The sequence below is a fragment of the Falco cherrug genome, chromosome 7 (assembly GCF_023634085.1).
Source record: "Falco cherrug isolate bFalChe1 chromosome 7, bFalChe1.pri, whole genome shotgun sequence".
Lineage (NCBI taxonomy): Eukaryota > Metazoa > Chordata > Aves > Falconiformes > Falconidae > Falco > Falco cherrug.
In genome coordinates this window covers 57085610-57229788 of record NC_073703.1, presented here as the reverse complement: position 1 = coordinate 57229788, position 144179 = coordinate 57085610, and the positions used below count along the sequence as shown (strand labels likewise).

At 38.9% G+C, this 144179-nt stretch overlaps 3 protein-coding genes and 1 long non-coding RNA gene across 8 annotated transcripts; 1 reads left to right on the top strand and 3 right to left on the bottom strand.

The window, feature by feature from the left end:
* Nucleotides 1-3894: 3894 nt before the first annotated feature.
* Nucleotides 3895-9858, bottom strand: ACTC1 (actin alpha cardiac muscle 1). 2 transcript variants are annotated; one of them, XM_055717078.1, is made up of 7 exons: nucleotides 9280-9858; nucleotides 8525-8673; nucleotides 7066-7390; nucleotides 6267-6428; nucleotides 5962-6153; nucleotides 4554-4735; nucleotides 3895-4223 (listed from the first exon to the last, which is right to left on the bottom strand). In XM_055717078.1, exons 2-7 carry the CDS (start codon nucleotides 8651-8653, stop codon nucleotides 4080-4082), a joined length of 1134 nt encoding a protein of 377 aa, XP_055573053.1. In that variant the 5' UTR covers nucleotides 8654-8673; nucleotides 9280-9858; the 3' UTR covers nucleotides 3895-4079. The 2 variants fall into 2 exon arrangements, with proteins under 2 accessions (XP_055573053.1, XP_005444203.3); XM_005444146.4 differs by lacking the exon at nucleotides 9280-9858 and having other exon boundaries at nucleotides 8525-9198.
* Nucleotides 9859-39072: 29214 nt separating this feature from the next.
* On the bottom strand, nucleotides 39073-94680 carry AQR (aquarius intron-binding spliceosomal factor). Its single transcript, XM_055715235.1, has 35 exons — nucleotides 94472-94680; nucleotides 93564-93620; nucleotides 92350-92390; nucleotides 91352-91387; nucleotides 89131-89251; nucleotides 87671-87811; nucleotides 86003-86071; nucleotides 85405-85505; nucleotides 84663-84739; nucleotides 83350-83414; nucleotides 81318-81434; nucleotides 80262-80375; nucleotides 79351-79454; nucleotides 78454-78556; nucleotides 77292-77412; nucleotides 74236-74377; nucleotides 73261-73439; nucleotides 71314-71481; nucleotides 70728-70897; nucleotides 67122-67363; nucleotides 65329-65472; nucleotides 64692-64761; nucleotides 62075-62185; nucleotides 60422-60531; nucleotides 57122-57257; nucleotides 55499-55708; nucleotides 54532-54669; nucleotides 53642-53713; nucleotides 50260-50447; nucleotides 48436-48607; nucleotides 45734-45904; nucleotides 44917-45002; nucleotides 43942-44116; nucleotides 42743-42856; nucleotides 39073-39587 (listed from the first exon to the last, which is right to left on the bottom strand). Exons 1-35 carry the CDS (start codon nucleotides 94553-94555, stop codon nucleotides 39339-39341), a joined length of 4398 nt encoding a protein of 1465 aa, XP_055571210.1. The 5' UTR covers nucleotides 94556-94680; the 3' UTR covers nucleotides 39073-39338.
* A 103-nt stretch (nucleotides 94681-94783) lies between these two features.
* Nucleotides 94784-104892, top strand: LOC114017248 (uncharacterized). 4 transcript variants are annotated; one of them, XR_008733054.1, is made up of 4 exons: nucleotides 94790-94912; nucleotides 95226-95331; nucleotides 97446-97546; nucleotides 102499-104892. It is a non-coding gene; the product is annotated as an uncharacterized LOC114017248 (long non-coding RNA). The 4 variants fall into 4 exon arrangements; XR_003562184.2 differs by lacking the exon at nucleotides 95226-95331 and having other exon boundaries at nucleotides 94784-94912; XR_003562183.2 differs by lacking the exon at nucleotides 95226-95331 and having other exon boundaries at nucleotides 94790-95174.
* On the bottom strand, nucleotides 103425-112314 carry ZNF770 (zinc finger protein 770). Its single transcript, XM_005444147.4, has 2 exons — nucleotides 112198-112314; nucleotides 103425-107412 (listed from the first exon to the last, which is right to left on the bottom strand). Exon 2 carries the CDS (start codon nucleotides 107275-107277, stop codon nucleotides 105127-105129), a length of 2151 nt encoding a protein of 716 aa, XP_005444204.2. The 5' UTR covers nucleotides 107278-107412; nucleotides 112198-112314; the 3' UTR covers nucleotides 103425-105126.
* Nucleotides 112315-144179: the final 31865 nt, after the last annotated feature.

Sequence of the window (144179 nt, the reverse complement as noted above, 5' to 3'; positions counted from 1 at the left end):
CTTGTATTGATAATGACAGAGGCTTCTGTCACAGGATGCTTCAGAGTGGGACTCGGTTCAACTGTTAGTGGAGGAAAGCATCAGTCTCTGCCTGGGCCTCATGTTCAGTTTATCTAACCAGCAAAGAGATTTTTCTCTATTTTGTTCTATTTTTGTGTTGTTATTATTGTAGATTAATCTGACTGTCACATATATTTAAAGTCACCTAATGTTTTTAAGCATAAATCCTTCTTATTCTATGTTTAAAAAATTATCACTCTACAGAATTCAATTGTTCGAGCTAAAAATTTTCATATTAGTGCTTTGCCTCAGGCCGACTTTTTTAAAGCTTTAGCTAAAACAGCCTTTTTGGAGATTAGTGCAAAGTAGACAACTCTATCAAATCTACAGTGACTGGCCTACCTATTGTTCTGAAGGAGCTTGAAGCACTAATAAATGACTTCCGAAACAGCTCCTTATCCCTGTCAAAAAAATCCATCTCTTAGAGCAGAATTGTAGGATTTTCAGATTCTTAGCACATACTTCATATAGATATTGCAAGCTTTCTGTTCGGTGTCCTTTAATACTCCTTAAGTACCAACATGCTCCTGGATTTACAGGGAAAGTTTTCTGTAGGATCTGTGGGTCAGGCCATAAGATTTTGTCCCAGCTCCTACTGATGTATGTCAGTATTTCTTAGTAGTTTTTATCCCTTAATACTGAATAAAGCCTCTTTATGCAGCTTAAAAACCATGTCAGACTGACTTCCGCAGAACGACTTCCATTCCATGGTACGTGTAGAGCAACAAGAAGCTGCGAAGTCAAATAACAGGGGACGCTTCGGTGCGGCACACAGACATTTTGTCATGTACCCACCCTGCTTTTCAAAACGTGTGTCAAATCTACTGACTTGGTTAAACACCACGTTTCCTTCTTCCATTCAAAGAGAATCTCATCAAAAGCAGTGAAGGTTAGCTGCAATCTTCTAGTCTCAAAATTTATGTCAATGTCTTAACTAGCTGAGGTGTTTCAGAGGTGAAGATTCATGATCACAGCAGGGTTTGGGTACAGCTGGTTTTTAATTTGCCTTTTGCAAGGAACTACCTGCAATAGTTTTACTGGTTATCATATAGGTGCTCTCTAGTTCATTTCTGCATCCCATTTGTCATGGTTTAACCCTGGCCAGCAACCAAGCACCACACAGCCGCTCGCTCAGTCTCCCTCATCCAGAAGCTGGAGAGGGCAATCGGGAAGGAATATAAAACTCGAGGGCTGAGATAAGAACAATTTAACAGGTAAAGCAAAAGCTGTGCATGCAAGCAAAACAAACCAAGGAATTCATTCACCACTTTCCATCGCAGGCAGGTGCTCAGCCATCCCCAGGAGAGCCGGGCTCCAGCACACGTAACGGTTACTTGGGAAGACAAACATAATGCCGAACATCCCCCCTTCCTTCTTCTTCCCCCCAGTTTATATACTCAGCATGATGTCATATGGTATGGAATATCCCTTTGGCTAGTTCGGGTCAGCTGTCCTGGCTGTGTCCCCTCTCAGTTTCTTGTGCCCCTCCAGCCCTCTGACCAGCAGGGCCCGAGAAACTGAAAAGCCCTTGATTTAGTATAAACATCACCCAGCAACAACTAAAACATCAGTGTGTTATCAACATTGTTCTCACATCAGAGCCAAAACACAGCACTGCACCAGCTGCTAAGAAGAAAATTAACCCTATCCCAGCAGAAATCAGGACACCATTCCACTATCTTCATTTACCATACAGAATGTATACTGCCATAATTAAGGCTTGTTGTAAAATGTAAACAGAGGGTAAAGTTTAACAGTGGCATCTCTTACCATTGTTTTGAATCCTACCTTACCTGACTTAACACTCAAATTCCTCTCAACCAAAGTGATGAGTTGCACTACCCATATTTAAAACATCTTTTTTTGTTTCCATAAATAGCTATCATAATTCCCATCCTATTGAATTATTGAGGTTTTCACTGCACTGAATGTGAACACATATTTTTAATGATAAAATATGGGTTTATTGCATTAAAACTGAATCCATCTGGAAACGCGCAGTTAAGAGAAAAAGGGCAAGGCACAGTTACTTTTTAGTCATATCCTACATATATGCAAGCACATCACTATTTCACACAATCCTTGCTGCTCATTTCCATTTCCACAAACTCTGAATTAAAAACACCAAAATGTCTATGGAAGGAATTTTTCCCTCAGTCATGCAGTCAGTGACTTCTTTCAGTTCCCTCCTCATGCCCACATGCTCGAGGGTGGGCTCCTGCTCACAGCCACGAACGCGGTGCCAGCTGTACGCCTGCCATTCCCGACCCATCAGTCAGAGCCAGTCTGTCAGGCATTCACTGGCTCTGACTTAGGATGCCCATTGCATACTTGCTTAACATTTTAAGCTCCAATTAGCTGTAATTTATGTCCAGCATCACCCTATTAATTCATACTAACACCTGAGATGACCTTTCTGACCAGCCAAATCTTTCAGATTAGCAAGCAAGACGAAGCAAGAGAAGTGCAATGGCTCTGAACAACATGCAGACATCATTGGCAAACATCTTAAATTTGAGTAATTTAATTTGTGTTGGTCAGAAATCTGGAAAAGTCCCCATGTTTTCAAAACATACAAAATTTCTCCAAGGTGTGAACTTCAGAGTGATTCCCCGCTCTGGAAACCTTTGTGGGAACAGTGGAGGCTATTGACTTTGCCTGAACAGATTCACAGGTTAATTTGTATCGTATTGTGAAAAGGCCTAATTTGCAGCAGCATTTCAGTAATAATGTGTGCAGTGTGAGAGTAAGTATTCCATATTTATGTTTAAATTTTCATACTCATGCTAAAATTTCATTTTTATGTTTGTCTGAAATGTTAAATTTACGTTTAAATTGTAAAAGATGTTTGAAATTTCATATTTATGCTTAATTTTTATTTATATTTAACAGCTCCATCCACCCTCTCTGCCCAAAAGCAAAAATATCTAGAAATATTTGAACATTTAAAGTGCAAGCCAATTAGGTAGGCAGTTACAGTGGCACCTCATTAAACTGTCCTCTGATGGTAAGTAAATTGGAGACAGACACTAAATATATCTCCATATATTCAAAGAGTAAAATCATTCTACTTAATTGCAGATCACATCTAATGGCCAGTTTTAATGCCTTTCATGAAAATAAGAAGTAGAAAGTATGCAATTTATGATTGTAGTATCTGGGTCAAATAGCAACAAAGGAAAGCAAAGATTAAGGATTAAAATTGCCTAAAATACATGAATGATGATGTGAAAATAATCTTGATTATAACAATTGCATGTTTATACAGCAAAAGTGCATTAGTACAATAAAGCCTTCACATCTTTATCTGTAGCTTTGAAGAGATGGAGAAAGATGAGTAAACTGTCAGTTTGAATCAAAGTTTTGTCATAAATATTTATAGCCTACAGAAAACAATTGTATGACTCTTTAGGATTGAGCTAATTAGTTATAAATCCCATTCTAAATATATTAACATAAATCTTTTACAGAAGCTTTGGCTTTCAATAGATTACTAATAAATTACTACTAATAAAAAAGTTATAATAAGTGCAACAGAAGAAACATTTCTAAACCCAGTGAGTGAATATGAGAAGTTTCCTTCCACTTGTTCCACTTACTGGGTCTACCCTCAAGACTGATCCATTGCAAGCCTTGACATATGGTACTTCTTTTGTTTCAAGTTTCAAAACTAAAACCATAAAGTGTAAGTTCCGTCACCTAACATGCCTACATCAGTCAGGACATGCATGCAGTGAAGGCACTGATAGGTTTGAAGGGAGTTTCCAAATCCCAGGGTGTTTAGTTTCATTTTTTTTGACCAAAAGATACTTATAATAAAACAAAAGACAATCATTTGTAGGTTGCAAGTCCCAGATCTTGTTTATTTATAAAGCAATAAATATTAGAAGCACAAATAAATTGCACGGGTGTGTAAACAAACTGTACAATGACTGAAGAGTTCAGGAAGGGTTGCCAGAAGACTCCAAGAAGCATATTGTCGTCATCCTGAGTGGGAAGTAAATTGAGGGGAAAAGTGCTTAGAAGCACTTGCGGTGGACGATGGATGGACCAGCTTCATCATACTCCTGTTTACTGATCCACATTTGCTGGAAGGTGGAGAGAGATGCTAGAATGGAGCCACCAATCCAGACAGAGTACTTGCGCTCAGGTGGAGCAATGATCTAGAAGAAAGAAAAGCAACAAACCCCTCATTTAACAGTTACATTTCTGAACAACCCACTTCACCAGTGTAACAAACCACTAGATGTTACTTTAAGTAAACAAAGGACTTTTCTATAATAACAATACTGAATTTCAGCAGCTCGTACAATAACCATATTTTCCTAACAATTGCTTCTAACTAATATAATTACTCTGATTAAATGGAGTTTCTTCTCATTTGTCCATCAGCTGTTGATCTTACTTTTGAGTTATTTTAGATCCCAATTTAATGATGTGGACATTTTCTCCATTTTTATCCACATTTTATAGTACAGAGTCAAATTCCTTACCTTGATCTTCATAGTGCTAGGAGCAAGGGCAGTGATTTCTTTCTGCATGCGATCAGCGATGCCAGGGTACATTGTTGTACCACCTGAGAGGACGTTGTTAGCATACAGGTCCTTACGAATATCAATGTCACACTTCATGATACTGTTGTAGGTAGTTTCATGAATACCAGCAGATTCCATGCCTTGAGAAGAAAGAAGACAGTAGGTCAGTAAATTATACAAGAGGTCTCCGTGAAAAGAACTTCTGGCATTTTTCTTCATCATTAGTGTGAACTTGTGTGATCCTTTTGATGTAAAATTACTTACTGATTATGAAATGTTATAGCAAAACATAAAAACTGGAATTACAGAAGTAGCTTAGAAAATTAAAATTATTTGTTAGAAAAGGTAAGAACCATAATGCATGTGCAAAGGAAAGATACTCAAAATATACAGTAAGAGAAAAGGCAGACACACAAGATAAACTCATTTAGTGTATGGTGATGGGAGAAAGTTACACGGAACAAAAAATGTGAGTATCAGGTTATGTCAGAGGCTCATAAAAAGCTTAGTTAAATATAGTAAAGACAGCAATAAAGACAATCAAAGCAGTTGAAGTAGAACTAAAGAAGACAATACTAACTTCATTTCTTTTTCAGCCTACTCAAAGTCTATACTGTTTATAACCATCAAGACAAGAGATAACCAAGACATGGACCAAGATATCAGTACTTGGTGGCAAGGAAAAAGAAACCAGGAGCAAGCGTTTGTAGGTTGCATTCCAATTTATTAATTTTAACAGGTGCTTCCCGAAAGGGCTGACACTAGATCCACAGTAAGATGTCAGCTGACGAACAACTGCATTTATTGCTTGGGACTTTACGGTTAAGCATTTGCTATATCCGTCAGCTGCACTCACAAGCAGCAAAGCTTACCATCTTGACCATAGCAATGCTTAATCAGAGTGCATATAAATATAGATACACCTTCCTTCCGTTTTTTCCCCCTCTTAGCCACTTTATTTCTCCATGGAGCCAGATACTGTTTTAAGTGTAAACCTTACAAATACAGCACTGAACGCTATTCTTGCCATCAGTGACATAGAATCATAGAATGTCTCAAGTTGGAAGGGACACATAAGGATCATTGAGCCCAACTCCCTAATGACAATATTCTAACTGTACATTTTACCGCTAAAAAATTGTGACCCTAAAACCTGATCTACAACTTGCAACAAGAGCCCAGAGCTCACCTAATTACCATTTGAGCTCACATCAAGCACAGCTTACAGGAACCAGAAAAGCTAACTCATTATTTATTTATGTTTGATTTCATGCCAAATTTAAAAGCAAGAAGAGGAGTGGGACACCTAGATCTTCTGATTCATTCATACCTCCTACAGAAAGGAGAATTTCCTGGGAACACTTACCGATAAAGGATGGCTGGAATAAAGTTTCAGGGCAGCGGAAACGTTCATTACCGATTGTGATCACTTGACCATCAGGCAATTCATAGCTCTTTTCCAGAGAGGAGGAAGAGGCAGCAGTGGCCATTTCATTCTCAAAGTCCAGTGCAACATAGCACAATTTCTCTTTGATATCACGAACAATCTCACGTTCAGCTGCAGATATATGGGAATTAAATCAAGATTTGGATAGGCAAAATGCTACAGGAAGAAGATGGGCTAAGAGACACATGAGGATTTTCACAGGAGGGCAAAGCTGAAGGACTGACCTGTTGTCACAAAGGAATAGCCACGCTCTGTGAGGATCTTCATGAGGTAGTCAGTCAGATCCCTGCCAGCCAGATCCAGGCGCATGATAGCATGAGGCAAAGCATAACCTTCATAAATAGGTACGTTGTGGGTGACACCGTCGCCAGAGTCAAGAACAATACCTGTGAGAGAAATGTCAGAGAGCAGTTGGAATCACCTAGCAAATGCTTAGAGCCCTTCGGCACGGTAAGCAGCAGCAAACAGAACAGGACTTTTCAGGCAGCATAAAGTAGCATCATTCTGCTTTAGTCATACAGATCTTGCCCATTCCTTCTGCCTTTGCTCGCCTGGACACTCCTGTTTGGTGCGAACTTTCCTACAAAACAGTGGTTCCATACATACTTCAAGCTAACCCATACAAGCAGCCTTCCACTGCTACTACACTGAGCAGGCATACTTGCCACAGTCACTGTCTTGATCCAATCATGGGCGTCTTTTGGGCCCAGTTTAAACCCTTAAACTGGTGTAACACTTGTGTAACTGCAGCATCTTCACAGGCATGTCTCCTCGTCTGCGTCATGGCAAAGGGCAGGAGAGTCACTTCCACAGTGCCTTTCTGAAAGCAACGCAGGTGGGCCCTTTCCACAGGCTATTTTGTGCTGGGTTTTCTGGTACTGTTATCATCTATCACTATAAACTAAAAATACCTAGTTTTCTGTAAACTTGAATAAGTTGTGGTGTTTTCTTCCTATTTGGAGCAGGAAGAAAGGGGAGTTACTGAAAGGAAATATCTAAATAGTGTTTATTTGTTTATTTTACCTGTTGTACGACCAGAGGCATACAGGGACAGGACAGCCTGGATCGCCACATACATAGCAGGTACGTTGAAGGTCTCAAACATTATCTGGGTCATCTTTTCACGATTAGCTTTAGGGTTCAAGGGGGCTTCTGTGAGCAAAGTAGGGTGCTCCTCAGGGGCCACACGGAGTTCATTGTAGAAAGTGTGGTGCCAGATCTTTTCCATATCATCCCAGTTGGTGATAATGCCATGTTCAATGGGATATTTCAAAGTAAGGATACCTCTTTTGCTTTGAGCTTCATCACCCACATAGGAATCTTTTTGACCCATACCAACCATAACACCCTAAGAGAAGGAAATACAGAAAAGCATTATTTGAGGAAGACAACATCACAGAGCCCTACATCTCATCTACATCACCGTCAACTACATCTCAGACAACAACGCTATTTTCAAGAAAGGTACAAGCAGTCACACAACTAAAAGGTTGTATAGGAAGAGAAATGAGCATCATTAAAATATTAAGTCAACAGAATTTGAAGTTTTCTCATAAAATCCTTTCTCCTTTAATCAGATGAAAGGATTTCCCCCGCCCCCCTTTTTTTTTAATACACCTCTAATTTTCAAGTACTTCTTTCTGGTCCAAAAATTTGACTGAAAGTAAATTGCACAATATCATGAGCAGGAAAAAAATCAGAGTTACACACAAAGAGACTTAATAAATAAGAAGATACAGAGGAAATCAGCCTTCTGGTGAAGGAAGATACCCTATATTACTTATGGAACCTCAGCAGTAATTTATACACGATAAAAAATACAGATTGCAAACATTTAATTAAAAAAAAAAAACCACAAACAAAAAGATATCACAAGCTTTTTACCAAGTACCATATTTTCAGTGTACTGATTTAACTGACAAAGGAGAAGAAGAATGACATGGTAACAAAGAAAAGGTAGCTTAAAGAGCGGTAAGAGGTAAGATCAGAGACAGACAAGAGAAACAGACGAAATTGAACGGCGTTTGGTATGTGAAACATTGGACAGGGAGGGTAGGAAGGGCCTTAAACAAACCGCTTCATGTGCAGATTTGGCCAAGGGAGATGCCTTTGAACTAGCAACAGCAGCAGGTCTGGCCTAGGGGATGGAGTGGGCAGCAGCTTCGTAGGGAGCTGGGTTTGGGCTCATTAGGAGAGGGAACAGAGAGAGGATCAAGAGGAAAGCTGGTGAGTTAGAAATAGCTGGGGGAAAGGGAGAAAGCGATAGAAAGGCAGTAAGGGACAGCCAAGCAGGGGAGCCAAGGGAAGCGCTGGAGATCTGGAAAGGTGGAAAGGTGTCACTCGCACTACTGCAAGCGAGCAGGGGGATGGGCAGGGTATTTGGGACAGGACAGAAGAACTAGTTTCAGAAAGGGGCGACTGGAGGCGACTACTGGAGAGAGGGGAAGGCTGTGTCCTGCCCTGGCCCTGCCCCCGGGGTTACCTGGTGCCTCGGGCGGCCGACAATGGACGGGAAAACGGCCCTGGGGGCATCGTCTCCGGCAAAGCCCGCCTTGACCAGCCCCGAGCCGTTGTCGCACACCAGTGCGGTGGTCTCCTCGTCGTCACACATCTTCGGAGGGAGGCACGGATCTGAAAAACAGCGCGGTGGCGTGTCCAGACCCCCGCGGGCAGCGCGGCGCTGCCGCCGGGCCTCGCCGAGCCCCCCGGGCGGACCCTCCGGCCGCCATCGCGGACGGTGCGGACGGCGGCGCACGGCAGCGGGCGGCGGGAGCGGGAAATCTGACTGGTCCCGGGAGGATGCTCCATGGCTCGGCCGCGCTGGTGGGCAGGGCTCTGAACCAGATCCGCCAGCCGCTTTCTTCTCCGCGCTTCGAAAGGTGCCCCAGCGTGCGTGACGCTCACTAGGGCGTCCCTGGCGGCACCCACGGGCCGCAGGTTGCAATGGGAGGGAAAGCGCTTGCACTGGGAGAGATCAGCCCAGCCCAGAACACTCGCCGGCGGCGCCCCGTCGGGCCGCGGCGGCTGCGCTGCGCGGGGGGCGGCCGGGCACGGGAGTGGTGTCCGCGGCGTAAGTGATGCTAAGCCAGGAGGTGCACGGGCAGCGCAGACGCCGCACCGGCGCGACCGGCACGCGACGCTCGCCGGTACCTCCCGTCCCGCCCCGCCCCGCCCCGTCCCGTCCCGTCCCGTCCCGAGCCGGCCCCGCGGGGCTGCGGGCACCGCCGCGCTACTCACCAGACCAGCACCGGCGGCGGGGGGGGCTGCGGAGGACAGCCTGGGTGCCGGCCCGGCGGAGACGCCCCGATTTATACCCCCCGAGGGGCAGCGTCGGCCGGGGCCGCGGCGGGACGGGGCAGCCACCTTCTCCTTATTTGGTCGGCAACGCGCCATTGAGCGGCCGCGCAGCCATGAATGGAGCCCGGCCAGCCCCGGCGCGGCCCGGCCGCCCGGCCCATGTAAGGCAGGCGCGGGGCAGCGCGCCCCCGGCCCGCCGCATGGCCAAATAGGGAGCCCCGCGCAGCCCCCGCCGGCGCCGCCAGCGGGCTGGGCCCAAGGTGCCGCCGGGGCGCGCCCGGCCCGGCCCCGCCGCGCCCCACCCCGTCAGCGCCGCCGGGAGCCCCCGGCCGGGCCCGCTCCGCACAGCCATGGGATGCCCGGGCGCGGCGGAGGGTGCGGGGGGCGCACGCGTGGTTGCCTCCGGCTTCTCGTTTTCCCACTGACACAAAGCCACTCGCGCTCCTATCGAGTCAGCGACCCCCGGGGCTGCTTCGGTGCCAACAGCACCGGCTGCTGTGCGGCGCGGAGGCACCGGCTGCTGCCTGCGTTTCGCGCAGCGCCCGCTCCGCTTCTTTCAAACTTTGATGAGCACATGCAGCAAAAATCGTGCTTTTCTCTGCTTTTGGCTGACATCTATAGCACCAAATGGGATCTGCTCATGTCCATTAAAATGCATACACTTAAATTCCCTATTTTTGCTCTTTTAATGCACAGCAGATTGGTAATGTGTAGTGATACATATAGGGTGGAGAATGAGAGATGGGAATAGCTTGGACAAAACCCAGCTATGGTATTAATGTAATGTGACAGTTGTTTTCCTGCTCAGCTTTTGAAACATCCACATTGATAATTTGTTCCAGCGGTGAAACCCAGAAAATCTGTGTATCTTCAGGATGATTTTTTGTTGTTGATGATTTTTTTTCAGTTAAAAATAGAAAGACTGGAGAGGCATCCCTTGAGTGGGTTTGACCTGGTATGTGAAGGCAGAGATTGTCAATGCGCATCCCAGAGGAGCTGCACTTTAACGCAGGGTACAGGGTCCTTCTGGGGCCCGATGGCCGCCTGTGTGAGAGCAAGAACAGAGGTTTGAGACAGAAGGGAAGGGTGAGACGTGAAGGTCAAGAGGGGAACACTCAGTAAACTGGAGCAACTGCTGAAGCACAGGTCCAGTTTGCTAGCTGCCGTGCAAGGGCTGGCAGCCATCACATGGTTGTACACAGCTTAAATGAGGTAGAAGGAAGGAGCTTTGTGAATGCAACCCAGCCTGCAAGGGGGGGGGGGGGGGGGGGGGGGGGGCGCTTCGGAGGGGTGAAGAGCTGTCTGCACTGTGGTTTGGCTCTGAGGAAGGGTGTGAGAACTGGAGATCGCCGACAGCTCGTTTCTAAGCTTTATCCAAAGGGGGCGTCAGAGACCCTTAGTCTTTAATATCTTCTGAAATCAGAGATGGTGGAATCAGTTTCCTCGTTTCTAGCACAATTAATGAGGTGGTTAGCTCCACCCAGCCCCGGTTTATCCTGGGGTTGTGCCCAATTACGAGCACAACTCTGAAGCAGATGTAGCAACAAACTTCTTGGCCATTGATAGCTCCTGCTTTTCTTTAAGTGCCTTGAGAAGAAACAACCTGTTTCAGGTGAGACACTATTTGTGTATAAAGGTGTGTGTATATGTATATTTCATGTATGTGTATATATAAATCTATATGCACATATATATTATATGTGCTTGTATGTATCTGTGTATATATACATAGGTATATGCTACTTTTTTTCCTTAGCTACCTAAGAAAGGAGGCTGTCGGACTGTGAAATGCAATGACCTCAGAAGGTCAAAGCAAGGGAAGATCTGTGCTTCAGTGCCTCTGCTCTGGACAGACTTTGGCTTTTAGTTTTCCTGCTATTCATGAAAAATCAATCAAAATCAATACTTGTAGGATAAGGACCCCAAGTGAGTATCTCTTTACCTAAATCAATTAGGCACAGGTAACAGGGAACTGAAAATATTTTTGTGATAGCGATGCCTGTTTATATAAGAATTCGTAGATATGCAAAGATGTATAAGCGTATACACCGTGGCACAGAGTACCATTTCAAAGAAAAAAAACTTTACCATATGCTGCTTTAAATTTTAAAAAGTCAGCATGTTTTACTCCATGGTAAGTTGCCATTTTTATAATTAAAATCTGCTTCTTTTTTTTCCGTAGCACGTCTTTTTCTACAAAAAGCATATAAAGTGAGGGATCGGCCAGCTTCTCCAGCACTAGAGATTAGTTTACAGTGTTATCTCAGCTGTTCCCCAGTTCAGAGGTGTTACAGTATTTACATAGAAGACCGCTGCTGATAGCTGCATTGAATTCCTCCCCAATCAGACCCTCCCTGTCACATCCTACATTCCCTTTGGCTAGAGAGAGAGAGACAGACTCCGTTGGAACCGAGACAGAGTTCCAACGGAGCTCTTGCTGAAAAATCTACACCAAAAAATCTGTATTTTCTTGTTTGCTTTATAACTAAATATTGGCTTTCTCTCCTCTTTCCTCGAGTCCATCAGGACTCACATCTAGGATCTTGATACATTTGAAAGCTCATCAGTTCCCACCCACCGCCCCCACCCCCCACCCCCATACTGCAAGGTCAAATGAAAAGGGCACCGCACAAAGTCCATAAATCTAAAATCACATCTTCCTCCTCATAGCCATTTGAAAAGTACCCAGCTAAAGTTATTCCTTCAGCCAAAATCATTCTGCTTTCTGCAATACGGTGATATTACAGCCTCAAATGAGCCAAACAAGCAAAGAAGCAAAAACCTACTGAAATATGTTATGCAATGTCATCTAGAGGAAAAATGCTCTAGCATCTGACTGACCAGGATCCCCGCATGCTGTGTACATTTCTCATGACTTAGCTATTGGGAGTGACCCCAGAGACAAAGGAAACACAGGCAGCGTGGAATACTGGGAGAAGAGACAGATCTGCAGTGGATGTGATCCGCATATACCCTAAAACAGCCTGGACACACAGGAGCATGAAGCCTCGGTGTATCCACAATATTAATTAGCTGGTATTCAACCAACAAGACACTGCTGTGACTGTGTTACCTCTTACCTCTGCATGGTAAAAACATGAATAAAAAAATCACACTCCAATCCTATGTTGCCCAGAAATCTTCACAACTGTTATTCAGCTTTTGAATGAAAAAAACATTTAGCTTAAAAATAAATCCTTGATTCCTCAAAAACTTCAAAGCATAGAACACTTATTACCACAGATTTCAGATTATTTACAGTAGTTAACATTGCATTCAGAAATTGAAAATGGGTAGGATCAGGCCCTCCCTAATTTTTTTTTAGTCTTTCAGATTATTTTTTTATTACTTGCACATGTTCTAATAAAACCAATAAACTTTTCATAATGCAGCAAACCATTGCATGTACAGTATACCGTGACCTAGCAGGTCTTAGAGCAGATGACGTCTCACTTAAAACCTGCTATTTCTAAATCCAATGGATGATGACATAGGCAATCTGTTTTAGCACAGAGTCAAACGTTACCTCTCTTAAGCCTCAGGCCAGTGTAATCTTTGGAAGAAATTTTACATTTTTTAAAGAACAAGAAGTAAATGCCACTCTGACAGGTTTTCTTTTGTCACATGACAGCTGTTTGGAGCTATACGGGCTACAGAAATATAAGCAGCGTTGCAGCAGAGTATTATTGATGGGCAGGAGTCTTGATGAGATGAGAATGCCAAACATACAATATATGATGAATACCGTTGTCATGAATGAGTCACTGTCACAAAGGAGTCGTATGTGGTTACCTACATCTGTGTAGTTATGAATCTGTCTCTGTGTGTATGCAGATATACAAAGAGAAGCCAGAAAAGACACTTGTTAGTCACCACCAGCCTGAGGTTGTTTCTCATGAAAAGCTCTACTACACTTTCCCAACTAGATTTTGAACCTCCCAAGTGAGAAATCTTTCTCCTGTTCTGCTAGAGGAGAGACTCCCGATTTAATAATTGCACTGTCAGGCAAACTTCTCCAGAGGATTCATCAGGTATTTCCCTTTCTTAGTTATATCTCATTCACCCTAGTAATAGCCCATGTTTCATACTTCGTACATTCCTTGTCCCCTCAGCATTTAAACCCTTGCATAGTTGCAGGCTGTTATCATCTCTCTGCGCCTTTCTCTCACTCACTCATGTACTGCTGCACATCTATAATTAACCTGAAACATCTTAAGTGTGCACTGAAATGGTAGAATCATGAGTTGGGCACTGGGAGCTAGAGATGCAGCTAAAACATCTTGTTATGAAGCTGAGAGAATTAGGCAAGGGCAACATACGTGGAGGTGAGTGGCAGTGAAAGGAATTTGTGCTTCTGAGTCTCTGACTCTCTAGAATCATTATTTGCCACGTGTCACTTACAAAGAAAGGCCAGGACTCTCACTCTCATTACACCCTCTTTGCAGTGGGAAGCGGGCTCAGAGAGTGCCAGCAGACCCTAGAAGCACTGCACGTGCACAGGAGGAACGTCTTGCTTCCAGAAGCGCTGTGCACCTCTCGCAAGCCAGAGCATAGCAGGCATGACAGGGTAGGACTCCAACATTTGAAACTGGGAAGACTGCAATCTGCTCTGGAATAAAATGCAGCCCAGGGAAGCTGCTACAATTCAGGTTCCTCAGACTTAAGCACTGAGTAGTTCAAGAGGACAGAAATATGTCCTGAATGCTTCAGCTGTTGCCAGCCTGTATTTCGGTTGCGAGTCCCGTGCAGTGTGTCTGAGATACCTGCCCTACATTAGAAAGCTGATGGGCAGTATTTCTAACAGTATAGAGTCCTAGAATCATAATATCACTTAGGTTACAAAAGACCTAAGGTTTGAGATCATCAAGTCCAACCATTAACCCAGGACTGAATTTCTAAGTCTCATTTCTATTGTTGTTTTTTTCCAGTTAGAAAACACATCTGACCTAAACACCAGAAAAGATGGAACATGAAAAACAGTTTTGTGTTTCTTTGTTCAGTATCACACAATCATCATTTGATACTCGATGAGTCTCTAGCTGCTAGTACAGTATAAATAAGTAACAATTCAAAGGCAACTTTGCAAATGGATAATTGCTGGATGTGCCAAAGATGGTTTGACAATATCTTATATCAGGAATACTTCCAAATAACACCAATGCTTGAGGCTAAACTCTGCCCAGTTAACTGAAATTTGTCATTATTTTTATTTAAATTATATTTCCTTATATGTGATCATATAAAGCTCAGATTTGCAGAACGGTCCCCCAGGAAGAGTAATGAAATGACATGGTACCTTGGCAGATATTTCATTAGTATGTAGATTATGTAGATTAGCACCTAGATACTTAAAGATGACAAAGAACAGTGAGAAAGAGTACAAGACAGACTCAGAAATTTGTAGCCAAAGGCATTTCCTCACCCTGATTTATGTCTCACTCCACCTTCAGTCTCCTCCAGGCTCACTACACTCTTCGTTCTTTGCCATAGATTCTGCACCTGTCACGTTCTATAGAAGGTGGTCAGGACTTCAACTGCGAAGGCCTGTCTATGTATTGCTTTTCAAATTTAGCATCACCACTGCTACCAAACCAGTGCCCACGAGCAGATGCAAATCTGCTACCAATGGTGGTGTTTCTAGCACCCTGCTGTATTCTTTCAATTTAGTCGAGTTCTCTGCTGTAAGTGTTTCTGCAAGGCCTGAGTCACAGCCATGTGGTAATTCATGTCAAAGCCAGTTTCTAAGGACTATTCAGAACGTTTCACACTAGGAATTGATCTTTTCCCCTCTTCACTGTTTCTAATGTCCCCCTTTTCATCAAGTTCCCATACTTTTATTTATGTTTTTATCACTTTCTCGCTATCCTCTATTTCATCACCTTCCTTCTCATGTAATTCCCATCTTTGCTTTCCTCACTACAGATCTGTACGTTTTCCAGATGTATGTTCTCCAGTATGTATAGATTGCTGTGTGCAGCCACCTGCATGCAAAATGAACAGACACCGACTCTGTAAAGATAAGAGAGGATTCAAATCGCCAGGGAAAAGTTTTCCAGAGAAACAAGAAACCTACCCATTGAAATCTAGTGTGTATATTTTGTCTTTACCGGCAAATCACACAGGTCCATGTTCTTATTTATAACCCACCACATCACACATCACTTTGGTCTCACTGATCTGCGTAAGCAGATTTGAAGTCCACTGCAATGAGCAGGGTTCAATAATCTGAAACAAAAGGAAGCTGAATCTACCAGGTGCTGCAAAGCACTGGGTTTCCAGATTGTTTCTCAGATGCCTTTTATTTTTCAGAATCAGAGACAGATGTCTCATCATTACAAGAAAAGCAACAATGAAGCAGTCTATTCTAATTGCATTCTAGCTAAGGAATTAACTTTTAATAAAGGAAACCAACAAGGGCTGACTTTTCTGTTAGCCTACATGCATTCTTTTATACTGTGTGTTAAAGCGGGAGGACCTACATTACCTAGCCTGTATAGCCTAAGGAGAGAAGGAAGTATTGCTTTACAGATAAAAAGCTACAGTTCAGCAGGATGAATGACTTGACTGAAGTCACGCTGGAAATTAGCAGTTTATGTAACAATTGAATCCTGCCTCTGAAGACCGATTCCAGCTGCTGAATAAGAAGCACACCAGCGTTCTCAAATATGAGTACATAAGGCACTCTGAATCTGCGGTGTACACAGAAACTGCTTTGCCAAAATTGATAGATAAAACTTTCCCACACAATATCATTTTACAAGACCAATGGACTCTAGTGCTGCTATTAGGAACACAAAGATATTTGATGAGTCTCATAAAAATGTGACAATTCTAACCTACAGTTTTGCAAAGTTGTAAGATGTTTTAAATAGAAGCATCTTAGTTACTAACAAAGGATGTAGCTGGACTATGATATATGGAGAAAACATTGTAGTAAGTGAATTTAAGAGGAGAACTGGAGGATGCTGAGGCTGGCTCAGAACTTTCTGGCAAAATTATTTCTCTTTTGAAGAATCTCAGAGATTCTTCAAAATACATTTTACCCGAGAAGTTTTGTACTCCATTGTTCAAAGAATGTTCTCAAGTCAGATCGTTTAATTATCTTACAGGTTAAAAAAAAATCCACAAACCTACAGATTTATTTTGCAGAAAAGCACTATCTGAATTATGAACAAAATATTTTAATTGACAGAAATTAATTTTCCTCAAAATTTTGTTTCCAAGTATTTTCATGATTTTTACCTATTAGCCAAATTCAGTAGAAAAATATTTTAATCTTACCTTTCTCAAAAGATGAAAAAAATACCTCAAACATAACAGTTTATTAATCAAAACTAAACCTCTGATAATCAAAATAAAGATTCTCTGGAATCTTGCTGACCATCAGAATCCCTTAATAATTAAGCAATTAACAATTAAGCAATTAGCTAGAAGATTGCAGAACCTTCCACAAATCTACCTTATAAAGAGATTTTATATACTTCATAAAACATACTTCAAGTGTAAGTTGATATATTCTCACTACATATCATGTTACAAATGCAAATTTTATCCACCTTTTGCCATTCAGTTCCGTTATGTCCAGTTGGAATTGAGCAGAGAGATAAAGCATCATTCAAAAATCTAGACTTTCCAGTGAAGACCATAGGTATGAAATATGGGTTCCATTTTCTGGATTTTCAGTCAGCCACTAGACCACAAATTTTACTTTTATGGTGAGTTCATAATATCCGTACATTTTTTTGTGCAGGTATGGCCTAGATACCTTTTCCACTAGTTTTTATGAATAGTTAATTGCATAGTGTGTTTTATAAAGAATATCCAAATATTTACAAAATCAACAAGTTGTCTTCAGGAATGTAGTCTTCATTTCAATCCAGTATTCCCATAGTATGTTTATTACAATTCAAAAGAATCCATACCAGACCGACTTTTTAAATTTTAACGATAAAATATGTATAACACAGTAATAGCACTGACAGATTTTTCAGATCTCGGAGAGCATTTACTAAGGTACTCCTATTATATACATGCAGCATTAAAAAAATACAACAGAGAAGCAACAGAGTTAACTGAAATTAAAATAGCAAAACCACATTTTGAGCCATTCTAGAATGCTCGGAGATGAAAAGAATTTCAGGGGACTAAAAGGGGATTACTTCTAGGGTTTAATAGTTTTCTAAATAGTATTCTGGAATGACAGTGGGAACTGTTTTCTACCAGTACTTATTTTGTCACTTATTTATCCAAAGTCCTAACTACAGAAAAAATAAATTGGGGTCTACCTCCTTTTCCTTGTAAAAAGGCTCTGGTTTAGACAAGACCGAGCGCTTACCAAGGCTTCAGTAAGATGTTTGTACTGTCTTTTCTGTACATATCCTGTAAACAATCACTGCATTTCAGACTTCACTTAGCATGCTTCATTAATATCACAGAAAAATGTCGAAGGGGCATTTCTGAGTTACTGGTGTAACTATTCTAAAAGAATAGAATGCTTGATTTCTGATGTATTGGAATACTTTATTCTAGTTACTGTCATCCTTAACATAGGAAGACCTGTTACTGGCTCAGCCAACTTAGTAATTATTTGTGCTTGTTACAAAGATGTTTAAAAGTAAAATTTAAATTAGCATTTTGTCTAAAGCTGTTCAACATATTCTGCAGATAAATAAAAAGTTGTGGACAACAGCAAGGTACTCTTCCATTGAAAACATCTCTAAGGCATAGCTAAAATTTCTGTTTATTTTCATTCTTCCTGTAAAGAACGGCCAGACAGAAACTGTCCTGGACTTGGGAGCAATGATCCATTGCAGGTGGGGGTTTGAGCCATTGCAAAAACCTGGAAAACTTCTGAAAAAGAGGATTAATTGAAAGGTTAAATGCATATTTAAGGAATACGTAATCTACCTAAAATCTCAGTGATTCAAGATCAGAGTAAGTACCAGATGGCATCAGTAAAATCTCATTGGCAAAAGTTCATCATTTAAGTCAACTGGGAAAAATGTTGCTGAAAATACAGTTTGAATCTGTTGCCTTAAGCACAGTAGATGTTCAGGAAAAAAAGGTCAATTTGATGGTTCATAAAGCAATTATTTTCCCACAAAATATCTTCTAAAATAATACACAAAACACAACCAAAGGCAGTCACCACAAAGAAAATCTAGATATTTTCCTACTTTGCAAAACAGTAAAACTACCAGGCCACGTGGTTGGCCTCAGAGGAATGACTCCCATGATAAGCAATCATTTCCCAGTGCAAAATGTCTTGGATAGACCGAGGTATTGGATAGATATTTAACAAAGCATGATATGCACAAAAATTCAAATATAGCATACTGCTCTTCAAAATGAGAAAAAAACAATGGATGGCCTTAAGACAAGGAACTCAGTACAAATCAGTAAAAAAGGAAAGTTACTTGCTGAGTGAGACTGCCAAGTCTCGAATCAGCCATTTTCTAAAGAGAATAGAGGCACACGGAGGGGCTGGCGTTGACATAATCCTCCAACAGAGATCGTGAGGACCGAGGTTTCTAAGGATTCAGACTATATTCAGGCTGACTGACAGAGTAAAGAGAAAAAAAGCATGTTTGTTTAGCTTTGTTTAACCACATGACATTTGGAGACTGGCCACTGCCCTTGGGGAATCCCCAGCCCTGACTATCCCTGCACAGCCTCTTCTGGGGCTCCCCCTGACAGCCCACAGCCCAGGACCCCAGGTCAGACCCCCAGCATGGTCAGCCCCTGCCCCAGCGATGCTGCAGCAGGGCCAGCTGGTGTCCAGCCCGTCCCCACCCCCACGGCCCTGCCCCAGCCATCTTGGGGCCATGTTTGAGCCTGTTTCCTCTCACCAGCCCTGTTCCTGATCCCCACTGAACCTTGATGTCTCAGCCCAGCCTCGCCGCTGTGGGCCTGCTGGTTACCTGTGCATCTGACTCCTGTCCCGTAGGTTGACTTCCCAGGCTGACCTCAGTCAGACCTGCCTCATCACCGTGACGCTGCCTTGTGATCTGGACTCTTGCTTGGACCTGGCCGCCATGCGCAGGCCTGCCCTGCCTGCCTCACTCGGGTGCTGTGGGACTGGGACCTTGCTGGTGGGACCCCTGCCCTGCCCACCACCCGATCCCCTGTGGGATCCCCCACCTGCTGGAGAGAGGCCACACCAAAAGCCTTCCTGCTGATCTTGCTGGCTGCACCACCCGTTCATTGTTGCTTTTTGCTTTTCTGGCTGACAAATCGCTGTCCTCTGCTCTGTTCATCACCGTTCACAGAGGCTTTACATCAATATTGGGTTAAAAAAAGAAAAGCAGGTGCCCAGGACACCATTAGCCAAGCAGAACTAGTAGATTGCAGAGTCATGTTTCATCTCTTGTTTTCTCTGTCTTTACTTTTTCATGCCCAGAGATCCATGTGGAACAGAATGAGGCGGAATTTTATTCATTAAGCATTAAAGGCAATATGGTGCTTATAATGCTAACCTAGGAGCTGAAGAGAGCATTAAACTTGTATTTTACCTCCTAGCAGAGTACTTTGACCTCTAATCCATAATAAAAGGGAGGAGGAATAGCCTCCTCTCTCTGCCCACCTCCTTTTTCACACCCAGGTGTCACATGAAAAGGAACCCAACAAAAGAAATAGTAAAGGTTAAGGCCTATTTAGGATGAAAAGTTGTTGACGCTTTCTACAAGGATTTCAGGTTCCAGCTCCCAAGTGAGCAGTCTCTACCTGCTAGCTTCTCCAGTCCAAGCACACCAGCTCCAGAAAGGAAGGAAGTTTCAGATACATCCCAGGATTTATTATTTCCAATAAATTAGCTTTAAATGTCTTAACATTACTTTAGGCATGTTGCAATGCCTAAACCATCTCATGTATTCTAGGTGGAACCTGCACACCTACGCCAGTTGCCTAGATTCCTGAGGGAGTGAAAGGCAACTAAGAATTAGGTGCTGTAGTACCTCCAACCCTTACATTTAGCACACTACATATATTTTCTGAAAGTAGCAATTAAAATCCATATATTTTCAAAAAATACACCATTTTAAAGTTAAAGACCTTTAATACAGAACCTCTTGTGAAATGTAAATTGTGTCAAAACGTCTGGATACTGGAAAACAGTACTCTATCTTCTGTAAGTCTCATCTACTCTGCTTCCTTTTTCTGTCATTGATGGTCCATCAAGCTGGTTTCCAGTGAGGACCCTATGACAAAAGTGAAAATTATGTAAATGGCTGCTGTAAGAATTAGACTGTCGCACCTAGAATAGTGAGTTCAGGGAGTTCTAAGTACCCAGGTGCAAGAAAAATGGGAATTAACTACAGCAAGTTTAGAAAGATTATTATATGTTTGAGAGAAAATACTTAGAAGAAAGCCTAAGCCTAAGGCGTTGATACAAAATGCACAAAAATTCTCAATAAACTCTCATTGACTTTATAGGCTTTGGAATAAGCCCAGGAAGAGTTGTACATGTGTATCACTTTCCTATCAAATTAAGGAGGGTATAACAGCTATTTACAGTTAAATAAAAGGCATGAATACCCAAGGATAAAGAAATATGTATTTGGTAGAACTATAACTAGCAAATTTACTCTGGCCATTAATTTTGAATCAATTGTGTACCCTACAGACCTGTTAATTGAGGTCATCTTCAAACATTACTGAAGAAGTTCTAACCCCAGCAGGAACTGGCCTATTCATATTGAACTAAGTGACTACAATATTATTTTGTTCATTCAATTTCTATAGCACCAGGAAGCAGGTGAAATTCCATACAGGCATAAAATAAAGATTAACTAAAAAGTAAGATGAATGCTGAAAATACCATGTCTAAGCATATTCTGAAAATTAGATCAGAGGGGCAGGAAGTGTATGAACTAAGCAAGCCCTTAAAGCTTGAGACATCAAGAGAAAAAGCTAGAATATGCACTGTAATTACAGCTTTATGCTGGCTAACAACCTGCATCTATCCCAAAGTCAGTAGTTTTCTAGCTCTTTAGAGGCCTTCCGGTTTGGTATAACTAAGTTATTCATATTTATTAGTGAATTTTAAACTCCTAAAATTTGTATGAGGCTTTTATACATAAGGTAATGAAGTACAGATTAATTGACTTAATGATAAACAGGAAATTCTTGATCAATCTGAAAAATAAAAATTAATCTTGGAAGTACCAGTCCAGTGTTTTAAGCATCAGTCCAGTAGTCCTCAAATTTTCCAATTAGCAGCTCATTCCTACTGGTGTTTTGGGGAATGCACTTTTACAGATGACTATAACAATAACAAATAGTTGTCATGATGAAGAAATTGTCTTTCCCAGCCAGATTCTCCAAGCTGATCTGCTTGCAACTCATAGAAAGTTCTGGTGGTTTCAGCAAAGTTATACCCAGCTGAAACCACAAAGCAGTGAGATTCTGAGTTCAGTTATTAACAACAAGGAACTGAAATACCGAAGGGCTTACCTTTAGGAAAAATATCTCTGCAGTATTCAAATGAAAAGAAAAAAAATATCTTGGAATTCCAATGAGCACAGAAACACAGCTGGGTTGAAAACCACAACTTTACATAAATTCTTGTTTTGCCTCCTGCTTTTGGAACTGTTAGGAAAACGCAGTTGGATATAAAAATGTCACCACTGCCAAAACAACTAATATGATGTCATGAGCAGATTAATTACTTAACCTGGGAAAAAGTCATGTGGGATAGGTGAACTCTAAAAGGAAAAGTAAAGGAAGAAGAGATCCTGGTTCTACATATTTCCACAGAAATTTAAGTTGGGGAAAAGAATGTTACAAAGGTCAATATTGGGTAGATACGTCTGCAAGTAAAATTTCAATAAAGCTAAACACAAAATTATTGCTTTTGAATATTCATGACTTAAAGAGATACTCACAGAGATCACTTGGCATTCTAACTCCCGGAGTCTCTTAAATCCTTCTGGGACTCAGCATCACAGACACAGCCTTGACATAGTAGGCCCTCTGTGGTACCAACCAGATGTATAATATAAGCAAAAGGAAGAGCAAAAACAACTAATGGTCCAGTACTCCCAGAACATAGCTGCTAGGCTTAAGCAGTAACTAAAAAATGTTTGTACATTTCAGGCTCCATTTTACCAGCTAGTACAATTACTGTTGGAAGTCACACAGTAACATTTATGATTAAGAAGTTAATCTAATTTATAACATTGATTTCAGAAAGCTTATTTCTATGCAGAAGGAAAAGCTACCACAAAGAGATATTTCAAAAGTAGCTTCCAACAAAAATCTGAATTTTCAGAAGTTTGTTTCAATTCTGTTTCATTATTGTAGATCTATAAGAGGGAGAAAAAAACATCCAAGTCATTCTGTTTGTGCTGAATAAATCAAAGAATGTTCTTGCATTTCAGTACTTAGAAGGATCCCTACAGGGAGTCCATCACATGAACCACATATTAGATTTAGGGTTTGAGTTTGGATGCATTTATTTCTCTCATTTTCCATATCCAAGAGGCATACTGTGGTCAATCTAAAATCTCATATTTCCACCTTTTTTAAAAAAAATGCATGTTAGATGAATGTTTAATGCCTAAGTTTTAGCTGTCTGCTCTGCTCTAGCAGAATTCACAGTTCCTGAGTTCACTGTTAATACACAGGGGAAGTTAAATGTTTCAGAGAAGAGAATCAGCAAAAAAAAAGAACCCCAAAACACCAGTGAATCACTTCAGTCAGCTTTGTATTTTCTGTGATCCTATCCTCTGAAATATTAAAATTCTGCTATGTATCATCACCTAATTCAGCATAAGACAATGGTTGAGGCTAAATGAGGACAAGAGTCTTTCTGAAATACCATTCATCTCCAAAGCTTAGATGTTCTTTCTTACCCATCTAGATCCACATGCTGAAACCACTTCCTGAGGGCTCAAGGCACTCGCTGTTCTCATTGAAAGAAAAAAAACAACCCAAAACTTGAGCTATAGCCAACTTTATTTTACAATGGCTTTTTAATTGCGGTAGCTTATTGGTAAATAGCGTATGTAATTCTCTTGTGTTCCTACTGTGGTAAAACCACATATCCCTACCTCCCAGAACCAAGTTGCAGGCAGTTCTAGGCAGGAGCTATTACAAGAATAATTATGGCTAGATATACACAAGACTGAATTTCTACTATACCCTAATGATTAGGTGGTTACTCAAGAAGAGGAAATGAGAGGTATTTTGGGGCTGCTTCCGTACCTGTTCTTCCCTTTCAGTACTTTATCAAGTAACTGTCGTGGCTTGTATCCAAAACAGTGTGGCCAGCAGGACAAGGGCAGTGATTGTCACCCTGTACTGGGCACTGGTGAGGCTGCACCTCGAATCCTGTGTTCAGTGCTGGGCCCCTCACTTCAGGAGGGACATTGAGGTGCTGGAACGTGTCCCTGGAAGGGCAACGGGGCTGGGGAAGGGTCCAGAGCACAAGTGTTATGAGGAGCAGCTGAGGGAACTAGGGTGTTTAGCCTGGAGAAAAGAAGGCTCAGGGGGGACCTTATCACTCTCTACAACTACCTGAAAGGAGGCTGTAGGCAGGTGGGGGTTGGTCTCTCCTCCCAGATAACAAGCAACAGGACAAGAGGAAACAGCCTCAAGTTGTGCCAGGCAGGGTTTAGATTGGCTATTAGGAAAAAATTCTTCTGTGCAAGTGTGGTCAAGCATTGGAACAAGCTGCCCAGGGAGGCAGTGGAATCACCATCCCTGGAAGTGTTTAAAAACCACACAGCCGCGGTGCTTAGGGACATGGTTTAGTGGTGGACCTGGCAGTCTTGAGTCAACAGTTGGATCTGATGTTCTTAAAGGTCTTTTCCAACCTAAATTATTCTGGATTCTATGATATAAATTCTGTAAACTGGCCTTAGAGCTGGTTTTCTAAACTGCAGGTTAGAGAAGATGGACTTGCTGATTTCCTCAGGGATTTTGCTGTATCCTTCACCACAGAGTTTCCCAAGGGTCCTGCAGAAGATGATACATTAATACCCACATATAAGAAGCTCTGAAATAGATCTGATGATGTTCAGATCCAAAGCATCACACCCAGAGCACATCCCTGTAGCACCCAGAATGATGCCAAGACCCCTGCTGAAGAAAATATGTGCAGTCATTAATTTCTATTTAATCAGTAGCTGTAAAAGGACCATTCCCGACTTTGGGTGCTTGACATTGCAAGCATGATATACTTTCACTGAACTGCCTTTGCATAATGGTTTTTTGGGAGGTTAAAAAAAAGAAAGGTGAAATTCAGAAGTGACATCATATAGCATCATAATGCCACTCTTTTTCCCCAGCAGGGCTAGTGTCTACATTCACCAATATCACTGTTAAGGGAGTAAAAAGTTTCTACAACCGTGTTGGAGGTAAGTATCATTCTTCGGTGTGTTCCTTTCCTCCAACCCTTCCAACAACATATCTTCAAACTCCGCACGAACTAGTTCTTACCTACTCACATTCAAGTCCAGGGCCTCAATATAATCTTGTCTGGCTTTTCTAGTCTCCCATTTCCAACCCTTTTCCAGAAATCTATGACTTCTGAAAATAGTGGCCAACTGCAACTGCCCCATCTCTGAACCCGAACGTTTTCATTCCTAGTCCCAGTTTCCTCAGTTTTACCTTCTACAGTTAGGTCAAGAGCCTTCTTCATTCACGTTGGGCAGTCTACTGCAAACTAAGGGAAAAAATCTGCCTCTTCTGAGTTTTGGTATCTGACCTCACCACAGCCCAAGCTGCAGGGAAAATCACCGAGTCTCCTGTGCATGAATGGGCAAATATTGCATGGTCACCTGTTCTACAGGAACGGTGTGGATATAGCCCAGTCTAGTGCAACAAACCAGCATGGCTGAATTTAGACAGAGAAGACAGACTCTTTCAGAGATTTCCACTGCTCAACACATACACATGGCTTTTCTAAGAGCTTATGAAGCAGGTGAATTACAGCATATTTTCCCCAAAATAGGAAAAGAAGTCATCCATCACCCTTACACTCCCTCCTGTCACATTTCAAATGTGTATATATACTGGGGTGATTAGAACCTCTCAGCAAAATGGCTGTCCTATTTTATTTTTTACATAACATATGCATACTTTTCCCTAGCTTTCCTTACAAAAATGGCTAAGCAATTTTTGGTCAAACTTTCCAAAATATCCAAGCTGAAGTAGACTTTTTACATGAAAAAATTCTGAAGAAATGGTCACAGTTTTGGCAAGATAGAGGAGGTCTCTTAAACCACCAAGTGCAATCTCCAGCTACCACAGAGACTATGTCACATTACTTACCCCTTCCATGAAGTAATGAAAGTCCTACTCAGAAACAGTTATGCATTTGATCCCCCTGTGTCAAGTCTGCTGGCCTTATACAGCTGAATTGGGGGAAGGTTTCTTTTATTTTTTAGCCAAAAAAAAGCAAAGTTGTTCCACTGAAAACCTGCTCTTCACAGGACATTAACACAAAATAAGATGGTAACGTACAAGATTTCTAGTATCTATTGCAAAGCAACTAAACTGAGAGGCACTGAAACATATATATGAAAAAATACACACTCTAAAGAGATCAGATCAGAATTTCACTTTTCTTGTTATGGAGCAATGTACAGCGTAGATTAAAATAGTCACAAAAATAAATTTCCAGTTCAGCGTCTACTCTTCACAAGTGTCTTAATCAGAACCAGAAGGTGCCTTCCGCCTCTTGGGCAGTATTTTCAACTATTTAGTTAGAATTAACACTGAGCTCAAAACCTAAGAGATGTGTACACAGCTACCTTCTCCAAGTCCATAGTATCGTTACTCATTTTCAAAACAACAGCTACAACTTTTGTCATGTATTTTAGAAGACAAACCTCTGGATTGTTAAGGTTTCTTAGACATGCTCAAGAGAAATGTACACAGTTAAAAACTCAGAAGAGTTTGTTCAGAACTGAAAAATGAAGATTAACAGAACAAACTGAAATCCAACAGCGTACAGCTGAATGGTTGTCCGCGCTTTCATGGAGAATGCAGGGCTTTCTCCATGGCTTAACACAGGCGTTTGCCATTGCACGCATTCTGAGCATGCTGCCTCCTCAAACATGCACCCTTCAGCAACACTTTGCTTAATTCATCTAGCCCTATTAAAGCAGTGAGAGGAGAAAGGAATCCATAGAGGTTACACAAGGCTATGCCTGTGGGCCAGCCAAGAAGCACCAGCACCATGACCCAAAATAATCCCCGCACTAAGCAGTTGCCATCTGCTGTCTAAAACTGAGTGATGTAGAAAAGGGTTAACTCTGACTGCAAGTGCATACAGAGATATATAGATAGAACTCTCTTTTGTTTGAAAACATTTATTTTTTGAGGAAAAAAGATCTTCTCATCCAAGAAAAATCTGGTTCCCATATTTAATAAGAGTCTAATGTAACAAATACTGAGTCACATGTGACTCCTGGGAAACTTCCAAAGGAAGAAAGAGAAATATCAGGTTCACTTTAATAAGTGAAATCTAGACTAGAATGACTTGGATGCAAATTTTTAACATAGCTTTACAGAGACAAGTTGCAACGTTCATTTAACACATGAGAAAATATGGCTACAGATGAAGAATACAATTAATGTGTGGAATAAATAGAATACATTTGGAAATATATGATACATTTGGATACATTAAGAAAATCCTGAGGTCCAGACTATGGCTAGCCCATAAAGCTGCAGAACTTCTCAGGGTGCCAACAGGCAACCTAAGGAGGACACCTCCCATAGCTTATTCTCTGACTTAATGAGAAACAGGTTTCACACCACTAGTACCAGGCTAAATGAGTTTGTGTATCTGCTGGTCCTTTTCATTATCACCTACTCCCTGTGCTGAGCTTTGAGACTATGCGCTTTATTTAACAGAACCATCAAGCCTATTATCCACCAAGACTATTAACAGTTATCTCCCCAATGACTGAGATGTGTTATGAGCTGTCAAAGCATTTTATTTCTGCCTTGTTCATTCTTTCAGCAGTCTGGAAAATTGCAGATATATTTATACATATGAAAATGCTACACAATCCAAAACACTGCCTGGCATTTTCTGCTAGTTTTGTGAGATGTCCAGTAGATAAATAAACCAAGAAAAACCAAACGATGGAAAAATAAATTGATCATACATAAAACACTGAAACATTTCTCAGTGTTTCAGTTTTAAAAATTCATAATTGAGTTTTCATGGTAAAAATACAGACTGCTCAGGAAATTCTTTTAAAATTAAAACCCAAGTGTTTACTATGTGCACCTTGGTTATCAAAGGCACTGCTGTTAACCAGCCATATATACGAGGTTATAAAGTGGTTCATTAAGGAGAAAGAGAAGCAAAAGTTAAGGTAGTAAAAAGCAGGATTTCTCAGCCTAATGAGCGATCACTGTGGGTGGCACAATATTATTCAGTTAAATGGGTTGCTCTAATTCAGATGCTAATAAAATACATGAACAACATGACAGCAGGCACTGCTTTAAAATCATGACAGAGTAAACAACATCTTGAAAAATAACAGTAACTCTTGATCTACCGGCTGCCTAAACAGTTGCGTTTCTTCAGCCGAGTTCTGTTCACAATACATTTAAAATATGACCAGAAAGAATGTTTTCTTGAACAACATAACGCCACCTAGATAGTGTTGCTCATGGACTAATTTCATACCAATCACACTAATGTTTCATATTAACATACTAACACTGCTTTCAGCAGCACTGAGGAGAAGGTCTTGGGTGTCCAGGTAGATTAAAAGCTCAGCATGGCCTGACAATGTGCACTTGCAGCCCAGAAACCCAACTATATCCTGGGCTGCATCAAAAGAAGCATGACCAGCAGGTCAAGAGAGGTGATTCTCTTCTCTGCTCTGGTGAGACCCCACCTGCAGTACTGCGTTCAGCCCTGGGGCCCCCAACACAAGAAAGACATGGACCTGTTGGAGTGAGTCCGGAGGAGGGCCACGAAGATGCGCAGAGGGCTGGAGCACCTCTGCTGTGAAGGCAGGCTGAGAGAGCTGTGGTTCTTCAGCCTGGAGAAGAGAAGGCTCTGGGGAGACTTTATTGCAGCCTTTCAATACTTAATAAAGTGCTTATAAGAAAGATGGGGACAGACTTTTTAGTAGGACCTGTAGTGATACAACAAGACGTGAAAGTTTTAAACAAAAAGAGAGTAGATTGAGACAAGATATAAGGAAGAAATTCTTTACTGTGAGGGCGGTGAGGCACTGGCACAGGTTGCCCAGAGAAGCTGTGGATGCTCCATCCCTGGGAGTGCTCAAGGCCAGGTTGGTTGGGGCTTTCAGCAGCCTGGTCTAGTGGAAGGTGTCCCTGCCCATGGCAGGAGGGTTGGAATTAGATGGTCTTTAAGGTCCCTTCCAACCTAAAACATTCTGTGATTCTGTGACTTGCTGTTGCTGTTTGGAAAAAGAGATTATAGCAGGGCTCAGGGAAGGCATGGCATGGATTTGTTAGCTGAATTTATGCTGATTTATGATACCATACTGAAAAGTGCACAAATTACTGAATTATCAGTAAAAGCAGAAAAATATGTGGAAAACAGCCTTACCTTTACAGTAAAACTCTGTAACTTTTTTAATGATCAGATTTTCTCTGCCAGGCATTCACCAAAGCAGGAAAGCAAGGTGAATACGTGGTTTGACAAAAGCCCTTCTCTCCTCTTTTGCCACCTGAACAGGACCAACTGAACTGTACCAAAACACAGATATACCCACAGTGACAGATGTGGCCTCAGCAAATGGCTCAGGTCTTGGGTGGGCTGCAAGAACAGAGGTATCACTGTAAACAGCAAACTGTCTCAGGAATCGAGGCACCGCTAAGCCTGGCATTCCCTGACATTCACACCCATAAACCTTTCAACCTTGGGAGAAACTATCATAGAGTGGCTCATGCAATCCCAGCGGGGTGACTGGGGCTGCTGGGCAAGGACAGAAGTGTGTTCAAGTCACCAACTTCAGCCAGAGACTGCATATTCCAAGGGGAACTGCTGCCTGCCCTGTTAACGCTGTGGTGTATCACCTGTACCACAGAACTGAAGATTCAGCTTCCAGCCTTAGCCATGGCTTTGGCAGCTGCATTTTAGGTGATACAGTAAGTATCTTCTGATCTCAACCACTAAAAGCAAACAGAAGGCAGGGAAATTAAAAATAGACACTAACGCATGTGCATGTCACATCTTGATTAGTGAAAACTTTTGGAGTCCTGGCATATCCTAGATATATTAAAAATGTGTCTCCCCCTTCCTTCCATGACAGTGATAGAGAAATAAGGATGGCTAAAAAGGTTTTGCAAAGATCTTATAGAAAACTCCACTGTGCCCAGTGGAAAAGAGTGCATTTTGGAACAGGCATACAATAGAAACAGCAAAGAACCAAACAGGGAGGAAGGCAAATGTTCCAAACCTATGGAAAGGTTTCTGTTTGTGTAAGTTACACATGTACTTCAGATATCCCTCAATCCTCCCATTTCCTTCATTTTGTCTTTTCCACCTTTTTGACAGATAACAAGAACATTCTGTAATTTCCAATTTTTCACTGTGTGTCTGTTACCGTGTTTGGCAATTTTTTAAAAGACAGCTTACAAATGCTGTTGTATAGGCAGCTTTTTAAAATTCCCCTATGTTTATGCTTCATAAAGATCTGGTAAGATACACTTAGGCTATATTAAATCACATCAGAGTGAAACGCTTTAAGATATTCTAAGTTCTTGTTATCCAAGTATCTCAAAGAAAATGAGCATCAAAGAGACTTGAGCATTTCATTTAAAAAAACATCTTGTAGACAAGGTGAATACATCTGAATTATGTCAAAATTCTGTCTGAGTTATGTCAACATTTTTTTATGGTGTAGATGAAGTGGTTGGGTTTTTTTCACAAATATTTTCAGCGCTGAAGTTGCTAAACAAATATTATGGTTGAAAATGTAAGTATATGGATGTCATGATATTCACAGTTACAATGCTGTCTGCAAGCCTAGCAGCTTGCCAGCTGGAATTTTAAACATGTTTTAAACTTAAGCAGAAGAATGAATTAAAATCAAGAAATTGCACAGGACATCACAAACAGTGGTACAATATCTTCAGTCTTGTCTTTGCTGCACAGGCCCCTAAAATTCAGTTGCAGATGGTTATTTTGTTTTCTTCCATTAGAAAACAAAGAAGTTAATCTTCACTCTGAGTATGTACTCACTGATATAATATTGCAAATTAGTGCTCAATTTCTGATTGTCTTTCATAAACAAACTAGTTCAATAGCTAACTGGAAGTGTCTTCAGATATCTCAGTTGCCAATATATCCAAGATGTCCTAAATCTGCCTTCAAATTAGAACAAGACAAGTACAGTCTTTGTTGTTCTATTGAATGACTTCCCTATTTTAAGAATATTTCAGGGTATCTGAAATGTTGATAGTCCAAAAATTTAAAGAACACACTACAAATACATTCAAGTCTTTTGTCAGAATTACCAAACAAATTGTTATGAATAATTGTTCCTTGTCTCCAAGAGTGCTGCTTTTAAAAGGGTGCTGCAAGACTCAGTTTTTTCTCCATCTATTGGTATGTCTACAGCCTAGAGCTAGATCTGAAAAAAAACCCCACAACCCCAAAAAAACAAACCCTCAAACCCAAACAAAAATACTGCATGACTACAACATCATGTAAACATCAAAATCTAAAACTGTAACCTGAAAATCTGCACATAGCTCCTACCTAATCCTAAAGGATTAGACTGTATGGCTCAGGAGAGACCTTGATGCACAAGGTCTATGCTCAGTCGGGCAGTGGCTGATCAGGTTACTGCCAGTTTGGCAATTCAGGCCAATTACCCTAATACAAATTTCTACTTATGAGCACATTCATTCCTTTTCACATTCCAGAGGTATACCATAACCAGTCCAAAATGCAGGCAAGGCTTCTTTCTTTCCCCTCAACTGTCTGTTTAACATGACCACATCCAGACTGCAAAAGGCTGCAGCAAAAATTAGCAAAACTCATCTGGCAAACGGTTACCAAGTAGGGAAATAATGTCCTATCACGGGCGAATGAGACAGTGAACCTGTGTCAGAAGGTGGAGGGTAGGGGAAATTCCCACTAAGGCTCTTCTGGTTGACTTGAGAGCTTTGCTCTGCAGGCGTGAGTATAAGAGCTGCGAACACAATCGCTTCCCTCCCTTCTCAAAGGAGAAAGGTAGCTTAAAGTGGAGACAGCTGCCAACTGTGAAAATATTTCATCAAAGCAGATGCATTTATAGTTCATTTAAAGATCTTGCTAGAAGAACCGTGGAACTGTTGTTACATTCATAAATTACAGCTAAAACACTGATATATATATATCTTACTGCTACACATTACTGGGCATCTCCTCATAATATGCTCGTGGCATATTATGCTTATTGCATCTTTGATCTAATAGCCCCACCAGTTTCTACCTATTGCCTTCCAGGTCCCAGTTACCCAGTCATGCAACCCCTTGTACAAAAGTCTGGACAGCAATTTTCAGGACAGCTTCATATTTGTACATATGTAAACTCAGCATCTTTAGCTAAGGTCTAGAGGATTAAGAGAAAAATTCTTGACCCAAACCCGCATTAGCTTGGGTGGAACATGCTCTCCTTAGCTGGCAGAATTCAGAAACCTAGGACAGGGATTGCCTTCTTCACACCTCCTCCTACACGGTACAGAAACATTAGCAACAATTTACATTGGCTCTTTATTCTACTGTATTCATCTTGGAATACTACATAATTTCTAAATATAATAGAATAAATCCAAATAGAGTAACTTTAAATTTGCAGGACAAACCCTTTTTGGGAAAATGGGATGCCAAAACATCACTTCCAAAGGCATTAAATTGTTTAAATTGAAAGTGTTTTCATATCTTTCCACAGTGAGAAAGCATGGGTATATATTAATTCATAGTTCCCTATACTGAAATAACACCAAAACCATTTTAAGTCCTGGTTTAAAGTAATAGTTTACAGAATAGGCTTTACCCTATAAATAGAAGTAAAATACCAGGTTTCATACTGACAAAATTAAGTATATCACATTTGTGGTTATAGTAACATCTTAAGAATCAACTTTATATAAATCCACTGCTATACAAGGTGTGCACGTTATTTCCACTGATCTCCGTGTTTCAATAAATAAAATTTAAAGCACTGAACCCACTGTGTTTGCTGTTTTTAGTTCCATTTATAGGGCTTGTTTCAGCACAGAGTTACAGGAAGGTGCTGTGCACCGGACTGAGCGCTAAGATGAGTCAGGAGCAGCAGCTGTCCTCAGCGCCTCATCTCATCCTGCAGCTCGGACTGACAGAACGCCAGCGGGTGAACACTGCAGGAGCAGGGAGCAATCCAGGACAACTGCCCCATCCCTGAAGTATCTGTGTACGCAGGAGCAAGGTTAGTTCATAGTACATTACAGATCAAATGAGATAAAGAACGGAGCCTGTGAAAATAATAAGCTACCCTGAAGCATTTCTTAGCTCCGAATAAAACTAGCAGGTGCCTGAAACACGGTCAGTCCAAACGAGGAAAGACATAGTTACTACAGCCTGGACCAGGATAGGAAAGCAGGGCACTGAGGACAATTTTAATAGTGTGAACTTCATGATGATTATAGTGAATCATTCACTTCTGTGCCAAGGTTGGTCAGTTTTCAAAACTGGGACTCAAGTGGTACTGCAGGAAGGGTTCAACATCTGAATGCATTTTAACAGAGCTGATCAGAGTTTCAAGTTTTCATTTTGTGTGAAATTCCACATTTTAAGATTTCTTTTCAGTACTAGTTGGAACAACAACAACAACAAAATCAGAATTTTTGAACACGCTGAAATATTTAGGGGTTTTTTTGGTATGGAACTTTTTGTGTAGTTTTCTTTTTTAATTGGTAATACTGTACCTTTTGCTTTCTATTTTATCACTTGACTTTTTAATAACATGATTCATGTAAGGGAAAAGTACATTACTAAAACCAATTGCTTCAACAGTTTTTGTTTGTTTGTTTTTAAATATACCAACAAAGTGCAGCATTTAACTAACATTTTGGGAAAAGCATTGCTTTGAGAAAATTGTCATCACTCTGTAATTGCATTATTTCCTAAAACAGTAACCCCCAACAGTTTCCTAATTCCCTAACATATTTTCTGTTACGGAAATCCCTGGTTTATCACATCAGGTTTATGTAGATCACATTCATTACAACAGTTTAGGTACAATGCTATAATAAATACAGAACTGACCAGGATGCCATGTGTTCTGGCCTTCTACTCCACATCATTTTTCACTACTACACGCTGACAGAGATGAGAAAATTCAGACCGATACACCATGGGGTATCAGTGAGAGCCAGTCCGCAAAACAAGAACTCAGCGTTTTCTAGAAGGTGAATACGCAAGGTTCCCCTCTAAAATCTGTGTGAGACCACAAAACTGCTACACACTTTAGTTTTAGTAGATTTCTATCAAAGAGTAATTTTCAGTACATCTTTCCGATAAGCAAAACCATTATCTCTTCTTTAGTCATTAATTAGGTCTTAATTTAGAGCCATACAGAGGCAATATTTGAATATGCATGAGTTCTGTTCAAACTCGGGTAATCTTTATATAAGTAATTAAATGCTGTATTGCAATGTAACTTTGATCACGTCTCCAGAGGGGGTCAGTGACAGCAGGACAACTCTTCTGCAGTTGGGCTGTTTGGTTTTTTCCCCCCAGTTCTCCCGATTTTTCTCCCCTGACTCAGCACGCAAAACGTGTCATTATGTCTCAGTTTAGGAAACATGGTCTCACCCAATAGGACATGACTGCTGCTGCCAAAAAATCTCTCTGAAAAAACAAGAGCGATCTATACTGCGGTGGATTAAGGTCAGAAACAGAATCTTCATGCCTCTGTACTGAGCTCCTCCCTACCCAGTACTGCTGCCCCTGAACTACTTCCTTTACAGTAGTTAAGATATGTTATGTCCCTAATGACTGTCCCATCTAAAAATAAGTGCTCTTGACACACACGAGATGTCAGGCTAGCACAGCAGGATGCTGAAGCGTCTCTAGATGCGTAGCAGGGCTTCTCTTACACCGGTTTCAGTGATTTAGGAATTCACACTTGATAACTGAAATAGGGGCGGCTTCTTTTTATCTCTTGCAAACTGTGCCAGGACTAATATATTCCTGACCCTTACTTGGCTCTCCAGCTTACTCTTTTATGCTGTTCTCTGGAATCATAACATTCTAATGTTTCATTAGGCAAACATGCACCGTAGTTGTGTATGTGTTTTTACATAGGTTTTCTATAGATGTCAGCGATTGACGGCAGCTGACAACTTTTAAGAAAATGTAGAACCAAGCAAAAAGATACTCGTACAGAAACATACTCTGCTCTGATAGTGTTTCTCAAGCAGAGAGACAGAGAGATAACGCCTGAACTCTGGAAAGTTTCTTACCTATAGCTGAAGTAACTCTTCTTCGGCTTTTATTTTTATCTTGTTTTCCAGATACAACAGTAGAGCAACACGCTTCTCTGCATTACACCTAAGTCATGCTATTACTTGATTCAAAGATCCTTGTCCTTGCTTTTTTTTCTCCCCAACACAAGTGAAAAATCTTAACGGAAGCTGAATGAAACATACTATTCTTCTTAATAGCAACATATTACATTACCCCTGATGTAGGCTAGATTAAGCTGATTAAAGCCTTCCCACAGCAAGGCCCAGAGAAATAATCTGTCCTTGTCACCTATCAGAGTGGGAAAAGGTCACTTACTCATTACAGTAGTAGTATTTAGTCTCCTGAAATATTACTACCTACAAACTGAGAGGGAGTAGTACTGCAGGTACTATTTCTGCCTCTTTTCTTGCATTCTCTTCACTGTAATAATTTTGTTGATGCCTGTGCTGGCAAGGAGGAATTTTATTTTGGGAGTTATTTAGGATGCTTAGCTGAAAGTCTTCTAAGAAAGTTCTTCTTCAGTTTGCAATGGAAACAGCATTCTTAAAATGTGTTTATCAGTACTACAGCACATGAATGTTATACAGTTACTGGGCTTTTCTGACAGGTACCTAAACAACGAACCCTCTGAGAAAAAGGATTGTAGAAGTAACACGAGAAACCACATTGCAAAAGAAGCACTAACGGCCATAAAAACAGCCTCTAAAACTCCCCTGAAAACATTAATTTTCTTTTCATTGTTTCTGCTGGGAGGATTACCATGTTTGGCAAAGGGCTATATGCCATAATGACACTCACAGCTTCTTGACTGTTGTGGGTTGTGATTCATTTCTTGGCTAGGACAGTCGCTTTTGTCTGCTCGCTCTACAAGATTTCAAGCGTTACCTAATTCTTGTTTCAATGGAATTGTATGTCATCGTGTTTATCCAGTATGTGATGAACATTGCCTCTAGGTCTTCTTTTTTAAAAGAATTCTGTGATTTTAGATAATAAAACCGGTCTCTCGTCATTCTATCAGGGAAAATTCTGTTCCCCATGAAAATACTTCAGGATTCTTACCCTTTTACGTCCCAGGAAACTCAGAGATCCATTCCAAGAGGGAAGAGAAGGAGCCAGATGTTTGCTTCCCTTTTGAAGGAAGTCTGAAACTACCTTATCTAACACCTAGAGCAGTATTTGGTATCCACTATTAAAACAAATCCAAGGCAGGCCAGGAAAAAAGTCATGGCCTTATCTTTAGGAGTTTATGGACATACTCATTATTGTAAACAGCTTACTGAGACCCTCAGCTTGCCTCTCCTTTTCCCCTTGGCAAACTTTGTCCTGAACTTTTTAAAACTTATCCACTGTCTTTGCCACACCGCCAAGCCATTTCAAACTCCCACACAGGCTAAAGCAAGCCATGCTCTGTGTTACTAAGGCATTTTCTTTGATCATACCTAAACCCACTTACTGCATTACTTCAGAGCTGCAGATGGAAGGGGGCCTGTATTTATACAGTACTATCTCAGCTTTGTATGGATGACAGAACCCAAGTAAACTGCTCTTTGTCCTCGTTTTTCTAGCTATTACAGAAAGGAACAGTACATTGAATTACAGTATCACTTTTATATCAGCACAATATTCGAGTCCAAGGGTTGAGCTGCTTCTAAACTAGTCTCTATTTAAATAAATCTTGAAAGTAGTGCCTACGTTGTTTTACAGGCTCAGTGCAACAGAGAAAAATTAAGGAACTCATGGAAGTGATGGATAAATAAATATGAAGAAAAGCCACTAACAGTTCTTTAGTTTCACTCAAAAAGTCCTTAGGGCTTTTTTTTAATTACATGGCTTTGGAACAATAAAGTAATTTTATATCTTGTCCTCCAGTTTATATACCCTTAAAGGATCTCGTCCTCACAAAGATTTTGTTCACTAGGTTTTCATGCAGTGCTATAATAGTGCTTTGCAATAATGCTTGAGTAGATTTTCTTAAAAGCTATTTTAGCTATGGTTTTGTTCATTTACTTACAGATTCTGTCTTTTAAGAATAATTAAATTTGTATGTCTTTAATTTCAATACATTTAGTTTAACAACTGGATCTTGTTGTTCACTAGAATAGACAGGGACGTCAGAAGGGGATGCTAAATCCCAACTAAATATTGCCATTGGAAAACAAACCACAAGGATCAAAATGACAGTTTCAGACTGCTTCACTTCTCCCACCTTTCTTATAAGAAAATGTAAACAGAACATAAAAATTATTTTGGTGGAAAAGACAAAGGTCAGCCTTTACAAAAAAAAAAAAAAAAAGTAGAACCAAAAAGCTCTGGGGGAAAAGCAGCCCCTAACCCTGTACTCCAAATTGAAACTTCAGGAATTTTCCAACCACTGCTACAGGAAAACATCATTTTCCAGGCTACTGAAAATGCATTCTCCTAATGCTATCACATCCCTGAAAAAAGTAGAGTTCATCATATGGAAGATGTCAGCAAGAATAACGAACCACTTGCTCAGTTCAAGTCACCTCAACAAAACCTTCTGCCTCTTCCACAGGTGGTGCTTGGTCCCTCTGAAAGCTGTGCATTAAGGCTCATCAAACGTTTTCAGTTGTTCGCTGTTCAATTGTCTCTTCCTGCACCCCAGCCAGAAACAACCTCCATTACAACTCCACTCACCATTTTAGGGCAACACTGAAGTCTAGGATGACTATACTTGGCCATTGTTCTACAAGGGCTGAGCCAGAAGCAACCACGTGTGCCCGGGGCCCGAACACAGACACAGCACCGCACAGGCAGGTGGAGTCACAGCTCATTGCAAACTGTGCTCAGCTCAAAAGGGTCTTCGCAGCTCCTTTCAGCTTCTGGTGCTTACTAATAGTCATTCTGTCCTAATTATTGATAGACTGTCAGTGAAATTATCCATTCTAGAAAAAAAACCCTCCAGAACCCAATTTCTAAAATACCAAAGCACAATAAGTGACTTTCGGACTCAAATATTTATAGAAAATAAGCTGGAGAAAAAGATGACAACCCTCAACAGAGCTAACCACTTGTGGCCTTAAGGCCCTGTATTATTTGACCCTGCATGAATATGTGAATGTTACTGCATTAAACTTAACACCCAAATGTTCAGCACTAGTATTTGTTCTCCCAAGGCAGTCAGTTTGGTAATAAACAGTACAATCCCTTCCAAATTCCAACAAGCAATAAAAGAATACCAATTCTGCTCAAATGATTAGTTTCCTCTGGGAAAACTTCATTTCAGCAAACGAAAAACATAGAACACTGTGTACCAACAGCAAGTATTAGGATTTGTTACTCTTGAGCTCCCCTGTAACTGATGGGGAGAGAATGATTTCAGGGGGAGCGCAGATGAGACCTCAGCATGCACCCACAGGTGTGCAATAGACATGTTTCATGGAGCTTGGCTTATATTTAACTTCATACTATTTCTTTTTTCCTTACTATAATACAAAAGTATTAAGAAAAATAAAGAACCTCAATGCTATTAATAAAAGCCTGTAAGTTAATTATTCTCTAGTCAGTTTAATAAGGAAATCCTGGCAGCTTCACAGCTGCAACACTTGAAAACCAAGCATTTTCCCTTTAGCAGCAATAATAGGTGTGCTTGAAAATCTACTTGGAAATTCCTAAGTCTTATTGAACTACTGACTAACTTGCCAAGTTGGCAGGTATTCTTAATGAACCAAGGAGAAACCTTTCTCTAATCACTTTATGAAGGATGCACACTTGGAAGTTACCCTAGAAAAAAACCTAAAACATTAAACCACTATGTCATTAACAACAATATCGTAGTTCTGCAAATCCTGCATTCAGGAAACTACTTCCCTTTTTCTTCCACATGTGGCTTTATGCTAGGCAATTACTGTGTCCTCTTAAAACGGAATACATTTATTTCAAAACACTATTTAAACAACAGTACTGTTGGAAAGCTGCATCCTTACTACTTCTGTAAATAACCATCAATTAAAAACAGCATCAGAAGTCGCTAAATACCTGCGCCTCAAGAAATTCTGAGAACCTGCTAAGGTCCCCGTTCAAAAAGGCTTTTACACACTTCAAAGTCCCATGGTAATTCACATTATTACTCACACACACACAAATACCTCACTGAACTTGAGCCTACACCTAAGATACCATCTCAGTGTATTTGAGCACAGCTCTACATAAGGAATTCTCCATTGTAAAATATTAAGGAAACTACAAGCAGTGTCTGACTAATATCGAATACACTTAATCAGTGAGATTTAACGGGTAACGCAGTGACTGAATTAAAGCCAAACACTCAAAACTGGTATAAAAAGCATCTTTACTGAAAAACTTCTGAGAATGAAATTGCGTATCCATTAAGCAAATTACTGATACTGACAAGAATTCAGTAAAATGTTTGCCAAACCTTCGGCTAGTCCACAAAGCATTCAGTGAAAAATATACCCAACAGGTGATGTTACACAAGCAAACATTTTAAAAAGTCAATGCACAAACAGCAGTTACTCTTCTAACTGCTTTTTTCCCCCATCTGTTCTCCAAAACATGTAGAGGACAAACATCCCGTGGATCACTTTTCAGTCTCATTCTCAGGTTCGCTGTCTCCACTATCACTGTCTCTTCCCGGGTGTTCCGGCATTGTTCGATGTTCATCCACTTCGGCCACTTTCAGTTCTCCTTCCTTTACCACTTCTTCCCCTACCTTATTCTCTTTTTCTTCTGCATCTTCCTGCGTGTCTTGCACTTCACTTTCTACTTCAGTCTCTTGAGTCTGAGTAACTTCTGGTTCTTCAATCATGGCAGGTGGGGGCAGTAAACGCTAGATGATTAAAAAAGAACTTATTTTCAGTTTTTACAACAAATACATCTATTCGGCTGCCTATTCCTAATTTAGGTTGGACTGTTTCACCTTATATTTAGGTTTTTGCATTAGATAACAAGTTAACAAAGACTTAAAATTTAGAAGCCCTAAACATTTGAAGGCACTTAACTCCTATGTAAAAAAAAAAAAAAAAATTAAGAATAACCTTGGCTCACACAATGGTCTTACTAGACACATTTTTAGCCTTAAAAGAGGGTGTTAAGAACTCAGTACTTCTGATTCAAGTATATCAAACACATTTCATTATCCCAAACAGCCAGACAAGTAATAGGGCTATGGTAAATCCCTACTTGGAGCAACAGGCACATACCTACCGTAATCTCACTGATTACCATTTCAAACTCCTATATATGTTTAACTTGCTTTTTGAGGCCTTTAACAGGCCTGTCTTTAACAACTCATTCCAGTAATTTCCCCTTGAAATACCTTATAAAATGCTGTGCGAATGTTACCCATAGGTACACAAGTTTCACAGCTGTCAAGTTCCAGTAACAGTTAAAGAAGCGCTTACACATTTCTCACGTAATACTTCTAGAAAAGTAATTTAGTATATTCCAAGTGTTTTGCTCACAACCAAAAGAGTAGTTTGCAAACTATTATAAGCAGCAACAGTAACTGTGTCACAGACTTTGGGGGAAAAAACCCTCAAGAATACACTGAATTGAAGAGGATGGATGAATGCTATACAACTCCAGGTTGTACAGAAACACTCATACTTCTTGCAGACTGACATTATTTGATGACTTGATGGATTTTTCCTTGGAACGTTGTGAAGCATTTTAATTAAATGAAAGTCGATAAACCTCCCACGGTTGGTTGTTTAGTTTTGTTTTGCTTGAAAGCAACTTGGCTTCACGTGACTAAATGTTTAATTACAGTGAAGTCTTACTGCCAATTAGATGACACTAATACTACAAATTTCTGACAAGCATAGGCAAATCTATGAAGCAATTATAACTGCCAGCAGAGATATGAAAAGCGCTTTTTTGTAGACTTTGATGTTATCATACTGGTGTCTCTAATTATTTGTTCACAGAAAAATTGTTTTTCAAAACCAGATATGCTTTAATTACAAAAATATATTCTTGATGCATGAAACAAATTCATACTCTTTCTTCTTAGATTTAGTTAGATGCATGTTGTGCTTCGTGACTACTACTGTTAAGACTAGCGTAAAAGAAAAGGAAAAATATCATGTTGTACTAAATAGGGCAAAAGAAACATAACGCATGCTTTTTTTTTTTTTTCCCCAGATTACTTTTTGGCTTCTGCTGCAAGGAGTATGTGACTCATTGCCACAGTAGGAAAACAGCAGTTTTGTAACTAATTTTAGCTAGTACTGAACAAGAATAGGATGCTAAAAAGTAACTGGTATTAGCAGAAGGATTGGATCCATATCTGATAAAGATGTCAAACAAACCCATCTTTTGGTAAAATTTAGATGCTGTCATCTGCTTTTCAGGACATGTATTCACTTCTTAGTTTTGACAGGGCTATTCATTTACATCTGAATGTGACTAAATGCACAGTCCATGGAGATCTCTCAACTGTGCGGATTGTATGTGATGAAGACTCAAACTATATTAGACAAATTGGCTCCAAAACAAGTCACATCATATGCTTATAGGACTGGGTTTCTAACAGCAGTGTGAGTTCTCACTACTTTAAAAAAATCCATACAGTTACAAGAAGAGATTTTAGTAGTGTCACTCCTCTGTCTCCATCCCCTTTTCTTTACAGCAGATAATTAGAGCACTTCCTCAAAACAGCAAGAAAGTATCCTGTCCACCTGGCAAAGGCTTCCTCTGCATAGCAAAATACTCCAAATCTGGCTGAAGCTATGCCTCCCAGAAAAAAACCAAATCATGGGTAAGAACTGCAGAGAAAAAGAAATTTACTATTTGAAAGCCTGACATTCAGTAAAAGCAGAAGTTTTGGGTTCTGATCTCTACTGATTACACTGTTCCATATTAGGTGAAACAGTCAGTGGAAGGCGGAAGGAAGAAAGGTGATGGCAAAAAATCCTTGTATTAAAGAACAGAACCTAGACCTCAGAGACAAGTTCCTCGGACTAATCTGTTTAAGGATACAGAGCCATGCTACCACTCTCTTCCCACAGTCAGCTAATGCAGAGCGAGGAGTGCCCTTTTACATACATTTTTTCCACTTTTGAAAATCCTTCAGAAGAGAAAAAAAACGAGGGAACTGCAGAGTACCATGAAAGAACAAATTAGTGGTGATATAATCATGACACACCCACACATTAAGTGAAAGGTGATGCAGTTGAGCAGTAGCATTTAAAACCTCTCCCTTTCTGTTTACTATCAACTACCTCTAGGCATTTACGGATCCAAGTATGCTGAGTAAAGGCAGCTTTCTGCTCAGCATATTACCTAAACTACCTTAAAGCTCTGCTTACATACGTAAGATGACAAGATGTTTCTGTTGGGTTCTGAATTCGGCTTCAGGGATTAAACATGAACAAAAATGGGTACAGAAGGGAGAAAGCATCTACAACTGCTTCCAACCTCATGCTACTTTGCTTGGTGCTGAACTAGTGCTGAAAAAAACCGCTCCAGAATAAAAACGCTACAGCTGCTAACCAGCAGGGATAATAGAGTGAACTAACATGGTTAAAATGGTTCCAAGACATGATCTGGTCTTTCTATACACTACAGGCTTGTCATGAGAACCTCTACTGCAAAACATTGTTGCACCATGCTGTGGTGCTATAACACCACTAGCTGCACTTACCTGAAACACAGCACACAAGTTCACTTCAAGTAAATACTGGTCAGGCTAGTTCTTTACTATTAATGATGAATTTTTGGGCCCAGGCAGAGCCATGTCTAGCACTTGGTATCAATTACTGCTGGTTTTGGGGACTTAAAATGGGGCTTAAATTACTAAAAGACACTGCTGTTACTACTGCAAGATTTTAAAAACTTCCATGTTCTCACTCCCAGTCATAAAACTTTCTTGAATTTTACACATAATAGGAAGTCTCAAATCTCAACAGCATCTCACGTCACTTGCTAAAAAAATCAGTTTTACTTTAAACACACATCTTCCAAAAGTTAGAAGGTCCTTACCTGTTGATAGTGGCGTGTACTCTGTATCATGTGCATATACATATTGTACACAAAGTTAGCCATTTGAGGCATGTTCTTAATAACATGTATTTGATGAGATGGTCTTTCTCCATTCTAAGGAAGGGGCAAACAAGCAGACACTCAGCAAGTAAAGCAAAACAACCATTATTCAAATGTTATTTAACTATATTAGAAAACAAACTCTTAAGAAATGCTTTTAAAGAAAAAAAAAAAGCCTAATTCTTTGGAAAGATAGGAAGTATAGGTCTTACACTTTGGGGAACTGGATTAATCACAATACTGCAGCCCAAGGAAGAAACTTCAAATGGAAAGGTCAGGTTCTGATGCTTACTCTATAAAGTACATCGTGGACTTGAGTCACTTAACATATCAAGGCACAAATAGTTTACGATCAGATTAGGACCTAGCCTACTTGTCCACCACAGTCCAGCTCCTTCTTGCTCACACTCACTGACCGTGCACACCACATTCTTTGTTGCACAGTGGACCTGAAGGTTTCCAATGAAGGGCTCCCTCCCAAACTTGTCAACAGCACTTAAGACCAGGGAAAGATCTGTAACAATTTTGAGTTCATGCAGGCACCCCTTCTCAAAGCTCAGGAAGCAATGCAGATGTGCTCTTCCATTTCTTCATTTAGCATCTTACTCTGTGTCCTGTGCTTAGATGATCAATAAAAACCCTTCCCTAAAGATCTAGTGCAAATCATTATGATTCCTATTTATGAACCTAGTTCAGCAACAAAACTCTTTTGTGATTCTGGCCTCAATTTAAAAAAACAGTTGATTGGTTACCCTGAATTACTCAGTCAAATGTAATTTTACCTCTTTTAATGAGAAGCAATTAGCTTTGTGTGGCCCTTCTTCTATTTTTTAGAGAACATTATTTTGTTTCATAACTAAAAATTTACCTATTTATCACAAATGAAAATTATTGACTTACACAGGCAGAACTTAGGAAAAAAAACCAGATGCAGCAACATATTGATGACTAAGTTTTGTGGAAAGATCAATTAAAAACAGTTAGCGTGTATCATGATAAAAGCTAACTCTAGGTACATAATTATCCAAGAGGCACTGGTTTAGCAAAGAAGATGGTCCCACCTCTTATAGCCCACTCAAAGTGGGCAAACACCCCCCCCCCCCATTACAGATAGCAAAATTCAGAGCAGCTGTTCCTACCTGTCTTGCTGTTGGAAAACATTCTGTGGGAACAATATGGAGGTGAAGTGGTCGAGCTGTGAGTTGGCTGAAAGCTGGAGTTAGCTCAAAACAGTTCTGGAACAGTGACACCCTTGCAAAGATATAAAGCCCAAGCCTGGCTCTTGACATGGCAACAACTAATCGTCGGACATCCCTTCAGAAAACAAAAAAAAATCAATCACATTCTTTTTCACTGATGACACAGCTCCAATAAAAATAACTAGAAGGATGTAGAAGTCTGAATTAAAGGAAATATATAATCATCTGCTAAAATACCATTTTGTCTTTAGATTTTCTCCCTACATACTGTTTCAGTAACTATCAAATCCTTGAACCATTATGTAAGGGGTTCACTGTACCAACAATGATTATGAAAAAAATCACCCTTTACTGTTTTCCTAGATTTCACAAGAAAAGATAGACACTGAGAAAAAAATCATAACAGCACTTCTGTATCCCTGAACGAGTAAATGTAAGTTTGGTAACTCATCTAAATACTGCTGATTAGACAAGTCTTCCTCCACCCTACCCCAAAACTGAAGTGCCAACTTTTGAAACTACACATAATAATGTAATGTGAGCAGTGACCAAACAGTTCTGAGACAAAATAAATCAAAGGCTTGCTTACGGGGAGGAGTCTATGAGAAAATTTAACCCTGCATTCACTGAACAAGCATTACATGCCTATTGTTCTACTAGGGTGAAATCAAGTCCAGCCTATCTGCAGTAATATAAACTAGTTATAGAACAAGAGCCATTACCGAAGGATAAAGTGGTTGTGAAGAGGGTACCAGTTATAAAAGGAAGTATGTCTGAACTTCCAATACATAACATTAAACTTCATTTCTACTACGTACTAAAATAATTGAACATGTTTGTATAATGACTATGAACATCTTCCTGGTACAGAAAACATGTAGTTTAATGACACTACAAGAGTTTCTTCTTACATACCTAAGGTGGCCTACAGCTTTGGTACGCACTAGTGAAAGGAGAATATAATCATTTTGTTGACCTTGAAATCTGTCCACAGTTGTTACCTAGGGAATCAAAAACCAAGAAAAAACCTCCATAGGTTAATCTTTGCCATTTCAATTAACAGTGACACCAAAATTTTAACATCAACTTCAGACTGAGACTGCAGTAAAGGAGAAGAGAAAGGAAAGCACTTTAACTCTGGTTAAGTAGGTCTTTAACAAAAAAAATCATCACCCTGTTCTTTTGGGGAGATGTTGGGAGGAGCTTTTGGCTGACTGTATAAAGTTTCTGTTACATTTTTATTCAATTCAGGCAGCTAACAGTAAGGTACTAACACTGAAAGATTGTTGAAAGCCATCAGTTTTACAACACAGAGTTTTAATGTGCAGAATTAGTATCAGACTTTTATAACCATGTTTTTTATTTGTTTCATTAGATTTTATCAAGTCATTTCCACTGAGTGGATCTTCCTGAAGGTGTGGCTTTGGCGTTTCTTTGTTTTTTGTCTGGTTGGGGGTTTTTTTGAGGACAAAATAAGCGACAGTTATTCTGCCTCATGTAGTCGGTAGCCTTTCCAACTTCACCGACTTCACTTAATTGGTATGTCAAATTACAACAGGCAGAAACAAGGGTACTACTCTATGAAATTCCATAGAATGTAGGTTATTGAATGTGTAGTTGACCAGGGAATACTTGTGCAGAAAGCTGTGAATCTATTAGTCTGTTCTATAATATAACAATTTAAAAACAAACAAACCAGAACCACTCTAATGACTGATATTTTAAAAGTCACCTTGTTCGGCCGTCCAATCAGTGGATTATGTCCACACCGCTGATTAATGACATCACGAATCAGATGCTTCTGTCCATTGTATGTTGTCAGGATACTTATCTTGTCTGCAGGATAACCAAGCAGGCACATATACATGAAGACTGCCACAACATACTCTGCTTCACCAAGATTCTTAAAGTTTAAAAGAGGAGAAAAAGGGGTTACTCAACTTGTAGGGTTGAAAAGAACACCACCTCTGACGTTAACATGTATTTAGACAAAAGCCTCAGTGCTGAGATAAATGTCTCTAGATCTGGTGGGTTTTTTGCTCATTTAATAAAAGCCATTTTGAAAGAGTAAAAGAACACTTAACTTCATTTTGATTCCTCTTCAGAAAACTGCTGAAAATACCTACATCGATATTGTTAGCCACTGATTGACACCTTCCAATATTCATGCAGAAGCTCCCAGTTTTATTTCAACAACATTAAATTCTAAATACTTAATAGTGCTTAAATACAATAATAATTAAATGTTAAATATAATTTAGTTTTATGGACCAGTAAATATTTACACATTTGTATCTACATGCATTAAATGCTCATAGCTGTCTGCACAAAGGAACTGCCACCTTTATTATTATTGCAGAACTCAAACAATATTTCATTTTTTTCCTTCTTAAAGGTCCCATGCCCAAAACCCCCACACCTGATAGGTAAAACTGGAATTATTTGTTAAAAAGTATTAGAAGCTGATAATCTACAGATACCTGTATTTAAATACAGGCATTTAAAAAAACACTTAGTGCCAATATAACATGATTCCAAATATGCATGCAAACAAGTTGCAGTAACTCACTCTCCAGTAACCTGAAAGTAAAAATTAGTTGAATTCGAGTAAGTAAATTTCTTTCAACTATTAATTAGGAAAAAGACATCTAGATTATTAAATCCCGTTATTTCTATAGCAGGCCATATGCTTACTCAATTTCAAATGACCAGCTATTATTTTGTATGTCCTAACTTTTTTTCTGTGCCATAATAAGAAATAATGTCTGTCCCAAAGCATCACTCTCTTGGCTACAGGAAATTTTCTTCTATTTCCAGACTGAAGTTATTCATAGCCTGTTTAAATCCATTGTCTGTCAACAAAAATTATCTTTCAGGTTAAAAAGCTGTTCTCAATTGCCGACATTTATTCCTGCTCTGTTTATACTGAGACTCTTATCCCTACTTGGCATACATTTGACTAGGCTGGACATACCAGCCTCATTTATTTTTTCTTATTAAATGGCCTCTGCATTACTTGGGAAATGCAGTTGCCAGGCATATCAAACACCTGTGGGTGTAAAGCTATTCCGCAAATTTTAATCCCCTTTAAGTCTGGAAAGAAACACCCAAATTCACAAAGAGAAATAATACATGGCATCAAACTGTTACCTCATGAAAAAGCATACAATGCCACAAACATACTCTGCTAATATCTCTCAATCCTCAAGATCTTCTTTGGCCCAGGAGTGGTCTAAAGCAGTGCTCAGATTCTCAATTACCAGAAACCCATTTTTAAGGCACTAGTTTCAGCTGTTCCTGTTCCACAGGACAACTTTTTTACTACTTGTACATTACAGTGTTAGAGCTTAAAAAACAAAATCAAAAGAAACTCTGCCCTCCAAACAACTCTGCCTTCAATTTAGATGTGAGTGGATTATGACTCACCGTTGCTTTCTTCACTAATAGCATACTAGTTTGTATTTAAAAACACCTTAGAGGAACCCAAGCAAAACTTACGAATAACTTTCATACCTTTTAAAAGAATAGATTAATATAAGTCTCAATGATCTTCACAGGGGGGAAAAAATGACCATGAATATTATCATGTTAAAGCCTATTCTTTGCTTTCCACAGTATTAAGCAAAATATAAGGTGTTAATTCCATATTTGAATTAAACCATTAACCTGCACACAGCTCCAGCTTCTAAATTTTCCAAAACCCAAACTGGTGATTTAGGCACCAGAGTCTGTTTCATCACTGTTTTTAAAACAAGAAAAGTAAGAAGACTGAAAATATAAGCACCTCATTATAAGGTTTTCCTATATTTAAGGGAAACAGACAGAAGCTGTTGTTGATGGCTTAATTTGAAAATTTAGTTCAGAAATGCCAAGGCTAGGGTTTTTTGGCAATTTCCTTCAGCCTCAATGTCTCTCTGCCTCTTAGGTATATTTCTTTTAGTACTGTTTCATTCTCTGAGGATTGGGCTTTTCAGCATTCTTCCATGTACATCAATACAGCACCTCTTCAAACTCATATATGTGTCACAGGGCAAACTTCAATCCTTCTTGTACAGGGGAAATGCTACTGTTTATTTCACTATCATGGCAGTGGCAGTACAGCTGAATTACAATGAACTTTTAATTTGCCATAGGCCAAAACAATGTTTCGCAATGAATTATATACCAAATCTCACCCCTCCCATAACGCTGAGAAAACACAGATATCAAGCACAGTCATTCACTTTAAGCAAAAAGTACAACATAATAACTTACCATTTTCAACATTCAAAACTCATTAAAAGCAGAAAAAAAAAAATCATGCGCACATATGACTCAATTATCTGAGAACATGAATTAAACATCAGTTTACTGTATTTTGATAGTTTGTCTTCATTGCAGATTAAATAAGCCATAACCAAATCAAGTAAATTATACATATAATACTTCCCTTACCTGATAGAAATAAGGATTGGGTTCAGACTCTCCCACACCATTGAAGTCTTCCACATTTATAAGCTGGAAGTCATACAAAAACCCTGCATTGGCTGTTCTGAACTCCGGCAGAAGCTGCACATGAGGCAGGTTACCCAGATTCTTGTAACGCCAGTTATAGAGGTTACACAAACTGTTCAAAAACACACAGACAAACCCTGAATAGTTAAAAGCTGGCTCTTTAACTCATTCAAAATAGTTCAGATATGGAAGCATTGATCTTGAAAGTGAGGGGTTCTGTGTAGGCTTTCAATGAAAAAAATAATTTTGCTGGATAGCCTGTATATATATATAAATGAACATACACAAGCTATCCAGCAATTTTTTATTTTTAAGTTTTGATTCCGTTTGGTGTTCTATCACAGAAAACTTCAGATTTCACTGCAGTGCAGTACACTCAGCTTTTCAGCCTGTTCCAGTTCATCAGCTTTACATCGAAGGGTACAAATTTTGCAAAGGAATCTAGTAGGAATTCTCTTTGGTAACAAAACTTAAGGATTATTAATGCTTCTTGACCAAAAGGAAGGAGTAAGAGAAAAAGGATTTTCTGCATTATCTGCTGTAAAGCTTCTTACTGCAAAAAGAAATTTATTTTATTTTGTGTACTGCCATGTATTAACATGAGATGTGAAGGAAAGCAATCAAAAATCTACCCAATTCTGAATCATCTCTGGTACTTATAGGGACAGTAATGTAACAAAAATGCCTCATCCACAAATGCACAACAATGTCCAGACCAGATAAAGTAGCAGATAATTCATGGTGAAGCTACTACCTACATTCAGAAAAGACAAAGCATAAGGAACTGTGGAAAAAATCCTTGAAATTGCCTGCAAAGAGAAGGAATTCTGCTCTCTTATCTCAAACAGATTTGCTGAGATGTTGCAAAGTAGTAGATGGCAAAATGAATTTAATTTATCATCATACTCAGATATAATCTGCATTTTAAAAATCATACTCAACTGTTGTTCATGTGACTAGGAAGTAATATTCTACCACCCCTAACATTTCCTACATGAAAAAAAAAAAAAAAAAGGTTATTTGTATGGTTCACTCCATTTTATGCCTAAAAATTTAGGATTTATAATTAAACTTAAGAGCCGCAAGATTTCATATGAAGTAATTTTCTCTTTTTTGTTTTTTTCTTCCCTTCTTAATACGACACCACAAATATGCACTTTACACAATAAATAAATTTGACATCTAAATTACCACAATGAAATGACAAATACATGGATAAAAAAAAAAAGGTATCTTACTAGAGAGAGACAGTATCTCTTTCAATATAAAAAAGGCTTTACACTTTTGCATGGACAACCTGATTGTCTCAAATCAAAGCTAAAGCTCTGCTGAAATACCACAAGGAAAGCATCCTTTTGCAGACTTTAAGGGAAATATTTTATAGTCAAATCAAATCTTTATTTAGCCTTGATTATACTAAATACATTAGTTTAGAAAAGGAAGTTTCTGCAAAAGAGTCTCAACTGCAAAAAACCCTAAACACTTAAGACTACTACCATTCTTTTCAATATTTTCATTAAAGTACTCATACAACAGCAGAGTACTACTATGTAACAAAAAAGAAAGTAAATCTGATTACATTTCAGCAAAGTAAAATCTGCCTTCCCAGTCTAAGCTGAAACAAACGGAACAAAACAACTAAATAAGTTTTGCAAACTCCTATCCTAACAATAAAAACCAAGCTTACAAAATTACATACGCACTTTTCCAATTTTTCATCTGGTGATTTATTACAAGCTAGATATGCAATTTTCTCTGTCTTACCTTGCTCTTGCTCTTCCCTGTGCATCCAAATCAACAGTTGGCACTCCAACACGAACAAACCGTGTAAAAAGAGACTGCTCCATGTTGGAGTATTTTTGAAAAGCCATGTTCTTAATGACTGGTGGCAACTGATGATGGTCACCAATCATAATCCACCGCTTCAAACGACTGAATCCATCCTGGGGGTTCTAGATTTAAACAATTACAACTATTACAATATAATCAAGGCACTCAGTTTACAACACATTAATAGTCACACTGGCTGTCTTAGTCTAAGCCCTAAACAAATTTCAACATTTGTTCTTAAGCTACACTGAACTGCAGCCATTTTAAAGACTTTTAGTTTCTTTCCAAACTACTACCAGAAAAAGGGAGTAAAAGAATAAGTGTTTAAAAAAAAGTCTTGTTTCTTACAAAGCAACATGTAAGTTTATTAAAATCAGTAGAGAAACATCAGAATAAATTTTGTATTATTTTAAAGGCCAAAAGTAATATATTTTCAGGTGACAAAAGGAAGAACCACAATTACAGAAGTTACAATAGTAAAAATACTCCTGATTTCTACACAGTAGTGTTATCCTAGAACAGACCTTTAAACGTTTATTTCTTGGGTTCTGAGACAGTGAATATGAACTGCCTGAAGCATCTGAAACAGTTTTAGTGCTCACACACCTAAGGCACAAACCAAACCTGCCTTTCAAGTGTTTCTTTAGTTCACATGCTTCACCTGTTTACCTCTGGAATTCCCACATGGGCTTTTCCGTGACCAGGATGTGCCTCTTAACTAATCCTCACCCTAGCTCTTGGACTGAAAGTGCTTCAGTATGTTTGTTGTCCTTTCCCCACAGGAGCATATTCAAGACAAAGCCTAAAGTTCCTTTTCTTGCCTCTTGAAATGGAAGAGCTCTTAAGCCCTCTCTGATCAGAGAGCAAAGAAGGAAAACTGAACTCTGGACTGTCTAGCTCCTCAGCCCTAAAGATGTCTTAGTAAGGAAGTAAGAGGACAGAAGTAATTTTCAATGGCATGGAAAGAGATCTAATTTTTTTTCCCATTCTATATAACCATTCTGTTCTTATCATCAATTTCAATCTCAAGGAGCTCTCTATAAAGAACTCTGTTTTAAAAAATTTCTTACTCTGAATTGCAAGTGCAAGAAATCAGGTACTACTACTTTGTAAGCCTAGTTCTTTAGGTTTTGTTAAAAAAAACCTTCAGTATTCCAGGACTATTTGGATGGCTCTTGTAAATAAGGTCTTGTAGATGGAATAACCCCAGAATACAGCTCTGTGATGAAATAATCTGCTTTAATAACACAAAACTCTCCAACTTCTGCATTGCTTACGTACACTTATTTCCCCTCACCAGTCTGATGCACCTGGTTATTAAATGTTCATTCAAACATCTGAAAAACACTGGAAGATACTTATTTCATGAAATATAGTAACGAAACCCATGGTAAAAGCCACACAATTTATTCACTACATAGCACTGCAGTACAATGTTGTGTTATGATTTGTGAGAAGCCTCACCCAACAGAGGCTTGCTCTCCAAACACCCCAAACAAGACAGAGAAATATGTGCTCCTGTTCAGAGTTCAGGCAGTATTTGGAGTTTAGAGAGTGAATTAGTTGCCTACCTGCTCATAATTATCAAAACTCTGCAGTCTTTAACACATCAAGAAGGTGTTACAGTACTACATTAATGTCCCTAAAACTTAAAAACCTACAGTTAAGCAGCAACTGAAAACAGGACTTGGGTTTAACAGCAATACGGTTAACTTGGACACACACATTCTTTTGTGCACTAGGCCCATATTGAGTTACTTTCCTGCGATTGTATTCTACTCTCCATTGTTAAACAGCAAAGTGAAAAATTATGAGCTGCATTTAGAAATCATATCAAATATTTCATGGAGTTTCTATCACGCCTTTTCCAATTGAGATTAACTTTCCTTCAGAATGAAAATCCAAAAGCTTGGATGTGGTTTTCTAAGAGACTTAAAAATATTCCTTTTCAATAAAAATATCTCCTCCAGGCAAAACTTCTGAAGGAAGCTTAATTTCAGATCATGAGCAAATGCAGACTGTGTATTTTTCAGAGTCACTGAGTAAGAATCAAGTCCACAGTACAGACTGTCTTTGTTTTACTGACTTCCCACACATCAGCTTCTGATTTGCAGCTAAAGAGTTTGCACAGAGTTCCTGAGGGAGCCCATACTTCACTTCAAGAGGTGAAATTTTATCTCATGATAATCTGAGATTACAGAGCCACAGATGTTTGAGAAGCACATTTTCCTTCCTTAAGAAATCCTCTAGCTCTTAAAAAGAGGAGAGTGATGCCTCTCAAGTTGCTAAAAGCAACCACAGATAAATAGTCTTCGCTGGAGGCACAAAAAAAAATATTTCAAGACAGTCTGAGTGAACGTGTTGAGTTTAGAAATGATTACAGTAAATGTTTTTAGGGAAACATACTCAACTTTAAAATTGGCAGTGTTGACCCTCTTTCACAACAACCCCTTGTGTTACTGAGCTATTGCTAACCTGGCTTCCTACAGACTGTACTGTAAGTATCCTATGGGCCACATGAGCTTCAGTTTCCTTCCTTCCTTCCTTCTTTTCCTTAGCACTACCTTTCCAGCTGCAAGACTTCCATTCAACTGTATCACAACTACATTCCTTTATCTACCAACTGTTGGTTTGCCAGTGTACAAGCTGCAGCTGATTGCAGGCTAAACATTTACGAATGAGCTGGACCAAAGTTGTGGAATTATTGGGCAACAGTAGAAGCAGAACCAGTAACCATTTATTTTCTTTCTGTGGAGGTATAATATCAATTAGAATCTCTCTTCTTTCTCTGGCTTCAAGTTTCCTTAAAGTTGTAGGTACTTAGTATCTCTCCAGCTCTGTTAATCTTGACTGAAACTGACCAAACACCACAAGCAGACAGGATAACACAGGGCAATTATGTAAGTCTGATGTTCTTGGGAAACAAAACCATTATTTAATAAGAAGTAATAATGTAAAAAAAAGTTAGCAATAATCACTATCAAATGAGATAGAATAAAAGTAACAAAGCCAGGACCTAGTTTACATGAACATGTTCACTTTCTCATTTTCAAAATGAAAATCTGCTAATCCTACTATTTAGTCAATAAAACCAACATATTTAGAACCATAGTAGCTTACTCCGTAATATTAAAACCCAAGGATAAACAACTAATATAGAACAATATGAAAGTTCTTAACTGTGCACTCTAATGGCAAACATCTGTTCTAGGTTACTTTCTGCACAAGACATTTTCCTTTTAATATTCTGTATTGTTTAAAACCACAGACTTTCATTTATCATCTTTTGTAATATGTTTTATGATTCAGGTCTAACCTGCAACAGGAGAGGTATAAAGGTTTCTATCTCCAGAATTTGAGCAGACTCCTCCATTAAAATGTTGTCATACTGAGAACGAAAAGAGATGTCCATCAATTAATAACAATTAATAACATAATAATGCTGTTATTCAGCCTACCCAAAGTCAACACCAATTCCGCATTTGGTTTTTGATGGGCGGGACAGTTACTGCAGGATTTTACCTTATAGGCACAGTATCAGTATTACCAAAAATCCTTCTACATCAATGGCAGATCCATCTGTACCAATCACGGCTTACATCTAGAAGGAATCCATGACATGCTTCCCATATGCCACAACCCATCCACAAGAGAAAACCTTTTTGCAGTGGAACAAACTAATTTGGTATCTTTGCACTGAAGCAGAAAAGCAGCACTTTCGTGATTCAATGCAAGTGTATTATCAGAGAAAAATAATACCGAAGGAATTATTGGTGGTGAGCTTTCATCTAGAAGTCTGTACTAAATTAATACCTATCATTAACACTGCAGAGTGAAAACAGCATGGCATCATAGTTCATTTTTTAGGTAAAGAAAGTTATAAAGGCCATGTTTTTTTCCCTCAATTCCACCTTTTATTACTCAGTCATATCACTGCAGTTCCATCTAACATGGCAAAAGTAACTTCTTTAATAGACATGCACTATTAAGCATTTTCATGTATGCAATAGCTTACAAGTGATCTCATCTTTTACTTACAGAAGTTAAATTTTTCTTTACTTACAGCAGTAAAATTACAAATTGAAACTGGTAAAAAAGCTGTAACTCAAAATAATCTAGTTGCCTAGATTTAGGACAGACAAAAAGTTTATACAAGTGGCAGGAGGAATCAAACCCAGAAACCAATTAGTGTAGTATAATCATTACTTTGAAACCTAATTCAACCAGGTCATGTCGTTTCAGAGCAGCATGAGTACAAGTCATGGCAATGATTTTTGCTTCTTTCACCAACAGGTATTTGGATCTATCCAGGCCACTGCGGAGAAGTTCAAATGCTCTGAATTCCTATGGAGGTGAAAAGAAAGTCAGAATACAAAAAATTATTGCTTATAAAAAGGTATTCACTCAAACTATCTGGCCACCTTCTTAATGTAATTAGGTAAGAGAGTTAGGAGGTATCTGCTGTTAACAATCCCATCTGAATAATACTTTTAAAGCTAAACCTGGAAACCACAATATTACAAAAAACAATGTTTTAAAAATACATCAATGAATTCTGCAACCTGTGTGCATATATAAATTTGCAAACAAATATTCAGTTAATTCTGAGGAACCTTTCCAGAATCCCCCAAATTTTTGTTCTACTCTATCTTCCTGTTTCATACTTTACCGTATCATAACATCACATCAACTTCAGTATTAGAAAGACCAACACAGTTAATATAACCAAATGATACACAGGTCACCTTTACCCTAACTTTTAAAAGCCTCTCAAGCAGTTCTGGGAAAAACAGAAGAAAATCTGTTTAAGTTACTTCTAGGTTACCTGATTAAAGGCAATTCACTGTAAATACAATGACCCTGTGAGGATCAGAGGAACAGTGATAGGGAAACCAACCCTAGTAACCTAATCAGTGAAAACCAAACTGGCAGAATGGCTGCTTCCCAAGATTAAAAAAACAAAACAACAAACAGATAAGCCCCTTGCCTCTATTGTGAGATGTGTCTATATTACTCAAAGGTGTTAACTCTCACCTGAATGTCCTGCAAACTAATGAAGATACCTAGAGATAGGTACTCCTTTTAGGATGTAGAGCAAATGAGAATTTTGGAACTGTGTGAAGTTTTTTAATAGGATCAGCAGATCCACTTACCTTCCAGTGACATGTCTTACCTCAAGCTGAGTGAATATTTTCTTCACATGCCTAAAACACCCTTCAGCAATTTCCATATCTTCTTCATAGGATTTGCCTTTGAAAATTGGTTGAGGCGCATTTGCAAAATACTGGTGAAAAGGAAAGAAACCGGAGACATCCGTAACATCTGGCAATTTTCCACCTTTAACTTTCACTTTGCTGATATACTCCTCCCAACGAGACATTACCTATGGCAAACAAAAGTGACATTCTGACATTTTTATATCATAAAGTCATTTGCAAAGTGTAGTCTTGCACATGCAATATTGAAAAAAAATAATATCACAAACCAAAGTTATGTCTAAATTAGCATTTGACCTTGTATCAGGACAACACTTTTCAAGCTGCCATGGGTTGACAGCAGTGTGTCAACCTGGAGTGCAGAAGGAACGGGGCTTATCATTCAAATTCATAACACCGCATCTCTGCCAGCCCTTCCTCACACTTCTCCCCTGCTCTGGCATGGGATTTCCACAGGCTGCAGCTTCCTTCAGGGCACATTCGTCTGCTCTGGCATGGGGTCTTCCACAGGCTGCAGGGGGACAACCTGCCTCACCATGGTTCTCTCCATCAGCTGTGGGGCAATCTCTGCTCTGGTGACAGGAGCACCTCCTGGCCCTCCTTTTCCTTCTGACCTTCATGTGTGGAGTTGTTTCTCACACTGCCCTCTGCCCTCAGCTACTGCTCATTGGGGTTTTACGTATTCTCGAAGATGTTTTCACAGAGGTGCCACGAGTGTCACTGATGGGCTCAGCTTTGGCCAGTGGTGGGTCTGTGGGAGCTGGCCACGTCCAGCACAGGGCAGCCCTTGGCCTCTTCTCAGAGATCACTCCTGCAGCCCCCTGCTACCAAAACCTTGCTGCATAAATCCAATGCAGAAGCTAATCATTTGATTACCTCCACTTACAGTACGTTGGCTTAAATACCAAGCGGCATTCTTTTGGGAGGAAGCTGAACCAAAAGATGAGCTCTAGCAGTGCTCCTAGCACTCTTCAACACCTAACTTCCATTTAGTGTTTACGTGCACACTACAGCTAACCTAGAGTAACATCTCTAAAAACACACACAGTGCACACACTTGATCGTAAACACCACTCTACAAGTCTGCTTAAGCCACACTAATTGCTAATGTGAAGCATGTCACTGAAAAATACATGGAAGGGAAATGAGGGATATACAATATATAGAAAGTCAACATTTTGTATATTATGCATCTGATTTCACACTGGCATGTAACGCCATAAAAGCTTTCTAGTGGGACCACTGAGTAGGTGTTCTAATGTTTGTCCAAAATGTAAAGCAGCCCACAGATCTTCCTATCTGAAGGAGAAACTTCAGGTTAGAATCCTTGCTAGCAGTCAAGATGTGCAGCAGCGACAGCCTTTCAATGGGTGAATCACCAGGCAGGATTTAAAGCAACAGCAATACAAGTAAGTAATGTCACAATTGTAACTTTGGCTGTTACTGTATTTTAAGCCACCAAAGAAAATGCCCTTTTTTTTTTTTTGACTCAATTCTCAGAAATTCGCTCCAATTTCTACAAAAGTGTTTCATAACATGCTGAGGTCATACAGTCTCTGTAGAAGTATTTCTGTCCTTACTTGGTATAAGAAAAAGTGGCCAGCTGTTTCACAAGTGTAAGAAACATCTCCTGGGACTCCAAGACTCTCTTGCAATCGCCCAACTTCTCGTAGAAGTTCAAGTCTTCGAGCTAGCACATAATTAACTCTTCCGTACCTACAAAATGTATCAAATATAATTTTTGTTTAAATGTATTTAATTTGCAACTGTTTTATCTAAATAGCATATTGAGAGATCATAAAAAAACAACACCCCCCCCCAAAAAAAACCCATAACTACTACCCAGTTCCAAAAACTAACAACTTGCCACATAGTATTTTTATCAGTTGAGCCCTAATAATTTACAGAGCTATGCAAAAGCCATTACAGTAGAAAAAGCTTCTTTCATCCCATCGCTATAACAAAAGCTTCCTAAGTGTTAGTAAATCTGTAAAGCAGAAAAGCATTACTTCCAATGTACCATTCATGAACTATGGTACACTACAACTTACACAAATACAAGCAAGTTATACAAGTCTGTGGACCATCATAAATAGAACCTACATCCCAAGTTTCAGTATGATAAGGCTGACTTCCTTTGGCAATACACAAAACATTTTGCACTAATGCTTAGCCCACCATAACTGACAGGTCTGCATCCACATATAAGAAGTCCTGTACTCATCACTGCCTGTTGAATAACTTTTACGACTTTTATGATGAGTTTGTAACCTACTCCTTCTGTTCTTCCTCCTCTTACACAGTTTAAGCTCAATTTTTTTCCTTTACAAATCAATTTTTTTACTCCATACAGTCCCCCACCCCCAGAAGCAGTACAAGAACAAAAATCACTTACATTACTAAAAAAGAAAACAGATTAAAAAGTAGTATAAATGGGTGGATTTAAAGTAGTGAGAGGAACAGGACACTTTCTTTTAAAAATGCATACATAGTTAGAAGCTCAAATGTGAATGAAGGCTAACTTTCAGGTTATTAAAACTACCCTTCATAAAATACGCTTTCTGCACAGAAAAAACCCAACCCAATCCCTGGTAATCACAAGGTTCTACTGTCTTATTTAGAAGGATAAGAGTAGTTAAAACTGGAGATTTGAATTTACTAAGACACAACTGAATATGACATTGTTCTGGAAAACCGGAAAAAAACCAATTTCCTTAGGAACTATGACAGTTAAGATCCTTGGAATACTAAGCAGGTTTTTCTTCTTCAGTAAAACTAATCTATTATAATCACAAGTGACTGCAACCAGTTTGTTGGAAACCTCACACTTCCAATGTCCTCTTGTTTCTCACAACCTAAGTCGTACATCCTCTTATATGTATTTGTCCATTGCTACGTAAGTTTTCTTTAGCTGTGATTCCCTTTGTGTTTAGGTGGCAGTACCAGTTTAATCAGCTCCTCTCCACCTTATGTTCTTATATCCCCTGCCCCACTTTGCTGTGCCTGCAGAGGGAGCAAAAAAGGAACACAGCTCTCAAGCAGTAGAAATTCCTCGAGCAGTACTGTGCCCTCTAAAGCAGCCTGACACAGAAAAACCATGAACCCAGAAGCAATCTAAAAACAAATGAAAGACATACAGGAAATAAACCTATCCTCTCAGTGTGCAGTGCACCTTTAAACATGTTCCTCAAACCTTATCTCTCCCTCCCAAACTGCCAGAACCCACAGGACTTGCAGTAATGTCCCATAGGTCTGGAGTTACCTTGAAAAAGAATGAAAACAGAAAATGTAGAGCAACTCAAAGAAAACTCCTTTTAATGATGAGCCCTACTGTTCAAGGAATATACTAAACCATGGATATTACTAAATAAATACCTTCCATGGCATCATTGCACTAAGATTTTGGCTATCAAATTTCTGGAATAACGTGACTACGTCAAAGCATTCATTTTTTAAAAAAAAATAATCATAAAGTATTTATTTTGCTAACTGAAACTCAACCATGCATATGTGGGTAGCTTCTAGTGACTATATCTAATTTTTACTGCAGCTTTTGAAGTCAAAGTATTGCTTTTATAACCTAGTACTGGAAAGTTCAGTTATTTCCAGTGCATGACCATTATACCCCCACTTAGAATGTGTGAAGTGCTACTGATGTCAATTGGACTAACAAGTGACAAACTTTCAAATATTTACAAGAACAGGTTCTTAAGTCTTTATCGATATAGAGTTGATAGCTTTCCTTATGTATATATTCTTCAAAATGTGTTATTTGCCAATGAAATAAGCAACTTTGTAGTTAAGCATCATTCTGAAGAATTAAAAGCAGAACGTTTAATTTAACATTTATATTTATTAATGCAATATTCACCATGCCAGCAGAAGTGATCTTGTATCTGTAGAAAAAATTTGTAACTGCACAAAGTTACTTTTCTTATTCAAAATTCTCTCACACAACCAATTAATTCTATGAAGTGTATATGGGCCCAGAAAATAACGAACTACTTTTATTCAAACAGCTAAGTTTGTGAACAAGGAACTGACCGAGTCTGCCTTTGGATTCTCAAGGGAACACAGTTTCTCTACTGAGTAAGAGCCAAAATTACTTACTCCTGTATTGAAAACAAGTGAACTCTGTGTTACTAGGATTCAATAATATGAGAAAGGTAAAAGCTTCTCAAGCTCAGCTCATTGCTCATTTACAAGGTAGAAAGGTAAAATTTCTCAAGCACAGCTCATTGTTCATTTACAAGGTAGGATGGATTCAACACATACATCTTGCTACAATGTTTATGCAAGTGAGATTATCATTAGCACCTCCTTTCTCACTGTCCTGGTTTAACCCCAGCTGGTAATTAAGCACCATACAGCCACTTTCTCAGTCCCCACTCACCCTGAGGGATGGGGAGGAGAGTTGGAAAGGAATGTAAACCTCAAGGGTTGAAAGAACAATTTAATAATTCAAAGAGAATAAAAATGAAACATTAATAACAATGATGACAGTAACAGTTATAATGAAAAGGGGAAGGGAAAGAATAAAATCCAGAGGGAAAGGAAGAAAGGAACACGTGGTGCACAATGTAACTGCTCACCGCCCACTGACCCATGCCCAGCCAGTCCCGGAGCAACAACCTCGCAGTCCCGGCCAACCCCCCCAGGTAGATACACCAGGCATGACGTCCCATGGTATGGAATCCCTCTTTGGCTAGTTCAGGCCAGCTGCCCTGGCTGTGTCCCCTCCCTGATCCTTGTGCCCCTCCAGCCTTTTTGCTAACAAGCCCTGAGAAACTGAAGTCTCACCTCAAAGCCAAACCACAACGCCATATACTAGCTCCTAAGAAGATAATTAACTCCATCCCAGCTGAAACCAGGCCACTCACCTGCTGAAATCTTTCTCTGTCTCTAATTCCTCTTCTCCATGACCCAGACGCAGGAGGTGGCGCTCATCAATGTCTAGGGCCATGATTTTTTCAAACAGCTGGTTCAAGGCCTAAAGATTGACAAGAACAGGAGAAACTAGTTTTTAGAAGTTCAGAGGCTCTTGCAGGGAAAAACTGAAGAATTACTAGTAAGCCAGCTAGCAAATTATGCTTATTTTGGTATAAATGGAAGCCAAAGCAAACATAAAATTAACACTGTAACTAGAGCTCTTAATCTTGACAACAGGGAAATCCACCTACTAAAACTCCTGTATTTGCATACTTTATACAACTATCAAATTTGATTTTACAATTTTAAGACAAATTTAAAAGTTGATTTTATCACCTAGTTAATTCAGTTGATAAAGCTATCAGTTTACAAAACTGCCTCAAGAAGCACACTTGGTAAACACTGGTTTTGTTAGATGACTTTAAAATGACTTAAACTTCTACTGTACTTTAGAAAAGTGTGATCCAGTACTGACTGGCAGGTACTGTGACTCTATTCCATATGGATAAATAAATCCTGCTGAACTAAACTTCAAGGTGTGCTACATCTCCTGCCTTAAACTCTTCAGTTCTCTAACAGCTTAACATCAACTGCCCAATTCAGTGTCTTTCAAAGGAGTAAATTCGTAAGTACTGGATCATCAAGTTATGAAACTAAGAGTAAACACGACCAAGCTCCACTTGTACTTCAAGTCAGCTGGAAGTCATCAAACATGCTGAAGAACAGCATCAAGTTATAGGGAAAGAACCCTGCTGAGATACAGTTTATTTCCTGAAGTAAAATTTCAAGTTCATATTCTCATGTAAGTCTTGTCTGGTAAGAGTCTCCTACCTGTCTCAAATCACTTCCTTTTCTCCTCAAGGGACATGCTCTCACCTTCACTGCCTGCTACTCTCCCACAACCCACTGCAGACTGGCCTGTATTATTCCAGGTTGTAACTCCTCACCAAAAGGAAGCCCCATCCACCATTCAGTGATCAACAGCATAAGTGCCTGTTCTCACTTTGACAGAAAAAGATTAAATGTTTTCAAAGTGGTATGTTCAGTTAAGATAGCTCACAACTGAGATAGGGTAGGCTAATTAGGGAGACCAGAAAATAGATGACCTTGGTTTCCAAACAAACCCTTCCAAACCAGATGCTGATTTAGAGTAAGAGTCTTGAAGACTTTTATCATTTTTATTTTACATATGATTGAGAATTAGCAGCTAGACTCCATTTCTAATGGCTGGGAAGCAAGCATTCCGCTCAGGAGGCCTTTCCTTAGAAGCATGAAGCACAGGACAGCCAGTGTCCAAAAAAGCCAAGTGGCAAAAATCTGGCACACATGCAGTAAATGTGCAACTGTAAGAACTGTGCTGACACTTTTTCAAAATACTTCCAAATTTCTGACCCCAACCAGTTAAATCTATTGAAAACTTCTGATGAATAGTTCAGAATTAAATTTAAAAAGTTAATTTCACATTATGAAACTGGCAAAATTGCACCAAAGCCAACTCAAGTTTTCATTGTTGAGACAACTGAAATCCCAGACCTACTGATCTCAATACTTGCTGTTCTTCTTGATTTTAATTACAGAAAAGTTTCATACATGACTGACACTACCTGATTAGAGTGGGTAACTATAAGAGTTCGTTGTTCTGGGAAATTGTGATAAAGATTGGAAATTATCTGGACTGCTACATCAGTTTTTCCAGTACCAGGTGGACCCACTACCTGAAAAAAAAATTAAAACCAAAAATCAACACACAATTTATCTGAATATTGCACAATACAAAAATATAGCCAGTTGGGGAAAAAAACCCAGAACAATCTCATGAGACACTGACATTATACATTAACAACAAAAAAGTCTTCTGTTTCATGTACAGTTGCTCGCTGGCTTCTGTGAACTTCAGGAATATGTACATGCACCATGAAAGACTGAGCCTAATGCTAATTGAGATTTCTGCCCAAGAGGAATATGGTAATTCCACAATCACTGGCTGGCTTTTGTGAACTTCAAGAACATGTACATTATGTCATAAAAGATTAATTCATATTAGTTAGGCAGACTCCTGCCTAAAAGGAATATGGTAATCCAACATACGAAATACTATCCTGTTTCACAACCCATGAAAACAGACCTCCTCAGAGAAGTCCTGGGACAGGCTACACACGGAAAACAGTGAAAAAAGCATCAAAACACACAACTGGAAAGATTAATGTGAGATAGATATAAAGAACAGGAAAAAAAACTCCATTTTTTTTATTTACTCAAAATTCTATCACTGATCATACAGAAGTAACCAACAGTTAAGTTTTTACAGGTTCAATTATACCAACAACATTCAAAATTTGATATCTGAGACATTTCAAAGGCATCCAAGTACTACAGAGCATCTCAAAGTAATTTGTTCAGCATCAAGAAGCACAGAACAGCAGGCTTCATATGTACCTACACATTACAAACTGCTATGACATCACACTTGCATTATTTAAGAATCTCATTGATCACTGGATTCAAAAGCAATCAGGATTGCACTTCTCAAAAATATTAGAAGTATATGACATAAAATAAATCATAGGCCTATATTATGTAACTGTTTTCTCAGTCTGCCTTACCTCCCTGCAAAAAAGTGGGTGCTATAGTTGAAAAAGTCAGAATAAATCCTCAAAATCAAAAAGCTGACTTTGTCATTGTTTTTCCCTTTTGACTCTCATTCTCTAACCCGTTAAAACATGAGCAAATGCTGGTTTAGTAGAAAAGTTCAAATTATGTAACAGCCACCTCAAACATTTATGAAAATTGATTAAGTACCAGGCGCAGGAAGTTACTTTTCTTTAAACCCTCCAAAAGTGAGGTAGATGGTTGTTTATAATGCATTACATACCTGCATTTGAAGGTCATTAATAGTTCAACAAATATTAAATTACATTAATAAACAGTATGCAATGCTATTTTTAAAAAAATACAAAAATAAAAAAACTAGGTGACTTAAGACACCCCCTCTCTAGTATTTTTATGTGTTAATTACATATTACAAAACTGTAATGAAGATTTTAAATTTCCCAATGCTCTTTTCTATTGACAATACTACTGACATAAAACAATACTCCTACACACTGGCATGGGTATTCTTAGACAAACACTCCAATGATGTAAAACCCAGCACTTCAATTATGTAGACCCCTTCCAACATTGTTTAATAACCAAATCTGAAGCATCTATCACTGTGTCATTTTCACAGCATTCAAAAAGGAGCTTTAATTTCCAAATAGACCTTAAAGTTGATATTCTATCTTCTACTAGAAAACATACCATTATTCAGAAAATTGCCAGGAACTCAGGTAACTTTTATGCACATTTACAACACTACTAATTTCAGAACATGTAGTCAGGGACACAAAAAAAGGCATACAATTCTCCTTAAGTTTATTTTTTCCTTTGCCTTGCACCTTTGGGTGCCAGTGTATAGGGAGTTGTAAAACAAATGAGGAAGAGCATGGTACTAATAAATATCAATACAAAAACCTAAAAACTAGCATTATCACCTATATAGGCCAAGAAGAAATTAAGAATATCAAAGAAAAGTTCATTCAAATATTCCACTGAGTCACTACCAGGATAGACTGCACTTCAGTGGGAGACAGGTACCTGTAAGTCAAAGTCTAACTGAGAGTGGTAAACCTTAAAGACCTTTCCAGAAACTCACTGATCAAAAATTATTTTCATAACAAATCTATAGCTTTGGTTTGGTTTGTAACTTCTAGTTCTAGAAGTCAGTAGGGTATAAAGGACTGCACATTAGATTTCACAAAACAGCAGAAAAAAGCTCCCTGGAGACAATTCAATGACTTTCATTTCCTTTAATGGAGTCAGATCAAACTAAAAATAATGCCAGTAGTTTAAAACAGCCAAAAATTACATACATGGCAAAAGCTTTACAGTCTAAAACCTGCAATCCAACCACTGAAAAAGTAAATTCAGTTGTCGGAAGTCTTCAGCCACTGAAACACAGGCTACAGTTATACAGAAAACAATTGTGTTTCTGTATTATTTTGATAAGATGGGAGGATGTTGAACCTTTGTACATTAATTTTTCCTATTTTTAAACTACTAATAGAAGTGACCGCAGCAAGGCTACAGAAATGGGCACTACTGGTATTTTGCTGAATGTAAAACAGACTCTAAAGCCAAAATCAAATAAATAGAGTATAAAATCCTTAAAAATATTCCTACCATAGTTAGCCCAGGCTGCATTCCTGCACGTATAGCTTCAATCTGAGTATGGGTAAATTGAATAGTATTGCTGTAACAAAGAAAAACAAGATCAGAGAATTGATTGATTTGCCAACAGTTTTGATAAAAGCAATTGTTTTAACAAGTCTGATTATAAATCAATTTGCCACACATTTGTCTAGAACTACATGCTTGCAAACTTTTATTTAGATTAAACCAACAACTATCATCTTTATAGACATGACAATCTCACAATTTCCAAGCAAGACAGTAACTCAAGTTGTCCACGTGACAGCAAAACCACCCCATCTAAAAGATTGTCTGTCTTCTGTTATTATTTGCCAAGAATGCCGTACAATTATTTAGGTGTGATTCTCCTAATATTCAAAGTCCTGACACAATACTAAAAGACAGTATTTCTCATTGTTCTACAGGGGAAATTTTTAAACAGACAGGGCGTAAGAGTTTCACTTAAATGTAAAAAAACAAAACAGTCTCATATTCAAATCTTCTTTTAGTATTGAAATAAAAATGATGTTTTGTTTATAACCAACAATATTATTTTTTTAATTACTTTTGAAAATTAACTGCTATGCACGTGTTACCATTTGTAAGTAAATTCTCATTTGTTTATTACCGTTTTGGTTGATTATATGGATATGGTCCCCTGTTTGGAATGACATGAGGCTCTACAACCAGTGTTTTAGCTTCTTCAGATTTTTCTTCACTCCCATCCTCTTTTCTTTTCTTTCCTTTACCTCCCTTTATTGGGAAAGTTATCCTGTAACACAATTTAAGACTACACTTCAACACATTCACTGATACCAGACTGTCTTAGAAGTTTATACAGAAAAGTTTTTTTTTGTTAAGTCAAACTTTCACACAGCAGGGAAACTAAGAGCTGCAAATGACAAAGTATTAATGAGGATAAGGAAAAGGAATGACAAATAAATTGATGAAGCAGATTTTAAGAAAGCGTATTTGACAGAAAGTTTGTCAACAGTGCTCTTTACATAGCTTGAAAAGCCAGGAGCAGTGCTGACAGCCAGCTGGAAAAGCACTGAAGGCACAAAGTTCATAAATGAAAATGGAAGGGACAGGAGTAAAGTTGCAATAGAAAGCCACCAACACACTCTGCTCAGCAGTAATAACTTGATTTTGTTCTAGAACTGTTGCACAATTTTTTTTCCCCACAAAAAGACATCAATGTTCTAAACTGCCCCAACAGATTAAGCCTTTCATCCTCCCTTTCAATTTTTTGTATAGCCCTCTGTATTACATGTTAGCAAGCTTCTCCAATTCAGAAACAAATCATGGTGAAGGAATTCCAATGGCTATCGAATTATCTTGAGACAACAATGCAGACATCCTTAACAGCAATAATCTTACTCTCTTTACAGGGCAAATGAAGCAATCACTTTTCATAAAGAGGGGTATCTGTGTTTTAATCCATGAACTGAAAATGAACACTAGTCCATCAAGGGAAATTGTGCATGGTGTCTTGTCTTTATACCTTCAGATTATTTTTGTATCATTATATAATGTTAGTGCCTTCTCCACACATATTCTACATGCAGTGTTTAAAAAAAAGCAAGCAAGGAAGATTACCTCCCTGCTTTTCAAGATTCAGTTTAGCCGTGATAAGAGCTGACTGGTGCAGGGGGAAGCCATCTCTTCCCTCCCCAGTCAAATCTATTCCTTCAAAAGGAAAAATATTTCAACTCTCATTAACTTGTAAGGGAGAAACATATAGTTTCTTCAGCTGGACTGAAGAAACTGTTCTCCTACACCATGCACTGTGAAACTCAGTTGCCAGAGTCGAAGGAGGTCCACCAGCAGGGACACAACTGTCAAGTCTAAATATGCTGGACAACAGTACCACTGAAACAAAACATGTATATATCTCAGTTAGCGGTCAAAGGTGGGAATCTTATTTCAGGAACCATTTCTAAATTAAATAAACAATATGGGATTTCAGACAACTCTTTATTTTGATTGAATGGTCTTTCCAAAAGCTCATATTTTAACTGATGTTGAAATTGCTGCTCTTAGCTTGCTTTAATGAGACATGTAAGGGAACTACGTAATTAAAAATCTTTAAGCTGAACTTGAGGAGGCTAGATAGCATCATGCAGTACCGAATACTACATGTGTTGATTCTATTTCATACTGCTGCTTTTCCCATACATTCAATAGGCTGATCTACAAGCAAGGCTCTGATGCATTTTTGCACAGAACAGAGCAGAAGCTGGTCCTGAGCCAAAATGCAGTACAGTTAACTGTTACATAGCTATCTAAATCTTAATATTAACATATTAACGTCTTTCCTTAAAGAAGCAGCACCTCACTTCAACCACGGAACCCAACTGCACCTGACAATGCACTTCAGCAAGAATATAAGACCAGGAGTACTTGAAATTTTGAGATCACCTGAATGGAGGTATTTGCAGAACTGGATTGTCAACAGTCACTTTAATATTGTATCCAGGAAAGCTAGCTTTTAAGTGATCAATGGACAAGAAAGTGTCATTAAAATCCAGAGTTGCAATCTGATTTGGCATTTTCGAATAGTGTGCACTACTTGGGTCTCCATATCCAAGAATGATATCATGCAGCCAGTCAGGAACGACACAATCTGTGTTCATCAAATTCCTAATTGTCTCCAAAACAGCCTACAAATTAGAAAAATAGAAAAAAATATGATTGGAGAGATTGACTTTTTACCAAGAAAACATGACATAGTGAAGACTAATCAAACCCATTCTAAGATGCTAGTATGTAACAGTCTTTAATTGACAGGTGCTTTGTTAGATTGAGTATATATATAGATACACACACAGAGTATATATATGCAACAAGACACCAGTGTCAAACGATGTAATTCTTCAGCTATCCTGTTAGTAATGAGGACCATAATCACCAGTAAGGTTTTCATTCCAGAACACTTGGGGTGGGGGTTGGGGATGACACAGGCAAATGACACAGAAGACCCTCAAGCATCTTAAAGTTTCTCTTTCAAACCTATAAATTCCATCCCTCCAGCCAGCTTGTTTCCCTCCAAAACCTTGGTCTTCACCCCCAGATTAATTTGTCTACTCATCTGTGGTTATGTCAGTATTTTCTCTCCTTTCCCCCTCCCATGAAAACACCAATTTCAAGACCCTGGCCTCGCACAGAGGATGTTAATTTTAACTAAGAGGTAGCTGGACTTCAGTCTTCCTGTTAATAGACCTACTTCAGTGGCAAGTCTCCAGCAACCACCCTACTTGAAACTTGGTTTAGAACACCACGCATCTGCTCTTCAGCAGAGGAAACACAGTGCCAGAACACCAACAGGCTTTGGCAGAGAGCACTTGTGCTGATAATGTAAAATTAATCTGACACAGACACATAGCATTAACAATCAGTTCTGGTTTTTTTTTTAAATCTAAAGTTATAAAAGACTCTCTGTGAATTACTTCCAGTATACCAATCCACAGCTGGATGGCACCAGAATCCTCTCTGCAGACTGCAAACTACTGCTTCACACCAGAGGCATCTTTCTAGATACAGAAGAGTCAAAGTCTTCCTCCCTCCCTCTGTATCCATCTGGTCAGAGCTTGCTGCAGATTCCTCTAAAATGAAAACCACTTCAATTATGCAAAGCATGATTTTAAGGCACCAAAAGTAAAGGTGGTTTTTCATGCACACTGCATTTTCATAATGGAAAGCTCAAGGAACATTGAAGATTCAATAGTCTAAACAGCAAAGAAACTGAGCATACACACACAAAATATTTTCAGATACATGAAATTATGCACCCTCACAGCAAAAAAGGTCAATAGTATCTTTTGCTGCATTAAGAAGTTGCCAGCAGGTCAAGGGAGGTGCTCCCCCCTCTCTGCACAGCACTGTTGAGGCTGAACTATAGAATCACAGAATAATATGGGTTGGAAGGAGCATTCAAAGGTCATTTAGTCCAACATCCCTGCAGTGAGCAGAGACATCTTCAACTAGATCAGGTTATTCAGAGCCCTGCCCAACCTGACCCTGAATACTTCCAGGGATGGGGTATCAACCACCTCTCAGGGCAACCGGTTCCAGTGTTTCAGCACCTTCATTGTAAAAAATATCTTCCATATATCTAGTCTGCATCTAACCTCTTTTAGCTTAAAACCATTACCCTTTATCCTATTGCTACAGACCCTATTAATAAGTCTATCCCTATCTTTCTTACAAACACTCCCTTCAGTATTGAAAGGCTGCAATAAGGTCTCCTCAAAGCCTTCTCCTGTCCAGGCTGAACAACCCCGACTCCCTCACAGCCTTTCCTCACAGAAGAGGTGCTCCATGCCTCTGATCATTTTCAGGACCTTCCTCTGGGCCCTCTCCAAGTGGGGTCTCACCAGGGCAGAATAAAGGGGCAGAATCACCTCCCTCAACCTGCTGGCCACACTTCTTTTGATACAGCCCTGGCTGTGGTTGGGTTTTCAGACTGTGAGCACACGTTGCCAGCTCATGCCCAGCTCTTCACCCACCAGTATGCCCAAGACCTTTTCTGCAGCACTGCTCTCAACCCCTTCATCCACCAGCTTGTATTGATACTGGGGATTGCCCTGACCCAGGTGCAGGACCTTGCACTTGGCCTTTTTGAACCTCCTGAGGTTCACATAGGCCCACTCCTCAAGCTTCTCCAGGCCCCTCTGAATTGCAGACCATCTCCGAATCCAGAGCACTGTGTTCAGTTCTGGGCTACTTAGTAAAAAAGAAGAACTGGGACTGTTCAGTCTGGAAAAGAGACAGCTCAGAGGATATTATATCAACATGATAAATACCTGATAGGATGAAATGAAGATGAGTGAGCCAGACTCTTCTCAGTAGTGTCCAGTGACAGGAGACAATGGGCACAAATTAAAACATACTAAATTCCATCTGAACACAAAAAAACACTTTTTTTACTGTGAGGACAATTCAGCACTAGAAGAGGTTGCCCAGAGAAGTTCTGGATTCTTAGTTCTTGGAGATACTCAAAACCCAACTAGACATTGCCCTGGACTGCCTGCTGCAGGTGACCCTCTTTGAGCAGGGGTCTTGGACTAGATAACCTCCAGAGTTGCCCTGCAACCTAAGTGATTCTATGATACTGTAATTACACCACCTAATAAAAAAAAACAGACCACTTGACATTAGATTTAATTTTGACCTATTCACAATTCTAGAAATTCAAAGACATCAACTTTGCTGAAAAACTTTCGTCTTTCTTTAACAGAAGGCAAGGAAGGCTAAGGTACCGATAAGCTTCCTGAAATACAACATTTGCTGAATTTATATGTAAAACTGAATTAGAGTCGTGTGCATAATTTTAATCTTACTCATAGGCAATACAGAGTATCATCATGTATTAGCAACAGCTTTATCTGCAACCCTGACCAAATTCCATGAAAACTCTCCTGACAAAAGATACCAAGGAAGTAAAATGCTGAAGAATCATGCACTGCAACCGTGTGAAAATTGCTACGGCAGGCAAAAAACCCATCATTCACTCCACAAAGCTAGCATACATTCTCTTTAAGGACTATCAAATATATCAAGTGCTAAAATCCTCATCTGACACCCTCCAAAGCCTGATAAGAAACTGACCCAGTGATGTTCCCAAAAGCTAACAGGCTTTTCTGATCCACACCTTTTGATTAGTTACTTCCTCTTCCTACAGTCCACTATGATACCAGGTAACAAAAACATTCCACATACTCCCTTTACCCAAAAGGCCAAATACACTAACCTGTAAGTTACCTGCTAAAAGACTGAAATTCTAAACTTATGTTTTATTATACACTTAAGTGAAGTAGGAGTGTTTTGATTTCCAGTTACTTTAGTACTTACCTGCAGAAGCAACTTATAACCAGCTGACGTGCTCTAACTTCCTGAAGTAATCCGGTGCCAAACCATGTGCAAAAGCCTAACTATGTGCATCTAAAATGAACATGTCTCAGTACTGCTGAGTACGGCATATTCAGACAAACGCTTATCCTAAGAGTCAAGGAGCAAGTACCTTACCTTGAAATTGTTTTCTTTTGGTTTTCTTCTCATTATTATATTAAATGTCTCATATACATCTTCTGCTCCATTTTGGATTGTATTGGTCATGTCTTGTTGATACTGGTTTGGGTCCAGAAACACTCTGTATGTTCTGCAATCCCCCTTAAGTCTTGGCTTGGGTTCCGGTCCTGCCCATAATGGAACAGTAAGATCAGAATTTGAATTAATGCTAAAAGCAGATTATCATTCAAATAAGTGATACACAATCATTCCTGAAGTGAAATTTAGACAAATTCCATTGATTAAACCAATTTCTGCATTACAAGCATTCCTATTTGATGCTATCATCCCATTTCTAATAAGGTTTTGAATGTAAGCTATTTTATTCCTAATAATGAGATGTACTGTATTTATTTAATCAATAAAATTGCATCAGATTTTACCAGAGGAAACTAGTTAACTTTTCTCAGGCTGCTTAAGGAATTGGTTTGTTTCTTTCAAGCAGGTAATGAATTCAGTGAGTACTGCTTAAAAGAGAAGCAAGTCAACGATTAGGCTGTTAACAACAACAAAATTATTTCTAACAAGTTTTGGTATATCGTACCTTCTTCAATAACACGTCCCTTCTCATCTAACATGCCCTGGATTTCACAGCCTCTGACATACACCAGGCCAATTTGCTCAACAAAAGGTCGTCGTCTGTCAAACTTGGTGCCGTAAGGTTGCGTGGGACGTACCGTAATCAAAAAACAGACATCATGTTTACGCAGACCTGATTCCAAAAAGGAACATTCAGTGATTTGATTGAAAGTCATTTCACTTATCCATTCCATATATACATACAAAAAAATCTTTTAAATAAAACCCCACCTGTTTAGACAATAATGTCTTCTGTTTCAAAATATGCCTTTAACTTTGATGATACAGAACCACAGGATACTGTCATTTTTTCACTATTGCTGCACATTACTATCAGATATGAAAAGGAAAAACCGACTGCTTGTTTTATGACAATAAACTTATTTCAAGATTATTCTTTTCCCAATAATCTTACTTAGGTTACACAACCTATCTCAAAAGGTCATGTGTATCATTACTCTCTCGTTCTCATTGCTTTCTTCTGGACTATCTCCAATTTATTATTGTTTTTCTTACAATTTAAGTGCCATGCTTAGAACTGGGCACAAAATCCTAAACAAAGTTACTTTAGTTATCTACTTAATAGGGTAAAAGGTCACTGAAAGTTACTAGTTTTCTATGCTACACTCCGGTTTATAAATCCTGACATGACTTGGTTGAGTGTTTTAATTTCTCCCTCAGCAGTAATATATTGTGAAGTAATATTCGCTTTTGAGTGATGATGATCTTCATTCTGCAGAGCTACTGTCTAACAAGTTACTCTCCCAACATACATTTGTTGTGACTTGTTCTGAAGTTTAGAATCTTTATATTCATCCCTGTTAATCCACAGCCTACTTTAAGAATTTCTCCAATTCCCTAACGTAATTTTGAACACTAATCCTTTTCTCCAGCATATCTACAGATGCTCAAAGATCTAAGACACCTTCAAAATTTAGTAAACATGCTGTATTTTTCAAGAAACAAATAGTTTCTCATTACACACTGGATATTATCCAAACTAAAGCAGTTTCATTAAGACCTTGTTAGGTCAGGTAACGATTCATTAATTCCTCACCATTTTGATTAAATTAAGGCATTACTGCTTTTGAAATCACAGAGGCTGTTCTAGTATTTAAAAAGCTAGGTGCACCACTATAGAGCTACCTTCAGTATAGTTAAGTCTGCTGCCATCCTTCCAGCTTTTGTACTTTAATAGAAATCTATATTCCCAAACTTATATCTGCTTGTTTATCACATGCTCCAGCTTTAGCATTTGTACTACATGTCCTGTAATCACACTATGCAGCTCCAGCACATCTAATAGGTTTCTCTAACAAAAGAGAAGGGAATGACATTTACTGATAATCCAAGTACACGCCTCTATGCCACCTGCCAACGCAGTCAACTAAAGTTCAATTCCCCAAGCAAAAGAAGCAACACCTGTGGCTCCTTACAGGAAACAGTATTTGGTACAGTCAGTACTTCCTAACAACATTCAAATATACTGAAAACTATTAAAATGCACTGGTCTGAATTAAACCAAAATCTGTGCTCTCCACTTGCATATGAGACAGATACCACATTCCCCACTACTTTTCAATATGACATTATTAGCATGCATACTAATTACAATGCTAAGTTACTTTTCCATATTCCCTGTAAAGGCCAGAATCTTAACAGTTACAAATTTACCAATCTTAATGCGCTGTTTGAAAGTCAGTTACCCAAATTCTGAGTCTAAGAAGTTTATACTTTCCTAAAATGAAGATGGAAGTTATTATTTACTTGTCCATTAGGAACAGAATGTTTACTATTTCAAGACTGATGTCATCCAGTTTGTATCTCAGATTAAAAAAAAGCACCTTTCTTACAAATAAGCTTACATCAAAGTGTATTTTGATGAGCACCTTATTTCAAAGAATATAAGTACCTTCCCATTCATCTTTGATGTTATCTCGTACATTCAAATTAATTGTAACATCTGCTCGTACTCGCATGGGCCAGTTTTCACCAATATTGGGCTTTGCCACCTCCACCACTGTGAAAGAGACAATGGGTTGCGCCATCCTGGCCCATCCACCAAAGACCACACCTCCATATTCCGATAACCTAAAAAATAACCCCAAACCAAACACAAACAAAAAAGACAAACAAAAAAAATCCCAAACACAAAAGCTTGTTAGTCATTATCTGATAAGATTCAGTTCTCTTTTTAAACCATGAAACAATTTACCTGAGTCAGCTCTAAGACAAAAGTAGAAGACTTAAATTTTACATGCTACTGAGGTAGATTCACGTAATCCTTCATTTTGGAACTGAAGCATAACATGAACTGACTTGTTCTTACATTTCAAGAAACAAAAGGTAGCTTATGGTGGCATTATTATAAAAAAACCCAGCACCTCACAGAGAGAAGAAAAAAAGAGAGGATAACAAAAAGCAGCTACTGATTACAACAGGTATCGCACCAAATGATCCTTTGAAATCTAAAGAGGATCAAAATGTAGCAGATGGCAAATCCAAGAATACTCAGTAACGTAACACCTCTCATAAACCAGAGGAGTTGGTGGTAAGTTTCCAGATTTTGTAATACCAGCCAAGGCTTAGTACTTTTGGAAAACTAACTCATCCATCTTAACACAACAAAGGTTGGTTGTTAGCATCCAACATACTGTCCTAACACATCTACAGGGATATGTATTAACACACACTTGCAAAATGATCCCACAGGATGGCAACACCTTATGGAAGAATTTAGTATAAAACACAGTATCTATGTAATAACTTAAAATATAGTTGTTACTATGTGTTCAGTATATACACAACATCAGTTACTCATTCTTGAATGCACTTTGATTACAACTCAAGGTTAACTGACTGGTTTGCATCACTTAATTAATATTACCATGGTTTCATCCTACTGACACTATCTTCGATGTCCTGTCTGATCTCGTAGGTAGACTCTAAGCGGAAAAGATTGAAGTTCCTCAGCAGGTAGTCATGAAGAGTGAGAAACTGTAGATTCAATTTGGGAAGCGCAAGACAGCCTAAGGGGGTAAGGGTGGAAGGGAAGAGGTATTTGAAGAATAAATAAAAAAGGATGATGAATTAATATATTGGTTCTACAAATTCATACACACGTTATTCTGAAACAGCCATAGTTGTTATCCTGGGACATTTTAAGAACTACTTTTATAAATACATACTACTAAAAAGCACACATTTTTCAGGTTTTCTCTACATAAGTTCACACAAGAGTAAAGTAGTTTTCATCCTTCTGGCAGTAATACAGTGAACTATTGAAAGACTGAATCCTTCCCCGCATTCAGACTGCAACAAAATTGATTTTGTAAAAATCAAATGCAGGGCAAAGTAATGGTACTTTGGGAATACAAGAATTAAGCCAGCATTAAGTAATGATGAAAAAGGCTCATTAACTAATAACATCCATTTGTTATCCAACAATTCCCCAATTCCAATCTTTTATGTTTATTAGAGGCCACGAATATCATTAATGTAGAAAAAAGTTTTAAGCCAAGATACCAAATTTTGACATACAACTTTCCTCAAAAGTTTCTGTTACTGATAATAGGTTTTTAATTTTTTTTTGTTTGTTATGAGAATGAAAAACCTGTGAAGACTAGCTCCAACTAAACAAGGAGCATTAAAACCCCTAGACAGGTCCTAAAGCTTGCATAGCTTTAGGGTAGTCTTAGATGCAAATTTTCAATAATAAAAATTCTTGAATGTTACTCATTTAACATTACTAACTAACATCCCAGTTTGACACCTATACTCAAGACCTGTGAAAGCATCAGGCTTTTGTCATTTGCATTATTATCCTTGAAACCTTTCACTGCTATATGTACTACCTATTGGCTTTCAAATGCACTGAGGTACAATGGCATTGAATAGAGGCGGTAGAACACAGTAATTTCTGTTCTGGAAAGCCTCATGGTGATAAAATACTTTTAACGCATCTCCCAACACCAAGTAACAAACCCTGTGCTATAAAGCCAGTTATATGTGCAAAGGGCAGGGCCTGTAGCAACACTTCTTAAGGCTGCACAGCATTTATCAAGACAGATATTGGTCTTCCTTATTTTTTTAAAAAGAATAGAAATAATGCTCATATTTCTTGGGCTGAATTACTCTTAAGTTTTAGACCAAAATAATTTAGCTACTTTAGCTAAGTATACATATATATATATGGAGAGAGAGAGAGAGAGAGAGAGAGAACACCACAAACAAAACCCACGACCACAGAAGCAAAACTGTCTTGCTTGAAATCAGGGCTGGAGAATACATGGGGATTAAAAAGAGAAAGTGTAAACTGAAACTAAGAGAAGCAAAATAGGAAAATATTTGTAACAGTCTGACAGCAACAGAAATGCTTCACAGCACTGCTATCAATACAAGATAATAACAGCAAAAGAGATCACCACAGAAGGAGGAAACCACTAGCAACCACTGTTACTTGCCAAAATTACATTTCACTATTAACAACATTTAATGCTTTATTAAAAGTCACAAAACAGCACAGAAACAGGTGTGATGAGCTGCTTTCTCCACCCTCCCCCCCAAGCCCCAGCAATAATACACATAATGTGATTAATATTTCTGGCCAATAAAACACAAAATAAACACACATTGCATGAACAAGTACTGCAAAGGCTGCCTTTCAATACGGTCTGAATGACATTAAAGCTGCCTTAACTTGTATTTAAGAACCTGAATGTTTCAGAACATACATTAAAAATAAATAAAAAAAAAAATCTTGGTTTATGTATTAATTTCCCAGAAATTACTTTGAGGTTTTTGCTTTGTGGTTTTGCACTTTTTTTGTTTTGGAGTGGCTTTGTCTCATTTTTGTTGTTTTGTTGGGTTTTTTTTTAAAGGATAAACCCCATCATCAGACCTATTATTCAGAAGAACCTGAACCAGCTTTTAACTGCCTGCATCATACCCTTCTGGGGCAGATCTCTAGATGGCATTTGTATCAGATGTGTTTGGAAAAAGATGTTTTGCTGCCTATAACCCTGCCTACCTAAAGGCATGAAATTTCAGGAATCTCATTCTTCTCATTAATACTTGTTCACAGAGAATGTATCCTGAAAACCTCATTTATGCTAAGAAGCTGAACTTAAGGCTTATACCTACACGAAAAAAACCCTCTGAATCAAAACTACATGGAGGAAGGTATGGAACACTCCCTGCTCAAACTAGAAACATACTTTATACTAGTCTTCAAAAATGTGTTGTTATTTGGAATTTCCATGTTCCAAATTAAAATTTTCTGATTCCAAATGAAAATTCTCTTGATCCACATTAAAACAGTTTTTTAAAGCTGGTGAACAAAAATATGTGCCGTTTATCGCAAAGCTTAAAATCAAATAACTCCTTGCTTGCAATACCTGCAGTTTGCTACTTTGATCATGAGCACACTGAGCAGTAACACTAGATTCTGAATTTCAGGTGCATACACTACCTTTCAGTGACTAAGCATACACTTCCACCTTGAACTAAAAGAGTAAGATAATTAGTGTTAACTTCCTCCCATCATCAGCCTTTTTCCCCCCTCTTTTTAAAAAAGCTTTCCTCAGCGTACTTAAGAGCAAAGCACAGACAACAGCTTTTCTGCTGCAGGTTGACAACCTGTTTCACCTTACAGTAACTTCCTGTGCGGTACAGCACATCTGTTACCTAGATTACAAGCAAGTAAATTTTTTTGTCTAAACATAGGCCTTTGGATTTTTCTTTAAATCAACTATAAACTTGCTAACGATTTCATCTCAGGGTTCCCGATTTACAACTCAAAAAAAGCTGACCTTACTCTAAGATACATGCAGTACTTAGGCATCTTCCAGTAGGTTCTGAAGACAGAATGAACACAGACATCACAACTGCTTTTTCTGCAGCATTTACTGTCTTGTTCAGCATTTACCAAACTACTAACCATACCTTCTCCAGAATAATATTCAGTTGGTACAATATTTTCATCCCAAATAATCTTCTCTGTGGGATAAAGAGGCATCTGGTTGAGTTGCTGAATTTGAGATATTCGTCGTTCATGACGGGATACCTAAAAGAAAGGATGTATTTTAAACTTCTTTAAGTTAAAAAAGGGACAATAAAGCTCTTTTGAAACATGCACACTAAGGCATAAGACTGCTGGTGGTTACTTGCCATTTTCTCTCTTTTAAGAAGTTTTGATTTTTTTTTATTTAATTACATATAAATAAATGCACACAGTGACATCAGAAGATGAACAAACATACAGTCCAGCTATTGATCATAGTACTAGAGTCAATCATTTGGCTTCTCAGCAGAGTATGGCACAACAGAAAATATTCAGTCAAGGCTTAGCAGACAGTCAACTTCAAATAAAATTTATTTTGCTTTCCACGGTAAACAGCTAACAAACACTGCTCATTCAGCAAGAGCTAGTCTTAACTTCCTCTTGGGTAGAAAAAAACTCATCCCATATTACAGTATGTCACCTGAATAAGTATCTCTCCATGGCATCCACAAGCATCGTATTACTACCGTCTAAACCTTAGGGAAGTACATGAACAATTTTTAAGAAAAATCAACAGCCACAAAATAAGCCTACAAAAAAGATGTTAAAAACAGCTATGCCATTCTAATACTGATATCAAATTAGAAGCCTACAGTACTACTGTTATACACTTACTATAAAAAACCCCATTATGTGCATCAAACAGTATTTCAAAGAGGCTTGAGGAACCAAATAGGTACTGAATATCTAGATCCACTTTAGCAGGTATTTTTGTTTTTAAAGGGGACAAACAGGTTATTACATAAAGATCAAAAATCTTTCCAGAACTCAAAACCATTGCTGAGATTGCTTATTGACCTTTACAATTACAACACATACTAGTTTCTCAGGGGAACTACATTTATAAATAAACCTTTTCAAATAATTAATATGATTTTAAACCTCACCTTACTACGCCTTTCACTGCTATAACACTGCTGTGGTTCACAAGCGGTTCAGCAAAAGGTAATAAAATGGCTACTTTACTACAGTGTAGTTACTAAATTTATCTACGTCTTCAGTTTGCAAAAGAAGAAATACAAGCAATATTAATTATGTTTTTACCAACAACTCCAGCAGAAACTCCTTGTCATAGCTCGAGTCTTCCCCCTCAGCAAGGGGCGGCAGTAGGCAGAGGTATGACGCCACCCGGTGGAGAATATTTGAGCTGCACAGCGGAAGGCAGAACAGAAGCTTGTGACACACTGAAACTGAAGAGCACTTACCACAGCTTAGGTTTTTTTCTTAAGAAGCGAATTGCAACTATGAATTTAATCAGCGACCAAACAACTGTAGATCAGGATTTTAATTGAAGTTTGAGATACGTTATTTTTTGCATTGTTACAAAGCGCTCTAGAGCACTTCATGGGCGAAGCCCGTTCAGCCGCAAGTGTAGCCTAACCACTCACCTGCAATAAACAGAGCAAGGTGTGAGTGGTTTTTATAGTTTCAAGACATGTAGCTTAAAACAGAATCAAACAACAGAGCACACACTGCCTCTGTCACAATACAGACTGTTATCCTTCTAATCACAGCATTTACAATACAGTACAGTTAACACTGGGGTATACTTCTAAGATTTCTATTGTAGTTTTTGTACAGAACGGAGGGAAAAAAAGCTAAATTTAAAAAGTTAGTAATTAACTTAGAGTAGTTAACCACTGCTACAATTACTTTAAGCAGCTAGTTATTTCCTAGAAAATTAGTACTTTTTCACATTCATTAGAAAAAAGATGAACAAAAATGTTTGATCTCATACTGGAATTCTAGTACTCTACCACTAGTGGACAAACGCTCCCTGTCTCACTATTTCAGCAGACCTAAAGGCACCATGACAAGGCAGAAAGACCTGAGAAGTCACATGAGAAGTCAGAAAGAAAAAAGGCTACAAATTTGTTATACTAAAGCAGACTGAGAACAAAGAATTTTGATTTCATGTTAAATTTCATTGTGATCACTTACCTAAGGGGTCCAAATAACTTCTCCAGAGAATCACGAGTATCTACTGCAGCTACATTTGACAGTGCAAAGTCATATAACTCTGGGAAATGTGCAAATGCTGCTCTCTACAAAAGACCAATTCCCCAAAACTGAATGTAAGTATACTAATGAAACAACTTAATAACAACATAAATAGTTATAAAAAAGCACAGCTTCTTCTGATTCATAACATGTAGCACCCTGTGGACACTACTAGGACAGAAATAAAAACCAGGTGAAATCTGTTTTTCTTAGTTAGCACCATCTTTACTCCTGTGCTTCCACACAGTGTCTTTTCTATACACTCTCCTATCAGCACCTGTTCCATCATTATAACGAAACAGAGGCAGACATGTAGCCATGTAGGCAACTAAAAAAAACAAGGCACAAGTTTAATTTCACCATGCTTCCTTGTGGTTTTTTGGTTTTTTTTTTTTTGTTAAAACTGATGGGGAAAATTCTGAAAAGTGTAACCATCTTTATATGACTACAAATAATGTGAATTTTTATTTTGTCTCTTATGTACAAGGGACCACTAATTCTACCATATGTGTGCTGATCTTGAAGAAATGGTGCCACCTACTGTGTAATTGTAAATTCATTTCCTACAGCACTTAATTTTCCCTTCTGAACAGATTTAATGGGAGCAGTTCATCTCAATAATATCAAATCAAAAGTGGTCGTGTTTTGCTTGAGCACATTATTTAGTCACATAACACCAAAGTGTCTTTGACATGGTATAGGAAACTCAAGTTAAAACTATTTTGTAACACACGAGGAAAAGTAAGGGGTTTGCTTTGGGAAATAACTTACTGCCTGTTCCAGATGCAATTTAGACTAAAACAACAAAACCAAATCCTTTCCCTCCCATAAGCCCTTAATCACCTGCCTACCTGTAGCGAAGTAATTCTGTCATAGTGAATTGTTGTCATCTCATTCTCTGTCAAAGCATTTCCAGTCTGATCATTGATTTCAAAGCCAGTGTAGAATTTAAGCATATCTAAAAGCTGCGACATCATCATCCATATAAATTAGTGGATTAACAGTTAAGAGACACCCCACCACAAACAAAAACACAATTCAAGAGGAAAAACCTGGGCACCATACGCAAACAACAGCTCCTCAAAATTTTAGAAGAAATGGACTAAGGAGTGGTATCTGAATTTCATACTTGGCTGATGCACAAAATTTTGCAAGCCACAGAAATTACAGCACTGCCCACAACCAACCTAGTTTCTTTTACATACTGGGACTTGAAACTGAAACTAATTGCACTAAGGTGATCTAGCCAGAGGTTCACTGAGACACTGAACCCAGCTTACAGCTTGCTGTTATCAAAAGGGAGAGGTCTTGCTCCCTCCTGCCCTCTCTGATGCCCGCTCTGGAATTCATCCTACATTTCAATGAGATCATATAGCTCAGAAGAAGAAAATTATTCAGATATGCTGCTGGCTTTGTGTTCCATCAATAACGACCCTCAGAGAAACTGAACAAATGCCAGAGATGAAGGACAGCAAGCAGCAGGAAAAGCAACTGCAATGCAGGGAAGGGGACAGATCTCCAGATCCTGCCATAAAAAGCAATACTGTCTATGACTGAGTAAACAGAAGGACAACAGTGAAAAACTGCTGCACTGTAGAACAGTCTGAGGTCAAAGAGCGCTGAAGAATGCATTGGTGACAACTGCTACATGAGGGGTAAAGCATGCAGAAGCTGCACTGTTTTCTAGAATGTCCTTTTAAGAACTGTTCAAAACGAGGACAAGAAATGTAAGAGCAAGCAACACACATAGGTACAGGTAAGAAATACTGCCTGAAGGATTTAAAAAAACATGTAGTTTGCATCCAACAGAAAAGCCTGTCTTAATAAAGAAATATAAACCAAAACAAGTGCAGTATTCAGAGCTGCGTAAGAATGAAAAAGTTATTTTCAGCATCTTTTTATCTCACCTGGCAGAACAGATGACCCTCCTTTTCTCTTTTAGCAAGACTGGACAGGTAACAGTGCACAACAAGATGGGAATCATCCAACACTGTATTAAACCATCGCCGTGTGGGAAGCAAAGCCTGTGGTAAACAACCTCACATTAATATAAGCAATTCTTCAAAATGTGAGAAATGGTTTCTCATAGTTTTCCATTTCAAGGCATATCAAGATAGAACACTGCAGTTATTTACATATCTAATACCCCAACAGAGGTTCTCATATTAAAGCAGCATTTATGTAAGCCAAGACACCGGTTTTATGCAGGCAAGCTGTTATGAACACAGACTTTTATATGACTGATGAGCACAGCATAAACTTGCCATTACTGAGACTGCATCCTGCCAGTAATAAAAGTAAATTAAATAAAGCAATTGTTGTACTATTGTCTACATAATGACTATGTGCTACCAAAGATATGTTAAGCGTCTTCAACATTGTTTTAAATGTTTGGTTTCCATACTCATTAATTTCATGCTTGTCTTTCTCAAGACTACAAACTGTACTTCTTCTAAATATGGTATGGTCTCTACTATTCTTTGTAAGATATTCAAATTAGGTCTAAGAATTTTTCAAATTTTAATTAAAAACCTATAAAAGCTCTTTGTAAACAAAACGGAGAACATTTCTTCTCAACGTAAATAGCTTAAGTTGCTATACGTAGCAACTGTTCAACAGCATACAGTAGTACACCTCAAGAACTCAAGAGAAAAATGAGTTGTTCTCAATGGAATCTACAGACTGAATTTAGCCAAAAAGCATCAACATGGTGTTTAGAACTAAGATAAAGAAAATAATCTCTAGTAGAAAATGTTAATTGCCCTGCACAGTAACTATAAACACCAAACTCGGGAAACCCTAAGAACTTTCCATGGGCTCATTCCTTTCAAATTATCAAATCACCAGGTTTTGATGGCAGTCTATATACCGTAATATGATGAAACAGTAATATTCTGAAAAAGACCTCAACATAGGTAAAAGCACCCATTAACACAGTACATGCTACCAAGGCAGAAACACTTGGAATTACAGCTCGTTGACATGTTCCCGTCACTTAAACACACTTCAAACTGTCTGAATTCTAACCTTCCTGTAGTACCTAGTGAAAACCGACATTAAGTGTCCTGCCTCTAAGCATTTTGCCTAACAGCCAGACTTCAGTTTAAGTTCAAATACGTATTTTCTTTTATGAGAGTATCCCTAAGACACATCCCTAAGACAACCACCTCTAACTTAAAGAATTCATTCAATTGCTCCCAAGTGCACAGGCTACTTAAGTGATTTAGCAGAGGACAGTCTGTATCAGTTAAAGATCAAGACGTTTTAAAGTTCCCTAGGCTTACTGTTTCAGAACACTGTCTTATTTCAGAATGTCTTCTAAATGAAGTTATTTTAAAGAAATTGCTACTCACGTGAGAAATTGTAAATTAATGTCTTTTATTTTTAATTCTGGTACTGTGAAGCTTAAAATTGTCCCGCTTTCTCAGTATCTGCTGAAAAATACTGGAAAATCTCACTCTGCCTCCTATTATTCTGTAACAAACCTAGATCATCAAAACTGTTACTTCTAAGTAATGAATTCTAGTAAAATAACAATAGTTTGCATTTCAGAACTGCTGACGCTTTCTAGGACTATATCCCACAACACAAAAGATACTTTATGTGACCTATGATGCATTGGGAAGGGCACTTCTGGGTTATTCCTAGCAGATTAAAGTGTCACACATTTTCATCAATTGCCAGAATTATCACCACTACTCCAATTAACAAAGTCTTCTTTGGTGAGCAATTTAGGATGCTAGCTTTCTCTAACGGTTCATCTGGTTTATAAACATTACTGGTCAGTTCCCAATGTGGAGGCACTGCTACAAAAGCAACCATATGCACAACTGCGACATAACGACCTGCTAATTGGAGTAAGGCTGTAATAATGACTTTATGCATTTAAAATCTAGATAAGTACACCTGGAAACAGGTTGAAGCAATTTAAAAACTTACCTCAAGATCTAACATGAGTTCAATGAATCTCTCACAATAATGAACTTTGTCCATAGAAATTGGACCTAGACAGAAAAAAAAGTAATTTTTTTGTGATTGATCCACACCACAGTATGTTCGTACTTGACCTATTCTTTCAAAATCTAGCAAGTGCTACTAATATACCACTATTAGCTTTTAACAAGATTGAAAAGTTAACTAGCACATTATTCTCTTTCTGAAACAATCTTCTTCCATTGCAAACCAGAAAAATTTTGGTTATAAGAATGTAACGGAACCAGAGGTTCAGGAGTGATTACTATCCACCCTGAAAGAAACCCAAGCAACGCGAGATATAAAAATGCAGAAAGATACCAAATGGCCTGTTAAGTGTCTTAAGAACGTCTAACTCCGGGTACTCAAAAATACCTGTTTAAAAGCTGCAATCAAGGTGTGTGCAAAAGGCCTTAACAATATCCAAAGGTACTCAGTGGTGACTACTAAGAAGCCTTCAGAATCATGTCAAAACACATACCAAGTCTGCTTTAATGAATATCTGTTGCCTAAAGCCTCTAAAGAACTGTTAACGTAAATATTCTTTAAAAGGTCTTGCGTTAACTGAGAAAACAGAGGGAATAGGTACCCTTTCTGAGGAAGACACAATACACAGAATTTCCCCTTACAGCTCACTTAAGAGCTGAAGCTTGCTAAGAGTTTAAGAGCAAAAGCAGAACTCCAGAAAGTGATTTCACCTAAACTGTGCTGTGCTTAGAGCATAATAAGCCTTTTTTGTCAAAAGGCTAACACTTCCCTGTATAAACACTTTTCCATTCTAAATCAGGCAAGCATGTAATTTTGCTTGTCACGATGACTTCTAAATCAAAAACAGTCAAATCTCACAGAATTTCAATTCACTTAGGCTTTTGTTCTTACCACAAATCAACAGTACTAACAGAATAGAGCCTTACAATATGCATTTATACCACCTGTTTAACAAGGCATCAGAGTATGTGTGAAATGCTTTAATGCTGTTAAGAAGGCTGTAAGCACACAATAAATATCAGTACCCAGAGGTATATTTTTTTTTATTAAGTCCATGCTGAACAGAAAGAGAAGTTTAAAGTAGCTTTCTGCTATTTTATTTTTAAAGCATATACAAATTTGAGTACTAATTTTACAATGAAATCCATGCAGGCAGACATGGATTTCACTAAAAGCCATCCAGATAGGATACCAACCTGAGGTTGGAGACCTTAAGAGGTTGTTGCTTCAGCAACAAGGAAGAATTTTAGACAGACTACCAGATAACAAAGTAACATAAGAACCACAGTTACCTGAGACAGGTATTGATTTTAGCACAGAAATGAATTTCTGAATGAGCTGCGAAAGAAATCTTCTCTCCTGATATGCTCTAAAATAATATGACAAAAAATTAATATTCCTTAAATGCAAACTAGAAGTAAACTATTTCTTTCAGTAATACAAATTTAGCTCCTTTAAATTTTATATAATGGTAGCAGGTTGCTTTGAAAGACACCTAAACTGTTTAGATAATAAATTTTCTTTCTGCATTCAGGCAGACAGATTAGCAGAGACTACATTTTTAACGCAGAACTGAGTAGCAATCCATGCTTCTATTGAGTCAAAGAGGAGATGTATGTCACCACCTACACCTTACCACACTGCAACACAAAGTACTGGAACATTTAACTTTGGTGAGATATACACAAATTTATTCAAATTCTTGTGTAAGCCGTTTGCTTAAGAGCTAAACATGAAAAAACACAAGTAACTACATGAATACTCTCTTATGCCTTTCATTGTATGGCTTTAAGATTTGGTATCACAAATTCACCGATCAAAATAAATACTAAGTTCTATAACAGAATTTTGCATAAAGACTGCTGGAAAACAAAATAGTTTCCAGGAGACCACATATGATCTACTCTTACTGGCCATCTTTTTTTAAAAAAAACCTTTTTTTTTAGTTGAAATAATTTATTTTAGCTGAAACATAATAAAAGTATGTATTAAGGGCTTTGGACTTAACAGGAAAAAAAGGTTTCTGTAACATACTGCATTCTTGCCTCCTCATCCATTTTCTCATCATTTTTCTTAATTAGATTCCAGAATTTTCTTAGTTTTGGTGTCTTTTTCAGTTCTTGTTCCAGTCGTTTCTGAAATATTAAAATGTTACTCAGTCACCAAGGAACCTTGTTTTCACAAGAGATTAAAAATACAATCCAGTCTTCTCATTAAAACAGAAAAAAAAAATATAACAAGCAAATAAATAGCTGTCCCAGATTTATCTCAGGAAGTACCACTATAAAACAAGACAGTAATACTGCTAGAGAGTCCAGCCATTGCTAGATGTCAGCTCCACTCCCTAGTCCCTGTGATCTCTTGGCCTTATCTACAATATAGCTTAAAGAAGCTACAAGCAACAGAACTTAGTGTTATGAAAAATTACATAATTAATTAGTAATTATAACTACATGGAAATTAGCAACAAATAAGAAAGAGAATTTTACCAAGCACACAAAAATATAATTCCACAGCAATGCAGGCAGCTTTAAATACTAGACTTCCATGATGGTATTCCCTAAGAATTCACTTTATAGGACTTCGATAATGCCTAGAAGATTGCTTTGCCAGTTTACAGGGTTATGCTTACAGGTTGTAGAGCCATCCACATCGGCAAGGAAATGAGCTGCTGCACCTGACCTCTGATCAAATCCACTTCCTGTTAGAAAGTTACAGACAGAAACCATGTTTTTAGAATTCTTATGTTTTCTGATGCACCTATAATACAAAAATACATCAATGTACATTACCATCTCACAAAAATATTCCACAATTGCCTAACAGGAAACTGCATAATAGCCCTACCCAGTAACACTTAAAAACTGTTGACGACTTTGGCATTTTATGTTCTTTTCACGGATTTTCAGTTCTTAGTAATACTTCAGCAGCAGCCACAGTCAGGTAAGTATTTTTAGCATAGAAGTTGACGAGAACTGATGTTCCTTCTTCAGTGATTTCTTATTCTTGACCTGAGCTTTCTTACTGTGCTTTCTCTATGTTTTTACTCTATTCTTTCTCTCCCAAAGCTCTTCATTTATCTAGTTTCTCCCACTTCATCTACACTCTTCCCATTATCTGAAATAACTGAATTTTCCCTATAATTTATGTAACGTCAACTGTTGTTTCAAATGTTCCCTCTCCAACTCTGCCTGTGATCTGGACCCACAAAGTCTTTCTTTTTTTCCTAAACTACTGAAAAACTTCCATCGTCATTTTAAATATGTCTTTATGGACAAATACTGAACCCTCAGCTTTCTGAAACCTTACACTTCAGTGCTCCTTACTTACAACACTACTGCGACTACCCTGTTCTGTGTATCATAAAGGGCAGCTTCTAACAGCAATATGCTTTCACAGGCACTTTTTTACTGGCTTCCATAAATGTTGTATGAGAAATGCCTTCTTTAAGTAGGATTCCATATAATCACCACCAAACCCTCCCTTAAGATTAAGATCCATTTTACCATGGCCACTACAGAAAAATACAGCCTCAAACTATACGCCTAAAGTTCAGGATGATTACTGGCTCCAGTAATCCTTCCTAATTCCAAAATCAAATACTAGACTTTCTAAATTGTTTTGTCTGAGACACATGATTTTCTTCTTTATTTGTGCAAACCTTGATACATCCTGCGCGCAATGTAAGTAAAGAAAAAGCCCAGTAGCAAGAGAGGTAACAGACTACTGTTTCATACAACAGATAATTGTAAATTATTCTCCATACTCATTAGTTGGGATCTATAACTGTGTTTTAACTGTAGACTGGGAACACAACTTGGTCAAATGCTTTGTTAAAACTAATGCAGAAGTGCAGATAGAAATACTATCTAAACCAGGTTTTAAAAGCAAAAAAAATTACTGTCTTTCTCAATAGTTAATGGAAATCATTTTGTGCAATTTCACAAACTAAAAAGAGCATAGCAGTTATGTCATCTGATTTAAGTGTAAAGTGCCTTTAAAAATATAAATACATATTATTTTTAAGCACCATTTAAAATCAAGTCAAAATACATGCCTTTAAACTGCAGTAAGTGCCAGCCCTCCAATTTCAAGTCTTTTCTATGACCTTGTGTTAGAAAACAGCAAACATGATGACAGAGATAAAGCAATAACGAAAAAGAGGTAAAAGCCCTCCACAGTACCATCTTTTCCTTAAACGGGAATTTTGCTTCATCTGTCTCTTAAACTGCTCAAACTAAATTGCTATTAACACAGAACAGCATAAACACACTGGAAGTATTAGTTACTTTTAACGTACCAAACTATTGAAGCAGTGATCAAGGAAAAGTAGCAGGACTGTCTGTTCATGCAGAGAGTATTCACTGTCACTTTCAACCAGTGATGCTTCCAGTATGCATTTGAAAAAGAAGGGAAAATATTCTGGCTTTTTTTTGAACGTCTACAAAGAGAAGAGGAAGTTGATTTTGAGTCAGGTCAATACAAACCATTTCAATCTTCATTCACGTAACACAGTTTAAGTTCTCTAAATCCACTTAAATCTATAGAAGGAAGGATTAGTTTTTCTCTTTTTCATTTATTCTGACCAAGCAGCACAAGAACAGACTTAACAATATCCTCACACTGTGGGAATGCTTTTAGTGGGACTACTGTCTTCTGCATAGTCTAACACAAGTGACGCATAGGACAAACTCAACAAGAAGCACAACTGGAGTAGATTGTGTTGTGGGAATCACAGAATCATTTAGGTTGGAAAAGACTTCTGAGATCGTCGAGTCCAAAATGTTCAACTGGCGATCGCACAGAATTATCATACAATGACACTGGTTAGAAGAGAATTGGTAGATTTTGGCCAAAACTATGGCAGCTGTTTAGTGATCTATAAAAAAGCAAGGAGGTAAAACCCACCAGAGATTAATCACAGTTGCGGAACCCCAATTCAGCTACTTCAGCAGGAAACAGGATATCATTGAGACAAAATGGTGTCTTTACAAGGGCAGCCATGTACTAAACAACAAATTTAATTAAGCTGCTTGGAATGTAACAGACACGTGTCACTTTGCATCTAGTACATATGCTAGAATAAAGACAGACACAGACATCATATGAGCAAGTTACTAATCCTTTGGCTTTGCCAGCACCAAAGTAATAACACTACGATCAGAGTAACTGCACTTCTGAAATAATGCTTGCATAGCTCTTGTTGTTGAGATGGCCTGTGAGGACTGGACCGTTTGCAGGAACACTTAAATAATTTCTAAACCTATTATTACAAAAAACAGTACACAGAAAAGTAGAATAAAAGATTATCTTACTATAAAATTTCATGCAAAAAAGCTACAAAAGCATATCCACAGGTTTTAAGCAAGATGCTACTGGATAGTATGTTAGACTTCTAGCGGTGCCTTCTTATATCCACTGATACAAAAATCCTTTTTTCTTTCAATATCAGAGCAAGAATTCTCTCCAAATGCCTGACTTCTGTCAGGTGCCAAAAAAGCAAATGATGATGATGATGATGTAAAGGCATCACACAGCAGAACAAAGGACTCATGCACTAGAAGGAATCGGGTGATTTTCACCAGTCCATTGCTTCCTCCAAAAAGAATACACACTTCACCACATGAGACATTCCAGCTGAGGTACCATTTACTTTTAACACTACAAGCTTTGCTACTTTCTGTCAGTATAAGCGAGCATACCACAAAAGCTGCAACTTGCAGATCAAAGTCTATTCTAGCTGTAATTGAAATTGGTTACCTCCCACGCAGGGACATTCTCTCTGAACTTCTCATTCACCATACAGCAGATTGACATTAAATATGCCTTACTGGACACCTCTGGAGAATAATTCATCCATAGGTAATTTTCAAGGTACTGGCTGTGAAGAGACAAAGAATATTTCATTAGATGCTGCCACCCACACAATCTGTCACTCATTTAAGAGCGCAGTTATTCACAGGGGTTTTTTCCTCCTTCTCCTTAAAGCCATCTTTTATAGTTTGTGAGTAGTTCCTGAAGTTACCTCTCATCTAGGTCGCTGCAGCAAAACTTTAGTTAGAGTCAGTAACTGCTACAAGAGACAGAGGAGTTTCTTACCGGGAAGACATACTCACCAGGTTTTCAAGTGTAACAAGTAGCCACAGCCAAGTACAAAATCATAACATGAATTCATACTGATTTTCCAAAAGGAGAACAAAATAGAAAAAACTACCCTTGTATAAAGAATGCCACATGCAGCATTTCCTAGCATAAGACACAAAGGACAACTACTGCACAACAGTATTTGTATAATTAAATACTCTTTCTTGTAAAAAATTAGGTATCATCTAGAAAGATTTTGTGCTTCTTATCATATAAAGGTAATAAACATAGCACATCACTGTATGACTAAAGTATTATCAGAGTGATTGTTTTCAAGGTGAAAAAAAATTACCGGACACTGGAAAATAGCAGCTTTCCAGCAATGAGCATTTCTTCTTCATGAATATGGCACACTTCTCATAGAATAAATTCTTAAAAATAGATCTTAGAGACAACAGACTATTTGAACAAACAACTGTCTCCCTCCTTTAACTTCTTCTTGAAGTTACGCAAGATAGTTACTCCCGAGGAGGCAATCCCTAAATCCATCATTCTCAACAGCACACTTTCACCTTGTTCCTGATGTCTTACAGTAAGTTACTTCAATAGTTTCACATAAGACAAGTACCAGAGATGGTGGTGAAAAAAGGCAGTGAGAGTTGTATGTAACCAGAAGCAAAAGGCTAGCTAATGGTCAGACAGGGATTTATACCTTCTGGGAGCTCAGCCACAATGTGCAGCTTCAGATGGAGCTGAGACACATAAACAGGCATATACAAGATAAAATACATACTGCTTCCCAAGAGCCTGGATCTGCCAACAGGAGTGGGGAACCCCTCCCCAAAAATCCACAGAGCTCCACACATCATTTCACCCCAGAATTCCAATAAACTTACATTTTAGTAAAAATACTATTATGCCTCCAAGTAAGGATAAACATGAAGGACAGGAAAATACCACGTGTGTGAAGACAGGATAGCTTAATGGACAGATCAGGGGTGGGGAGAAAATCACTTACAGGACAAATGGCAGTAGATGGGGCTATAGACCAGTAAAGTACTGAAGTTACATTACAGGCTGGTACTATTAAGAACGCTCACAAAAACAATAAACACCTCTAACTCCCATGGTATTGCTGGCATACAAATTCTAAAAGTCTTGCTACCAGCATGCCATTTGTTAGTCTCAAACCATAGTTTGTTTTTTCTTCTGCCTTTTCTAATAAAGAAGCAGGAAACAGAGGAAAGTTTGTTCTACATGGTACTACTCACATATTTCAGCCTTTTGAAATAAAGAATCTATCTCAACCAAAAGCCATTTCATTCTATCTGCTTACAAGACTTGAGAGATAAAACAGAGACAAACAGAACATTAAATAATGTGGTTTTAAACATGTAAATATTGCAAATATTTTACATCATTTTAGACATTCTTTACAAGTTCTTCCAGTAAAGTCTGAAGTAGCTGTAAGAATCTTCTAAACAGATTTCCATTTCAAGTGAAGAAAATGTTAGTAATGTTGCTGCAGCACAATTAAAGAGTCTTACTCCAAAAACTTCCTCTGACTTCAGTCAGTTCTGATCTAAGGTTTAATGACACATCCCAAATTACAGGTCAAAACCTTGGGTCCAATTCATTCATAGTTTCTTCTTTGGTGCTTCACTTTCACGAGAAATTCAGAATCATAAACCAAGATACTCTGATATGTTACTTATGCTTATAAAATTATTTCTTCCTTAAATTAAGCTCTCCTCGTGTAATTTTCCTAGGTACACAATTCAAGGCTTGAGCAAGTAGGAACAAATGAGTATACTACTTTCAAACTGACTACATCTGCTTCTCATCTTTATAGGTTCCTATCAAAAAATAGCCTAAAATTTCACTCCAATTAGCTTACCTGAATTCAAGAAGCATTATCTTTCTAATAGCAAACCTAAAAAAAAAAAAAAAAATCAATCAATTAACACAGGAAAGAAAGCCTCCCATACACACCTTTGTAGAAACATCTAGGAATTATTTCTGCTCCCCCCACTTCCATGCAAGTGCAACCACTTGAATGCAGAAGCAACTGCTGGGGAAGCTAAAGTTCATGTGGTTCATTAAGCAAACAGATTTACATTAAAAAAAAAATCCATATAGATCTTCTAAATATGAAGACACTGCTTCCAATAGCCTTGAAGAGATAAATTGCTAGAAGCTGAGAGTGTCTTCTGGAAAACTACAACTACATATTTCATCAGTTTGTAATAGTACCTCTTCTTACTGACTGGAAATGAAAGCTTGTTCTGATCCTGTATGGCAATTCTTTAATTACTTTCATGAAGGAATAATAAACAGAATTCTCTCCAGAGCTCAAACTTCCCCAGAAAAGCTCCCAAGAACTACAGTTACAACTTTTCTGTACACAGCTATAGAATGCAGTTCATCTTGAATTCTTTTGTCTCTTCCATCTAACATTACAATTCACTAAAATGAGACTTGCCCTTTAAAAACCCAGTAACAATAATCAGAGAACAAGCGAAAAAACTTGAGGCAGCAACTGCTCAACAGGTATTTTTTTTCCTCTACACACCTTAGTGACAAAAGAAGGGATCAGTCTTCTATAACTATCACAACAAAATCAACATAAAAAACAAAAGATTACCAGATCAAGGAACCAAACAATACTATGTCCACCCATCACATTTAAGGATTATGAGCTCATGAACTTTCTTTTTGCCACATTCAGACTTTGAAACGCCATAATGATTAAATGATTCAAACACACTCAAGTAATTTTCATCTGCTTTCAACATGTTAATGCATTTTAAAATATTTTACAAAACATTAAAAACCACTTCAATGCAGAAAATGTTGGAATGTTTGTTTATAAACAAAAGTGACTAGTGTACTTACTTTGACCTGACAATTTCTTTTGTATACACATCTTCAATAACCTGTGGGAAAGAACATTTCCAAAAAAATGGTCAAGAACTTTATGTACTTCATAAAGTGATTAGAAATGCATTAAAACATCTTACGCACTCAAAGTTACTCTAAATTAATTACTCTCTGCTTACTGCTATTTGACCAAAATGCTGTAACAACTATGTCTCAGCTCTGAAGAGTCCTAAAGCTTCATAGACATACACTCTCACAAAGGAAGTTAATCAACTTAGGAGAAGGCATACAACGATAGAAAACTGACAGGACCTTCATTCAAGTTATTCTGAAAGAATAACCTACACCTCACTGAGATTTTTATACAAACATCAAAGAGATTAAAACCTTTTTTTATTTTTAATCTTTGGCTTACTGTTGAATTTAAAGAACAGTCTTCAAGAACGAAAACTGCAGAAACTTTGTCATTTGTTGTCACTGTTTCTTTTAACTGACATTTAACCAAATCCAGCCATTTTTACTTAGTTCTTCCAACAGGAATGAAAGAATCTGCACCATCTGTTACAACAGATACATTCTTACATTACATGACAATCCAGCTGCTTATGTACATCCTAGTTCTAACAATTGCAGACAAACAGTATCACAAATACTACAGTGAGATTGAGTATACTGAGGCTGGAAAGGAAGGGTTAGCCAAATAACCACCCGGGGAAAGAAACCTAATGCTTAAGAACCCCACATGATAGAAAACCAACACAAAACCAAACACATCATGCCAAATTTTAAACATTCAAAACACACACATCCACCAGAGCAGTACTAAAGTTACCTGATCAAAACTCTCTGAGGAAGCTTTTAGAAAGAAGTACATAGTTTAGTAATACCTGCATCTTTCATCCTTCTTTGATTTCTAAGAGGAACACCTCCTCAAATATCTTTTAAGCTCAAAGGAGGTGCTCAAAAATCTTGTATTCTCCTACGGTCTTGGCCAATATAAACTGAACAAATAGCATACAAAAGAACTGCAGTGCTATAGCACACCTTTATAACAGCACCTACATTTATAAAGTAAAAATATATAAATACAGCGTGTTAAGCAACTGTTGACCTTACAAGCAGTCTTCTACACTCTTACATTAAAAAAGCACCATTGGACGTTGGCACATCAGAAAAGGGTTGATCCTCATTTTTTTATATCCCAACACAATTCCAGTAAAATTATTTACCTTTGAATCAAAAGACAATTTTTTCTTCACATGTGGAGCCCAGTATTTATTTGCTAACTGCATGGAGGAAAATATAAAAAAAAATGTAAATATATACATGTTCAGTTGTAGCGATACAATAACTCTGTAGCACATCTCATTCCAAAACTTTATTTCACTAGTACCTTGCTTCATTTCAGCTTACAGTAACTGCAGGTTACAAAATTATGTTTTCCAAGAGCAATGATTCTCAACCACGTAAGGTTTTATGCCCAACCCAACAGAAATGCAAGTCCCTGTAAAAATTTCAGTTGCATAGACTGGTATATAATAAACACCTTTTTTCTTACATTACTTCTAGCAAATCCCTCAAAAATACCCCATGATCTTTCAGAGATTGCAAACCCGAGGCTGAAAATTATTACTCTGCCACTGAGAGATTTCAAGGAACCAGAAGCTATATATAAAGATCTAAAATTTCAAGGCTATTCACTGTAGCCATCACTTCACCAAAACTCCTGAGCCAGTGGCAAGTTTCCTAAGCAGCTTCATTCAACCTTCCTCATGCTGTAGAACAGGAAGGAAAGTGGCATTTCCAGCACAAAAGATGAATACTTGTATAAAACGACCTAAAATGTTCAGCAACGGGAAACTCTCAGCAACTTTCCACGGCCTGGAACAAACCTGACTGATGTTGTAGTGCTGCCCTTGTAGATTCCTCTGATCTGGAAACGCGGAGGGCAAACACCCCCTCACATGTAACCCTGGTGTCAAATCTTTCTTCATTTAGGACGAGCCAAGGCTCTTTCCCTCACACCCACCGACGGCAGAGACTATTAAACACGGAGGCGCCGCCGCTGCCGGCCGGGCCCCTGCAGCAGCCGGCCCAGCCGCGGGAGAGGCGGCCCGCAGACCCCCGCCGGCCCTACCTGGGTCACGTACTCCGCGTTGATCTGTGACACCGTGGGCGCCACGATCTTCTTCGGCGGGGCCGAGGCCGCCGGCGCCGCCATGGCGTCGCCGTCCCGAGCCGCCGGGCCGCACAGCCGGGCCGCGCCGCCGCCCCCCGCCGCTCGCAGCCCGGGCAGGCCCCGCGCGCAGGGGAGGCCGAGCGGAAGCACCGTGCGCGCGGCGAGCAGCGGAGCGGGCAGCGCTTCCGGGGCGAGGGGCGCGAGAGCGGCGGCGGGGCGGGGCGGCGGCTGCGCCACCTGCCGCGCGCTCCCCGCCACTGCAGCCGGCGGGCGCGGGCGCCGGGCGGCGAGGCGGGTTCCGGAGCGGGCCCCGGTGGAGGGCTGCCCGCCGGCCCGGGCCGGCCCCGGCAGCACACCCGCCCTTTGCCGGGAGCGCCTCAACGAGCCCCTCGGGAGCCTGTAAGAGCCGGAGGGCTGAGGGGAAAGAAGAGGGAGGCGGTGAAGGCACCAGGTGGCCTCTGTCCTCTCCCTTCGCTGTGTAAAGCCGCTTAAGGCTACTCCTCCTACGGTGTTTGTCCTTTAGGGCAAAGGTTTCCGTCACGCCAAACGTGGGCCGAGGCCTGGGCGTAGCTGCCCGCTCGGTCTGACAGACACCCCTCCCCGGGGGTCCGGGGTGGAGAGGCGAAGCAAGAGGGGGGAATCAGAGGCTCACAGCAGTCTGGTAACGACTTATAGAGTGGTTTGCGATGAAGTTATTCTATTTGGTAAACAGATTAATTAAGGAGGAAATTAACGGACTCCCTAGAGAAGTCCCAGCGCTTTGTTTCTGTGCTCATTATCCAGCACCTGCCACTTGAGTGCTTTCAGCTTCCAGGCAGGTACCATTGAAGCCTGTTTGAATATGACCTCCTTTGTTTTGATATCAAGGTGATCTGTTTCATTTCTTCAAGCAGAGGTTAAACTAAATATTCTTTCTGAAGTTGAATTAGAATGTACAATGGGAATGGAAAAAGTAATGACAGTACCTTGAATAGGATCAGACAGTGGCAGCACTCAAATAAATATCCAACCCTTTGCTTTAAAAGATCCAGAAAATTTGTGTTTCACAATTAGGTTGTTCTATATTTGACTGCCTCAGAAATCAACATACATAGCTTATGTTTGCATGTATCAGAACAAGTAGAAAGGTAACAGCTTGTCAGTTTGGCAAACAAACAGTACTTTTACCATCAGAGTAGACTAGAGAGCTAAATGGCAGGAAAGGAGAGAACTATTGAAGCTATGAATCAATAATATAAAAGGACAAAGGAATGTAAGTTCATTACCTGTAAATATAAGCTGAAAATAGGAAAGCTTCTAAAACTGGCTTTCATATGGGAGCTAAAGGTTTGATTTGTGCTTAAGTGGACCATGGGACAATCAGGAGAGGCTATGATGATTTCTTGGGATCAGAGGTGACAGTAATTGATGACCTTTGATTTCTTGTCTAGTCCTATGCTCAAGTGTTACCTAGAAGGTGACATTTTTTTTAATTATCCCCATATCAAAAAATAGGCAGGCAAGTAGATTTTGGTCTTGGTAAATTGTCTAGAACAGCCTTGCAAGGCTGACTTAAACCTTCTGACCTCTGCTTATGATAGATCATCAGGCATGTGTCAGAACCCACAAATTTCCATAGGGTATCAAGGCTATGAAAGCTCAAGGAGGAATCCATGTTTACCTAACTTTTGGCACTTGGGTGTCCCAGTGAGGTCTTAAACCCACTACAATGTGGTGACAGAGGTCCTTCCAGAGGGCAAATGAGAACTAATTTAAGTGCTCTGACTCATTTTCTGAAGGACCTTCTGATATCAGAAACTAATATTAGATGCCTAATGTTAGGCAATATGATTACATCCCTTGGTGGCAATGTCAAGTAAAGTGATAGAGATCTCCTCCCTATAAATAATCATTAAATATTTCTCTGTAAGGGGTGTTGTTTTGTTACAGAGTGCTGGGACAGTAGGACTACAAATGAATAGCGAAAGTAAATTAGCACTTTGGCAAAATAAATCGCTTTCAAACCTAAAGAGCAGCTGAACCTTTAAAGAGAAGTTGTGGTGAGACCAGGCATAATGACACACAGTGTTGTACCTGTGTACCCATCTGCAACTCTCACCCCAGCTCACAACTGTCTATTAAGACTGGTTTCTTGAACACTATGCTCAGTTTCCCCCTGAGTGGAGGCACATCTGTCACTTTCCACCCCAAACTGTTTTGTAGTCAGGGGAAAAATAAAACCCTGCACCCCATCGTCCCCACAGTCTTCTGTGAAGTTCTCCATCTTTCAGTACTCATTGACTTAACATGTCAAGAAAATCAAATATTCTTTCTCTTCAAAAATCTGTTAATTCATTCATGAAGGCATGTATTATTTAAAAAGTCACACATTTGAGTAGATGCAGTTTTCAAGACTATTACTCATTTCTAGGCTGCATACAGTCCTGGTCAATTTATATTCAATGCTGCTTTCTTGCTTAATTAGCTCTCCTTGTTTTGGATGCTTGCCCTTAAATATTATTGTAGCCAGGAAGAATATGCTTTTCTCCTCTTCTTTGTATACTATATAAGCCAAGGTCATCAATAAGCTGGCCATTGCTTTTATCTCTGTGATTCTCTCCCGAATAATCAATGGGTCAGGAAGTATCTAGTGATAATCAGCAGAGGTTGATTCTATGTTCTGTCCTGCCTACCTTTTAGATTATTTTAGGTTCTACACAGTTATAGAAATTATTAATTTCTAGCAATGAACACTCCAAATAATTTCTCTATAAGGATTTCTAATATTAATTGATTTTAAGGTTTGTTATTGGTTTAGGGTCTTCAGTAAGACATGACCAGTGAAACTAGATTCAGCGGCTACATACTTCTAATATAAAAGTGTTCTCATTTTTTTACTGTTTCTCTTTCACACAAATATAGAGATTTACCTTTTGAATCTTTCATCTTTCAGCTTCTTAGATGTAAATAAACTCTGCACTGAGAGACGGAGGCTCAGTATGGATACCATCTTGCACCTATGTAAACTGGTGAGAAATCTTTGTTCCACAGCAGGTAACAAATGCCACCACGGTGCTCAGGGTACAAAATGTCATTACCTTACGCATTCTAGTCATCAGGTTCCTTCAAAGTTATAAATGGGCATCAGGTGACCTCCTCCACACAAGCAGCGTGCTAGGGACAGGTATTCCCCACATGCCTCAGCCTGGTCACTGCAGTGCAGCAATTACTCCTGGCTCTTTGACGTGGAATGACAGAGTGGCTACTATCGCAACTCTGCTATTGCCTGAACTCCCAGTTGCCAGGGGATCGAAGGCGGCAGAGATTCCCCTAACATAAAACAGAATTGAAGATACTGAAACCTTGCCAGGGTGGGGACTCTGCTCCCTCACAGCTGAGGGCACGCTAATGCTGCTCTGATGAAACCGAAGAGCAGCTCACTGGCAGCGTTGTTGTCCAGCTCCACGCTCTCCCACCCAGGGGTTGTTTTCCTGCTGGTCAACCAATGTGATTTCAGGCTAGGCCTAAAGCTCCAGTGCATGATCAAGGCTTTGAGTCTTTGATCCGCATTACTTCTTGAGAGATGCCGGAGCCTCTTATTCCTTCCAAAATGACCGAATGAGGCTGTACTTCTGCTTACAATAGCAGTTTTTACTCTTTTCTAGTATGTTGAATACCGTTAGTGTTTCTTGGACCTTGTGGCACATAACTCAAGACACCAAGGGAAGTCTACATTACATTTTTCAAAAGTGAGCTGCGATTGTTCTGACAGCAATGTATGCAGAAAGTAAAGAATAAAAACTTTACGTCCTAAAGGGAGATGGCTGAATTGTGCTTTCCCTTTGCAACTTAAAAATACCGAGGTGGTCCAGGTGATTTTTAATACAACTATGCTTCTCAGGATGGAGGCCTAGATACCTGTGTGCATCTCACTGCTGTACGGGAATTTGTTGTCTGGCCTAATATAATTACATTCTATTAAATGCATAAGCTTAGCTTTGCAGAAGTACCTAACTACACACTGGATACCTTAACTTAGGGCAGATGAATCCCAGCCCCAGGGACATTAAGCCATATGTTGGGTAGGCTTTCTGTGAAGCAAGGCTGTAAAGCTTGGGAGACTACATCTTTTTAAAATCAGCTTTTATCTCTAGCTTGTTGACTTTTACACATAAACACAAGGGGGTTTGAGGCCTCCCTCTGAAAAACTCTGAAACAGAAAGCTTCAATCGTGAGAAGTTCAAGTCTTATCATGTATATGCACAAACTTGCACATACAGCTTTTCTTCTAACCAAAGAAGGAAAGTGACTATGAATATGCAGCACTTTTAAATATTACTTGCAAAGTTATAAGAAAAAAGTTTTTGAAAGGGTCAGGGAGATGAATGGCATAGAAATGGAATAATTATTTATGGAATAATGCATTATTCAAAGATGACCAGAAACCTCCTGTGTATCTTACATGTTCAAATGACAGAAGAAACATACTGATTTAACCTGCTTTCAGGTAAATAAAATTTTGAAAAGCTGCTCAGAAAAGATCAGAGGAATCGTTCAACGTGTGAAAAGCTTAGGCACAATGACTGGGGTTATTCCTTTACTTACAGCTTATCCTTCATAGCAGTTAATAGCCACATAAACTAAATGTTGAGCCTGTTTATTACAGTTTTAATTCAATCACATCACATTGCTTTTACTATTTTATGTGCATTCTTCTAGTCCAAGACTTTGTCACTGTGTTAATCTCATTAAATATGGGTACTCACTCAGTAAATATGTGTACTTCCACTCAGTAAATATGGGTACTTTCAAAAATGATGCCTCAGTTTAGTAACAGATGCTTCTTAAAATATTTAGAATTTTGAAGTGTAAAGAAGCCGTCAGTAGCATTCTGATTTGTGTATAAATATTTATTTAGCAAACATTCTGGCCAATGTACTGCCCTTGATTTTTGTGCAAAACTTACAATAACTTCAGTGGAAATTCTGAGCTCATGACTAGAGAAAAATATGGTTAATTCAGCAACCCAGCTGTTTTTACATCCCAGAATAGCAAGCAGTGCCTCTAGTGAAAGAGAAGGGGAAATACGGGAGTTTATCATCCTTTGCTTTCTGTTGCTGGGCACACATTTGGGTAACTGCTCAAGTTAGAGCAGACTCTGGGCTATACTAATTCTCTGCAGAGAATTTTAGTTAGGTTCCTACCAACTGGAGCAGAACAGTGGTATGAAGATAAGAGATCAGTAAAGCTGTAGAAATATTGGCTAGAAATCCTGCAAGAGGCTGTTATGTGATACAATTTCTATGGGGCGAAAAAATAACGTGAGATAAATCTGCTTGATGGAGGAGCGTGAGGCCTTCACTGAAATGAGACTCCAAGGAAAATAATTTCCTTTCTGCTAGTGCTAGCTTAAGAAATGTTATGGAAAGTTAAGTCTGTTGCAGCATCACTGTAAAAGTAGATTCTCGATCACACATCCTTTTTCACAATACAGTAAAAAAAAAAAAAAAAAGATTGCAGACAAAACTGAAGCATATCTGATACGCAGCACAAAACTTAATCAAGAGAGAACAACCCGTAAGATGCTGAGAGCTAGGTCCAGTCTCCTAAAACTTTCATCCTTGTCTTTCTCCATGTTTTCTAGGCTTTTAGTAGACATTTCCATTAGCATGGCAGGATTTTAAGAGGATAAAATGGCAATTAAACAGAATACCTACTGAAAAGAGCAAAATTCACACTGGTATTAATACTAAAAGTTAATAAATTATTTTTCAATGATTCCTTTTACCGAAAAAACCTTTCTACTGTGATATAAACTAGAATATCACACAACAAATGATTTTAGCTTATTGGCAAATGGACATTTTTCCTCTGCTAATTGCACTAACATCAGACACATTATTTGATGCCTGAGGGAATTCTTACAAAGTTATTCTCACTACCTAAGTACCTGCTATTATTAAGAACCAGAGTACAAGATAAACTGCACTATGGCAAACAAGGTTACAAGATACTAATCCAAAGTTACTCTCAATGTCATGAAAAAAATCATAATATGAGCTTAAAATTTATCCTCAAGTTGACTGATGCACTTGAGGTGTCTAGATGGCTTAGCAGATTCCAACTTGGTTTAGTAGGACTGTATTGTCACTAACAGGAGTATCTCTGCTCAGCTGTATTTTCCAGGGTCCTCTTAGAATCAAAATAAAGTAGAAATTGAGGAAATCATCTGAATTTCTGTAGCTCAGCAAGCTACTTTTGCAAACACATACTAAGCATTAAAATGTATGCTCTTTAAAAAAAATGCACAAATAAAATAATGCAAATTTGCATACTAAGAAGATAGCACGTTCCTTGATGGCAAGAGAAACTGAGTGCAGTGCATTAGCTGTACAAATGGGGACACCACGCGTAGTTTGTTTCTTTAGCTTATGAATAGAATTTTATGTTTTATATAGCAGCGGCCACATAATTTTCTGTATTCCCCTCCTTCACTATGTCAGCAAGGCATGTTTCAATGCCACATCCAGTGAAGCAGCCATAGGCAAAGCTGGACAGCCACCATTTCCCTGTGCTCTTATTACCCTACATACCCAGACCACTTTCAGTGGAGAATGAGAGACCCCAGCACACATCATAGCTGGTCAGCTTCTCACATCTTCATGCACTCACATCCTCAGGCACCATTTTGCATGCCACAGCAGCACACATGCAACCACCATCTCTGTGACTCTCCGTAAGTCACATACGGGGTTTCACAGATCCATACTAACTGGGACCAGGGACACTGGAAAGATTTCAGTGAAAAGGAAAGATTTCAGCTGCATATCCAAACTACGTCAGGTGTATAGCAGCATCAAGCCATGCAGAAACATATGCTGGAAGCAAACAAGAACTGGAATGGCTTAGTACAGAAGTAAAACAGCATTCAAAGACTTGTGATAACTTAGGTCACACATAGTGACACTTTCATGTTAGAATGGCACTTTCTGAACAAGCAAATGATCAATTTACTTGTGAGGGTTTTGTTGGCATAAGGCTGATTTCTCCTTCACTTGCATGGACTTTGAAGATAAACTTTTTTAACAGATACTAAAAGAGATGCCATTTAAAAGCTGCTTGACAGAACCAGTTACCATATGGAGAACAATTAATTTGCTCAACCTGGAGCAAATAAGGTATATAAGAGCTCTGTAATTTCAATTTTCCTTATGATAACTGCCTCTCAGACACATCTCATCCATAGCCATCAGACCATAAAACTAGGCTATTAAGTTAAAACTTGCACTTTAAAAATCCACAAAACCTTGCACTAAGAACACGAACCGTGACCCCTTTAGTTATTTAGGAGATGTAGACATTTTCAACATTATTACAAGGGGCCATTAGAAGGACCAAATCCGTAGTCTTTACCGATTTAAGAGTCATCCAGCTGTACTTATCTACGTGTTACTCAAGTGAGCTACTGTTGCAAGATTATGACTGAATTTTACATTTATACTAGAAGGCAGCCAGCAAAACTAAACATTAGATCCAGCATCTCAGTTTGAAACCTAAGGTCTCATTACCTTCCGTCTAGCTCCTTCTGTGTCTATCTCCTATTTGCCTCATAAACTTTTCTTGTTGGCTCTGGGTATAACAGTGAGAGCACATCACGGACAAGTGAGAAACCACTCAGTAAGAAGGAACTACAAAACTGATTAAACAGGTTTTCTGTAGTTTATGATGGCTTTTTTCCTTTTTGAATTTTTCCTTAGAGATATATAGGAATACTTACATATATTTTGCAAGGTTTGACTTTCTGCAAGCATTGCAAGGATAGCACAGCAACCAAAATCATGCACATTTTCATTTATCCGTAGCCACACTTCCTAAATAGAAAATAGATGTGATCAGTTAGCACTACAGTTCCAGTGAATTTAGTATACTTTGTCTTTTTTAAAAAAATCTCTTTTACCTTTTTCTGCTTTTTTTAAAATATTTGACCCTTCTTTTATTCCACACAGAAATACCTCAAAGCTGAATACAGGCAGTTCGAGAAGTTCTCCTTGAGGGGAGCTCAATATCAACACAGGAGGACCCACTGTTTTCCTGCATACAATGTGCTTTGGTTCTGCATATAGTCTTAAAAAAATCCACAAATTCAGTACCATGAGACCACTACTATTAGCCATCAGCTCATTCTAACAAAACCACAGGCAATGTTTCTGCCACCAAAGATACTTCAAAGATTGATGGCTCGAACTTTCCTTGAAGCATTATGGAAAATGACTAACATACTAACGAGCAACACAAAATGTCATTGTCAACACTGGGAGAACCATTCTAGCTCAAATTCTCAAAGGTACTCAGAGAATTTTACTGTCAGCTTCAAAGGGACAGGATTCCAACCTTAATATTTTTTTCTTCTGATTCTTTAGAAACCGCTTTACCTGTTCAATTTGGTTTATGCTATAATCCCCCTAAAATTCTGAGTTTATACTGACAGAAAACTTTTCAAAAAGGGGTAGAGAGCCAGATAAACAGTGGCCCTTGCTGCCCTTCTGAAATCCCATTATGGCCCAATTATGTTGGTTTCCAAATTAATCAGACAATAACACTTCCCACATATGTCTATTCATCCCTGAAAAGCAGCTTTCTGTATTACCTTGCCCTCATTTTACTCAAATTGGTATTTTCAAAACATACCAAGTTTGGTGTTCTCTAATCATTCCTCTCAAACATAGCATTTTGTAAAATAACTGTGACTCCTTAAGAAAGATCATACTATCTTTGAACGTATTTCTATTTTATGACAAAACAACAGCTGAAGCAAAACCTATTGTTTTAACATGCAAATTTAGTTACTTTGATATGTAGTCTTAAAACTTTTCTGCATAGTGAAAGTTACATCGTTTCAAAACTCGGCTGTATGTAAAGTGTACAATAAAAGTACAACATAAACAAAATAGTTTATTACAAGTATTTCAAGAGCTCTACAATACACTTTCAAAACACTTTATACAGTATTCTCTTTCAATATGAAACAATTCACATAGGGAGAAAAATTCTCAATATATAACTATAGTTATTATTAACATATTGAATTCATCTGTCATACAAAAATCATAGTAACTACAGACTGTTTCCAACTATCTTTCCTGGTTTTGTTCTCTCTGAAAATTAGAAACAGTAACATGTACAAAAATAAAATAAAAGTTTTCTTCACTCTTCATTTATACCAAATACTACAAAGCTCATGCCACAACAAAACCTAGATAAATAATTTCAAAATTTTTTTACAAAAATCAAAACCATTTTACTTAAATAAATATAGATCTATTTAAATCATGAAAAGAATGTCATGTTACTTACAGATATGTTAATTTAGAAATAGGATTAAAAACTTCATGGTTCAACTATTCAAAAATTGCATAACAAAGGAAAATATCCTAAAAAGGTAGTTTTCAGAGGAAAAAAAAAAGAAACTTTATTCTTGTTCATAATTAATAAAGCTCCATTGCACTTACGCTTTTTGCCAGCCCTACAGGAACAATGGGCAAAGCTCCCTACTTACCAGAAAGTATAACTACTGATTCTATTAATACAAAATTGGAATTACTTAATTTGAGCTAAAAGTTATTTTCAGTCTCTTATATTTAATGTAACAAGAACATGACTTCCCAACAAAACTGCTCGTCTGAATTATTACCACATTTCAGAGAACATTTCTTTTACTGGTGCAACATGTGTGCTAGACAGGAGACTGGAACAGATAGTAAGCCCATTTACAATGTTAATGATAATTTCTTGTCTTCTTTTCTTGCAGAAAAATAGTTCGGTATTGCTTGAACTGGCCAAAAAAGCTAGAAAAGGCAAGGAATACACAAAGAAGTGGTAAAGTGGATTAACTGATTAGAAACCCTGCTATTTTAGCATTATCTACTTATATTTTATCATAAAAAGGGAAAAGATCCAATTCCTCATCCACAGATCTCCAAGCACATTACAAAGCAGGTAACATTTTTCTATTAACTCCTCTATAATGCCACATCAATATTTTTTTCTCATTATTTTCCCCCTTCTCTACTTACTTATTTTCTGCATCTTCTATTTGTTGTTTTTTTTTAGGAAGTATGAAATAAATACAGCAACTGTCCTTTGTGTGCAATGTATAGGGATCCAGAAGAAAGTAAAAGGACCATTTTTTCTCTATTCTAGAAGTTAAGCTTTTTATCTTTACTTTTCTGGTAGTTATAATTGGACAGCATAACATAAAATCCTGTACAGAAAAAGGTATAACTTTTAAAATATATGACTCATGCAGCACTGCAGATTGCTGCAACACTATTAATACAGTGAGAATCTGTACTTATGAATTAATTTAGGAAAATAAATGCAAAGTGGCTTTTCTGTTGCAAGGGTTTTTTTGTTTTAAACATCTTCCTACATTCGCCACAATTTATATCAAGTAGACAGTTCCAAAGACAGTAAATTAACTCTTCACCTCCATAACAGAATAGTCGTAATAGTCATCCCCATAATAGAAAAAAAGATAATCCCATTCAGCCAATTGTTCGGTCTAACATAAGCCTTTTAATAATTATGCAACCACGTATATAATTTCATAGGACATTATCCAGTTTTGATAAAAACTATGTATTCTTCAGTTGTTGCGCAGTGGAACTCAGGTTTAAGCTCTCTTTAAAGTGAATAAGGTGATGTCTTTTCAAATGTGGGGCCTGTCTGAAATTTTTACCACAAACTAAACATTCAAATGGCTTCTGTCCAGCATGCATTACATAATGTCTTTCAAGCTTTGAAGGAGACTTAAAAATTTTAAAGCAGATACTGCACTGATACAATTTGTTAACATCTTCATTTTTTTCAGTATCTTCAGAAAAGTCATGCCAACAGCTGTAACAGCTTTTCTCTGTTTCCAACAATTTACTACCCAAATACGACGGCTCTGTGCTTCTACTGCTGGTGTCAAGAACAAAGTCCCCTGACTCGATTTCAACTTTGATTTCAGCTGCATGGTTTGACTGAATCAGCTCAAATTCTTGAAAGCTAGATGCCTGTGAAGGTGTTTGAGAACAACCCGAATAACCCACAGGCTGAGAACACTTAAATTCAATGTGATCTCCCCGATGACTGAAAAGTTTGTTCAGGTTTTCAAATTCTTCCTGGCAAACTGGGCTTTTATAGGGCCTCTTTTCAGTATGGGTGAGCTGATGTCTTTTTAAGTGAGCTGACTGTCTAAATGTCTTCCCACAAACATTACAGCCAAAGGGCTTCTGTCCCGTGTGTATAAGATAATGTCTTTGAAGTTTGGATGAAGATGGAAAGATTTTTTCACATCTGTCACATTTACACACTTTGCGTCTGTTACGTATATTTTTAGCAGAAGCTGAAAAAGCACAGTGAGGTACTTCTGAATTATCAAAGAAACCATCATCTGATGAACCATAAAAAGCATCTTCTTTATTATCCACTGAATCATCAATGTTTAACATGCTTTCACCAGGAAGCATACCTTCTAAATTAATTCCAAAGTCGTGAGGTTGCAGGTGCTTCTGCCAAGGTAATGGCACAGCTAAGGTTCTTTTCATCCGATTACTAAGTACCTTGTGCATGTCAAGCTTGCTATGGCAATCCTTGAAAGGTTTAGTAGAAGCATGCTGATCAGAACACTGATCTCTAGCTGCAACCAGGTCAGAACTTTTAAAGTGACCCGATTTTATTTTTTTTCTATCAGTCAAAGCAAAGTCTGTTGCCTTTCCTCCAGTACACTTCAGCTTCATCAGGATCTTATTTTTCATACTGACTGCGTGGCTGCATGCTGTTGTACCATTATTTGAACTTTTGCCATCTCTTAAGTAACATTTGTGCAAACTTAGAACCTGCTCTGTTTCAAAACACTGCTCACATGCAGGGCACTGAAATGGTACAACATAAATTGAGTGAACATCAAGTGGGTTTTTCTCCTGTGACTCGTAAGTGTCAGCATTCTCAAGACTATCCCTCTTTCCTTCGAGCAGGTTGTGAGGTCTGGCATATTTAAGAGTCTTTGCTTTGTATACAATATTGGGGAAAGTCTTATTTCTGGCATGGAGCTGTTTGTGCTTCATGAGTTTGCTCTGTATTTTAAACCCCTTCTGACAAAAACAGCACTGAAAAGGCTTTTCTTCAGTGTGTGTGAGCTGATGGATTTTCAAGTGCGTTGACTGTCTGAAAGATTTGCCACATGAAGAACACTTGAAAGGTTTCTGGCCAGTGTGAATAAGGAAGTGTCTTTCTAGCTTAGATCTTGACGGAAATGTCTTGTTACATGATTCACAAGCATGACTTTTCTTTCTCCTCCTGGCACCACGTAGATGATCTGCCTTCAGACATTGATGCAGTGTCCACCGTTCTTCAGCTGTAAAAGATTTCCAGCACGCAGAACATTGAAATATGCCACAAGTGACCCTGTCTTGCTCAGAATCCACAGAGTTTTCTGCTTGTTTCGTATCATTCTGATAATTTTCGTTATGAAGCTGCTGATGCTTTAAGAAAGTGATTAAATTTTTGAAGTTTCTATAACAAACAGTACACTTAAAAGGCAGCTTATGGGTTAACTGATGCCTCTCCAGGTGGACTAGCTGCCTAAATGTTTTATGGCATACATGACATTCAAATGGCTTTTGACCAGTATGTATCAGATAATGCCTAGCTAATTTGGATGGAGTTTCAAACTGTTTATAGCAAATGTCACAAATATATGGCTTTCTTTTGGGTATCCTGTCAGCTGTTACTTTTACCATTTTTAAAAAGCAATTACACCTCGCCTACTGTTAAGTTTCTTCAGATAGGTATTTCAAGTGAAATCAATTGCATGCTAAGATGGAAGGATGTAGAAGAAGCAGATTTTCTTAGATGTTCTTAAATCCCACAGGTCCCTAAAATAAGAGAGAGAGTATTATTTTAGCCTACATTAATATGTAATTGTCTAAGTTTGCCTCGTTTTCTACATAAAAGACCAAAAGCATCTAGATTAGAATACTCCTGATTTAACTTAGCTTAAAAGGCTTTTCTTCTAACAGAGTAATCACTTGTTATGTTACATAATATGGAAAAAATAAACTTGTTTCTTCCGGAAAGTAGTCTAAGTCATCTGTGCTGTGAACACAGCTATACTTCCACATAATATTCAGTTCAGCTACCTTATGATGTTTTAGGTTATTTACAAATAAAGCATGTTCTTAACAAAATATACAAGAACTTACTGAAATAAATTTCTCCCCTACAGCAGTAACTAACTCCCATATATATTTATGAAGATGAGAGAAAGAGAAAACTAGGGATTCTTGGGCATCGAAAATAAGAAATTAATGCAGTGTTAGTGAGGAGTAAAAATACTTAGTTTCAATGTATTGTTAGTTACTCTTCACATTTCTACATGTTATGAACTGTATCCAGTAATAATTTTTTTTTTGCTGACTGGTTCTGGTGTTTGCCAGTTTGAGATAAAGCAACAACACGCTAACCATAAACTGCAACCAGAATAAGGATAACCCCCAAAACAAGGACGAACACAGGTTTATACTCACTGTTTCACAATACAGCTAGACTATCAGTGATACCTAACCATGCATATACTCTGAAATCATCATAAATATGAAGGTCGTTACCGTAATTCATCATAATGAATGTTTTAGTCTAAACCAAACCCATTAAATAGGTTTAATTTTCCTTGGTTTATCAACAGACTGAACACACTTGGGCAAGCTACTGTGTCTCAGCTAAGGCATAATGACTTACAAACAAGAAACAGAAACTTTATAAGTACCTGAGTGCATGAAAAGTTATTAAAATATTCATAGGAACAGCTAAAAATCACTCCAAGTAACCATTTCACCCAAGCCGTCCACTGCGAGGCCTACTCACGTCTAGACAGCCTCCAAAGTGGTCTTAACTTCCTCTGAAAGAGGTTCCTTAACCTCAGCAGAGCTCCTACTCCAACATCGCACCCTCCCACAAAGCTTTTCCTGGCACTCAGCTATGCCTTTCTTTACTACAAAGTTATTTCCATTCTCCTGTGAACTTGGAAAATAACTGCTCTTTGTCACAACTTTATGTATTCTAACTCTCCCCTTTTTTTTTTTTTTTGGTAAACTGGGAAAATTCTGGGGTTTTTTTAAGTATTGCTTTTAGTTCCACTAAAAAAACCCACAAACACAACAACTTGCAGCATCTAAGGCAGATTAAGTCTTCCAGTCCACAAGAGCAGTACAAACAGCAGAATAAAAATACCTCTATGCTATACCTGTATCTCCTTATAAAAAAAAAAAAAAAAAAAAAGGGATGGAGGGAGCAAACTTTAAAGCAACCACATAGGACTTGTAGTAACTTTGAGATACACAAGACATTTCTAATAACTATAATTGCTGATATTTTGATACTATAACTCACAAGTTTTATATTCTTTCTACATAACAGCAGAATAATAATAATAATAAAAAATCATTTATTGTCTCCAAAACCCCTGCCTCTTCACAAAGAGTTAATGTCCCTAGTTTTTAAGAATTCAGAAATACTTGAAAATTCCATTCAAAGTCACTGCCAAGAAAAAAAGCCTACTGCAATTTAAAGCAAGCTACAATGAGACTCAAAAGACTGAAAATACCTGGTAAATCAAGGTTTTTCTTACGCTTAATGGAAAGAAACCTGGCCGTCTGGTAGGATCATTCTACCTCTAACAGATATGTTGCTGTATGATTGTGGGCTTTATTAAATAACATTTGGATCTATGCCTTATATATGCATGTACAACTGCAGTTGTCACTACACTGGAGTTACCTAATGACACTAATGAAATAGTTCAGGATAGGATTTATCAATGCTATAAAGCAATTGAGAAAGTCAACTTTTCCTCTCCTGTTTCTTTTCCTGTATAATTTTAACAGCTACTCAGTTTCAGCCGCCTTTTGAAGATGCAAGAAAACACAACACTCTTAGGACACCTCCTTTTCCTCCCAGTTGTCACACCATGTAAAAGCTGGGAGTTCAGAGAGTGTAAGTGTGTGACACCAAATGCCTTCTAGTTTGTGCTACTGTGAAGCTCGAGACAGGTAGGCTGAGAAAAGGAGAAAAGCTGCTCTGCTACGCTGAAAGTTTCTGTACAGCTCAAGGCAGCCTCCGTTAGCAAGGAAGGAAAACCTCCTGAGAAAGAACTGTAAAGACTGATGAATTTTAGTTAACATACTGTCATACAGCTCCAATTTACGCATCAGGAAAATGCTCAAACAGTATATTGACACGCAAAGAAAAAACAGTCCGAAGTAAGAGACAGCTGTGGCATATTACACAAGGGATTTTGTATTTAGCTTATAAATTTTTTAAAGATTTTATCTGGTGAATGAGGAAAATGCTCTGTAGTACAAGGTGTCAAAAGCAGACCAGAGCTTCTTGCTGGGGTCGTCTTGCCCTGTGAAACACTAAAGGCTCAAATGAGGTAAATTTAGGGGATGCAGTGGAATGAGAAAGAAGCTAAGACAGGCATTATTGTGTGGCCCAAATACATTTTCAAATCCTATTTACTAAGGACGGACTTCTCCACATCTATTCAGGGTGCTCTGTGCCTTGCACATCTAAGGAGTAAACATGCTGCTGCTAAAGATCAAAGAGCAAAAAACAAACTTGCAATATTGTCTCCTGCCAGCCTTGGAAGTACACAGGCTTGTCCTAATTAAGAGTCAGAAAATGTACTTTCCTGTGTGATAAAGATTTAGTTTAGGTCCAATTCAATATTAAGTTGACATTGCTTTTCATCTTGGCTGCAAGGACACGCAGAAAAATATAATCAATAAGATCATTAAAGGTCTACAGAGGACCCTCCTAAATCTAGCATTATTTAATGATTAAGTAAAGATTTTGTTTATTAATATTACAAAGGCAGCAAGCTGCAACAAAATGAGAACATGACAGAAGAAAATTCTGAATTCAAACCCAGTCTTTACTAATCAGAGAAGGTTTTTTTTAAAAAAAAGGAAGAAAAAAAAAGATGGGAAGGGCACTTTAATCAGAAGAAACGCAAGATCTTCAATTTAGGCAAGAACAATCGAATGGAAGGGGAACAACTTACTACGTTATAGTCATGCAGAAAAGACCTGGAGCCTAAGCTAAAACAGAAGCTGAATATGCCAATGGCATGCCATCCATACCAAGATGTGTAAACAGAAGTAAAGCTTTGGTAGCATGTAACTGTTCCATACTAGTCACTCCTGTTTAAAATTCAACTAGGGTGCTCTATCCAGTTTTGAATACTGCCCTTCAAATTAGTCAAGTATATGAATTGGAATGAATTCAGAGAAGAGGATCAAGATCGATCAGAGCTTAAATGCATAATATACAGGAAAAGATTAAATTAACTGGGCTGTTTAACTTAAAGAAGAAACCTGATTATAAAGAACACAAAAAACCCAAAAACAAAACCAGAAGAGCCAGCTTTAAAGAAAAAGACTTAAGCCATTCCCCAAGCCATTTACAGTTGTGACTAGAAATGGTTTCAAATTATAGCAGAGAGGATTCAAGTACGTTATTGTCTTTACAGTCACAGTTTTTTCTTAATGAGCTTATAAGTATATTATGCGTGGAGATCGCTCTGCCCCCAGCACCAGAGGTCTCAAAAAAAAGAAAACCCCAAAAAACCAAAGTTGCACAAACATCTCTCCAATTCCCACACCCATATAGTTGGCCCTATAGAAGATAAATATTTTGGCTTGTTTTCCTATGACTCAAATACAATTCAAAACAAGCCACTGAAGAATTGAAAATTCAATATATTTCCAAGTTTGCCACTGAAGGACTCCTACATTATTATTAGTATACCCTCAGGTCCTTGGAATAAGCTTATGCTTATAGCTTTCTAGACACAATTATAAGAAAATTGATTATAATAATAAAGGTGTGTACCGTGTCTCTTGTAATGTTAACCACAAAACAGACAAGTGAAAATCTAGCTGCTGATGTATGAAACACATAGCATGCAACAGAGATAGGAACCTAAGCTCTGAGGCAAACACACTGCGCGCTGGATTTCCTCACCAGCTTTCCCTAGGGAAGCATTCAGATCGCTGCAGTGGGGGCACAAATACCCAGAAATGTAACCTTCACCTGCAAGTTGTACAGAAATCCACATCACGCATTACGGCTCCTCAAAGCTAGCAGCTCTCATTCCCCCCTATTTTCAATGTATTTTTCAAAACACTTTCTGAAGCAAGAAAAAAGACGTATCACGCTGAAGCAGGACTGGTTTAAGACCAAACCTAAGCTCTGCTGAAGGGGCCCAAGCCCCCCGGGACCGACACCACCACCACCACCGCGCCTCCCAGCAGGGCACACTTCAATCCAGTTACAAACTTGAACGCCGTTAGTGAGCCGGCCCTTCACCGGAGCAGACCGCGCACACCCCACGGCGGGCGGGTTTCCCGCAGCGGAACGCGGGCTCCCTGCTGGGGCCACGCCGGCCCGGCCCGCCCGTCCGCGCCGCGACTCCCCCAGCGCGCCCTGCCGCCCCCGCCCGCCGCCCGACACGGCACGGCACGGCACGGCACGGCACCCGCGGGCTCTGCCCCAGCGCGCCGCACTAGCGGCCGGCAGGGCCGCCCCGCGGAGCCCTCAGCGGCGCTGACGCCGGCCGAGGGAAAGGGCGGCAAGCAGGGACCGGCGGCGAAGAGAACGACCTGAAGAACCTGCCACCGCACCTCCACCTTCCTCATCCCTCCCGGGGTTGCTGCCGCCTAAACACTTCCCCCCGGATGGCACCGAGATGCCGGGACGCCGGGAAACCCGGGCTGGAGCTTTCCGTTCCCCCGCGCCATCCGGCCCCGCCTTCCGCCGGCCAGGGCGGGCCGGGCGCCCCACGCCTGTAGTCCTGGCCGGAGGGGAGATGTCCCTTGGCACTGGTGGTGAATTATTAGGCGCTGGTGGCACGTTATTCCCTACCAATAAGACACATTTCCTACTTCATCCTAAAAGCAAATAACTGATTCCCAGTGGCTGCATCTAAAGCATGCTGGGGGCTCACCCTGCGACACAATACATGTGCCACAAGGCCCAGTCCAGCGACCTAAAAGGCTGGGAAGCGGTGCCAGGGAGGGAGGAGGACAGGGGCATTTCCCTGGAAAGTCTACAAAGACCTTCAATAACACGCACATGAAAGTAACAGTTTCACAGAGTTTTGCCACCTCTGCAGGAAAGCAGGATCATAATTGTGCAGAGCTCATGGGCTGGAGGCAGCTGGAGCCCCCTTGGTGAGCTCGGCTTGGCTGAGGTTACCTTAGAGGCCCAGCAGGCAAAGGGCTGAAAACATCCCTGAAAAGACAGAAAACCGTTTACAGTTGAGTCCTGCATTCAGTTCTGGAGTCCCTGGCACAAGAAAGATACAGCCCTGTTAGAGCGGGTCCAGAGGAGGCCATGAAGATGGTCAAGGGGCTGGAGCACCTCTCCTGTGAGGAAAGGCTGAGCGAGTTGGGTTTGTTCAGCCTGGAGAAGAGAAGTCTTTGGGGAGACCACATTGTGGCCTTTCAGTGCTTAAAGGGGGGCTTATGACTTCTTGCCAAGGCCCATATAATGACAGGACAAAGGGCAACAGTTTTAAACTGAAAGAGGATAGATTTAGATCAGATACAAGGAAGAAATATTTTACTACGAGGGTGGTGAGGCACTGGCACAGGTTGCCCAGAGAAGCTGTGGATGCCCCATCCCTGCAAGTGCTCAAGGCTGGGCTGGATGGGGCTGTGAGGAACCTGGTCTAGCAGAAGACATCCCTGCCCACAGCAGGGTGGTGGACTAAATGGTCTTTAAAGGTCTTTTAACCCAAACCACTCTATGATTCTGTGATTCTGCCTCATAAAAGAACACGCATATGGCTGAGCAAAGGGTAAGAGATCCACCATAAAAGTCAGTTAATAGAACACAAGAACATGGATGAGGCTGGTTAGGTTGTAGTCCTACTGGGACAGTCACCTGAGTTTTGACTCAGCCCAGTAAGTACTTCATTAGTCAAATCTTAATCTCTATATCAAAATTTCCCCATAAAAAATCCTGTAGCTTTTTGCTTTTTAAAAAAAAAAATGTTTTCTTTTAAGAAATCTGCCCTAGCCCAGGAATTACAGAAAGCCAGTAGAAGGTGTTTTTTATCTTTCCTCTTAAAAAAAGCAACAAAACCAAAAAAGACAACAACACAACAAAACCTACAAAATTGCACCTTCTTAAAAATCACATAATTTATTAGACCGCCTTTGTGAGTGAATTTGCAAGACTGAAGACAAAATAAGTCATTCTATTAGATAGCACTCCATTAAAGTTTTTTTTTTTTTTAATATAGATGCATTTTCCTAAGAGCTTTGCTTATTTTCTTTCTTTTGTTCATGCAGACTGGAATTAAACAAAAGTAAGTATTTTCATGTGCAACATTTATTTCTCAGAGAAAATATCAGGAGTGCCAGCTCATTCATACTTTTCTTTCAGCTGTTCCTTTTTTTAAGATTACGCCTCTGTGCGATGGGTGAGGTTAGAATCTGACTCCTAGCAGGAGGAATGGAAGAGGGCAGAACAGAACAGACAACAAACCAAAGATTTAAATCAGTGGAAGGCTGGACCCCTTGATGTAATAGGGAGATACACCCTAGAAACCATCCTAGGAGGCAGCAGTCTTGGCAAGAACAGCCAGTATGTCTCCACTGCATTTCTCCAACATCCAGGAGAAGAGATGGCCACAGTAATTTATATTGTCTCTCTGCTCTGTGTGTGGAGCCCTACTGGAAATTCAAGAGGCAATCATGTATGCTGAAAAAACTCCCGACAGCATGGCTCTTTCAAAACTGTTTGGATAAGCTTGCTGGAAATCAGGCTATAAGAAAGCTGAGAACAGGTGGCAATGAGGAACTCTGTTAGCTTGCAGGGTGACATTTCAGCTTTCTCTTCCAACAAAGGCATGATCCACATCCTTGCTACTCACAAAGTAGTTCAGAAAAGATCCGGCCACATTTTGTCTTGTGTCGACACTAATGCAGAGAAGTTTTCATCCAGATTGCTGGGATATTTTGCTTGGTTTTGAGCTTTTAAATTACCTTTGGATTGCTAGCAGACTGCTTTAAGCAGCCCCAATGAAGCATGTAGGTACACAGCTGTCACTTGCCCGATCCTATGCTCCCCACTCATAGAGTAGAACTCTTCCTACTTGTAATGAAACAGACACAGGCAGAATCAGAGTAGTAATTTACACCTTTCTTTTTTTTCAAGAATGAATTAACCTGAGAATCAGTCCTCTTTCACTGACGCATAGCTTATTTAACACAAGTCATTGCAATGTGATGCCAACTGATTAAACAATAACAAAACATAGAATTTGACAGTCATAATTCTTAGTTTGGCTAGAAGATACGCCCAATCACCTCTCACTCACTGATGATGAATAAAGACAGATATCCTATTGATATATTAAAAAAAATAAATGCTTACTCATTAATTTTGTGTACATTAATGAAAGAGAAGTTGGTAGCATTTACAGGCCTAAGCATAAGATAATTTTGCAGGCCCCGGTATCACTACAGAACTGCCCTTGAGATGTATCTTTTAATATCTAGGAACAACTGTCTGTAGAACAATTGCTGCTTCTTAGTTTAGTACTATTGGAAATCAAATCAGTCTCATCACCAGCGATACTAAATAATATCTGACCTAGTCTGCAACACATAAGCCAAATTTTAACACTGCAGAACAAGATTTATTTGCAGCTAAGCTTAAAAGCTCAAGAAAACAGCTTAAATAGTGTCGATCATTACTTCAATGGCATGCAATCATTTATTAACCTCATTGAAAGACTGCCAAGTCTTACAGTTAAAATGGGGATAGGAGCAGTATATAGCTGAAGGCTTGGAAACACTATGTGACCACAGGCAAGTGGTAGCCTTTTGTTACCAAAGTCGGGAATAAAACTCCTTAACATCACGTGGCATTAAGAAGCAGGCATTATTTATTGCGGCACAGGATGCACAGTGGATCGCTCCACCTGATGTGCATGCTGAACTACTTCGTGAGTCCCATAGACATTCATCACATTTCTCTGGGTTATTTACATATGTATGAGCCTTCTCAGGACTTCCATTAATGTCCTTTTATGCCTGGGCAGTTACGCCTCCAGGTGATTGACTCGACGATCTGATGGTCCTTATCCCTTCTTCACTACTCTTCACCCCATTGTTTGCCCCACGACTCCCCCAAAGTTCTCGCACAAGCCCCAATACTCAGCACTCCTCCACAAACTGCAGAACCAGCTCGGCCTTTTTCTGCTGCAGATCCTCTCTTATAATTGTCTGTTCTTTGTGTCCTGCGAGTGAGTCCCTTGATTAGAAGTCCTTTCAGTCATCAGTTTTGACGACTTGAGATGGTTGGTTCTTGAGCATTAATGATTTGAGAGGGTGGGTCAGCTTGACCTAAACTTTGGGCAAACAAAAATTTTGAAATTCCTGTTTAACTAAATCGGAGTTGGGTAACTGGGAAGTTTAGGCAACGCTTCTAGATGTCAGTTTCACAGCTATAAAAAGTGCATAATATTTGCCACATGAGTCTCATAAAGCTATTCAGAAAAATTATTAATCATTTAATAATTGCAGATCACCTGATTATGTATCTTTTCCTTTTTAAAGGAATATATCCAGTCTTAGCAGTCTGTTCTTCATGAAACGTCTGGTCTGAAGCAAGTGTGCAAGCCACTAGATTCTGCTTGTGCCAAATAAACTAATGGAGCAGATCCACAGCTGGTGTAGATTGTTGTAACTCTTGATTTTAAAGAAGCCGTACCAATGTATACCAGCTGAGGATCTCCTTGTATAGGCCTGGGAGTTAACAGAGAGTGTAATGCAGAAATACTAAATTCAGTCTTGGTGCAATTATAACAAAACAGGTGAATTCATTCAGCAGGTTTTTGTAGAAAGTGCTGCCAACACATGGAATCAATGATTGGCTTTTATGGTGCTAACGAATAAAATATGCACCGTTTGTAGGAAATAATACTGCAACATTGTAGCAACAATGCAAGCCTTCCTAGGATTTGTAAAGCAGATTTCTTTTAAATCTAAACTGATTTCAGTCATTCACTTATACCTTCTTCCCACATGTTTGTTTTGGCTATGTCTTTTTGTAACCTGACTGATTATTTTCACCATCCTGTCCCATTTTGTGAAGTCATTGGAGTTTACTCACTGCCCTTTACCTCCTTATCTGGGTGTCCTGCTAAACTGTAGGTAGATACGTCCTAGGATCTTGATAATCTACTAATCTAGGTGCTATGAATACAGGCCATTCTTGTAACTGTTCTCCAGTTGTTTTTTCTTTATGATGCTTCCACACCTAGATACTGCTATTCATTCTCCATGCACATTAATCTTAAAATTTCTGTAACAATTCTCTACATTCTGAGAATGTGCAGAATGTGTGTGTTTTGGTATACCCTTATTTTGTGAAAGAAAACTTTATTTCCCCCTTGCTGCAACAACATAAGCTATGTACTTTTTTACCCTACTATTCTAAATGTGTATTACTTCTGTTTGGAATAGGTATTAGCATCTCAGTTTTAATGTCAACAAAAAATGGGTGACTAATCTTTTTGTGGGTGTATGCTATAGTACATTGATATGGAAAACCACACCTCATTAAAAAAAAAATTATTTCTCTTTGATTTTTAGGAATTATAAGAAAGTTGGTGATTCAAATACATGAGTTGCATTCAAATACATGAGTTTGTGGTTAACTGCAACATGTTGTTATTAATGTGTCTGCTTCTGTAAGGTGTTCCCTACTTTAAACATGTTCTGTATTTGTAATGTGTTGCAGTGATTTCCCTGGTGTTATTTATATTGAATTCTAGGCTAAATAGGCACATAACACAGTATATAACTTGCTAATGTGTCAATTAATGCCACCTCAGGGCAGAAGTAAATTGCAAAGACTTTTAAAACTGTAAATACGCATTTCATGCTAGTCCTAGGTTTCTGCCTTTTTCTCTTGTCCTATTTTCTGCCTTTTTTTTTTCCCCTAAAAGTCCATCTTAAAGCCCTCTGGTGCATAACAGTGAATAGCCTTGAGGGGAGTTAGTTGTTTAATGAATCTCAGAAATATGTATTCTACATGTGCAAGCATCATACTTTATTTGTTTAAGCACTGTGTATTGCATAAATTCACTCTATATGCTCAAAACAAAAAGCAACTTCTAATGACATTTTCAAGAAAGGTAAACTGGACTTATAAAAAAGAGCATCATATAAAAAATGAGAAACTTTTAAAGAATATGACATTTTATAGGCAACACATTTAATTCTGTGAAATGTAAGAAAAGATATATCTCAGTACCTGTAAGATGTGGTTGTGCCTGACTACAATCTCTTCCATTAATTCTGTGGCTTTGAATAGCAATATATTTTGCTGTGTCTAGCAGAATATTTCAGGATAAATTTAATATCTGGTATAGTGTATTTAAAACCGATACACAAAACAGTTTATTTAATGTTCATTTGCTGAGTAAAAACCCCACAAATTGCTGGCTCACAGTCCTTAATCTCTAGAATCCCTTAAGAAACCTGCTTTGAAATTAGTTGCAGGGTCTATCAATTATATCTGTTCAAATGGGCAAATTTAATTACTACAGAAGAGCAATTGATTTTTAAATTACCACTGATTGCACAGTGGGTATCTCAGTGGGAAGACAGGTACATGCAGACTCTCAAATGGAATCAATGTATTAATTAATGTACAGATTGACATACTCCATAGAAAGTTCCCCTTCACCTGCTTCCTGAAGATTCATTTGTTTCAATTTAGAAGGAAGTTCTGATGATCTAGAATTGAAAAATTCAAATGCAACATAAAATTGCCCATGCTGTGTATAATATGTGTTTGTTTCTGACTTTTCACATTCGGTGCCATTTGCTAGCCTAGGTGGCCTTTCAGTGATAAAGCATTCCTTACAACACTGAAACATTAAACTGTGCAATATCATGTATGCAGGAGTGGGGCTGAAAATGACTTTATGTAAAATAGAAATTAATTCCTATCATGGAACCAGTAAAATGAACATAAAAACACAGCTGGAGAAAACAAACATGTCCTCAGTACTGTGTCCACTGCTGGGCTCCCCAGTACAGAAGAGAGATGGGCATACTGGAATGAATCCAGTGAAGAGCCACTAAGATGATTAAGAAGCATCTGTTATATGACGAGAGGCTGAGAGAGCTGGGACTGTTTAGCCTGGAGAAGACTTAGCGGTGATCTTATCAATGTGTATAAATACGTAATGGGAAGGATTAAAGCAGTTGGAGCCAGGTCCCTCTGGGTGGTGGCCACTGAAAGGACAAGAGGCACAGACTGAAATACAGAAGTGTCACCTACCATGAGAAAATTTTTTTTGCTTTGACAGTGGTAAAACACTGGAAGAGATTGCCCAGAGAGGTTGTGGAGTCTCTATCCTTGGAGATACTCGGGACCTGGCTGGACCTGGCTGTGAGCCAGCTGCCTGTTCTAGCTGACTGCTTTGGGCAGAGGCTTGGACCAGGTGATCTCCAGAGGTGCCTTCCAGCCTCAGCTGTTCTGTGATTCTATGGGTGTTGCTATCAGGTTTAAGGTTTATGTAAGGGACTTGTAATTCTTCATTTTTCAATTTGCTTTCTAGTCATGAAGTGTGTAGGTTCTTATCTTCAGAAGTAGTTAGTTTCTGAGGCCTGTGTAGTTAAGAAGGCATAACCATCTACCTGCTTAGTAATAGTGCACTTTTAGAGTAAGACACTGAGTCCAGCTATAACTTCTTAAGCCCATGGTTTCACTGAGAATCTTGATCTAAGTCTACAAAGGACTTGAATTTTCCTGCATTGACAGCAAGTAACTTTTATATTTTTTCAGAGCAGAGATTTTTATTTGTCATTTAATTTTTTGGAATGGCTTTCTTAAAGGTTTGAAGAGCATTGGAAGTAGTACAAGGGAGAAGAAAAGAATCACAGTTGGGGTGGATGGAGGCTTGAAAGACCAAAGGAACTAGCAATTAAACATGCTTATAGTTCTGTGGGACCACAGCCTAAGTTAAGGAGAAGTAAGTGAGCTGGGAACACAGTAGTCGAAATTACTGATGGGACAGGCTGGTTTCCATGCCACTCCCTGGGAAACAAGTATCAATAAGAGTATTTGGAGCCAGTTATTCCTGGATGTCATAGCCAATACTGAATGATTATTGAGTCAATTATAGGTGATTATATTTTAGAATTAATTTACATTTGGTTTTGGCAAGCAGTAAGTGCACTAAAGAATAGTTGGTCATAAAACCCAACCTTCTTTTAAGTGATCACATATAGATTACATTTAGATTAACTGGAGGATTAATAAAAGTTGGTGTTTAGGTTTCTTGATTTCAAAAGAAAGAGTGATCTTCAAGAAGTTAGGATAATTAATTAAATCAAAGCGTGGTCAGCAAAGCAAGCTAAACCTCATAGATGGCAAGTCTAGTGGTGAAATAAGATTTGCCAAGAGCCAAACTTTATTAGTCATAAAAATATATATAGCAAAAGGCTCTTCAGCCATGTAAATTTAAGGGAACAGTACACTGATGATGAAGGACAACAGAGGATAAATTATGCATGTTTCAAAATGTATTTGAGTATTTTGCCTCAGTTTTCAATATTGATCACAATATAGGTGAAAGGGAAGGGAGACTGAAAATATGAAATAGCAGCAAAACTTGTAGGCTTGGTATGGGGCAGTTAGGAAATCTGTATGTTTATATTTCCAGAAATGTAGTAGAAGTAGTACATGAAACACCTGACCACCTGACAACAGAAAATTGGATTAAATGAGACAAGAAATCCTTTCTGTTCTTAAAACTCCAGTTCTCCTGTATTGACTTGCCCCAAACCTCCTGTTCATCAATTCAGTTAGTATTTTCTACACCACAGAAAATCTTGGCAAATCAAATTATCTTGATTTGTAATATAAAAGTTTTCATTTAGATTTGATCTTCTAGTTTAGAAAGTATGGACACATCATTGCGTGTAAATGTAGTGGAACACAGGTGGTATAATTATTTAACCAGGGTAACCAATAATTAAGTGGTTTAAATTTGAAAATCAGGAGTTTAGTGACAGTCTAGACTCATTCTTGCAAGCCTTTCCACAACCAGATGCCTGCACATGTAGAGTCCTCTAAAACTCAGCTGAGCTCTCTGCAGATACAAGAATCTTCATCTTAAAGCTACTCAAAATCTGGAACTGAGTCTCACATAGAGTTACAAGTAGCCTGAGTATTTCTGATAACTCAAGTAATATGTTGAAATTGAATAGATGTGCTTAATGCCAGCTAAAGACATACTGCAGGGAACATAAAATTATTAACTCGGGGAAAAAATACACTTTTGGCTTCTAAGGATAGATTTTTACTTGCATAAGATCTGTAGGGTTGGATATTAATGTAAAAGGTATTTTCCATCTCACAGTGCTTCACCTTGCTGACTTCAGCTCTAAATTACCTTCTTCTTAACATGAGTAACAAAAATAGTTAAGAAAATAGAAAATCTGTAAATTTTACACAGCCTTCAAGTCCTCCAGTTACGATGATATATTATGGGTACTCATGCCAGCCTACACATTTACTTGTGCATCCTTGACTACCCAGAATTGTCATGAGAGTGTAACACCTTTCCACTCAAATGCTAGCCCACAGCTGTCTACTGCCCTTTGCATTTGAGAGCTAGAAAATTCTGATTTTTCAGGCTCACATCCCTCCCTTCCACAAACTGCCTACCTTTTAGCATATGTTATTGAAGTTGTCAGCTTTCTATTTGTAGTTTAAGTATTCTTGAAGTCCTTTAAGCAAAGGAATATAGCTAATCCTAAGAGCTCCATATGATCCTCATACAATATGGAAGTAGTCATGTTCCATTTTTGGCAATCTGAATTTCATCTGTTCACAAACCCTGTCTATCCTTGCCCGAGTGGGGATGTTGAGGCTTTTCTAGGACAAAGTCATCTGACATCACTGCACAGATTGATTGCATAAGCAAGCCGCCAGGTTTAGGCACGAAGTTCCAGCACCCATCTTCACATGAAGTACATCCTTGAGCTAGCCAGAAGAAGTTTTCTTACTAGTAGTACCGAGTAGGTTGCCAAGTGCTACTACTGAAAACTTTCTAGTAGTTGAACAGTACGGATAAATAACATGTTTGGCTTCAAAACTGACATTGAGATTGCCTCTGCCCATAGAGGAAGAATCTGTGTCATAGAGTTGTTTTGAAAACCGTGATGCATTCCTTAGTTTGCAATTTTTTCTGCTTTATCTCTTACTCAGAAAGCAAATAATGTTATGAACAACTTCCTGGGCTCTGTGGTCTAAGTTTAGTAACTTTCCATTCAAACTCTTTTTTGAGAAAGTCAAAAGCTGAAGGTGCTTCACTGACGAGTCTTTCTTCAGTCTGCTGAAAGCATGACAGGATTTTGCCATCCTATGATAAATTCTAAGTTTACATAAGACATTTGTTATAAACCCATCCTCTTTTCTATAGCAACAACTTAATAAATTCAAAGAGATAATAAGACTTCATAACCTGTACAAGTTCCACCAATGAACAGATGAATAAGAAGACAATCTGTAGCACCTGAAAGTCACCTGGCAGAGACCAATACAATATATATACAATATATATAAAGATTAGAAAACAAAATACCAGTCCAAAGAGGAGGTTTTCTTTTTGTTGTTGAGTACTGATGACGTGTGGAAGGAAGATGGTTCCATGTATCCCTTTACTTGCCTTAGTACATTTTGGGAACCCAATGACCACAATCCAACAGAACCTCATATGTTTTACCCAGGTTTATGAGTCAGAGAAAAGGCACTCACTCAGTAGTCTCAAATGTCTTAATTTCAAGATGAATGAATGATTAACTGGGAGTACATTGTCATGGTTACCTGCTAATCAGCAATATCTCAGAGCTGGCCAATTCATAACGGCTTTATTGCTCTTCACCACAGTCCTGCACCGTTCTCTGTTTTTGTCTGAGTGGACTATAGGATTCTTCTCAGTCCCACTCAGCGTTTGCCGACCCACACCATCATTCGTATCTTCAGAATTTTTGTTTTAATGTCACAGCACAACTTCAGATATTTGTTCGGGAACCTATCTATATTAGTCACTCTAAAGAACAATAGGTCTTCAATGTCTTCTCCATGCCACTTACCAGTACCTTGAAAATGATACAGTTTAGGGACAAGGAGGAAAAAAAAAATAAAAAAGAGGACTAATGATGGAGTGAAGTTATAGGAACTATTTAGTTCACTCCTGGTTTGAAATTGTGTGGATTTCTGATAGAGATCCAATGATGCACGATGTGATAAATCCTGCAACATATGCAGTACATAGCTGAGCAGTATAATGTATGACCATGGTGTGCAGAACCTTTTTGAATATACTGAAGTGCAGTGTACTCACAACAGTGCAAGGGAAAGATGTTTAGATGTGTATGTATGGGCACAGCGGGCTGGGAGCTGGTGTTGCAAATCATCTAACCCTTAGAAAAATATAGGCAGCTTTCAAATGTGGATGTAACCCTAGGAAGGCCTGAAACTAAAACCGTAGGATATTATTTTGATGCATGCAAGTGAAGCAGAGGACACATTTCTAAGCTGTCCCACAGAATGAAATGTTCTCTTTAGTCTATGTTGCAGCTTCTCGTTAGGTTCACCTCCAGAGCTGAGGGAGGAATGTGCAAACAAAATGCATGCTGCAATACAACTTGCTGGACCACTTTAGCATCATAGTCAGCAGCATTTATAAAAAAATACAACACTGAAAACTGTGTGATGTGTTTTACAATTTACCAAATACATATGACAAACAACATCAGTTAATCGTGATTCATTTTGCTTGCATGTTGTTGTCATCTACTTTCCTGTCATATAGCCGGCTTGTGACAATATACTTAATGGATGCGATACAATTGTTTTAAAATTTGATTATACCCTTTACACTTGAAGTGCTAAGGTTGTGTTAGCACTTCCATTATAAGCTCCTGTTTGCCAAGGTTTATGTCACAATCATAAAAATGTGCTTCTGACCTAGTCTGGCTACCTAGGATTGCTGTCTAGGGAATAATGAAATTATGCATAATTAAAAACATAGTTTTATGTGCATTTCCATACATTGGAACATAGCTAATAAGATTTTAGTACATAGATCAAAGGCTGCCTAATGCTCCTTTCTTTACAACCACCTATCTTTTTTTTTTTTTCTTCTGCATCTCCTCCTATACTCAGCTGATAGAACTTTTCAGGTATTGTTATCTCCAAGATGATTCCAGTTAATTACTGAAAAGAAAAATTAAATGAAAAGAAACTTCATATGTTGCTAAATATTCCCAGATGTGAAATCACAGATTCCTTTAAAAAAGGGAGAGGTTAAGCACTGCATTAATTTGCATGCTAAGGATTATGAAATTATAATGATACTATCAGGAATCTTTTTGTATAAATTTAATTAGTAATATAGGGCATTTATTCTTCATTTCCTTACATATTATAAAGTCACCAAATTAGTGTAAAGCTCACATAAGTGGAATTGGTCAAGAACTGCTTGGTGAAACCACCTTTTTATCAGAAATGCTCATTCACTAAAACTGGTTTTTTTGAGCCATCTATCACTTTTAACACAACCTTCTTCAGTGAAGTTATGTCATGTCAAGCATGTGTTCTTCTGATTGAAACTGGAAAGTGAGACTGCCCCTCTTCCTGAACAAACAAATAGCTGAGGCATTCCTAGGGGATGTGGAAAATCCCAGTTCAGATTTCTGCTCTGAATTTGGCGATGAGAATTTAAATGCATGTGTATGTATGTGATGTGTGCCTGAGGCATAAGGCTGCTGAGTGTTGCTATTTTACTAGTAAAAAAATCAGCTCAGAGTTAACCTACTTTACTGTAGAATCAGACATTTCCTGAAATCTGCTCAGTTCTAGATGTATGTCGCAGCTGTTGTCAGTATAAATTAAAGCACTGTAGTCCCATAAAATATTGTGCCATGTTTACGCAGGTACAAATGATCACACATAATATGAAGTAGAAAGGCTGCCTCTGAAGTGGTCAAACTCGCTTCAGGTGTGCACTACATATAGTCAGATCTAAAAAAAGAGAGGTGACAATGTCATTGAGATGATATATTAAAATTTTAAAAATAAAATTTAGATGCCAGTGTATGCAAATGGTTCAAAGTATGCATCAACAATCTTGTATTGTCTGAATGTGTGCTTAGTGCATATACTGGAATCAGAAATTAGTTGTCAGGGAATTCATTGACAATACTGGCTTGAAAATTTCACATCTAAAATATACTAAAGCTCTTTCCCATTTCAAAATATAAAGCATATAAGCCAAGGTTTGTCAGTGGGCCATGTCTTGTGCTGTGCCCAGACATACTGTGGTTTTGTTTATGTTTGTGAAGTAGATGATGAATGTGGTTTTAGTCTTAGTGATGAAACTGCTGCCTTATGGTTAATGAAGAAGATTCAAGAAAAGTGTCTGGAATTTCTGCCTGTAAAGTGAACCTTTATCTGTAGGGACATATCAGAGTGAAGGTGGGCGTTTCGGGATACTGTGGTTTCTAGGGCAGCTTGTTATGTGGAAACAAAGTGAGATGAGAAAGATCAAAGCAGAAGACCTAATTTTTCTTTATCTTATTCTCTTTATTTTTCCTTTTTGTCCCTGCATTCTAGAGAATGATTTATTTTAAGGGGAAGCCAACCATAAAACTTATTTTTCCAGTTGTTGGGGCTGTATTTCCAGCCTTCTCCATGGGACAAATTAGCCAACTCACCTTCCTCATGGAAAAAACAATACAAAGAAAAGTTAGCTGATTTCAATTCCTCAGTTTTGGTCAGAAATTCAAGTGGGAGAAATGTGAGGAAGAACAAACTGTCTGCCTATTTTCATTGCATGTTTGAACTTCAGGACAGATCCTTTAGTAATGAAGAAGTCAAACTTCCCCTGTACCTAAAATACAGTCTTCTGAAGATTATATTTCAGTTGGTTTAAAGCAGCATAAACATATCAAGTCTCTATACAAACTCACTTTCAACATATGGCTAGCAAAGGGTATGATGAAAACAGTGGCCTGAGAATTTTGAAAACCTCTGGCATAAGTACTTCAGTTAAAAATGAAGGTATAGTAAGAAGTATGGGGAACTTAGGAAACCACTTGGGGTTAATGTTCCAATAGAGAACATGAAAGATTAGTCTCAAATTAAAGGCACTTTTCATATCTCTAGTATAATTGAAGCAAGGAAAACAGTTGGTGAACATGTCACTCACTTTTTAGACATGTCACAGCTGTCCACGTGCTTGCCACATCACCCTGTTAAATTTTTAGAGTTTTTAATATGAATATCAATCCTTCTTTTCATAAATGTAACCTATAAATGCCAGGAATCCCTTAGGAGTTTTCTCAGACTTTATTTAATGCCCCACAAGAAAGGATATAAAAGAGACCTTTCTTTTGTAAAGTGATCCTATAATTCTGTTCAATATCCATCATTTTCAAGGCCAAGTAATCATATTTAATGGATCCTAAATTACTTTCTGTCAGGCAAGGATTCCCTTGATAATATTAACCAGTACAAAGGACTGACACTTGGACGACTGAAACTAAGAGGTTTTTTTATTGCAAGCAGCTTACAAGTACTTAGACAAGGGTAGCACTCACTAACCCTGCAGCAGGGAGGGGTCAGTGTTTCCATTTTGACCTGTGCTTTCAATGGGTTTTAGCTTGGCTATAAATACTTGAATTGGTTTCTGCCAAAAAGCAGTGCCTAAGGTGACCTGCAAAGGATTTTTATCGTTTGCTGTGTTTGTCTTTGTTTGTCTTCTAGTTTTTCAATCTCTCTTTCTATTTTTTTTTTTTTTTTTTTTGGAGGGCAGGGTTGTGTGTGTGTTAGGCCTGGACTTCTTATGGCATATAAAGATGTTAGGTAGCAGCAAGAGCAGGATGCTCTCTAAAGGAAGGTAAGCCACAAGCCAAGGGTGACCCAAGGCAGGTGCAGGGCTGTGGTTGCACTAACAAAGGTCCAGCCTTGCAGTACATGAAGAAGAAGAGCACAGCAAGTCTGGTGATGGTAATGAAGGTCAGCCAGCAGTCCAAGGGTTGCCAGACAATCTGTAGTGGTGAGACGGGTGCAAGTCCAATCCGGGAAGTCAAGTCAGTGGCTCAGGGTCAGGTCTGGATCAGTGGGATACATGGGCAGGGCCCCTTAACAAGGGCCAAGGGCAAGGGCAGGGGTCTGAAAGCAGCTTCCATGCAAGGAGGGTACAGCCACCCCCCTTCCTGCAGATCTTTCTCACACAGCTCTTTCCTCAACAGTCTGAACCCAGATTATGCAGCTGCACTGTGTCTGAGTTTACTTGAGAACAGAAAGCCACATCCCTCGGAGCAGGGGCATGGGGCAGCACTCAGGGTACTGGTAAATGTCTGCAATTTTTTCCTACCTCTGTTTTTGTTGTTCTTTTCATATTGATTAGCTTTTCCTGCTGAAACATTTAAGAGTCCAGATGAACAGTGTTATGCCTAGTCTTTCATTTTGAGTTAAGGTTTGTGTAGAGGGGAGGTTGCTGTACTGTGCAAATGGTGGCTGGGAGGAAATACATTCTAAGAAGCACCTAGAATTTTATGCAGCTTTCACTAATTCAGAAGTTATGGCATTGATATTTTAACAATGGCACTCTTTTCCCAAGTATTCAGTAGCCATTTAAGCTCAACAAATATTTAAAAAAAGCTACTTAAACTCATCAGTCAAACATTATTAAAACACTTTCTGTCTCAATTTTTTTTTCTGTAAAGAATGATATTGGAGAGTTTAGGCTATGAAAGCATGGGGCTGTATGGCCTGGACTGGGTTTGGTAATAAGTACATGATTTTCTGTGAGGTTAAATGGAAAATTATTTATTTGCTACTTCTATCGTGTAATTTACTCCAGCAGTAATGAGGGGATCTGCTCTGCATTATGAATTAAGGAACAGTAATGGGATGCACTGAAAACTTAGTGTTGCCAATCTGCTTCTTAATATGATGTACTCTAAGGATCTGGGTAACATTTCTTGGTTTGTTTGCTAAAGTTTTCTTTTCATTATGAACTAGTCATTTAAAGGTTGGTCTTGCTCCCATATGTGATTGTTTACAAAGGTGCAGTAAATGTTATTCAGTCTGATGAGAAATATCCTTCATCTTCCACATATAAATGGTTTCATAATCTAGTACAGAGAAAAATATGAATTCTAGACTTCCTCTGTGTTTCAGTTTGTTTCTGTAAAATGGAGAAAGTCTTTTCTTGAACAAAACACACTTTAAAATAAAATCTGTTATTACTTGTGAAGTGCTGAAACACCATGATACTTAGCATCACATAATGCCTATGAACAAACATTCCTGCTGCCTGGAAAATGTACAGTAGCTTCTGTCCGTTCTTCCAGAGTCACATTCCACAGACGTATCTACAGATGGTGGTACTAAGTCTTAAGTCAAGAAATTTCCAATACTTCTGCATTCAAAGCTTTTTCTGTATCATTTCCATAACAAATTAAACAGCTAATAAAGATCGTTTCCGTCTGCCAAATATCAGTCACATTTCTTCAGAAGTTTCACCTTCCATTTTTCTTTTATAAATTCTGATTAATTTTATTCCTTTTTATTCATAGTCAAGTTCCCACGCTTGTTTCTGATAACTGCTTCACACAGATCCTACAGAATGTACCAGAATTGTACCAATAGTCCTAGGAATCTAAACACAAGATGATCAAGGACTTTGAATGGAAAGTTTTTCCCATTATCCCAAACTACTGTGTTTAGGTGAAGAAAATACTGTTCTCTATGTGAAGTGTGATTTCACAGAGATTTTTGGGGTTTTTTTGAGACTGAAAGAGAGGTTTCCTAATAGTTATCTATAGGTTAGAGTTTTAAACAGGATATGAACATTATGCAGAAATCTATGAGTCTAGGCATAACAAAGAAAATAACCTTTCCAAATGTCACATGAAGCAAATGAAGAAAATTTGGGTATCTGGAACTTTATTAGATTTTTTTCCCCCAATATTCAAGTAGAAACAAGTACTTTTGTGTAGAAGAATGGCTGCAGAAGCACGGCTTTAGAATCTCTGAAGATCTGCACAATCCAGGCTTGGTATTAGAACAGGCCTGTAATCAGAATTGTACTGAAGTTGCTGTGCTGAAGTTAAGAAGAAAGGTAGCCTTAAGCTATTCTTGAATCCTGAGACTGAGTAATTATGTTGTGCCAACAGGCCGTGGCTGTAACAAGCTACAGCTGCTGGGAAAGCAGGTGCAGGGCCAAGAAAGATAGGGACCGGTATGGGAAAATAGGGAGTAACAAACTACAAGGCTGAAGCACAGCAACACAATTAGCTACATGGATAGAATGCTTATTTTAGTCATGATAATTAGGGGTGTGAGAACCGCGCGTGTTTAGAGACTACTAACCAATTATATTTCTGCTTTACAAATAAGCATGTGTATCGGTTCTATATAAGTAGTGTTGGAAACTAATAAAGTTGGGCAAGATGCATAACTCATATTGAGCGTCTTCTTGACTCTGGCGAACCCTTCTTGCAACACTTTTGTTGGTTGGATTTCATGAAAGACTGAAAGCAGCTAACTTCTTTTAAAATTATCTTTATTAGGAGATAGGAGTAGGAGAAGATAGTACAATCAGTTGTGAAAGCAGCTGAAGGAGGGAGGCATTATGAATTTGCATGGCCATAGGAGAGAAAAAGGGGAATCAAATGAAGTTGAGCCACACCAATATATCCCACTAACAACCTCAGTTTCCTTACAGTCAAGGCAAACAAGGCAATGGGCAATCATTGACACAAGAGAAACAGGTCAAAAATTTTCCGTGAAATAAATTTTCTGAAAACATGTCCTTTCCTTGAAGATTTACATGAAGTCTTCTGGGGGTGATGATTAGTGTATAGGCCTTGGGTGGGGAAGACTTTCAAATGTCTTTTTTTCTGATTCGGAGTGGCCAGGGAATAGTCGGCGCTGAATGCAAAAGGCAAAACCTGTATATCTGACTTTCATACCTTAGACCAGTACCCTAACCAGCAGGGAATGGGCTTCTTTATGGGCATTTCAGCACCATTAAGGTTTTAAAAAGTCTTTTACTCATTCAAAATGGAAATGAGAACAAATGTAAAAAATTGCTACAGAACAAGGAATTATTGTTATCTATTTAGCCATACCTTCTTCAGCCTCACATTTACTACTTTTGGCACATTAAAGCACAATTCATTTCATACACATTTTCCAGGAGAAAATCAATATGATACTCTAATCTGAGCTATAAGTTGTTGCTATACTGAGCAAAAAAAGTTGGATACACTGAACTGCTCAACCAAATAAATAATTTAGATAAGTGAGTCAATGGCGCTGAAAAGTAAGTCTTCATTAATGGACATCACTGAGAGAGCAAAGAAAGTGAAATGAATCATCAGTACATTGCCTTTAATAATATGATTAAAGAAAGAAGGTACTGAATTATTAAGAACAGTGGGGATGGAAAAGAAAAAGAGCAAAACCCATAAAGGGTACCAGTTTGCACAGTGATAATGAACTGGATACTCTTGCTATTCTGAAGGGGTTTGTTTTTCTTTTAATTTTTTAACTCTGAGAGCTGACAATTCTTTAGGCCTTGATTCTCCACCTAGCAAAATCACAGGTGTCTCCTTCCCCTCACTTTCATATAAGTCAGTGTTTTATGTGATTTACATATAAAAGTGGATTAGTGACTGCATCTGAAGGAGGTCCCTGAAGTAGTATTAAAATCAAGTCCTGTTCCTTCTGCGATTAGTGGCAAAACTCAGATAGACCCTAATGAAGACAGAAACAACCTCCAGAATTTTGAAGCTAGGACAGGAGAGTAACTTACGTAGATTCTCCTTTTAGAGACAAATGAAGAATGAATACACAAAATTTAATTCCATGAAAGAAGAATATTTTAGGATGATAGTAGTATGCTTTGAATCCACCTTCCAAATAATTACACAAAGCTAGTTCCTTCAGATACCTTGCATTCCTTCAAGAAAAGGCTAGCTTTCCTGCCCTTCTTTATTCAACTGTTCAGCTGTGTATTGTTCTTTATATATGAGCTCTTAACGTACACTTAAATGGGATGTACAGTTCAAAGATTTTTTGCATGCTGGACTGGCTTTTCTCTTACAAATGATCTGAGTCAGGTCTCTGGATATAGAATCCCTAGGTAATTATACATTTGGATTTAGTTTTAGATTTGCAACTCTTCAAAAGAATATTGTAAAAAGCTGAGGTAAGTCCTTGTCCATGACATCTGTGCATAAAGATTTGCTCAGATTCACTTGGTTATCTAAGTACGTGCTTTTTGCATGCCATTAAAGCATGATGAAAGGGTATGCTGGGGATTCTATATTTTAATTTGATTTGATCAGTTGTTAACTTTTATTTCTTCTGAATTGAACGTTCTAATAGCAAGGATAACCTCATTTCGTGTATTACAGAGATCTCTGTTATTATTATTACTAAATTCCATTACATAAAAGACATAGATTTATTTTATTTTATTATCATAAATTTACTTTGTTAAATTTACATTTACATGCTAGTCTCTGCTGCCTAACCATGTAGCTGTAATGCTATAACCCTCTTCCAGCTGCTCTATGTTTTGGGTTTGGTTTTTTTAAATTTCATTTTGCTACATCATGTCTAAATTGGATTTTCAGCTCTCCTAGGAAGAACAGAGAGACTTCTGTGTGGTTTTGGTATGATAAAAATAATAGTAACTGAACTCATTCCACTCATAAATACTCCTGTACGGTCCTGCCCTATATTGAAAGCATGCATTGTAAATTGTCTGAAGAAACTGCAGAAGCTGACTGCAGAAGGAAGTGAAGAATATGGTCACCAGCAGATGTGCTCAATGTATGAGCAGCCTAACAGCATCCCTTATCACCTGATAGGTACGTACCTGGGAGAGGAACTGTTTGATCCTTTGAGCAAGTTACCAGAAAAATCTCTCTGTTTTGATCCTTATTTAGAAGTCTGAGGTAAAAGAATGGCATGTCAGTAACTGAATTGCCCTTACAAATTTCACCTAAGCAAGGCACTCCAGCTCTACATTGTTGCTGAAGACTATACATGGATATTGGAATATGCTGCTTAATGCACTGCAGACAGAAGCTTGTGTACTGTAGTAATGGCCGTGGTATTGAAATCTCTATATGGTGCAGTATTCTGCAGTATAAATCATTGTACATTCCAGAATGAGCAGCAGTGGAGGAGCTGGGTAGGTATCCACTGCTTATTATATCTTCTTGTGTAAGAAACGATGGCCCACCAGATGAAGCTGGTGACAGTGTGGTAAGAATAAACAAAAGGATGTGGTTTGCTTGTTTTCAGAAGTGGCTTAAGCAGAAAGGACAGCAGATGAGAAATACTGTTTCAGTCTAAAATGTGGAGATCCTGTCACTGAGTGGGACCCAGCAGATTTTAGTTCCAGGCTCATCAGGAGCAGGATATATCCCCACAGCAGTTTCTCCTTCTGCTTCCTCTTCATCTTCACTAGTTACATACATGACCATAGGGCTCCAAGTCCCTGATGAGTCACGTTGACCCAATCGAATCATTTAATGCCAACTAAATATGCTTTCTTCAACTGATTCCTTTTTCCTAACGTATGAGAAGTACAAAAAACCCCAAGGTATAACTGAGTGGCAGATGCCCATAGATCCACACAGAAGATAAAGGGCTATTATGTTGTCTGTTTGTCAGAGTTGTTAGAAATCTGCTAAATAAATTCTCCTCCCTCACTGTGGCATTTCTGGCTTGTTTCCATATTGGCAAACTGTCTTCATTGTCTGGCTCAGACAAGCAGCTTTCCCAGTTGTTGATGTTCTAACTGAAATAGCCCATTGCATGGTAAATTTTAAAGAGTGTCCAGACCTTTGATTCCTTTATATCAGATTCACTTTAATATAGTTCACTGGACTTAGTTGCAACCACTAAGAAGGCTTTGGGGATACATGTTTCTAATTTTCCTGTCTTCAGTTTTTTCTGTGTCTCTTCACACCTAGTATTTTATGTGGTTGCACCCCTGAAGCTGGTTGCCATGAATTCCAGCATGTTCCTGATCGTAGGAAATGAGGGCATTGGCCCGTAAGGCTTAGGGTTTAAAGCACAGACTGAATGCGTCTTCCTATACCTGGACTTTCACTTTGTGAAACTTCAGTGAAATAATAATAATAATTATAATAATAATAAAAAAGTATTATCTCTGTCTACTTCAAAGACACGCTAAGGGTTTAGTGACAATAGTAGTTGTCAGCCTACTATATTTTCACACCTATTAGAGAAAACAGTATCTTGACAGACAGTGGTATGATTACAATTACCAGCAAACATGAAGGCAAAAAGAACAGCTAATTAAGACTGACATAAAAACCCCAATAACATGCCCTATTCAGAAATGTCCAAAGCAGTTAAATCCACAAGTGCCAAGCATAGGTTTCATCCAACTCAGATGAGGAAGAATAAAAAGTGGGGAGATGGAGAGCTATGATAAACTGGATCATCAGGTAATCAGTTATTTGTGTTGTGTCATCTCTTTCTCCTTTAAAAGAACTTTTGCCAAAGGGACTTTACAAGCAATGTGTAGTTGGACGTAACATGATCTTCTAATTAAACATATTACAATGAAAGATAATTTAATTTTTGCACCTTGGAAACATTTTACTGCATCTAATAAAAACATGACCTCAGTGGTAATGTTACAGACATTTTCTGTTTTTCCTTTGGAAGGTCCATCAGTTATAGGAATAATTGTTTGTTTAGAAGTGTGGCTCAACTGAAATACATCAAGACTTCTGGTTATGTGTGTAACAGTCACTGAATCAATGTTTTAGGAGAAGTAGTAAAGCCCTTCTTGTGATTTTGAAAATAGATCATGATTTGAACTTGCCCTAATATTTCATTGTGGACTCCAGAGAATGATGATGATGACCAGCAGTTATTCAGGTAGTGGAGGATGCTGCTGACCAGCATCCCAAACTGAAGGTAGTAAAGTCACCAAAAGTTGTTAATATCTTCAGGATATTATTTGAAAAAATCATCTTGGCCTCTGTAGTACAGATGATGTATTTGTCCAAGTTTTGATTCAACTGCAGTTGCCAAAAACCATGTTAGAAAGTCCAGAAAAATGTGTAAGGGCAGCTGTGTGTCTTATCATAAAAGCCTTGCAGCACTGAATCTCTGACCTTCTTTTGAAATCCTTAGTTAGCATGTGGGCTTGAAGGCCAAGAGAAAGTTATCTGAATCTTTGACTAAACAGAAGACCCGGCTTTTGGAATTAACATCTCTTAGGAGTAATCTCATTTATACACACCAGGCACTACATTATATGAAAGGTAATTCAGCAGGGAGGATGTCAGAGGGGCTACAGCAACCTCAGTTTCTGTTAACTTCTGCAACCTCAGAGCCAGCTCATCAAAATTAAAACTGTCTGGTTGTCAACTTTATCATTTCACTCAAAGGAAAGCTGACAGCTTCTAGATAATCTCCTCTCTAAGTCCTCCTTCAGAGAGCACTCTCCCCCTGGAGCCTGGTGTGTGGTTTTTGGTGATTGCAGGTGAATCAAAACATGGACACACAGTAGTCTCCATTAGCTCTTCTCACCAAGTATTTAACAAAGTTCTGACAGTCTGGGTTTCCCATGGCTGATGCTCAATGATAACGTTTCTTCTGTAATGTCTGATGAAAAAAAATAACCACCTTTGTATAACCTAAGTAGGATTACTTGATCTAGTGGGCTCTCTATAGTAGCGTTTTTTACTTTCAGTCTGTCTACAGTGATAAAAATGAGCCTCTATGGATTCAACTTTTTTCATTTTAATCTGATGCCCATCAAATGGAGGCAAGGCATAACAAATATTCATGACAAAAAGGCAATAATCTGAGACTTTGAATTACTTTAGCAATTCCAAATGCTCTCTGGAAAACAGGGATGCAACTGCAATCATGATTGAGGCCTGATTCATCACATCTGTATTACTGACATTGAAAAATGTTCTAGAAAATAGCTTCCAAGGATATGAGTGTAAATGTGTACCTCTGTGTGTGTGTTAAGGATGGGGAAGTATTAATCTGTTGCAAAAAGCCTCTTATTCCTTTGAGGAGAGCTAAGGTATAGCAAACTACATGCAAATCTAGGCAAAAAAGGTGGAAAGCAGACATTAGACTATTATTGGACAAATTCCTATAATGTTGTTAGTCTTGCAATCCAGGACATAATTTCCACACTGTATTTTCCTAAATCAAGATTTTCAAGATCAGTAGTATTTTGTGATGTAAATAAACTTTTACTAAGGGAGACTAAGGCTATCAACTGCAAGACTGATGACTGGGCCATCTGTGACCCTTCCTGTCTTTCTCATTGCAGACTAGATATTAATGCTGTACTTTAAATATATGAGACTATTTAAATCATATTGAGCCCTCCTTAGGGGAATGTCAAACAAACAGGGAACCTGTTAACATAACATTTATCAGCACGAACACTGACAGAAACAGTCTCAGAGATTTTGAATAAATTACAGAGCTGTTTCCATCTCCTCATTTTTATTTTTTCAGAAGACAACATATATGGACAGATGACTGTCTTAAGTGATTGGTAGTAAAAATTTCATAAATGTCAGATTAAGGACAGAACTTACATGTTCAAGTAAAACTCTACAATGTGATTGATTTGGCACTCATTATTTATAAATATTTGATAGTATTTATATTTAGTCAGAATGTAAGACAATAGTAGCTAAGCTGTGCCTGTTCCAGACAAAGCTGAAAGAGTTTGGAGCTATTCCATCATCCAATATTATAATAATTTCCATCTTTTGAATATGTCTCAAATGGAATAAAACTGTCCAGTCATGCTGTGCAACAATATTTTCTCAAATGTGTATCAACTGTTTTTGGGACCCGTTAATTTATATTCTACGTATTAAAGTGCTTTTCCAGAGGGAGGAAGTTGGAAGGAGTTGGAGAGGAAGGAAAAGAATCTCATCCAATTATTTCACAATTCACTCAAAATCCAGTTAAGTGCTGAGTCTCTGTCAACTTTCCTGACTATATTTCAGCCCTTGTTTCAAAACATATGCTGTTCCAATGCCTGCAGAAGTCTCTACTGGTTGGTACCTCTTACTCCACCTTTGATCAAGTCACACGTGGTCACTCCAAGCTGTCAGGCAGCCTTCATTTCCTCTAAGAACCCATGCAGGTCAGGCCTGGTGGGGCTGCTGCTGCAAAATCACAAGTTTCGGGTTGGTGGTTTTTTTTGCACAGTATAGTATACTGATGTAAATCCCTCCCCCAACATAACTTTGCTCTTTGTAAGAGAGCCACAGTTATAAGTCTCCATTTCTGCCTCTGGGAATAAAGGTTATACAATTTCTAAAAAAAATACAGTTAAGGCTTGATGTAAGAAAAAACATACATAACCAACCAAAAGTATTTGTTGAACCTCCCTTAAATCTTGCTAGCACGGCAGTCAAAACCCTCCTAATGATTTATGTGTTGCTCAAAACTTGAAGGAAGTCAAAAGTCCTGACGATCCACATGGTGTCCTAGAACTGTGTGAAGCTCTAAGGAAGTAGTAGCTATTTTGTCGTGCCTTCTGAGCCTATTTTCCAACCCTACCTGGAGTTCAGAGCAATATGGAAACACTTCTACTTTCCTGAAGTCAGGTAGCTGTAGATCAAACGTTGTACATACATCAGAGCTTTACAGGGAATTGCTGGTAGGTCACTGATATGCAAAGCTAACCTTTAATTGTCTTCAAATGTTTCAGGATCATTTAAATTGCAATTCTACAGGGAAAGGAAGATGGAAGTGTAAAATAACGAGTCTATGGGCCTGATTCATGAAAAAGTTACAGACCATTTACATAGAAAAGGAATGCATGAAAATCCTTTACAGTGTGCCTATATGATTTATTAAATTCCTTTTCCCTGTGTAATCGGTTAACTGCGCTTGAAAGGTGTGGATTCCAGAGAAGAGAGAAAAAGGCTGAAGAAAATGGAGTAGAGAACTGTAGCTTGCTTAAGATTTTTGCCCAGCAGACAGACAAAAAGCTAACTGTGGTGAACATAGAAAACATTTCTGAGGTTCAGTAGCATTTTTTCAAAGTGCTCATTGACAGTAAGCTCATGAGTACTCAGAGTTCTGCTGCTGGAACAGAAAGTGCTGCTATACTAGAACATGAAAAATAATGCTATGTGAGGGTGTTTTGTTTTGTTGGTGGTGTTTTCACGGTAACCTCAGTGTATTAAAAACCTGGGAGTAGCACAATTGTAATGTTGAACTCCATAGTCAAAGGAAGATCCATCAAAGCTAAACACTCAGTACGACTGAAAATATTTTCTCCTACTTACTGTTCTTTCTTCAGCATCTTTGTTTGCCATAAAGGCACTTACATCAGGCAGTTTCACCAAGGGGCAGAGGTTTCCCCTTTTGCTGCCCTATTAGCAGTGAGGGCTAATAATTGCTTGCTCATTTTGCTCTGCCTCCCCATTTTAACTGGTGCTATGTTATCTATGGCCCCCAAAATGCTTGCTGACTGTGCCTTGCAGGTCAGGGTTCAGGATCAGAGAATTGTCTGAATTGGTCAGGAAGGGACAATTTCATTTTTGATGTGGAGGGAACTTCCTACCAATAGCTTCTAAGTGTAGCTTACAGTAAACAAAAACATATCTTGAGAAGATTGAAGAGTGGAACCAGGAATATGTTCTGAGTATGCTAAGTGGGATCCTGCAGTCAGTTACAGTTCACTAACACTTTAAGTGGGAATTTCCTTACTCACGTTACAGACAAAATTGTTTAATACCATGTTAGATAAACTTTCTTTATATTGCAAGGCAGGTTCTGAGCAGATAAGCCATTGAAGAACAGGATTGGAGAGATAGTATCAGCCCTTATCAAAATGTATGTGAGACTAGAACTTCTTTTAACTATCCATGAGTGAAAACTCAGATGGCTAAGGAAAATGTAGACAGATGGCTGGCTAAAGAAAATGTAAGAGAGAAGGGAAAAGGAAAGGGAAAATTAGGAATAAAAAAGAAAAAAAAAAGTATTTGATAAATGGAAAACAAAGAGAAGGGGGTCTGGAAGGTTTCTATATTTGACAAGATAGGAAGTTTTTTGTAGAAAATAGGAAATAACTGGAGGAGAGAGAGAAAATGCAAAAAGCTCCCAGCATCTCTGGTGTCTAAAACTATATGCACTGGCAAGGCAAGATATTCAGCCACTATGGAGAAGAACAGACAACCTGCATCAATTTGTATTACCAAGGGTTTTGCTGGAGTGCAAATGAAGAGGATAAGCTGAATGACCTCTGTGTGGCCTGAAGGGTATATGGGATGTGCAGGACAATCAGATCTGGGTGTGTCCTGGGATATGTTGGATAGCTTGAAAAAATACATATGAAAAACACAACAGAGTGAACAGAGGTATGTGGGCTGAGCTGGCATGGAGATAGAATGAATTTCTGCACATTTCAAACAAATGGTTTGGTTGTATTTATGATTTAGAAAATTAAACAGGAACTTTTTTTACCATTGTTTTGCTTAGCAACAGCAACAAAAATGACTACTCAGCTGGGACTGTCAATTGCTCAGCTCATTAAAAAATTAAGAGACAACACATCTTAGCAGAGCTCTGAGCCTTCAGAGCTGCCAAAATCAGCTTCCCAATACACAGGGAAGGAGTGCTGAGAGTTTTTCTTCATTTTCTTTTCTCTTTTACCCCTTATTGTCATCAGCCTTGGAAGCAGAATGCTTCCTACGGTTAGTTTTCACCAGCTACTATACTTGTGTCTCAAGTAAAGAGGGCCTGGGGCACAAAGTTCCTAGGCTTCTTCAGCAAATAATACAGATTAATGTCCATCCCAGAAGACCTGTTGTAACAAGTTTCCTTTCCTCAGGTCATCATGTAGTCAAAGCAATGCAAAGGTTCCCCTGCCTTCCACAACAACCTGATTTATATAAGAGGAATAACAGGACCAAAATGGAGAAGAAAACTGAAGGGTCTGAAGATATGGTAGCTGGTTTGATTTTCTGGATGCCAGACTACATTGCTTCAAGTAGCAATCTGAGTAATTTCAAGACATTTTGACTGACTTGATGAAATTCTGTTATTGTTGCTATGGTGGGTTGACCCTGGCCACCAGGCAAGCACTCACACAGCTGCTCACTCATTCCCCACCCTGACCCCACACCGTAGTGGGATGGGGAGACAAGAGAAAGAACAAAAGTGAGAAAACTCGTGGGTCAAGGTAAAAACAGTTTAATAGGCGAAGACAAAAGATGTGATGTCAAGTGATGCAAAGGCACTCACTCACCATGTCCCATAAGAAGACTGATGCCCAGCCAATCTCCAGTCAGTGGCTGCCTTGGAAGATAATCTCCCCTTCTTTGCCTTCTACCTCAGTTTTTATTTCTGAGCATGGTGCCTTATGGTATGGACCATCCCTTTGGTCACCACGTCAGCTGTTCCAGCTCTTCCCCTCCCATCTCCTTGCCCACCTCCAGCCTACTCACAGGGGGCACAGAGTGGGAAAGAGAAAACCATGATGCTGTGCAAGTGCTGTTCATCAGTAGCCAAAACACTTGCGTGTCATCAACACTGTTTTAGCTACAAATCCAAAAAAGCAGCACCATGGGGACTGCTATTTAGAAAGTAACTCCCAGTTAATCCCAGCCAGACCCAGTACATTTTCTGTGGTGGACCTATTTACTTATAAATTCTGAATATGACTGGTACCACTGGAAAATATAACAAAATGAAAGAGTGAAGATACTGATTTTAAAATGTTTCTGTTTTCATTTCACAGTGTAGTGCATTCACTCATATATAACTCCCATTGCCTGCCCTCAGTGTATAAGGTGAGGAAGAGCAGTGGCTTTGACAAGGCAAAAAACTAGTTTTCTGCATTTTCCTTATTTCTTTTGTTGCTACCTTATAATTTATCGCCATGGCTGCTTCTCTTCTTTTTCCTGCAACCTCATTTTTCTAATTCTCCCTGGTACATTCCCTTCTTCAAGTTATATAGCTCCACTAGACCAGTAGGTTTCACCACTGCTCTCCTTCAGCTTTGGAGACAGTGCGTCCATGTCATGTGCAGAGGCTGAATACTCCATTGCTTTGGAGAGCCAGGATTTCTCTAAAATAATCTGCTCAGTTCCTAGCCCCAGAAATGCAAGCTTCCAGCATCCTAAACCCAGTATCATAAAATACTTTCCAGTATCCTAAATGCAGTAGAAGGAGTAGCCTCTTAGATAATATTATTGAAGTCTTGGTCTCTTCATTTTCTGTGCTGATGTGAACTGTGCTGCTTACTGGCATTCACTTTGATCTGAGTTGGTCAGAGTGTATAAGCACGCATCTAAATATCTCACTAATATCAGGAAAGCATATGTTAAGTGTCTTGCTGAATTAGGGCTTTGATAGCAGTTTTTATGTACTTCAGGGAATAAATTCTTACTGTCAAATCAGTATTAAAACAGGTTAGCCCAATGTCATTGCAGTAACTCTCAATGAAAAGGAGGATTTCTTAAGGAAATAGGAGTATCATTGACAGTTTGATACAAAATAGCTCAGAAACATGAACAAGTGTGATGTTGGTTTTTTGGTTTTGTTTGTTTGTTTTTTTTACTGAGGAGTTGTACCTGAAAGAGCAAAGACTGAGAGAAAAAGCACACAGAAAGAAATAATTTGTTTTCTTTTTTCCTTGTATAATTATCCACTGTCCCATTCCTGAAAGGGAACAAAAATATTCAAATGCTAAAAAAGAATAAGCAAGGAAACAGTCTTTCAATAGCATACATGGTTTGAAGTTTCGGGTTTTTCTATGAACAGAGCTTTTCTGGTCCTCTGCCATCATTGTCAGTTGTTGATCAATACATGACAAGCTCCTACTAATGTGACCTGCAGTGTCTTAGTCCGTACTCATCTGAGCAAATGGTACGCTTTGTTGGAATGCTCTTCTTCCCACCTGAGTTCCTTTGTTCCACAGCTGTAGTGGAGCATACATCTTTGTCCTTCTTAGAGTGAGGGATTAAACCCAGTTCGTTCCCCCTGTTTAGTCTAGTTGCCACAAACTGTTCCTGTTGATCTTCAAAGGCTTCTGGCAGAGTCGCTGGCAGCTTTTGTGCCCTGTCCTGCACCACTGGCTGCTGCTCCACCTCCCTAGGCATAGAAGTTTGTACCCATCAACAGCAGTGACACTAAGCACCCAAGACTAGATGGACTGATTAAAGCTTACAGCAAGGGCCAGAAATTCAGTAGGTCAATGATTGATGGTTACAGTATTCTAACAGCTAATACCGATTCAAAATCCCTTCTCCAAATTTTGCAGTAAAAGCATTTGATTATGGTTGTCACATATCAGAGTGAGTTGTATGCCAAACGAGAGGAGAGCACTGTCTGTTTCTCTGGGTTGGATTTGTGCGAAGTCCAACCTGGCTTAGATGTGTGATCCAAGGAAAGGATTCATGGCTATGACCTCTGAAAGGCACCTAAGCTGCGAGGAAGGATCAGAGTCCTGCCTTTCTTCAGCTGTTCCCACCAGCTGGCTTGGTATGTACCTACTCAGTATCCTGGGAAATTGACATAGCCGATTTAAGGAATGCATTCTTGGGATCTGTGTCTCACAATGTGTTTTATAAATAAACCAGGAGTGTAAACTAGGTGTTTGGATTCTACTAGATGACAAGGAATCTCTGAATTAGTCACTGTTCTTTTATCTGCTTTCCATCTGTACAGTGCAGCAGCCTTGCTCCTTCAGCTGTCAGTGACACGCTCTGAGAGAGCAGCTCCTGCCACAGCCATGTTGTAATGCTTGCTCAGAAAGGAGTGGTACAGTAAAGGGACCTACTCACACTGAGGAGGCAACTTGAGGTGCTGTCTTGTTTTCAACCCTTTTGATCTTCAGAGTGAGGTGCAATGGCCCATGGCTGATAAACTGCAGGAATGGAGGCCAACACAGGATTCACAGGGATATGTAATCTGTTGCAGACTCTTTCTAGGCCCTGCCTTCCTACTGTTTGTGTGCTGAGTCCTTTCAAATTTCACCTGGGGATTCAGTCTGAATCTGGGAGCTAGCACTGAAGATGCCGCAGGCAGGGTTGAATGCTAGCCACAGTCTCCAGTGCCGGCACTGCTGGGAGCAGGACTCCTCCAGTAGGAAGAGACACCTTGAAATAAATACCTGCAATGTGAGTCTGTGCTGCCCTGCCTGTCAGTGCCCGGAGAGGCAACTGATGCCTATTCTGGACTCTCAGGGACCACTGAGACAACCTGCCATGGTTTGCATAACTTGTAGGTCCTTCCTCCTGGGAAGGGTCCCCTTCCAAAGCAGAGTGGTCCTAAGTGCACTGGTATGCGTCTAGATCCAGCCCTGGGCCTTCTGTGCAATGTCTTGGTATAAAAGTACCTCCAGCAGCCTGTTTCCTTCAAACGCTTTGCAAGTGCCAAGTCAGGAAATGTTAGTTTTTTGGTGGAAAGAACACAGCTGCTTATTTTATTTTATTTGAATGACGGTGTGGATTTTAATTCAGCAAAGACATGAAATATGTTGGTAAATTGTGAGTGTGTGTAGGTGGGTGTGTTAGTGGGTGTAGGGAGCATATGAAGAAACTGCAGCACGAGAAAGCAACCAACAGAAGTGTTTTAAAAAGTATAAGACAAAGCAGACTCCTTCTCTTAGTAAGTTTTAACTCTCCTTTTGGCAATGGTTCACGCTACAACCTTTTTCTCTTGACCTCCTTGTTGGTAAGTTGTACTCAGGTCCCTGTATTTGCTTTCAATGTAATTCTGGTATTTATAGCTGCGGGAGCGAACGGGTCATGCAACAATGTTACCGGCAACACAGAATTAACGAAAAACTCGGTGTGCCATGCAGCAAGCTGTACGGTAAGGTCTTGTGCGTGTTGACTGTACGTTCCCCTCACGTACAGTGGTGATCATTAGCATTAATCGCTGATCATAATTATCGTGCCCCGTGCTTGCACGACGTCAGAGCGAGCGCAGAACCCCGGGGACCGAAGGCGCCGCTGCAAAAAGCACCGCGGATGCCACCAAGTTCACGTCCCAGCCGCGCACGCTCGCCCTTGCCGCCCGGCTCGCGCCCCAGCCCCGCGCGCCGCCTGTCCCCCCAGCCCTGTCCCCAGCCCTGTCCCCTGCCCTGTCCCCAGCCCCGTCCCCCGGCGCGGCGCGGCCCGCAGCGCGCGGTGCAGTTGCGCGGCGGGAGCGGGCGGGGGCAGCATTGCCCGCGGAATGGCGGCGCGCGCGGGCCGCCGGCGGGCGGGAAGGGGCCGGGAGCGGGGCGGGCGGAGGGAGAATCCCCGCGTCTGCGGCGGGTCGCGCCCAGCTGCGGCTTCCGTGCGGCGTGCTCGGGGGCAGCGGCACCGCCCGGCTCTCTCGGGGGAGGCTGCGAGAGTTTACGAAGGAAAAAAAAAAAGAGAGAAACCTCCCCGCGGGCCGGCACCAGCACCCAGCGATCACTGTAGCGACAGTGACACCCCTGCCTGGGGACAGGCACAAGGGCTTTCACCAGGATTTTTAACTTGTGAGGTGCTTAACCGGTAAGATACTCACGGAAAACCTGGGGCCTTACACTGAACAACAGACGCAGACATTGGCTGCTCGGTACTCTGGAACCAGGCCGGGTAGAGAGTCAGAAAACCGGAACCGAACCAAACACAACACAATACGCTAGACTATTATTTCAGTTGGAAAGGACCTACAACGATCATCTAGTCCAACACCCTTACCGCTTCAGGGCTGGCCACAGCAGACAGTTGGGGCATTGCCCAAATGCCCTCGGTGCTGCCAGCATGGGGCACCCACCGCCTCTCCAGGCCGCCTGCCCCAGCACTGCGGCCACTGAGGAAATCGGCGCCTCCGAGCTTTGCTCTTCGACAGCAAGCCTAGGTGGGGTGGCACTCTTCGTGCAGCCCCTCAACCGCCCCCCCCCCCCCCCCCCCCCCCCAATATCATGAGCAAAAGAGACAAGGAATAATGAGAATTTTTCTAGCACCTTTTGCAGTAGATTGCCAGCACAGTTTATCTAGAAGGTCTGCTCCGGTAAACTTTGCAAATCTCCATTCAAGCTACCACATATTAAAACATTGCCTTCCCAAGAAACATTTTGTCAAAGGTGCTTACATGGCTAGGGAGCATAAATTTTACTCAGTCAAAATCCAAATTTTGTTCCCAGTCACTTCAGTGCTTTTTAAAAATGTATGTGGAGTGCTTGGACTTGGTAAAGGCAACAGATGATGTTTCACTACAGAGTCACGTTATTCAGATGCAGGTAACACCTGAGTAAAAGCATGGAAGGCTTGCTTACCTTACCTCGATCTATGTAACTTCACAGTTTGTATTTCCAGATACACCTGATGCCAGTGGGGCCAATTTTTTTTTTCTGTGTGCCATCTCACTTAGGCTTATGGTTCTCATCATGGGTTTTTAAGGTCCTTAGTTGTGACTGCAAAAGAAGAGCTCACATGGGGTTTTCCTTTTGTTGAACAGACACTGGACATTATAAATCAGTATCAGGGAGAGA

What these genes read in the sequence shown, in the direction of transcription:
- ACTC1 (XM_055717078.1), bottom strand. Translation starts at nt 8,653, where the DNA reads ATGTGTGACGACGAGGAGACCACCGCACTGGTGTGCGACAACGGCTCG. An exon ending in TCGGCCGCCCGAGGCACCAG is followed by an intron (nt 7,391 to 8,524) that starts GTAACCCCGGGG and finishes TCCTTCTCTTAG; the next exon opens with GGTGTTATGGTTGGTATGGG. An exon ending in CTATTCCTTTGTGACAACAG is followed by an intron (nt 6,154 to 6,266) that starts GTCAGTCCTTCA and finishes ATATATCTGCAG; the next exon opens with CTGAACGTGAGATTGTTCGT.
- AQR (XM_055715235.1), bottom strand. Translation starts at nt 94,555, where the DNA reads ATGGCGGCGCCGGCGGCCTCGGCCCCGCCGAAGAAGATCGTGGCGCCC. An exon ending in TGATTGGACGGCCGAACAAG is followed by an intron (nt 45,003 to 45,733) that starts GTGACTTTTAAA and finishes TTGATTCCCTAG; the next exon opens with GTAACAACTGTGGACAGATT. An exon ending in AAAGCTGTAGGCCACCTTAG is followed by an intron (nt 44,117 to 44,916) that starts GTATGTAAGAAG and finishes TGTTTTCTGAAG; the next exon opens with GGATGTCCGACGATTAGTTG.
- ZNF770 (XM_005444147.4), bottom strand. Translation starts at nt 107,277, where the DNA reads ATGGTAAAAGTAACAGCTGACAGGATACCCAAAAGAAAGCCATATATT.